Source organism: Zootoca vivipara, chromosome 10, assembly GCF_965207765.1.
Source record: "Zootoca vivipara chromosome 10, rZooViv2.hap1.1, whole genome shotgun sequence".
Classification (NCBI taxonomy): Eukaryota; Metazoa; Chordata; class Lepidosauria; order Squamata; family Lacertidae; genus Zootoca; species Zootoca vivipara.
Genome location: NC_142593.1, coordinates 34,587,014 through 34,724,459, shown reverse-complemented (window position 1 = coordinate 34,724,459; position 137,446 = coordinate 34,587,014). Strand labels below are relative to the sequence as shown.

The window sequence follows — 137,446 nt, the reverse complement described above, 5'->3', positions numbered from 1 at the left end:
CTGTAATGGAACTTCCTTCTGAGTGGATTGCACTTGGTACTTTAATTACAAGCTTTCATATGAGCCTTTAAAAACTATCACTGAGGCTGTTTCTGGGCACCTGGAGCTGTTGGTATAATTTACTGAAAACTTTGTTGCTGTTTTGGTCTATGATGCAAAAGTGATGTCTCATAGTAATGTATGTAATTTGATGTCCCTCTTTCTTTGGTTTGTGAAGGTATGGTCTTGAACAGCAGCCTTTAACTACATTAAACAAAATTACCTAAATTGTCAGTCAATGAGAACACAAACTTTCTGACTAGAAGTTGCTCTCTAATTGTACATGACTTTTTTGAAATTAATTACATTTCTCAATGGTACAGATCCCTAAGTCGACCTAAAATGTCATGCATTTCAGACACAGAAAACTTCATGTAGATGGGCACATAAGAAAATTGCATAAACATCTGTTTCTCTGCAACTATTCTGTTGATTATTTTTCATGATCAAAAATGTCAGGTGCACTACTTTTGACTGTTTTATATATATATTTGAGATATTTATGCTGGGAAATTCCAGTCCACCTTTAGTGCAGACATGGAACTGTTGCGTGTCACATGTCTGTTTACATACCAGCACAGATTGTTGTGTATAGCTTTTGCTTTTGTGACTCTCTGAGGAGACGAAGGAGAGACGACATGTTTTCTTTGTCCTGATTTATGCTTAATAAATCTGCTTGCCTCCTCATGCCGCTTCTGTTCGTGCAACGCGCTCTGCTAATATAGTGTACTGGTCTCAGACTTTTGAAGTCTGGGTTGCTGGTTTACGTCGTACCAGAGATGGGGGATCGTCCAGCATGTCGGCTGGAAGGGCATGATCCAGCTGGCTAGTCACCTGGCCTCTTGACGCCCTCTGGATGCTGACAATTTATGCATTACTCTGCAGCTTCCTTTCTGGGGAAGGTAGACTGGCTTCCTCCTTGTTCTTATGCCAGCATGTGTCTTAAGACAGGCTTTTGAGAATTGACTGCTGGTGCAGTTTTTATTGTAATTATTTGTAGGTTTTAACATATTTTATATGTGTATAGTTTTAATTTTATTAATGTTTACTTGTTCTTTCTGTGTTTAAAGTTATTTTTTTTATTTGTAAGCTGCTTTGAGTCAGGAGAAATGAGTAAGTAAATATAGCAATAATAGTGACAAGTTGCATAGCAAACAAAGTCAGTGTCCAGCTATAACAAACAAAATTATAATAATCATATCTGGAGGGCCAAGGATTCCCCACACCTTCTACTGCATGGATGGCTTGCAAATTTTGAGTGAGGATCGAAACCAGATGTGTGACCCTTAACATTTGGTTTTCACACTTTCCCCCTACTCATAAGATGCACACCACAAACATGTTGTAAGTAGGGGGTGCAGCACAAATGCACACTCGCAGTTCGCAATACTGTGGTGTACTAAACAGTATGGCACAATCTTTCATAAAAATGAATTTCAAGAGATAGTATTTATGCAGGCAAAACCAGATGAATGGATTATACATCTACCTTGACAGCAGTGCATATGTGAAAGCTCTGTCTGGGTTTCTCCCACCCCCAGAGTACTGCAAAATAATTTTGACATGTTTCAAAAGGGGGGGGGGAGGCACACGAGTTTTGAGAACGTCTATGAAATTTAGCGCGGAAACAGAAGAGAGCGCGGCTTCTTTAAGAGAAAGCACGTGATGTTTTGCACCTTTTAAGCAGAGCAAGATGGCTCTCTCCGATACAGGGAAGGTGTTGGAATGCGCCGTGGCTTTGGTCACCCGGACTTTCAAACGAAGGCTAGCTTTGCATCAGATCCCACAAGGCGGTCTGAAAAGGGGCTGGAAGGAAAATGAGCTGGGTGGAATGGAGATATCGCTCAGCCTCTAACTGCTTCTAAATTGAGATATGGAAGCAACTTGCAAGATATGGAAGCAACTTGCAAGGCCGCCATAGTATGAACCCGGACCAAGCTGAGACTGCCAACTGGAGGACCGAGGATACAGAACTACTATAATCGGCGAATCCGAAAAGCAAAATTCTGCGACCACTTAGCAACGTCCTTTCCCGCAGTGAGCAGCGGCGCGCACTTTGCAGCGCAAACAAGCAAACGCATTTCTTTACTCAGAAGTAAGTCCTGTCGGAATTCAGTGGGATTTACTCCCAGGCAGCAGTGTGTAGGCCTTGGAAACCAGTACGTAGTTCTATTTCTCTCGCAGATCATGAAACATCTTACTTTGTCTTGCGCACGGTTGAATTGGTTTTTTGTTTGGTTTTTTTAATGTTAAAAACGCTTTAGACTTGCGGAGTGGAAGTATGCCTCTGAACACGTGCAGTTACTTTTCCTTGCTATTCATACTCCAGAGCGCTATGTAGCTAGGATTTTTGTTAGGGGGCGGATAGGACTTGGGTTTTTTGGGGGGGGGCACAGAACAGACGTGATTGGTCAGTTAAGTATTCCTATTGTTTTGTTTGATGGGGGGGAGGGGAGAGCAGCTGCTCCCCCTCCCCTTAGTTATTCCCATGCAGCGGTGTAACGTGAATAACTCAGGCTAGAACACTTCCCTGTTTCTCATGTTTCTCAAAGGTATGGAGCGGGGCGGAGCCACAGTCCGGAGCGTTTTCCCGCTTAGGTCCAATGTTGTCGCGTTACTGGGCAGCAGCAGAGGAAGACGCACCATTGCTGCTGCTGCTGCACGCCTCGCTCAGCCCGCTCCACCCGTGCAGCAAGGTGAGGTGTTGAGTGGCCTTGTAAGTGGTTAAAACTAATACATCAGAGTGTACTTCTGATTCGTTTTCTAAGTGCTGGGAGTTAACAGTGTTACCTGGATCCGTGACATTTGTATTACTGCACCCCCTCTTTCAGGTAAGTGTTTTTGGATGGGATGTTGGAGGAGACAGACGTAATAGAAAAGACAATGTGGGATCCTCTTAATGGGAGGTTTTTACAGCAACAGCTTGCTTCAAGCAAGGATTTTAGGGGGAAAGGGGTTGGACTCTGTAAACCTTGGGGTTTGATCTAGCGCTCTTCCCTCCCTCCATTATCCTAATCACAGGAGTACACAATCTAAAAATACTTGCTTTCATTGAAGGAATTTTCAAGTAAAGCAAACACACTTCTCTGTGGGAAGATTACTAGGCTCTTTCTGGCTTAAGATAGTGAGAGGGCAGGGGTGGAGATTTTCCATGGTATGAGAGTAGCAAGCTTGTTAAGGTTGTATTAGTTGCAGAAAAAGATTGAACCAACACCTTGCTCTTGTCCTGGTTGCATAAATTTTATCAAATGCTTTCTTAAATGCATGTGATTAAATGGCAAGTTATGGAGGTTTGAGAAAATAAGGCAGTTAAATGTACTGCATTTATTGGTTACAGCCTCCAAAATCAAAACTGCAAAAGCAAGTCCTGTTCCTTTGATCTTTGTAGGAACTCTATTGCTGGTTGCATATATCTCTCCCCCCCCCCCCAAAAAAAACCCTAATGACTGTTAAGAGAGTAGATTTTGTATTTATGCAAAGCTCCCATTGCATTCAAGTGTCTGTACAAGGAGCCACAAACTATTTGTTTTTTAGACAAGTCATACCATTGGCACTAATCCTTAAATGTTATCTTCTTTATAGGTTGACTGAGAAGCTGTGAAAGTTGGATCCAGAGCTTTGACACACTAGAAATAGCACGTTTTCATGCAAAGCAAAATGTGGACAACCCATGAGGGTGAAACTACAATAAGCAGACCATGTGAATCCACTTGTTTCCCATAAAACCTTTTAAGCAACATGACTACTTAGAAATAATTTCTTTATTCTCTTGACTTTTTTTTAGCTACCTTGGATATGTGATAATGGTGGGCTAGAAAAATTGAAGATTTGTAGTTTCATTTTGGTTCCGCTCATACCTATGGCAATTAAACAGGTGTACATGTTACCTTGTTTTGAGTACCATTCCCAGATTTCACAATGGAAGTTAGTCCAACACCCTCTTACTGAAAAGCTATGATAATTATAATCTTATCTACTTTAAGGTTGAGAATTGTTGGGAAATTCAGCAGAAGAGGGGTCTTGCATGGGTTAAGACAGATACCTCCAGATTTCCAGACTCCTTATACCTTTAAACTGTTGAGCTGATCTTTCCCTGTCAGGTACCTTATGATGTTAGAATGATATTGAGATTACACTTCTCTCTGCCCTGAAGTTAAGAGGTCATTCTGGAACTATCCATCCGAGATGGCTGCTTTGTTCTACTATAGACTAGTTGGGTAGAAATATTCCTAGTTCTAGTCTAAGTATGTATTTCCTACAATAAACTACTTGGTTACCGGTACTTTTTTTTTTAAACAAACAAGCATCTCTGTGTGTTATTGCAAGTTAAAAGACTGCTTTCTAACCAGGATCCACTCTTTTGAACACTGCCTTTGCATACTAAAAGGGTTTCAGTAGGTAATTGGAACCAAATACCAATATTTTGCTTGGTAACTGAATGCAATTTAATCAGTGAACAATTTAAAACGAATCGGTGTGTATACTTGCATAAAAACCAGGTAGCTGCTGTAATAGGATGATGGCACAAAGATTTAAAAAGTCCATCTTCATATGACTCAAATGTTAAACATAAATTGCAATCCCCTCTAACAAGTAAGTATCCTGATTATTTCAGTAAGTATGGACTGTGTTGTATCTAAAACGTAAGAGGGAGGGGAAGATGCAGCACAAATTTTTAGTAGTAGCACTGTGCAATTTTTCAATGTATTGACCCAAATCAGTTTCAAAATCACACCATGGCAACAATTTTGACTCAGCAGTACATCGTTGCTCATGTGAGGGATAGCCAGGTAGCAGATTTGAAGACATTGCCTATATTGCATGATCTCAGCCAATGATCTGAGTTGTCTTCAGAGAGCAGGGCAGCTGCCATCACTGCTGATCTAAGCTGATTGGGAGGCATGGCCATTGCTGAGGCACTGGCACTACCTTCCCCTGGCACTGAGGAGGTGGTGTTTTTCTCAGTTAACAGGAAAGCAGCAGCCACAGTAGACAAGCATCTTTGCTACTGACGGACTGTGGCTTGATGCACCCCCATCCCCTCCCACTCAAACCATGTGGTGGTGGTGGTCACTGCTTCCTCTCTCCCCCCCCCCAATGCCTGATCTCCAATTTCAGACATCATGATATATTGGAATATCGTAATTAGCTGCTGATATTATCACGATGTTGAAAACCAGAAAGCTCAGCTCTATTAAGTAGCTACTAGCAGCATTTGGGAAGCTGATTATGGGTACAATGGGATGAGCTCAAGTGAATTCAATGGGACTTATTCCTGCTCAGAAACTGTTAGTATTGCAGTCCAAGACATTTCTGATCACTTAAACTGTTAACTCCAATCCTTGTCAGTCTAAACTGGTTTTATAAGGGACAGATTGAAACTTTAAAGGCTTAGTTTCAGCTATAGTTTAAAGTCACTGGAGTCCAGAATAGTAGAGGGGAGAGCCTTGCATGGAGCAGTCAGTTTAATCGCTTCATCTTATCTTTAAGAAATTATAACTGATTAAGTTATGCTATGGTAAGGTATACACCTCTTCAGCTAACTGCCAGTTTGAATGGCTCTTAGAAATCAGATTGCTCTACCCAGAAATACAAGAGATTTATAAAAATGAAGTTTAACTGCCTTTTGCCTAGCACCTTCATGAATTAAAGTTTACACCACAAATGTTGAAAGCACTGTTTTATTAACATTCAATAAATAAGTGTTCAACCTCCACCCTGAAACAAAAGAAAACCAAGATTCCTGGCCTAAACTCCCATCGCCAGCAATGGATACAGAACAGGCCCAACAGGTTAATAAATAATGCTCGCCTGCTGATATTCAAAGCCCCTCAAACGGCCTATTTCAAAGTGGCTTGAAGACTTAAATAGTAATCAGATAGCAGTTCATATTTTCGGACCAATTTACACTTTAAGAGTAATTGTAATACAGAACTCTTGGAATGCAGGTGGAAAAAATGCATGATTGAGTATAGTTTTATTGGAACTCAATGCACACTGAAAAATTACGCTAGAATTGTAGGCTAACCTTTCACGGAGAATTCTTGAGTCCAGCCAGGAAATCTGCAATCGGTCACAATCCTCCCATATAAATTCTGTAGTAACAATTCTTAAAAGTGTATTATAGCTTTGAATATCATGGCAGTTTCTGAACATGCTACCTCAAGACTACAACAAGATTAATACTTAACCCTCAATAATGTCCTTCACAGAAGAAAATAAGGTTGTTAGAAAATCTTGGTTAATTTCATATAATAGGAGTGAAGTGGTGAAGCATATCAGTAATGCTCCCTCTTTTGCTACAAAAATTCTCAAAGGACTTTGACCATATAAACAAGGCATTTTTTGTATCAGTTCACACATTTCTATGAGATCCATGAAGAGTCCAAGAATAGATTAATTAATATATCAATTCACTGACTAGGTGGGTTAAAATGTCTTCCCTCATAAATTACCCACAAATTCTGAAAGTTTAATCAAAATCCATTCAACCAAGTCCTGGGCCAGTCACACGTTTTGTGTTTTAAAGAAAAATGAAAACATACAAACCATGTATTGCAGATAACTAGCCAATACAGCAGTCTAAGAAATATACAAATAATCCAACTTCCATTTCAGCATAAAATAAAAATCTATTTAACCATGGTAACATTAAACTCTGAATGTCATTCTGCAGTTTCTCTAACCCAAGTCAGATCCTTTGGTGCATTTTTCTGTGTTTTAGGTTCCTGAAATTTTTCTGCAAATCTTTCTCTTGCTTTTTCCCAGTTCCTTCTGTTCTTGGTGCTGATGATCTGAACCTCTTCTGCAGATGTAGGAGTAGCTGAACCTAAGCCTGCATGCTTTCTGTGCAGCTGAAGTTTGATCTGCCAGACAATGATTTCTTATCAGTATAAATTCAACAACTTTTAATATTTTGAAAAGCTTGAGAGAAGCACATAATGAGGAAACCTGAAAACTATGTTCTCATGCTAAAACCAGCATCTGTGTATGTGTGATGCAATTGATACTTTCAAAGCTTACCCCCAAAATAAAAACAGATCATTTTATAAAAAAAAAAGTCTAAACCCAAAAGAACAGTGGGATTAACAGGTAATAATCAGTCACACTATTTAATTTTACTTCCAAATGCCCACTTACGCAACAATTTTATTGACTGAAACAGCCAGTGCCTTTTCTTGTACACAAACCTTCACATCTCAAAAGTATGTTTTTATTCAGGAAAGCCATGAAAGATTATCAAAAAATTATCAAACTTCACAAGCTAGGATATATACCTGCACCGTAGTGACAGGTACTGGGGCGATTCCAATATTTTCTGAGTGGAATGACTCCAAGAACTCCTGCTGATCAGACCAGAGGCCTGTCAGTCCAGCATTCTGCTCTTACAATGACCAGCCAGATGCCTAAGGGAAGTCTACAAGCTTGACTGGAAATAGCATGAAAGCAATGATAGTTCATGGCATGTGTGTGTGTGTGTGGGGATTTCCCACCAGTGAACTCAAAACTTCCCCACAAGTAATTGCCCTTTGCAATTCACTCAGCTTCTTTCTTTAATATAATGATATAGGTTCTTTTGATGAAATATTAATTGCCCATTTGAATGACTTTATCATAGAATAGGACGTAGATAGAAAAAGAGTCTGTAAAATTTCCCTCATATCCAAGCTTTCCCATTATTGGGTGTTTGTGTGTTGCCTACCTCCACTCAAGACTGTTTCCTAAAACAAGTAATACAGTACAAGCAACCCTCCTCCCCTCTCATCTAGCACAATTTGCAAGGAAAAAGTCTACTTCCTGTTTGAGCTCACCTGAATTGGGGGAAGTGGTTTGCTGAAACAAGCCCGAATCACAAGATACACCTTAAATACTAACTGATGCCCCCCCCCATTTTACTACAATATGTATCTATCATTCATTCATTGTGCATTAATAAAATAGGTTCATTAATCAAAACTTCTACATCTCGGAAAACAAAATAAAAAACCCATCAAAAACTACTAAAAGTAAGCAACCTCGGAAGTCCCACAAAGTTCAATGACACTTCAAATTGTGCATAGGATTGCAGTGTGAGTGTACTCCACAGCACAATCCAATTAAACACGTATCATTTGTTTCAACCGAGTTTACTTCCAAGGAAGTGAAAATAGGATGGCAGCTTTAGCCTAAGCTTTGCGCAATTTATACATTGAAGTAGACCTACCGGATCCTTCATTCCGCCACCACTCTTTCCAAGCCCATCTCCTTTCTTCCATCCCATCTTCTCCAACATTTTATGACCTTTGTTGCTATCACTAATTTCACTTTAAAAACAAGAAACAGAACTTTTACATGGGAAGGAACCACTTACTTTCTTATATTTTGAGACAAAACTGTTTCTCCTACAGCCAAAATAAGTGAGCTTACTACAAATTATCATTATTTATTTTGGAAACGGTTCAGTGAAATCTACCCATAATTTTTGTTTTATCTTTTGTAAACTGCTTTGAGGCTTTTTTTACAATCAAGTTGTGTATATTTTTAATTCAGTAAATAAAGTTTGATTACAATTATTTTAAGAGGTGTTCAAATGCGCAGTGAATAGGTAAACAACTTTCAAAAAAAGATAGTAAATATGTGGTTTAGAGAACTGGAAGTAAGCCATGTGAATAACTGCATTGCATGTATGATAGGTTAACACATTTCTAGAGATATATATATACTCACAGAAAACCAACCGACTAGCAACTTACACATGTACAGAGGCTGGAGCATCATCTCTGTGAAAGTTTCCTTCACTTCCAACTGTCTCACGGCGTTTCCCTGCTCTGTCTTTGTAGTTTGGATTTTTTATAACTTTTTCATTTTCATATTCTGTATTCTTTAAAAATAAACCAACCACCAATCAACCCCATGTTTTGAAACTTATTTGTTTCCAAACAATACATTTAACAGTAAGGCACAGGCAATTGGAAAAACAACTCCTACACATTTTAGGTGCATATTAAATACACTCAATTCCCAGCATATTATACTGTAGTTTGATGTAATTCTAGAAATATTCCATAGATTCCTTTTAAAACCTTGCGGTATAGAAAAGGTGCAGATACGTGCAGTAAAAATGATTGGGATTTGAAACACCTTCCCTACAATGTGAAATTACTAAGGGCTTCTTAACTGAGTGGGAAAAAATGACAGCTAAGGGGGCAGAGCAACATGGTAGTGTTTTACAAAAAATATACTGGTATGTGGAGAAAGTGAAATGAGTTTTTCTTCCTCTCCCCCAATACTAGCAACCAGGCCATCCCTTGACATGACAAAAAACCCAGAACTATTTCACATAATGCACAATTTATTTTTCTAATTTGTTGCCAGAAGCTGTAGCAATGGCTACTGGCTTAAATGCCTTTTAAAAGGAATCTGACAAGTACATGCTGGGTTTAAGAAACCTCTGGATTCAAATGCCACTGAGTACACAGCAAGAGACGGCTACTGCCTTTGTGCCCTGCCTTGAGAAGACAATGCTGGACTAGATGGACCTTTAGCCTGATCTAACAGGGCTGCTCTTTTTTTAAAGTAGATGTTTTATTAAAGGATTTTCATCCTATATAATAAAGTCCCTGTGTCTCTGCGTCCAGTCCCTGTGTCCGTGCTAATGCACATGTGCCCCATGGACACAGGGACTGGACAAAGAGGCGGGACGTACACACACACGCTCTCTCTTCCCCCCTCAACCCTCTGCCTCCCGTTCCCCTGCGTCGGGGCCACGGCCATCCCTCGCTTTCTGTGCTCGGCCGCGGGACACAACGGGAGAGCGCTTTGTTTAATGGCGCACCCCGCGGCTGAGCACAGAAAGCGAGGGATGGCCGTGGCCCCGACGCACCTCTAGCGCCCGTTTTCTTAACTGGCTGAATGAAACTAGTAGTTAATAAGGGTACATACAATGTCTCTGTTTCCAATTCACAGAGTACTTTCTACAGGTCAGTTACATTCGGTGTGAGACACTGCTATCACAGACATCGTGAAGCTGGGGGGAGGGGGGGAATGGGAGTACTAATTTTTCATTCTTTTGCTTTTGGTGTCAGCGTTGCAAGAATAGGTTATTTATTTATCTGTTTGTTTTTGTTGGTGGTGTGAGAGGTTGGAGAGCCCAGAGAATGGCTGGTTGCATTTAGTTGATTGCAGTGAGGTTTGTTTGTTTGTGTGTGTGTGTGGGGGGGGGGTAAGAGTTATTCTTAACTGTGCACATGAAGGACTGCTTTGAAATGCAGCTGTATGTTAGCAACGACAGTTGGGAAAGACCCTGCTTGCAATCTAGAAGAGTTGTCTTCTCTTTGACAGTGTGTCATCCCTGATACAACTACTGTAAAATTACCCTGAATACACAGGCTCAATGAATTCTACTCTTATGTTTCATAAGACATTTTATTCCCATCTAACCAACACTTGTAACTTCTAAAACTAAGAATATAAATAATAATAATAATAATAATAATAATAATAATAATAATAATAAATTTTATTTGTTAGCCGCTGGGCTCAGGGCGGCTAACACCAAATATGAATTACAATAAAACGTAATAGGAAAAACAACAACAAACAGTTAATTAAAATACAGCTTAAAATGCAGCCTCATTTTAGTAGTAGCCCATAAACCAAGACCATAAAGGGAGGAAACATCAGATATTCACCTGAGCCAGCTATCCATGCTGGTCCTACATGGGCCAGCAAAAAAGCCAAGGGGAAATTTATATACCAAATCCCATATGAGGGGCAGAGTGAGTCTAAGCTGAAGGCCAGGCGGAACAACTCCGTCTTGCAGGCCCTGCGGAAAGATGTTAAATCTCGCAGGGTCCTAGCCTTTTGTGACAAAGAGCGTTCAGAATACAGTACTGTACAGATTTTTTAAAAACCTGTATGTCCCCAAATCCAGTAATTTATCAGACAACATTTGTTTAAAAGGAACTTACCTGCAAACCATACTTAACACGAATTTGTTTTAATGCTTTTCTTCTAACCAATTCCTTCTCTTCTTTTGTCAGAACAGTGCAAACTACAAGAAGTACAAGAAGATGATTCAACTAAGAAAGTCAGTAGAGACCCATTAGCAGATGGGAATTCAACTAGAGGAATTTTTGTGCTATGCTAAGGCTAGTGTGCGAATTTACTTGTAGGCACAACAGCACTTTCAAAAGATCTTATTGGTCATTTAAATTCAACTCCTAGGCATACCATGGGTTCGCTATGAACTAAATTGGATGAGGAACCTTTCTAAATCTGAGGGCCATATTCACTCCCAGGTAACCTTCCAGGGGCTGTGCACCAATGGTGGGTGTGGCCACACACACATGGCTCTCCAGCCTTCCTCCAGGCAAGCAAAGGATATTATCACAGTTCAAAAATATATTCCAACTTGGTAAGGCTGCACACGAGTGCAGAGCAGGGCCAGTGAGAGGTAGGGAGGCCATCTATTCAGCCTCTGAGCCTAAAGCTCCCCACCCCAATCTAAATAATGGATTATCATCTTCAGCTTTGGGGGTTTGCAATAAGTTTCATGTCAAACTGCCAGTCCCTACACTGCATATTGGGAGGTAGGGCACAGTTGATAAATAGCTGTAAGAGTACTACGCTGAAGGTTATCTGGTATCCTCATTCAGTACTGAGAAGTGTGTAAGCCAGTGATTAATGCTTCCCTTGAAGCTTGCCTTTTCAGGACTGAGTACCTCTCTCCTCCTAGCACAGGAACATAGGAAGCTGCCTTATACAGAGCCAGTCTACTAGTTCATCTAGCTTAGCACTGTCTACACTGACTGGCAGTGGCTACCCATGGCTTCAGATGGGACATTCAAAGCTATACTTGAAGATGCTGGGGATTGAACCTGGACCATAAGAATGCAAAGTAGGGGCTCTACTGCTGAGCTATGGCCCTGCAAGCACCATGAGATGAAGTCCTCTCACTGCACTTGGGGTACCAGGAGCAAACTGCAGCTCTTTAATCGTTCCCAGCTGACCTTCACTTCTTTCAGCTGAAATGGGAGTTGCAGAAAAGTAGGGTGGGGCTGAATGCTGCCCAGGTGGCTACCCCTTACCTAACCATTCTGAGTATCCAATTGGAAGATGGTGAGCTAATTTAACTTGAAACAAAAGATGAAATTATGAAGTCTGGAAACTTTTGCATCTTAGATTTAGTTTGCTTAATGGAGCTAAGACCACCTTTAGGCTGAAGGCAAATTTATTTTAAAAATGCTTCAGTAGTGTAAAAGTAACAAAAACGTGTAGCCTTTTTCCAAGTTAAGTCATTTGTTTATCTACTTCAACTGGGGATCAATCTTTTTCCTGGAAATTGCCAGTACATTAAAAAAACAAAAACAAAAAAACCTCAAGCCATTTTTATCACTTACTTGAAGATTCACTTTTCTTATCAAGGCGAAGATGGGCTCTGACTTGCCCTGGTTCACATCCATCACAGGTTTCACTCCCAGGGTGTATGTGAAAGGATAAAACCGTTTCCCCAATTTTCACTTCATCACCATGTTCCAGAACATGAGGTTCACTCTTTGTTTTAGGCTATAAGGGAAAAAAAAAGGGGGGGGGGGCTAAACTGCGATACGTGCTGATAAAAGGTTTCTGTACTGCTGCTTCAGAGAAAGATCAAGGGGATAACAAAGTGCGTACAAGCAGTAGCAGCATTATGGGGTGGGGGTGGGAAGGGCAGAAAGGATAAAAGGGGAGTAGACCAGGCAGCAGCACTTCTAATGGTTATGCTTACCTGTAGAATTTGATTTCCATTAACCACAGTACCATTCTGACTGCCTTGATCCACAAGAACGTAACTTTGCAATTCATTATCAAAGTATACTTCTGCGTGAAACTGTTAAAAAATAAAGTGTTTTAATACAGAGCACATTTCACTAACACAGCGTTAGGTTTAAAATGAAGTAACTGATGAGTTAAGACAGGGGTCTCCAGACTACGGCCCGGGGGCCGGATGCGGCCCAATTGGCCTGCCAATCCGGCCCGCGACGACCCCCGCCGCCCGCCGCCTGCTCTTACGGCGCGCAGCGCGGCAGCGCTCTTCCGGGTCGGGAAAAAAGCGCCGAAAATCCTTTGTGCGCATGCGTATGGGCCTCTCCCGACCCGGAAGAGGTCATTTCTGGTGCACTTCCGGGTCGGGGGAGGCCCATACGCATGCGCACAACGGATTTTCGGCGCTTTTTCCACCCTGGAAGCGCGCCGCCGCGCCAGTAAGTGCCCGTGCACATGCGCACGGGCGCGCACTCCCCCGCCCGCCCAGGCGTGCGCTCCCCTGTCCTCCGGCCCGCCGCGCGATCGGCGCGGTGGGAACCGGCCCAAACGCCGGTAAGTCTGGGGACCCCTGAGTTAAGATCTCTTTCAAAGTCCTTAAAGAGTTAATTACCTTACTAACGCCAACCTCTGGAATTTGCAGTGTATGTTCCATATCTTTTTCTCTGTAAACAGAAGCAACAGTTACAAAGCCCACAAGGAGAAGTACTGTGAAAATCCGCCTTAAGGAATCAACTGTGCAATCCTATGCGGTAACACTGAGCAGCACTCTGGCAGGACCTACCATCTATGCTTGCATGGGGGGCTCCTTTAAATTATATTTTACAGTCTAGTGCTCCAAGCAGTGCTGTGTGGCTGGTCTAGCCATCATTATAGTTTTTCACAATGCCCTGGAGGGATGCTACATGGGTGGCATTTTAAGAAATTAAAATGGCAGCTAGACTCAGCTAACCAGCGCTGCTTGTAAAGCTCTTCAGACCAAAATGCTAGACTACAAAAACTACAAACTTCTCTTAGTTGGGAAGTCATGCCGTCTTCAAACCAATTTAAATATGTAGTGAACATGGACTTTAGTGGTAATTTTACCACTGAATGATCTAGTTCAGATATATTAAAATGCTATTTATTGTACTGCACCAATTCCCAATACACAGTATTTTGCCTTTGGCAATACACAAAGTTCAACAGAATTCAATCACCATCCTAGTTTCTTATAGTGAACTGCCATGGCATCTATCCCTGGCATGCTACTATTCTAGGAGTCAAAGAGTATAATGGATTGATTTAAACAGAAAAATTGTGCTGTCTGATTGTAAACCACTCGATTCAATGGAATTGGCAATCTTATTAACTAACGTAAGCATGGATTTCTCTTGCAAAATATTTTATATTACCTTCCAATCGTAGCAGGTTTGACAGCTGTGATGATATAAAGAGATCCCATTTGCAGTACTGGTGATCTAATCACAATCACTCTAATACAAGGGGGCCAAATCTTGTCTCCGCCTAAATCAATAAAAAATAAGCATCAGACAAACCAATATCATATTTCCCCAAGTACCGCTGATTTTCAAAAGTAGAGTTAAGACTGCAGGAACATAAGAACAGCCTTCTGGATCAGACTAATGCCCCATCTGGTACAGCATCTTATTCTCACAGTGGCCAATCACATGCATATGAGAAGCACTCTCCTGTCCTGCAGTTTCCAGCATCTGTTATTCAGAAGCATGCTGCCTTTGAACATGGAGGCAGAAATAGCCAGGCTTGTGGCTAGTAGCCATTGAGTTCAGCCAGTACATCAGTTAAACCAAAAAAGGGTTAATGTATCAAAATACTGTAAAAATTAACCGTACAAGCACATCTAGTAGAAAAACTTTTGACTAGCGTATTTTCCCAAAGTTGGCCTTTTAAGAGCCCACAGAAACCAACAGCCAGGTTATTCTGTTGTGCCAGGAAGTGTATCTTGGTTACAGACATTTAAATTAAAAAGTAGGCAGCATCAGTATAGTACAGGGGTCCCCAAACTAAGGCCCAGGAATCAGCATGTTTTTACATGAGTAGAATGTGTCCTTTTATTTAAAATGCATCTCTGGGTTATTTGTGGGGCATAGGAATTCATTCATATTTCCCCCAAAAATATAGTCCGATCCCCCACAAGGTCTGAGGGACAGTGGACCGGCCCCCTGCTGAAAAAGTTTGCTGACCCCTGGTATAGTATATCAATTATTTTTGGTAGCAGCCAAGGCCAGCAGACAGAACTCCCACTTCTTCTTAAGAGTAGAAAGAAGGCTAGTGCTAAATTCCCTAACTGATGCAATGGCCATGTGCTGGATTAGTTGAAAGGGGCACTGAAGACAAGTATTGCCACAAAGGAGACAGAGCTTTTGCAGCAACAGAGGAAGAATACACTGGGGCTGATCACAGAATCTGCATATTTAGCCAACTAAAAACTAACCTACAGGACAGCTACTCCAGATCTGAAGCTCCATGATTAAGAGAAAGGTCCTACTACTTGCCACTGTAGGAAGCACAATGACAAATTAATAACCAGTGCTTCCCAAGTGGTATTTAACGATACCACCAAAAGAACAAATGGTGCCTAGGCTCCTATATACAGGGGACACTGTATTGCTCATAGTATCTGGAATATTCCTGGACCAAAAAGAACAAAATTTTCTCAACATCAAACTATGAAAATAAAATATTTATTGGTGGAGGGGGGTGTCTGTTTCAGAAGCAATGCCATATAAACAGCTTCTTAACCAACCAGCTAGGCAGGTGTGCGTTTTTATACACACCACGAATAAGAGTAAGCATCTGAGTAAGCATCTGAAGAAAAACACTCATTTCCAAAGTGACCCTCCACTTTACACATACAATATTTTCTACTAAGAAGTCTAAATAGATCCATGTAAGCAGAAACGTCATGAAGTATCTTCATCTGACAGCTTTTACTGTATAGTGATAAAAGACAGCTTTTACAGTTATCCATACTTAGTTGCAACATCTGAAGACTAGAAATGGAGAGATCACATCAAGACAACTTTTGCCATTTTGCTGAAGATCTATAGCATTCAAACTTGTAGGTTTCAATTTTTGATATTATCCATTTTTGCTTGTTCCCCAAACTATAAATATTTAAGGATACGTTGTAAAAACCCAGGATTCACCTTCACTGTCAGTGTCTTCTGAATTTACAGTTTCTTCACTTGTTACTACATCTTCACTGCTATATTCCTCCTCTTCAGAATCTGTAATTTCACCTTCTTCAGGCTCACTCTCTGTCTCTGTTTTACTGTCCTCTATCACAGCAGTACATTGTGTGTTCTCAAAACGTAAATTGGCGCCAGTTGTGGTAATTGATTCTTTGGCTGATAGGCTGTTTCTTGTATCAGTGTCCACCTTAGCCTTTTTCAGATTTGGACCTTTGTCTTCTTCTGGAGAACTTAGCTCATTGGTGGTAAAAAGGCAATTCAGATTGCTGGATGATTTTAGCTCATCTGTTTTCAAGTCCTGAAGAGGATTTAATGAAAATCAAACTTGAGGAATGATAATAACGTTGTTCTTTTAATGACTGGATTCTTTTAAGGCACAAGATGCAAAATCTGTAAGCAAGCAAGCTAGTAATGGGAAATAGAAAAATCAGTCGATATTTGATCAATTTTAACCATTCTAAGATATTATGACTAAAGGTCCTCTTCAGTGCTTGGACATTAAAGTTTATAACCAATCTTCAAACCCCTTCACTAACTTTTCAGAGTTTCTGTCTTTACTTTTTTTTAAAAAAGCCAAAGGATGCTATCCATTCTAGACATTCATTTGCAGAGGTTTCCATATTTTTTCCTCTTCCCCCCTGCCCCACTTTAAAACCCCTATGTTCCAAACTTCCTTTCTTTGTTCTAAGCTACTTGCTTCAGTGCTCTTGTACTGCACTGGCCAGCAAACCAACCAACCAACCAACCATTACTTTCAGGTTGTGACAGGAGGCACCAGGGGAATAACAACAATATATTTCTCCAAATAGCCTTCCATTCCTTTTCATAGAAGAGAGTGTATGCCTGGCATGGACCTCCAACATGATGAGCTAGCCAGACAGAAAGCAAGCAGACCAGTTGCTCCTTCAGGATAGTGGGTCTGCTGTTGACTTTCCTTGGGCCAGATTTGTTTGGGAGGGAGAAGAGATTGCCAACCTTCTTTTAATTCTTGATCACTGTTCTGTACACAGGCACCTAGCATTTGAACTAGCTCCTTGATATAGGGAACCTTTTCTTCCCTTCAAATGATGTTCATGAACTATGAGGCTAGCTCCTCATCTCATAGGGAGATTGTATTTGGGGATCACTTGCTCCTTTCACATGTCTGAACTTTACAAATCTCTAGCCTGGAAAACTAAGTCATACAGTGCTGGCTCAAGAGGCCTAGTGATCTAGCTGAGCCCCAGACATCATGGCATTACACTAGTGTAAATGTTTAAGACAGGCATCCCCAAACTTCGGCCCTCCAGATGATTTGGACTACAATTACCATCATCCCTGACCACTGGTCCTGTTAGCTAGGGATGGTGGGAGTTGTAGTCCCAAAACATCTGGAGGGCCGCAGCTTGGGGGTGCCTGGTCTAAGATAAAAGCATTTCACTCTTACACACCAACATTTGCAGATTATTTTAACTTTTTTTCTTATTCAAAATTTTTAAAAAGTACTATACAAGTGTGCTAGTATCGGAATCATCCTTGTTTTAAGGTGGGAAATCCACACAACATTGATATTAAGGTCCGATCACCAATAAGGTCAATATCCTATCAGTAGAAACATAAATGTTCCTTCACAGTTCAAACAGTGCTCTATGTACAACTATTAGTACACTCTCATCTACTGCTACACGTTGCCACAAAACTGTAAACACAGCTCTCTAATGCTTACATTTCTGCAATTGTGCAGATTCAATAGACATATTCAAATAATACACAACACAATTTTTTCACACAATACTGTATTATTTAAGGCAAGCTACTTAATAAATACATTTTCAATTTTCTCCCTCAGCTCAGCAGTTTGGTGATAATTCCCAAATGTATCAGCATCAATGACCTGATCTGTACTGGGATGAATGCTACCATTCATCCCAGGCATATAAAACAAGAGCCAGTTACTATCCTCTATAAGCATGAGATGAACTGAACATCTCTGAGGATAATATGTGTCCTTTCCCACCAAACTAACAAAATGAATTTCAGTAGGGACAAATGTATGGTTCTACACTTAGGCAGGAAGAACCAGCTGCACAAATATAAGATATGGGGCACCCGGCTTGCCATTAGTACATGTGAAAAGGATCTAGGGACATTAGTAGACCACAAGCTTAACCTGAGTCCACACTGTGAAACAGCAGCAAAAAACACTCCCACTAATGCTATTCTAGGCTGCATCAACAGAAGTATAGCGTTCCGATCAAGGGAAGTAATAGTCCTGTTCTATTTTGCCTTGGTCAGACCACACCTGGAATACTATGTCCAGTTCTGGGCACCATAATTGAAGAAGGATATTGACAAGCTGGGATATGTGCAGAGGAGGGCAACCAAGATGATAAAGGGCTTAGAAACCAAGCCTTATGAGGAATGGTTGAGAGAATTTGGTATGTTTAGCCTGGAGGAGGAGACTGAGAGGAGAAATGATAGCCATCTTCAGATATCTAAAGGACTGTCACCAATGGATTCAAGTTACAAGAAAGGAGATTCCGACGAGTGGAACAGATTCCCATGACAGGTAGTAGACTGTCCTTCCTTGAATGTTTTTAAGCAGTGTTCGGATGGCCATTTGTCATGTATAATCAAGTTGAGATTCATGCCTTGCAGGCAGTTGGACTAAATGACCCTAGGGATCCCTTTCAACTCTACAATTCTATTATTCCTTTTCTTATTTTCCCTTAAGCTTCATTTATTTATTATATTTCTCTCTCAGCATGTCATTCAAGAAACCCAAATATACAATATTTCTCTCTGCTTAACATACAAAAACAAGTAACAATAAAACAAAAAGCACTTTTCATATTCTCAGAGAATTAATCTGCCTGCAATATTTCTTTTTAACACAGAAAGGAAAGCAATCAGAGATGAACAATGGACTACATGGACATGGTAAACATTAAATATGCCCTCTTTTTAAAAATGTAGGCCTTTGTTTGTGAAAAAAGTATCAAACAATAGCATCCTTTCCAGAACATACTTGAAATACCACCTTTTAAACAATTACAAATATTCTTCTTTAACAATCAAACTTCTAGTAAAATAAATACAACTCATGAACTATCAAGCCCTTCTCTAAACGTATTATACATAAAACTCCTCTGAAAATGGAAGTTCAAGATTCAATCAGATATTTGAACATACCCTAAAACAAAATATATTGTTGAGAATGAACACACAATCATACATAAGGATAAATGAAGCTTTCTAGATTCATAGAGCTATGGTCCATGTGAGATCTGCTGTGTTAGATGTTTCTGCTGCTGTACTAGTAACAAAATATATTGGGGGGAAACTTATTAAAGTAGTTCTCAGAGATGAGCTTGTACAGATTTTTGCTATAAGCAGATGATGGCTAATATGTCCAATATAGCTTGGGATATGAAAAAGCCTAATGCATAATGTGCCTGCCATCCCTGCACTGGCCTATTTTGCTTGCTGCTCCACTTCATCATTCCTACTGTAAGCACCACAGTCATTTCCCAATTGTAGCAAAATCTGAAGTGAAAGAGAATTTGTGCAGCCTCTGTGGAGTGGCATTTCATTTCGAAACAGTGAACATATAGAGAAAAAGAAGCACATATAGCTAGGAAAACAGGCGCATGTAAGCAACTGGGGAAGGTGAACAGATAAGAGGAGCCTGTGTGAGTGGTAAAGAGGGCCATTCTCCCCACATTATTTCAAGCAAAGTGGACTGATTTAAATCAAAGAGCTTAAATTATGCAAATTACCAAGAAAGAGATATGAATTTAAATAAAGATTCCCATTTGAAATGTGCTGAACAAGCATTCATTCTATCTTCTGTTTCCCACAGTTAAATGATACTGGTGGGCAATTAAATAAGTCTGTATGTAATCTATAGGAATAATAATAAAAAACCACTAGCTATGTGCTCCACACATCTCTTATACTGTAGAAATATTTCTGTTTATAGACAAGGCATGTATGCATGCAAGGATACTAACCGAGATCACTTACTTGAAGGCTAAGGCTTCCATCCTAAGTGCCCTTATTTGGAAACAAGTCCCAATGAATGAAGTGAAACTTACATCTGAACTAGCATGCATAAGATGGGCTGCAACAAGTATCAAGAACTTTTCAGTTTTGCCTCTGGGCAAAATAGTCTATCCCCATCTGTTTAGTGGGTAGAGCCAAACATATTAATAGTTTCTTCACTGAAAACACTGCAGAGCTCAGGATAAGATCATAAGGACTCAGTAGTGCATCTTGGTGAAATAATGGATGGTAACTCCTAGATACTGTGATGCCTTGCTAGTTCCTGACCCCAATAATATAAATGTGTTTCCTGCACTTCTCTTATTATGAAGAAATAGAACCCTGCATAAGAGGCCATGAATACAATTTTAAGATATTATATGTTTAGATTTATTTCATTTTATACTATGTTATTTTAATAGAGAAACTTATTATACCTGAAACTTAACTTAAACAAATAACTCACTGACAGTTATTTAGCATGTCTAAGGCAGAAATAGCCCCTATTTAATCATAGCATATGTGTGTAAATTAGAATTGATCTTAAATTATATCTTCATGTAATTAATTGTTTTAATGGTGCTTTAAGATCAACTTTAAACATCGTCAGACTGATGCGTTTGGTATCATAACTCTACCTTCACTAGAAGTTGCCAATCCAGAAGATGAAATCTTCAGATTAGCCATGGTTTCTGTCAACTGATGTACCTAAAGATGAACAGTAGCAAACAGTAAACAATACAGTGCAAAAATGAAGTATGTGTTGAGAGTACTATGGAAACATATTACCTCTGGACAAATTGCTTCCAAATTCTGCATATTTCAATTTCCTTAACACAAGAAAAAAATCAAATGCTACCACGTCCTTCTCTCTCACATGTACACATGGAAGGTACACAGCTACAGAAACATGATATTCTTTGTAGCCAGGACACTTCCAGTCCTAAGACTTATGCACAGATGCAGAAATTCAGAAGTCTTACCCCAACACAAGGCCACAAGGGTAAGCCACCCCCTTACTCAGTGCAACAGCAATGACTGGCAGTATGTGATCCCCGCCTAGGGGACATGTAGAGAACATCAGCAGAGAGGGTGACTTCTTGCACTGCTGCCTGGAAGTTAACTGCTGGCTCTCCCCATTTTCTAGACACCTGCTCAAACCCTGGCTTCAGCAGAGTAAATCACTAAATCACTGTTTGCATCATTACAGCTAAACCCTTCACCTACATCACTGCACCAACAGTATTATACAGCCTTCCTGCTCTTCAGCTTGAAGAGGGGAAATGAGCTGCAGCAATGGTGTACTGAAGTTTATACCTGTTACCCAATATAGCCTATTGCTCAGTATAAAATGTTGTATCACTTTGGTGAGTGGCAAGTGTTGCAACTCAAAGGAGTCAAAATATTACCATTGCCATGCGATCTAAGAGATCCATGAATTGGTTTGGCAACCAATCACTTTCCAAGCAGCCAACTTTAAGGTCTAATCCTAGAATATTATACTCGGCATCTGCTGCTGACATATATTCCTGTCAAAAAGAGATTCAGGGTATCTCCCCAACAACTGGTATGCTGCCTTTAATTATGGAGGTAGAATAGAGCCATCATGTGGCTTTTATTGCATGCTGAAGATGCATCTCTTTACCTTGGTCTTTGACAGCTGAGATATATGTCAAAGACCTAACTTTTTAATTCATTCTAAACTCTATTTTTACTTCTGCATTTAGTATTGGGTTTATGTGCTTTTAAAATTCATCTTTTGTTTTCCTGTAACTCACCCTAGGACCTCATGCCAGTCTGGAAAGTTTAAAAATGCTTATCAACTGGTAGGCAAGGCTAGTCTAGAATAGGCCTGCAGAGGAGTTGAGGAAGACAGTTTTATTTTCCTCTCTTCTGATATTGTTATGTGTTCCATTTCTCCCTTTCTCCCTCCCTCCTCTGAGAAAATGAGCAAACAGCAGTGGATGAAGAAATTCAGTGTCACAATAAAATTATCTATCAACTTAATCAGCCTGTACAAGCCTTTTCTCCCCTCACCCACCAACTTCTCTCTTTAACATATCAAGTAAATGTAAGTACTCTTAACAGCACAATCCAGAAACAAGTCCCACAGAGTTCAGTGTGACTTAAAGGTAAAGGGACCCCTGACCATTAGGTCCAGTCGTGACCGACTCGGGTTAGTGGCTGAGGGAGCCGGTGTACAGCTTCCAGGTCATGTGGCCAGCATGACAAAGCTGCTTCTGGCGAACCAGAGCAGCACACGGAAAAGCACACAGTTACTCTGAAGTAACTGGGAATAGGTTGGAGAAAGGATCTCAAATTGACAGCTTGATTCTGACCAGCCAGCAACTTACAGATCTTGCCTGCTCTCATGCACAATAAAAGAAAAGTGGAAAGCCAAGAAAAATACATCACTCAGTCATGAGACACAACTAAATTGAAGAGAAGTGTACTTTGCTGCATGGGAATCATTTTCTCATACAGCATCAGAGTATTTTGCTGGTCTTTTTAATATTGTGTATGTAGAGGTGAAGATAAGTCACTTCTATCCAGTTATAGAACCCAACAGCATTTGCAGCTGGATGTACCAAGGGCTGATAGCCATTTATCAATACAATCTTTCTGTTTAGTTAAGCCTGGCCTCCTAAAGTGGCACTTTATCCACTCAGTCCGATTTTCTATTCTCTAAGGCATGTATATCTGGGATGGACAAAGTTAACTGGGAATAGGCTAAGCATGGGAGAAGAGGGAGAATTGTTCCGTTTGGCAAGATGAACTACTTGCACTGATAGAATATTCAATGAAGCACCAAGTTGTATTCCTTCCTAAGAATGTATTAATGACCAATTTTTAGCAATTAAGTGTTTTACCAAATTATAATGGATATAGCAACTAACTGTGACAAATTTTATTTCTCACATCATGCATAATCCATTTATATAGTACAATTCAATCCCCATGTAGAAAATAAGAGAATTTTTACTGTCATTCTGAGCCACTGACAATGCATACTGTATAAACTTTTTCTCTTAAACATCCTCCATACTTACCTGACCTTAGAACGATGCTAATTTTGATAAAATGCACCATCAATCACATTTTTATTTACCTTAAGCTCATTTGCCCTAGGCCATTCTGCATCTTTTCTCTTCTTTTTGCCTTTCCTGTCTTTGCTATACTGAGCAGTTGCTGTTTCATAAGACTGTAGATCCACTCGTGAATGGAATTGATATCGGCCACTTTCAACATCACAATAGTAATAAATTCCAGTATTTGGATCATAATATAGTTGGTTTTCCTTTAATGAAACAAGAACAGTAAAATCACTTAAAATTAAATAAAGCAGGTTGTATACTAACATAGCAAAACCATAAATTAAAATATGGAAAAGCTTATAAAGGGAACAGTAAATTAGCAGGAATAAAAGCAAATTTAAATGAGCAATGGCCACAAAGGCTTCAGTATATCAACTATATATTCAACTAAATCCTTGCATGGGTAGAACTACTTCCATTTGCACAACATGACCTCTCCCATATCCACACCATTCCCTTATCTGCTCTGCAGTATTGGGGGAACACTCAGAACAAATTCAGGGGACATGCAGGCGAAGGGAGAATAGTCTCATTGTGGCAAGTCAAATTTGTTCTGCTCACATAAGGATTTACTTAGCACTATGTTGAATACAACCTTGAGAATTTAACAATCCTATAGATATGCATATCCATTTAAAAGAATGGTAAACTCTGTATTCCAGGCCATCAAGATAATTAAAATATATAGGTATGCAAGACTATTGAATAACGTCTGGCACACATAAATTTATTCTGCTTCAGCTCAACTACAAAACTACCTCCGGCAAAAGGATGGAAGGATGAATTTAATAACGATGATTGTGTGTAAATCACGCTGATCCAAGCACAGAAACATGTATAACTTTAAAGAATGCTTCAGTCAACCCAGACTTTGAGAATGAAAAACAATGCATATTTTAAAAATGTGTGGAGGGTAATCTTTAACCTACTGTAACTGAATTACAAGAAATTCCAAAATGGACATACAAATACCATCTTATTTATTCATTAATTAGTCTCATATTAGAAGGACTAGGTATAAATGTCTGTGATTGATTCACTGTGCATAAGTGCAGATCTGCTAAATCATATACAGGGTGGCCCAAAAGTAGGTACACAGAAATAGGTATACAGTTGAATCAGTGAAATTAATCACAACAAATTATATTGGTACACATAACTGACACACAATTAAGTGGAAGTTAAATTTCAGGCTGGCAGTTGGAAAGAATAGTGGAGTCAGATAAAAAGATTATCTTTCTTTACTGATATTGTGAATTTTGACAGTGAATTTGAGTCAAGAACAAAGAAAGTGGGTCACCCTGCAAACGCATTCAACCGCAGATACCATTTGCCTATGATCAACACATTTTGAATGAGCTGCATCATTCCAAAACATATTGCTCACTGCTTTGTGGAATAGGAGGCATACAATTAGGTGTGTGTATTGGATTCTAACACACACCAAACCAAGTTGGGATGCCTCAGAAGGATTTAGGAGTTGCAAAAGGGGAAGTGGGATTTATACAGAGCTCTGCAAATCAAATCAAATTTAAGCACTTTGTGCTGCCTTGGGAAACCAGACATTAAAAACATGTAGCAGACAAGTGTCTGCTAAGGAAAACACCAGGATTTTTTTTTTGGGGGGGGGGAAAGAGATGAAACAACTTTATAAGATCAAATTTACATATCTAGTTTAAGGAAAACTGCAGGATCAGGAGATGGGAGAGCTCCTTTGTGACATACAGGTCTTAATTGTAATCAGAGTGAATGATTTTGGCATTTACATAAATGTTACCTATTACATTAAGAAAAAGCTATTCACAGCCAAGAAAATATTTTCCAGGAGAACAACTATCAACAAATCCATTGTTAGTTTAAATTTGTTATTTATATTGAGAAGTGTGAGATTATTTTATATGAAGTAATCAACAAATCAAATATTTACCGAGTTATAATAGAATCCAGTGCTGTGGTCATAATATAATCCGGTGGTTTCATCATATATAAATCCTGTTTGTGACACAGCAGCCTCTGCAGCAGCCCTCAAGCTTTCTGCTAATGTACCTTCTGCTAATGGAGGCTCTTCTGGTTTCTAAGATTATGAAACACAACATAAAGAGGATATTTATGTAGCACTTTGAAACACACAATGCATTAATTTTGTTTCTACCCATAGCAACCCTGAGGTACACTGCTGTTATATCATCCCATAGATGGGGAATAGAAGCTCAAAATAGTGAACTGCTCAAAAAAAGTCCCTGACTATGCCAACACTATCCACTGGAATATACTGGTTTATATAAATAGGTAATCCTATTTAAGTTTTCCCCACATTGTAAATTATAAGGGTAAAAGTCAATCAAAGGTGAGTATAATTCCATTTGTTTTAATCATTCCATTCACTGTTCTACATGAAAATTAATGCAGTTAAGGAATCACATTAATAAAGTTACTGATTTAACTGAGGTTCTAGTTACAAAGCAGAACAAAGCATACTTTGTATGTATACAGTACTTAATACCAAATCATTAAGAAATAAAAATTCAACAAATGAAACTAGATTGGTTGTTTCTGTACACAATCCTCTGCATATGGATAGCAGCAATCATTGGTGCTGTGGGAAAACCAAGGGAACCAAGGAAAAGGCTCTTGAGGGTAGGGAATGGCATTGTTCTCTAGTGATATATGAATGAGACCCACTCGAGTTGTTTTAAACCATTTTTAATACTGTGTTTTATATTGCTATGGCTTCCCTTGGACTTTCTGATGAAGACTAATAATTCTAATAATACTACTAGAAAAGTTGAGAAACACTCAGCTCACCTGCATGTTATGAACCACAGCATCCTGTTCTCCATCCTCGCAACGCTCTATGCCATTAACGTCCGGCTGCTCACCTAATTGTAACTGATCTGCACCATCAGAGTTTGATCCTTCATTATCATAACTTGGCTGTATTTGTGCTCCATTTAGCTCATGAGGATCAGAACTATTATTATAATAATTATGATAATAGTAATAGTCTGCAAAAAGTTAGGAATTAAATGTATCAGCAATGCTGTTTTGATTTGATATCGTACAGTATGTGGAAGTTGGATTTATAATTGTACATCTTATCTATATTTGTCAAGCATGCCAAAAGGATAACAAAACTATATATGTATATATTAATATATTAAGTAGTTTATAAATTAAATAATCAAAAATCGAATCAAGTATTTACATATGCTTAACTTTGCACTTCTTGCAAGTAATTCTATCATTACTTTCATCAACAGCTAAATCCCCACAGAAGATTAAGCACCACCACCTCAGGATTTATATAAGCATCTTTGCCTCAAAGGTCATGCAAATAATAATGTTAAGTGTCTAGAAATTCCAAAGTAGATGAGATAATGATGGAAGGTAAACCAAGCATTAAAAAACAGGCATTTCCATTTAATGTATATAACTAAATAGACCAAAGCATGTCAGGATTTATTTTTTTTAAGTGTAAAGAATTTGGATTAACACTTCCCCGGCTGTTTGGTGACACACAAATGAGACCTACTACTGAGTCAGGAGTTTGCATAAAGGGGATGTTTTTGTATTTGGTGAAGGATGTAAGCTGCCTTAAGTATCTCTTTAGAGACAGAAAAATATGTGTATAAAATGATCCAAAATAAATTAACCAAACAAGTAATTTGTATCTGAAATATAAATGGGAAAAGTTTTAAAAATACAAATAGATACACCTGGAATTTACCTCTTTTTAAGGTGGAAAATTCCACCTATCTTTTTCTTCCATTAAAACTCCTTTCACTTTTTTAATCAGTGGGATTTATGCAATGGACAGGAATTATTTATCTGTTAGATTATCTTAACCTAATAAAATGGGTTCAAGACTACAAAAGCTGCAAGTCCCTTTAGATTGTTTTTGCTGCAAGAAACTGACATAGCTACACCTTTGGAAATTATTTTAATTACTGACATTGCACCATTTGCTATTTACCTTCATGTGACCATTCAGCAGCATCTTCAGTTTGCACTTCTACACTGGATGTTGCCTTCTCATTTCTTTCTCCATCACTGATTTTCTTGAGTTTTTCAATCTACAAAACAGGATAATTATGTTGCTGATTCAACTTGTAAGTACAAAATGTTGCAAACCGGAGTGCTCCACCTCAGGCAGAGGTTGACAACCTAAGGCCCATGGGCCGGAAGCGGCCCATGAGGGTCGCTTAACCAGCCCATGAGCCACCCCCAAACTGAGCCGCCCGCAGATGCCACAAATTGCTTCTCCGCAGGCACAATTTCCTGTGCCTGGGCATGCGCAGAAGCGATTTCCGGCATCGCGCTGCGCCGTCCTGGCCCACGGAGGATCTCCACGGGAGTGATCCGGCCCATGCCCGGTAAGCCTTGCCAACCCGTGACCTCAAGATTCTAGATTCCTAAAGGCCACCAAGCTTGCTCCTTGGGCTGTGGAGTTGCCTCCCCTTTACACACTGTATTTCTGCATACAACATGATCTACAGAAGCATGCCGATATCTCCCTCATGTTTCTCAGTGTCTTGACTCCAATCCTGTTTGCACTCAACCACCTGCTTGTTCTTAGCGGGAATGACCCATGAATTTCATTAGGATTAGCAGTGTGCCTTAAGAAAAGCCTACATGATCCATTACTAATCCTAGGCTTTGTGGAACTTCCTTTACCAGTAAAGGGTTCTGAAAAAAAAAACATATCATGCGAGTAACACAATGAGTTGGAAGCCAAGTGAATTATAACATTTCTGGTCATCTCTTCTTGCACAAAGCCAGGGAAAGCAGTCGCCAATATTGGAGCATTAACACAGCCATATACTTTAAAAGCGGGAGCAGCGAAGGAAACCATATAAACTGCTGCGCCTCGAAGAAAGAAAGGAGGAAGTGAGGGATATAGCTATTAATCGTAAATTAACATGTGTCATTAAGGTAAACCGGGGAATATGTAGGAGAAATGATTTTGTAGAGATATGGAAGGTGTCTGTAGAAGTTGTACTGTTAAAACAGAAAGGGGGTCAAACCATCACAAGAGGTGTTGAAATTTTGGGAGGTTGGACAGTTACAATGGAATGGTCTCGGTGCTGGAGTGCACATTTTCACTCTTATTTATGATTATTACTTTGTAGAAAAAAATATAAACAAACAAACAAAAAGAAAAGAGGAAGAAAGAAATGTAACAAAGCAAAGCATCCAGGTGCTTAGGGAGGCCGGCGTTCCTCCTGGCGAGGCTCCTATACCTTCTACGGTAACAGGTGAGAGACAAGGAGGAAGTCAGCAGTGAGCCTAAGCGGCCCAGGCTGGAAGCCGCGCCCGCGGAGCAACCGCCTGTCCCCAGAGCAGCAGAGCCCTTGAACCCAAAGGCCGTTACGGGGCGACCTTATCCCGGAGGCTCCCCCGCCTCGCCCCTGACCCCATGAGGCAAGAGGGCCGCCCCTACCCGTCTCCGTAACTTGGCGGCGCTGGCCTGGGCTTTGAGGCGCAGCTTCTTCTCCCGCTCCAGGCGGCTCTGGCAGGCGCCCAGCTCCGACTCCAGCGCAGCCACTTTCTCTCGCAGGGTCGCCACCTCGTCGCCTGGCGGTCCCGGGGCTTCGGCCATCCTTCAGCTTCCACTGACCCCAGCCTGGCCGCCGCCTCTTCCTGCTCAACGGCCGGGGCAGGGACGCAAACGCAGCAGCCGAACGAAGCGAGCCCAGCGACCGTAACGGCTGCTCCTCAGCACCCGCGACCCCTCGGCGCCCCTCGCAGCCATGGCAGCGGCCGCGCGGACAAGCCCCGCCCCTTTCGCCCCCCCCCTCGGCCCGCCGCTTTCTTTATGGGAGACCGGCTGAGGAGCAGGGAAAGAGTGGAAAACTTTTTCTTCGGGGCATGCAAGTGACCCGGATCTCGTTTTCATTGAAAACAGGAAGTGACGCCGATTGAGCGGGGAAAGGGAGCGGGAGACATAGATTTCAGAACTGTGTTAGAGGGACCCGCGGACCTGAACTTCCAGTAACGCATTGGAACGCTGTAGTATTGAACAGTTGCTTTTTGGGGGGTGGAGGACGGAATTGTACAAGGATGAAGCGCTCTTTTTTTGCAGGTTGTGGGTGATTTGGTTGGGTGCATAGGCTTGCCCTCGCTTGAGAGCGGGGGAAGGATCTACATTTGAAAAGGTCTGAGTCAAAATGCCCTCTAAAGCCCCCTTCCACCATTGGCTTGGCTTGCATGATAGAGGCCGCAGCGGTGGTGCTCTGAGGAGTGCTAAAAGTGCTTTGTGAGTACTGTAGTTAAAATGTTGGCTAAGTCCAGCCAGCCAGTTCTCATCGGAGCAGTGGGCTGCAAAAAGAGAGAGAGAGAGAGAGAGAGATTTAAAAGACCCCAGACATCAGCAGTGGGCAAAACACCCTTTTTATTCACACTCAACATTGCTGACATGATTACCCGAGTAGAATTTTCCAATTTATTCAGTGCATTTTGATACACATTGTGATTCTAATGCATTTTAATAGTTTCTTATGTGTTAGTAATTGAAAGTGATTGTCTAAAACACGGCTTAATACACTGACATTCACTTGATGATATCTTATTGTCATTCTTGTTGGATATCATTTGTGTATGCTTTTCTTTTTTACTTGTGTGTGCACACACTTTCACACAGGTAAATTTGTATTCCACATTTAAGAGCAAGGTATATAAATAAAAATAACCAGAAGGTATATATCATAAAAACAGCACACCTATTTTTTTATATAAAAGACAATCAGTTTGTTAATGTCCAATTACTGAATATCATGTGAAGGTGCAATGTACCTTTTTGCCCTTCTGGGATGTTGGTATTTCCCATAGCATCCAGAAAGTGGCGCTGGTGTACTGTTGATAGCAGTGGTGGTTTTTTCAAGGCACACATTGGAAAAGCAATTGTTTTCTTGCTAAGGCTATTAATTCTTTAGGCATAATTTATTTCAGACGTTATAAGGGGTGGGTGGGAGGACTGCTCCTTTTCCCTTATGGGATATCCAAGAGCCCGTATAGAGTCCTTAAGTAGGTTCCCTATCAGAAGGAGAAAATAACAGGCCAACCAGAGAATACTGAGAAGCAAGGCAGCTAATAAGCCTGATCTTTATTAACTGTTGGAACAGGGTGCTCACAACCACATGCAGGAGGCAGGAGGGACCCAGAACAATGGTGTGCAAATCCTTATACTGCATAGACTTTTGAAATTGCTCACCCTGTAGTTCAAGACCACCCCCCAAAACATCACAGAAGGAGGCGGGCTACAACAGAAATATATATATATATATATGAAAGACCTTAGAATTCCTACAACATAGACCAGCAAGACTTCTCTTTTATTTTGGAAATGTGTGTATTAAAAAGAATGAACAAAATAGTTGCAGTTCAGTGATCAGATGTTTACCTTTAAAAGTACCAATCAAATCAGAGATGAAGTAGCTGCAGCAGCTGCTCCTGCCTGCTGCTCCCTTGAGCCTTTCATACTCTCTCTTTCCCCACCTGCAGTAGCAAATGAAACCCCACCACATGAAAGAGAATTGAAACAAAGGACCTGGGGAAGATCAGGAACTGCAACAGTTATATAGGCTTTGACTGTTGTGCCTTTATGGCTTTGGACTGCTGTTTTAAATGTTTCAATATGCATCACTAGGTGTGGGTTTTTTTCTTTTCTTGTTTTGTAACTGATCATATTCTGGATTGTGTTTTAAGAATGTTCATACATTGTTACTGCTTTGTAGGCTGCTGTTTAAGAAATAAATAATGAAATCAAGTCATGTTCTCTGGATTGTAAACTGGAAATCCAAGAAAGATTCTGTAATACAAATATTAACCTATTTGAATGAAAATGCCTTCTATTCCAATTTGTTGGCATCCATCTGTCTTGAGAGACAGTGAATGGAGTGCGCCTCCGGGGGGTTTAGGACCAGAGTATTCCTTCCTTCTACTTTCCCAGGTTCATGAACCCCATCTGCCCCTCACTTGTCTCTACAGCATAAGCAGAAACCGCCTTCTTGAACACTGGACCCAGTATTGGTCTTGTCCACTCAGTATGCTGGAGCCTGTCTTTACATGCTAGGAAACTCCCTAACTCACTAAGGGTTTGAGACCCATTGGCTCCCCTCTCCTGGTATAGCCAGCCGGTTGAAGCAGTTCCTGGGATACTGACAGCTTCTAGAAGTCACAGGTGAGAGTTGAATGCAGGGTGGGGGACTCGCGGAGGAACAGGGGTGCAGAGGGAGTGGACCGCCCCCCTGCACCACTATTCCAGTAGGTGCCATCGTGGCAGCCCCCCTGGACACGTGCCACGCACCCCCATGTGTCGGGCGCCACACCCCCACAGGTGGCACACCACGCCCCCAGAATGCGCGTCATGCCCCCGGGGTGCGCTAGCCACACCCCTACCTTCTCTCTGCCCCTGGTAGCAGCATGCAGCTTCGCCACTGGGGTAGGGGACCAAAGGTGGACAAACTACCTTAGAAGGAGCATGACAGCTCTTGACAGGCACCTTCATACATTCAGCACCTGTTCAAATTCTTAATCTGGTGCAATCACATGAGACAGCTGCACCACACCAGCTTCTTCACATGTAAATGGACGCTATGATTCAGGTCAGAGCAATAATATTATTAAAATAATACAGAACATTCATCCATGATATAAACTGATGTCCAGGGTCAGAAAAAGAAGATAACAGAAACACCAATGAGGTTAAACCTCTGAATTACCAAAGCAGCTTATGGCAATTTTATCTACCTCATTTTCCCTGATCTTTTTTGCAGCCAGTGCATAAGTAGCCAGTTGAGCTAACATTGTTACATGGTGGGAGTTTTCGTGTTCTGAATTCCTTACTTTGCTTGAGATCACTGGAGCCTTATGGGATTTATTTTTGATCTTATCTTTTATGTTGAAATAGTTTCAGTTTGGTTGTGTATTTTTTGATGTTTCATTTTTTGTTTATGACTACAGTGGTACCTCGGGTAAAGAACTTAATTCGTTCTGGAGGTCCGTTCTTAATCTGAAACTTTTCTTAACCTGAGGTACCACTTTAGCTAATGGGGCCTCCCGCTGCCGCAGCCATGCAATTTCTGTTCTCATCCTGAGGTAAAGTTCTTAACCCGAGGTACTATTTCTGGGTTAGCAGAGTCTGTAACCTGAAGCGTCTGTAACCAGAAGCATCTGTAACCCGAGGTACCACTGTACTTTTGTTATGTTTGTAATTATGCAATTTTTCCCATTCAACATTTAGCATGGTTTTAACTATGGAAAGCTGGCATACAAATAAATTATGCATTTATGCATGTAGTTAAGGTCACGATGAAGCATTTTTATTTACTGTAGAGCCAGGCTCTTTACATAATGTGCTTGTTAAAGCAGCTTAGCACAATTTACCCTAAATCACAGTCTTGGAATAATGCATTAGGAGATTACTACTTAAAACATATTTTTGAATGGCTATAAATGTCATACTGTAAGTGCTGATATGCCACCTTCAGTTGTTCCTTAATAAACACTATACATATAGAATTTACCAGGAAATATGAGTCAACTAGAAATCCTAGTTTAATTAACTTGGTGACAATTCATCTCTGAAGACAGCTTGGTAACTTTTTTCTTTTCCATTACTTTCCCAACTAGTTTCATTTATCATTTTATTTCTCTGATAACATATAAACAAAATTTCCTATTCTGAAGCTGCTTGAAGCCTAGTGAAAGTAGAAATGAGAATGTTCAGTGGGTTTTTCCTTTTATTACCTGCGGGTGTGGCTGTGGATGATTAATGCTATGGCAACTTGAGAAAAGAGCAGAGGATGAAGGACACAGATCTATGCAACCACTTTTTAATTATGGCAATAAGGGACTGAAAGAGATACAGAGAGTGGCTTTGAGCATGACCTCACCATGCAGGAGGAACATGCCCAGGTTACGCTTTCTTTACCTGTACGTAACACACAAAACTGCACTCAGCTGTATAAAGATAATCGATTTCATTCATCCTCATGAAGATCCACCATGGCACAGGTAAAGGTAAAGGTAAAGGGGCCCCTGACCATCAGGTCCAGTCGTGTCCGACTCTGGGGTTGCGGTGCTCATCTCGCTCTATAGGCCGAGGGAGCCAGCGTTTGTCCGCAGACAGCTTCCGGGTCATGTGGCCAGCATGACAAAGCTGCTTCTGGCGAACCAGAGCAGCACACGGAAACACCGTTTACCTTCTGGCCGAGCAGTCCCTATTTATCTACTTGCACTTTGATGTGCTTTCGAACTGCTAGGTGGGCAGGAGCTGGAACCGAGCAACGGGAGCTCACCCCGTCGCAGGGATTCGAACTGCCGACCTTCTGATCAGCAAGCCCTAGACTCTGTGGTTTAACCCACAGCGCCACCTGGGTCCCACCATGGCACAGACCATTGTTATTCCTAGTATTGACACCAGAGAACTGAAGAGTGGTCCAAGCTACCTTTTCAGAAAAAGCACATAGCACAGCTCTTTCCGGATGCTGGTAGTGGATTCCTCAGATGTTAGGCTTCAGGGAATCGGCTTCCGATCCTCCCCCATGGCAGTAGATAAGCAGAACAAAGGAAAGGAGTCTTCTTACCAGTTAGAAACTTTAATAATCACAGCAAGAGAACAAAGAACACATATCCTAGAATGGCAGTGCTCCCTATTAAGGATCGCACCCTCTTCCGTCCCTATACATCTACGTCACTTCTACGTCTTATCTGAGCTTTTACCCTCTGTGTTTCTATTCTGCCACTTTCTGAATTCTCCGTGACTTTGGAGAAAGGTGTGTGTGTGTGAATGCTGTCCAGAGACTATGAATCTGCTAACCCTCTTTTTCCAGTGTTTCTTCTCCTAGCTGTTCCCCATCCAGTATTTCCCAGCTTCTGCCTTCTGAACTATGTCCATCCAAAATGGCGACGAGGAGAGCAGCTTAGTCAGCTTCGCGGCCTTTAACCAAGACTTTAAACTGTTCCTAAGTCCTCTAGGAACCTTTTTTATACAGTCCACAGTTTTAATGACTTACTGCTTGCCCCATCGCCCCATCTCCGCTTTTGTCTTCGCCTTCCCAACCAGCATTTTTATTGTTTTATTGTTTTATCGCCCTGCGGCCGACGCTTTGATACAGTTCAAGCTAATCGGGAGGAACGAGTTACGGAAACCCCCGCATCATCAAAGGTGAGAAAGCCGGCTGATGGTGTAAACGGGTGGAGAGTTATCTTGGCTTTAACAAGACAACCATCAGTACTGCGACTTTAGCAAAAAATATACATTCCAGCTTGGGGAACAAAGTGGAAGCAAGGGTGTAGCCCTACTCCTACTCAGTTACAACCGTGTGAATCTCTGAATTAAAGAGACCCCAGCAACTGTTGTTAACTATTTACTTTCTGCCTTCCACTCACTGCTCCTTATCCAAGATGGTATTCACCAGGAAGCACTGTAAGGATTTGGGAATTGTGCTAACATCGCCTCAGGAAGAGAAGGTGGTGAAGGGGGCCCGAAGGAGGCAAAGCAAAATCACTAATTATTTCTCCCACAAAGAAGGGGATAAGGGAGCCCAGAATGAGCTATCCCCAATAGAAGCCACCTCAGCAGTGCTGGATTGGTCAATCCAACGTAAACACCTACAAACTGAACATGAAAGCACAAACTATTCTATGAGCCTGGCGCAGGAACTTGCTCTAGCCGAGAATAACACGGCGTCTAGCCTGCTCAACATTATGGATCCCAAACCCCCAAGTTCACCACAAAAACCCAGGGTAAACCACCAAGGACCCCAAGGACTTCGGCCCATAGTGAATGGTGATAATACAGAAGAGCAGGGTGACCAGTTGGAGAACCAGATACAACAGATATGTACAGACCTTCTCAATATTACAAACTTCTTAGCAATAACAAATGGGTTACTCTTAACACTCGTGGATAATTTCAAACAGATAGACAGAGCCCCAGATCTCGTCCCCGACGCAGAAGCCAGAACCCACACATTATGTAATGTCAAACCAAGCAAGAGAAGACCTAAGATGAAGACGAAGAAAAGCAAAAATATTAAAAACATAAAGCAGTCTAGAAGAACATTACACATCAGCAAAAAACAGTGGCAGAAACTCTTTGACCTGCTACCATCCCCCCCCTTACCTGCAACAAAAAAACCCAAAGTACAAGGTAAGAAAGAGACCAGCAAAGAAGGCTTGACAAAGACCAAAAGTGACTCTGGGTGTGAGAATAAATCTCTGAGTACACTCAATGAAAGCACTTCTCCCATGGACGCCTCTCTCCTGTGCCCCCCCAGTCCAACTAAAGAAACAAATTTTCCCACAGACACTCGCGACTCGAGCTTACATAGAGCTCCTGCTGTAATCGCGAACAGAAATGAATTAGGGGCACCTAACATCGCCGGGCCTGTATCATCAGAACTACCAGCCCCACGCACCAAGAATGGCTGGAATCTGGTCCTAAATCCAAATAAGGTCGTATTCGCGAACTACCCTAAACCACCGAGCCCCTGCATAGGGATAGATCGTGCGAAACATCTGCTGACTGTCATAAATGGCATTCTACCGGGGGTAGTGAAAGCAGCCGACCTTGCTGATATAGAATATCTATACCAAGACGGACAATCATTACGAGCCCTGATCACATTTACTGATCACAAATTGGTCAACTTTATCCTGAGAACAAGGAATCTATTCAAAACGAAAAGAATAGATTTATTAAGATTATTCGAAAACAGAGCCCCACCAACCTCCTTATTGGCAGCGAAGACAGAAAGGAGGACAGGAGCAGAGGAACAAAAAGGAAGAGCACACAAGCAACATACCAGGAGCCAAGTGCAAAAGCGGGAGCATGCTGAACATGATGCACCAAAATCAAAGAAGGAAGTCATTGCCTCTCCGGAGAGCCTAGTACATCCGTGTGACAGAGAAGGCTCCGTCTCTGCTGAAGAGGACGCTCTAATAAATCGATTTTGGACACTACAGCTGCCAGCCCAAACTGAAATCCTGAGAAGACTGGACACGCTGAGAACAAGGCTGGCTAGAAAAGAGGACCATGGAGAGATGACGGAGGGCCCACATATATGGCCCATTTCCCCTAAGTGCTTAGTGGACAAGAGGACGACGGGAGGCTCCTTTAAATGTGTAGACGCGGAACACCAAGATCAGCCCCCGCTAGCCTATGGAAAGGCAGAAGTAAATCAGGCGGCGACATCCCCGAGTGCATGGATTGACTATCTCAAGCTCTCCACCAATGAAATGGCTACTCCCGTAACTGCAAACTCCACATTAAGAGCAAAGGCATACCACTCTCCCTTGAAGCAGATGCCTACTAATAGATCCAATGGGAGCGTTTTTTTAGACAAAAAAGGACTGTTGGACAGTGTGGAATCGGCGATCTGATATCACGGAGACGTCGGGACTTAAAGCTGATGTCCTGGAACATCGCAGGATGGCAAGCAAAGAAAAATAACCAACATTTCATAACACTTCTCAAGCAATACGACATCATCCTTTTGCAGGAGACCTGGTACATTGATCCCATCCTGCTCAACGGATATTCCTGCCATTCTCTGCCCGCCACGCCATCCCTAAGGGGAGGCAGGCCAAGTGGAGGCTTAGCCAGTCTTGTTTCCACAGAGCTAGAACACTCTTTAACAGTCCTACCAAGCTGCAACTCACTAGCGACGGCTGTCTTACTTAATCTCAGGAAAGAAGCACTATTGCTGGTAAATGTTTATCTGCCCCCCTGTAATAAAAAATCCATAGTTAAAGCTAATTGGGAAGAGCTGGAAGCATTTCTAGAGCCCCTTGAATCCTCCTATCCATCCACCCCAATCATAATCGGTGGGGACTTTAACGCACGCATGGGAACAGATGATTACAACCTATACAGACAATACAATCAGATTCAGAACCCTGGAAGTACAACAGTCATAGGCCCCACACGACTCTCCAGAGACAGCAGGTGCAACTATTCGGGGTTATGCTTAGCCCAGGCTGCAAAAAGAAGGGAATTGACAATACTAAACGGCAACCAAGCCGGGGACCGCCCAGGGGAATATACCCACTATGCAAAGGTGGGCGGAAGTGTTATTGATTATATATTGATATCAAGTTTTGTCTACAACCTTGTGTCGAAGTTCCAGGTGGAGCATAATACCGAGAGTGACCACCTACCACTAACCCTAGTATTAGATGGCCTATCTCCAAACAAAGCCAAGGCTAACCCATTTTTCATCCCCATCGCCAATTTGGATCAACCTGCACCTAGAAGAATAAAATGGACCCCCATTCTCAATTTTGAGTTAACCCACCTTCTTCTCTCGGAAGAAGTGAAGACTATCTATTCGGCCATCGCATCAGCTAATGCAGCGAGTTTGGCCATGGACCTATTTAAAGAGCTTTTAGAGAGGCTGAAAAGCTTTCTAACATCAGAAATCCTTAAAATTGCGACAAAGCGGGTAAAAGACTCAGAGAGGTGGTTTGACGCAGAGTGTAGAAAAGCAAGGAAACTCCTGAGACTAACATACCGCAAATACAGAAACACCGGAGCACCCTCTCTATTTACAGCATACATCACCTTAAGACGAAATTACAAACAAACATTAAAGAGAAAAAAGCAAGAAGCCGAGAGAACTGCATGGGGTTGTTTACTAAAGGCTTCGAACGAGAGAGATACAGGCTGTTTCTGGCGTACCATCTCGGGCCTCCTGGATCAGGAGCGCTATGGGCCTTTATGTACGGTCGAACCACAGGAGTGGCTCAGATACTTTCAAACTTTGTTTCAAGATGATGAACTCCAACATAAAGAGATAGGTGCCCACCCAGGGGAGTTACCACCTTGGCCCCCAGTCTCTGCAGAGGAGGTAGGGAAACTAATCGGGCAACTTAAGAACAACAAAGCCCCGGGATCAGACTATATACCCGCAGAACTTCTGAAGGCAAATCTGGGCTGGTGGGCCCCCCTATTGGCAACCATGTTTTCTCACATCGATTCTACAGGCACAATCCCTGACTGCTGGGCAGAGGCAATAATTATCCCCATCTACAAGAAAGGACCTACGTCAGACCCGGCAAGTTACAGGCCTATTAGTCTCCTCCCAATACCCAGCAAGCTATATGCCAAACACCTATATACTAAACTAACCAGCTGGATGGAATCAGAGGCAATTTTGGCGGAGGAGCAAGCCGGGTTTAGACAGGGCAGATCGACTACAGATCACTGCTTTGTACTATCACATCTCATTGATAAGTATGCTAAAGAAACACGCGGGGTGCTATATGCAGCCTTTATAGACCTGAAGGCGGCTTTCGACTCAATTTCTCGAGCCAGACTTTGGACCAAACTGAATACAACCAACATTGATAAAAGACTATTGTTCTTGATAAGCTGTCTTTACAAGGACACCAAGCTTTTTGTAAGAACCTCACTCAACGGGCAACTTATTGGCCCCATTTCATCCACCAAAGGGGTCAAACAAGGCTGCATCCTAGCCCCAGCCCTATTTAATTTATACATCAATGACATGATTAACTGTCTAACAGGCCCGGAGTTCCACGCCCCCAAATTGGCTGAAAAACCAATTTCGGCACTACTGTACGCGGACGACGCGGTCCTTCTCTCACGAACCAAAATTGGCCTTAAAAGATTGATGAGGGAATTCTCGAATTATTGTAGGAGAGAACAATTGGTGGTGAACTGCCAGAAAACTAAGGTTATGGTGTTCGCCAGGAGACACAGACAACATAGATGGGTAATGGATGGCCAGATAATAGACCAGGCTAAGACCTTCAAATATCTAGGAATTGTCTTTCAGTCAACAGGCTCGTGGGTGGCACACCATAAGTACGCCAGTGAAAAAGCATCCCAAAGCTCTAAGGTTTTGTCGCGATTCTTTTACACTAAGGGTGGCAGGTACATCCCAGCAGCTCTTGAGGTATTCCAAGCAAAACCTCTGGCGCAACTACTTTATGGGGCTCCAATATGGACGGGGAATCAGTGTAGTACTCTTGAAACAGTCCAGTCAAAATTTCTAAGACAGATTTTTGCTGTTCCATCATGCGCACCAAATGCGGCTTTACGCCTCGAAGCCAACCTTCTATCTGTCGAAACACGGACTTGGCAAAGAACACTTAAATACTGGCTCCGTCTAAATCTAAATCCACCTGGGCTATTGCCTCTAGTCACACGGGATGTACACAAAGGCGCATGGGCAAAGGCTGTGCACCAAAAACTCCTCTCATGTGGCCTGCACGCACAGCATTTACTCATAATGGGCCCATCCAAGGCAAACAGCCTCATATACCAGCGCCTGAAGAACATTGAACAACAAAACAATATGGCCATTATTAAGAAATTTAGTGCATGGTATATCCGTCTTCCACCTTCCTACATGGACTTCCGGTCACCATACCTGTCCAACCTAACCATCCCAAAATACAGACGAGCCTTCACACTGGCCAGACTGGACATGCTACCCTCCGCCGTCCTTGAAGGTCGATTCTCAAAAACACCATACCAGAATCGACTATGTCCCTGCGGAGTTGGCAGCGTGGAGACTGTATCACATGTACTCCTATCCTGTCCCCTATATAAAGACCTCAGGGATGAGATCATCACACCTCTGATATCCGCCATTTCGGGCCGCCCATCCGAGGATATACTGTTTTTCCTCCTGGCAGACCAGACTGCCCAGACAACAGAGAAGGTAGCCAGATTTACTGAGAGGGCCATGAGACTGAGGGCCACCAGCTGAAGGACAATAGTGCCGCCTGTGTGAACATATAATTAAGATCTCATCTGTTCCATTTTAATTGTGTTATGCTGAATCCCGAGACAGCACATTTTATTGTTTTATATAGCATTTTTCTTTTTTCTTTCCTTTTTACCAGGTTATGTAATATGAATCCTTTGTTGCAATGGCCTGTAGGCCACGCAAATAAATAAAGTTTTACTTACTATGTCCGTCTGCAAACCACTGTTCCAAATCTATACTGTCCTCCTGTTCTTGGCGAGATTCAGGACCTGGATCAGGAGCAGGGGGAGGCTCCCACCATTCCTCCAGTGCAGCCCTCCTCAGGATGGTCCCTGACATCAGAGGACTAAAGAATTCTAGCTGCCTTTCCTGCTCCCTGGCCAAATAAGCAAATGGGTTTTTTTCCCATGTGGGGAGGCATTCACATATGATTCCAACTGTATACTGAAGATTGTAGAGTGAGCAGATCAAATCCAGCCTAGCCCTTGACACTCCATAAAAGTGCTTTGAACAATAAGTGGTGTTTTTTTAAACAAACCAACAGTTATATCATTGGGATAAAAGGCATAGCTGCCAAGTTTTCCCTTTTCTCACGAGGAAGCCTATTCAGCATAAGGGAAAATCCCTTTAAAAAAGGGATAACTTGGCAGCTATGATAAAAGGTTGTATCCTGATATAGCTGCAACTCACTAACACACACACACACACACACACACACACACACACACACACACACACTATAATCAATCTGCATCCCCTGATAAATTAGCTTTTTTGCAGAAAGGGCCTCAAGCTCTAATTGATTATAAAAATATTCGTGGTGTGTTCCTTCTGTTATTCCCAGATATAGCATGAGTCAAGTCAGCATGGTGACTCATACTTCAACAAGCTGATGAGGACCTTGCAAAACTCCCAAACTAAGAAACCCACCGTATGGCCAGCACCTCATTTTATGGGACCTACATTCTGAGCAAGAATCAGAGAATAGCTCCATCAGATTAGCAAATGAGGGGGATGCTTTTAGCCTAGGGGCAGCCAGTGGATGATACCAACCATAAACTTGACTTTTCCAGGACATATTAGCACTTTTATAAGGTTGAATATGGAGGTGGTATATTTAATGTGGGATAGGTATTCCTCATGCATGCTCACATTTTGCAGCATCCACACAACATTGCTGGCATCAAAATCACAGCCTGTACTTTTTCTCAATTTAATATGGATTTTCCCTTTGCAGGGTAAATACGGTAAGTTAAATGAATACACTTGTTGTCAACAACCTGTTTGTGGTATCTTAACGCCACATTTGCAACATCAAGCTCATGTCTAGAAATGCATTTATGCAGAATCAGACCATTTGCAATCCACCCCTATTGGAGATGTTGAAACAAAGCAAAACAAAACTGAATTTTGGTGTTTTGCTCTATCTCTGAACTTCACTTCACTTCTCCCCCACTGAAAGCATGCAGGTATAATCTCTTAATAAATGCTACAGGTGTTACTCTGTTACCAAGGAATGAACTACATATATTATGGTAAGAACCCCTAAATCTACACTAACTCTCGATGCCAATAGCTAGCACATGTTTTTTCCAGCAGGAGCATGAATTCATAAAGGTAAAGGACCCCTGAATGGTTAAGTTCAGTCAAAGATGACTATGAGGTGCAGTGCTCATCTTGCTTTTCAGGCTGAGGGACCCAACATTTGTCCACAGACAACTTTCCGAGTCATGTGGCCAGCATGACTAAACCACTTCTGGTGCAATGGGACACCATGATGAGTGCCAGAGCGCATGGAAACACCATATACCTCTTCACTGGAGCGGTACCTGTTTACTTGCACTTGTACGATTTCGAACTTCTAGGTTGGCAGATTCATAAAGATGTGCACCCTGCAGGCTGAGTAGTAAATGGTTAATTTTTAATGCATATTCTATGAATAAGCTTGCTGCTTATCTAATGAAAGTATGTCATAAGTACACAATAGTATAAAAATGCACAGTGTCATTCACTGTCATGTCTATTTCCAAAGTGTTTTTTTAATCACTGAATGATTCAGGCATTATAATTCTACAGCAAGCACCTACAGGTATATATATTTTCCCTTATGGTAAAGTGGTCTGAAACAACTGTTAACTGCCCAGGCACTTGTGGACAATGTTCATCTTCCATGCGTCTTCATCTTTCAGTTTTTCCCCATCAGCAATATATTCTGGGCCCTGCCTGCTAGTCTTGATCCCATTGTTTTAGCCATGGTTTGGCTTAGTGTGTGACCTGGACCCAGACTCATGGTTTGTCTCCCACCTAGCAAAACACAAACTGTAAGAGCTCATGTTTTGTCTGGAGGAGTCAAAACACAAGCCTGGGTTGGAATTATATGCCAAGCCATGGTTTGGCTTAGTGTTACATGTGAACCTGCTCTCTGTTTCTTTTTGGAAGATTATCTGTGCCTTGTTGATGGTCCAGTTACTCTTCAGTTTAACGCTGTATGACAGAGATCCAAGATACCATGTTGGGACGAACCAGAAAACCAGGTCACACCCACACCATTGATTTAAAGCACTCTTTAATGATCATGGAGGAACTTGGGAACTGTAGATATTTAGGGGTGCTGACCTCACAGACCTGTAGCTCTCAAAACCTTAACTAACTACAGTTCCCAAGATTCTCTGTGAATATTAAAATGGTATATACTTTAAACCTACATATGTCCCCTTCCCTTCCTCCTTTTGTCTGCACTACCTTTTGTCCCAGGTGTTTATATAGCTAATACCACATATGCCACCGCTCACATTTTGTTTTTAATGCTACAGTCTCTTGTTTGCTATGCTGGAGCACATAAAACACTCTCTCTTGCAAACTAGGAACACACATAACCACCTCTGTGTCTAGGCCAGGGGTAAACTATTGTTCTACAACACCCATCATCTCTGACTACTGGTCATGCTGGTTGGGACTGATGGGAGATGGTCTAGCAAATGAAGTTTGCTCCCTTGGCTGTGAATCAGGGCTGGCTAACATGTGGGCCATGAGATGTTGTGGATTCCAGTGCCCATCAGCCCCAGCCACCATGGCCAGTGATTAGGAATGATGGGAGTTGTAGCCCAGAAACATATGGAGAGCCAAAGTTTAACCACCCGTGCTGTAAATGTACCCATATTTAAATATTGAATGTGGAAGTGAATGGGTAGATATTTTTAGTTGTATTCATTGCTGGATATGGCAAGGCTGATGTACTATGTACAGGTGGAGTTGGGAGCAGCTGAAGAAATCCTGGGCGTTATGAAAAGATATGGACACAAACAGTTTACTTTTAGTGTGTGACAGTGATAAGCAGGAAATAGAGATTTATGTTATGAAGACACTATTTGCATATGAGGGGGCTGAGAGGGTTGCGTCATGCAACTTCGGTGGGAGTTAAATGCTGCAATTGTGGGAAAGCTACAATTTCCACCCCTTCAGACATTTAACCCAAGCAAATTTGGGTTACCAAAGACTTCCCCAGTTTCTGAAGGAGTAGTTAGTTTCCAGCTTTACTGGGGCTAAGGCTGCATACACACCAAATTTAAGGCACATGACTCCCCCCCCCCAAGAGGAGTGTTTGGAAATGGTTCACTTTTGGTTCTTGCTATTTACTGTAGCAATGCAGTAAACAAGGTTGAAAACATGTTATTTATAGGCAGTGGATGTTAGACCTTGAACAGTTCCATCAAATTATGTTGCTGTTTTAATAGCAGTAGGAAATCTCTTGGAGAACAGAGCAATTCCTAATAGAGCAAGGTGAGAACTCCCAGATGATTCCTACAGAATTTTGTTGAGTGCTTGTTATAGCAAGTGATGTCCTCAACCAAACAGGAGCCAGCGGGGGAGAGGGGTCAGTTTCTTTGCCCCAGGTGAAGCCTTCAGAGGGGCACCATTGAGGCTCCCAGCCTGTGTGTGTATGTATGCAAATGCACATTGGGGGGGGGTACCAAACTGGGTCTTTGACCCGGATGAGTTAAAGCCTAGTTTCGCCTCTGAGGAGAGCACAACATTTTGCAGATTTGAACCCATGAAGGGGTAATCTTTCTCACTGCAAAGGACTGGAAATGTAGGGTGTGTTTGTAAGATTTACTGCACAATTCTATACGTGTATACAGTACTCAGAAGGGTGCATGAGTTTGAAGCACATACAGTATAGGGACTAAAGGACTGATAGGAATTCAAAATGTAATTGCAGTGATGACTAGCTAGCATGCCAGTGGTCAAAGATGGGATCTGCAGTCCAACAACATCGGGGGAAAGGACACAAGTCACCTGTCCCTGTTTTCCTCAGACTTATTCTTCATCTTTATATAATCTTCAAGGCAATTTACAATAATAAAGACACCTAAAGGTCAGTTTAAAGATATATGCACTCAAGTCAGAGACTTATATATATTTCCCCACAGCTGGAAAAGTCCTTGAGACAAAAATGCCTACAATTGTTCCCTGGAAATAGCACACCCCGCAAGCATCCCACAAAAAATGATGCACCCCATTTTTTCCTCTGAGAGCACAGTGGCCGTTTTGGTCACCGCAATCTCAAGAGATTTCGAACTGTGTTCTCACCCCGAAAAGGAGCCTTTCTCAGGGCTGCAATCTCACGCGGCGCCCCAAAATGTGAGTTTTTTGGGTGCTGTGAGCACAGCGCCCCACAACAGTGTGTCTTTTGGGCTCCGTGATCTTGCTTGGGTCACCTGACTTGCGCAGGAGCACAGACAGGAAATGATGTGCCCCGATTTTGTTGGAAGACATGAAATAGTGATTGCCTATTGTAATTCAGCAGGGATGCTAGCTGTTCCACAAAACAGGGGTAGCCACACTGACAAGCCTGCTCCATATTGCTGTGAAGAGGGCTCCTGATATTTTATCAGCTTCAAGGAGAGAATATATGTTATCTGGGCTTAGAATTATCTGGAACAACTATATAATTGGGGTAGGGGGAGAGTTTTTAACCTCTTCTATAGAATCCTAGCCTGCACTGCTTATGATGCTTATCTGAAAATAATTGTATGCTGGAACAAGGCATTCCCAGGACCCAATTAATACTGTGCCACTTGGGAATGGCTGCACTGTCATGGCAACAATATTTTAAAAGACCTTCCCACTGGAGGCCTGTACCACTAATGTATCTCCGGTCCACAAGTTGCAACTTGTTGAGTTGCTGGGCTGGTACTGTATCAGAAAAGTGAGGCAGCATTGTGTATTTTTCATGCTTTGGAAAACAGAAACATAATAACAGTCAGACTCCTGTGATCTAAGTTTGTTAAGAATATTCCCATAGTCATAAGTGGTGGTGGGGAAATAAAGGGAAAATATCATCTGGCAGTGGAAGGAAAAACTTAACTGTTCCTGGTCTGTGCACCATGGAATAATTAAGAGAGTAACTAATGCTAGCAGTTACGGCTTCCAGAAAACATGTCCCTAATCTCAATTTAGATGTAATTTACCGTAACTGTCTCATCTACTAATACCTTATTCCACAAAGATGCTATTGCCATTTTCCTCTCTTTTGAGGCCTGCTTTGTTCCAGAATTTAGTCTTTTCAACTATGTGTAGGCTAAACCTGGTGGAAGCAAACAGAAATACATTTAGCAGTATAAAACAGAAGTAATTTCATATCTGTGTTATTCTTGAGTTTGATTCAGCAGAGAAATCTTACGTTTCTCCATGGAATTCTGGAAAAAGCCTTGTTAATGAAAGTAATTTAATTAAAGAATAACTGATTTAGACTGAAGGCAAAGAGACAAATCAAAATTCCACCTTCAAGTTAGATGCTTCTTTTAAACAAAGACTCGGCAATAATGCACTTATCAGTTCCGAGAGCAACTAGTATTGACATCAGTGACCACCGGAAGAGCCATTGTTCCTGTAGGCATTGGAGAGCACTTTCCAATTAACAAAGTAAATCTCATAAGGAGACTTGGGAATGGGCTTCATTGAAAAAGAAGTGAATGAAGCTGGTAGAGATTTGACAACAATAGCCACAGTGATTTGTAATCATGAAGGGTGGAAGATAACATATAATTTGCCTTGGTAAAAATAGAAGGATGAGTGGAATTCACGCAGATCTTCTCTTATCTTCTACGCAGTGTCTCAACTTCCTTCTCAACGGAAAAACAAAACAAAAGCCCATAGCAGTCTCAACTCCCACAAGTAAGGTTGCAGTATAAGATTAGTCAGCATTGCCATGGGAAAACTTTTTTCCTCAAAGGTATTTTCTCCTTAGTTGTAAAACCTTTAAAAAAAAACCCAACCACGCTTCTAAGATGAGGAGTGCAGTTTAGGACCCAAATTCTAGATGCATTTGCTTATAGACCAGTGTGAACGGTTCAGATCCACAGTGTTTTTGCACACACACACACACACACACACACACACACACACACACACACACCCTGCCATCCCATTCTGGAGAATTCCCTGTGGCTTTTCAAGGGGATGGGCAAATTGGGGGTAGTGAATTGCAGGAGGCAATAAAACCCAAAAGTACAAGTGGATAATTGCTTGCTTTCTCTTTCCTGGATCCATCAAGGACAAAGGGGTTTTCTTCAATAATATAAATGCCTTCTTTGACAAAAATGCTGCTTAGGCAACTCCTGATTTACCACCAATGCCTAGCATTATATTAAATTACTCAATATTGTTTTAAAAAAAGAGAGAAAGGGAGGGAGTTTGGTGGGGATCTGAAGCGGCACCATGCCTTTTGTCATACTGTAAATGTCAATTTAGTTTGAAATAGCGGCAGATAATGAAATCTGTTCATTTTTTAGTGACTCACGTGTAATATACTGCATATCCTTTTATAGGAAATGATGCACGAACAAAATCCATAGCTGCTATGATTAGTAGTTGCTGATCTTCAGAGATAAGTAGCCAAGACAAAGTGGGAAAGGGGGGGAAGTGCGTCATTTTCTCAGCAAGAAATCTCCTCAGATAGCAGAAGGATGAGGCTGTAAATAAAAATGATTGTAATGAATCATTTCATTGAAGTACACTCTAACTTATATTGAAAGGAGAGCCCAGAGGGCATAAGAGGTTGTAGCTGAATTCCAGAAGGGGAAAAACACATCATGGGGGGTGGGGGAGATGGGGAAAGTAAGGTGGACCTTTTAGGTGAAGGAAATATTGCTCCCCCAGTGAGGGGGGGCGGAAAACAGGATTCATGTTTGATTCCAAGAGCTTTTAAAGAAGAACCAGTATGGAATAATGCCATCCCAGTGAGAGAGGGAGGGCGGAATCCATACTGGGGCCAGAGTTCAAGGGAAAGGAAAATTGTGAAAGGGTTAAAAAGTGGAAAAGCAGTTGGATGGTGTTTTGTAACATTTAAATAATTGGGGAGGCAGCAGGGGATGACCAAGGAAGAAGGGTGGAAAGGAAGCCACAGGGTGGGAGTGGGGAAGAGTAAAAATGGATGTTACTTTTTGATTGCTTTAGATGGTCCGAAACTGGAATGACCTATGGAACTCGCTGAAAAATCTGGGAGACCCTTAATCCAGGGGAAGTGGGGCTGACTTAGTTTTAAGTGATTAAATGTTATTATGTTAGAAAAATTAATATTTGAAACCATGGAAAGTTTTTGGTAATAAATTTTAGGCTAAGGGGGGAAATAAAAGATAGAGGATGGGAAAATAATTATTGATTTGGAGTAATTGATTAATTATTGGTGGAGGATAGTAGATGTTTTATAGAATAGAATAGTTGATGATAATGATAAAATGTGTTAGAATGATTTAAGATATAAAATGAAAATTGCTTAATTGAGATTCTAAAATGGACCCAGTGTGGGGGGAATTGAGGAAGTCAACAATGTTTAGAAAAAATGTAAGAACCGCTATGTTTTTCTTTTTCATGTTTTATTTTTGTTTTGTTTTTGTTTTTTTGTTTTATGTCTTTTGTGATTTTATTTTTGTGAACATTGGAAAATGAATAAAAATTATCTGAAGAAAAAAAAAGTAAGGTGGACCTTTCTATTGCTGCCTTTGACAAAGGATGAGGGGTATTTTAGGACTCATTCTATTTTCTCAACTGTAAAATATTCTAACTGGTTTTAATACTCTATTTTAAAATTGTACCCTGCCCTGGGGCCTCATGGTGAAGGGCAGGTAAGAAATCTAAATAATAATTGCAACAACAACAACAACAACAACAACAACAATTTATTTAAACAAGCCCAGACAGAAGTAGAGATAGAAACCTAGAAGGCATTAATTAGGATTATCTCAAACTTTACATCAGCTTTGTATGCTTCATATGCAGTTTCTTTTAACCATATGCCTTGTTTACTGCCTCTGATAATGAAAGGCTGGTTCAAATGACCTTGTGATGTGTTTTCTTTGGCAGTCATCTCTTGACAGCACACTGTGTGAAATCCATTCTTGTAGAGGGCTTCATCACAAATCTGGCTTCCACATCACTCCTGCTGGGCAGCACTCAGAAACAGCGATTGTTAGACACCGAAATCAATTTGTAGTGGTGGGGTAATAGTTTTTAGTCTCCATGGCAGATGTACCATCCCAGTTAGTTCTGCAATCTCAGCCTTTGATTATGAAGTTTTTGTTAGATTTGAGTCTCTCCAACACACATGCTCCATCATTCAATGCCCCCCCCACAGACTCACACTTTCTGCCTCTGCTCCTGACCACCATGTACTCAAAGGAATGTGAGAATAGGTTCTACATATGATCAGGGGTCCTTACTGTAAGTACAGTCTCTGTAGCCACACATAAAGTGCTATGTGCCTGTTTTTTTTCATGCTCTACCCAATATATGAAGCCAGTGGTGTAGTGGAGCAGGAATACAGGTGAGTGTAGCTCTGGTACTTGTTTCATAGCAGGAGTGATGGAGTCATAAGATGAAGCAGGATTTTCCAGTGTTGCAAGTTTGGGAGAATTAGACGGCAGGTCAGGACTGGCACACAACCTCTTTGTTAGGGAGGCTAGTCTCAGGCAAGATCACCCTGTGAACTTCATAACTAATCAGAGATGTGAACCCAAGTTGATACAGCCAAGGTCTAACGTGTTGAGTGCTACACCACTCTTTGCCAATTCACCATTGACTGTCAACTGATCATGAATGGGTATTATGCTATACTGCCTGCTTTGTAGAACAGGGTTGGGGAACCTTGTGCCAAGGGGCCAAATGTGGCCTTTCTGGCCTCATTAGAACCTTCCCTGGCCCTTTCTTTTTCCTTCCCCGGACCCCAGGCAACTCCCCTCAATGGCTTTGCTCTGCATCCTCCTTCAGTGATTTTGCTTGCCTGGATAGAGAATAGAGAGGTGGGCATGTACATGAAGAAAGCTCTGTCTTTTCCATGGCTGGAATGTAAACTATTGTACTAAGGTAAGTGATGCATCGATTGCTCCTCCCACTTTTGCCTCTGACCACACCCAGAAGTTTCCTACCGTAAGAAGGGAATGTGACCCTTGGGCCACAAAACATTCTCCACTTCTGCTTTAGCGTGCATATAAATCAGCACAGCTGCCATGGCTATGGACTCTCCTTGAAGGAGTGGCTGTGGGAGCTGACAGGATGAGCTACTTTAAAACTACCACTGCACCATTGCATTGTATTGTATGGTGGTCAGGGGCAAACCCATTATTGCATTCCACCAAATGCACAGCCCCTGCATGATCCTGTTCCTATTCATACAAGTGATTGTGTGAACTGGATTGTGAAAGGCTTAGAGAAGCTCTTGTAATCTTTTCTGCACTTGCAACTCTGTTAAAAGTTACGATATGTGCATGTTTTGTGAACTAAGGTTAGTATATGGAGATACTAACAATGAAAAGCAAGGTTACCTTGCTGCCATGGGCGTAGCCAGGATTTTTGTTAGGGGGGGCATGACTTTTGTTGGGGGGGGGCAGAACCAATATGATTGGTCAGTTAGTAAAGTATTGTTATTGTTTTACTTGATCGGGGGAGGGGGGTAGCTGCCACTCCCTGCCTCCCCAACTATGCCCATGCTTGCTGCATTGCCTACAGGGATTTCCAACAGCTGGATCAATGCTGAGGGACAAACATACCTGCCGATAAATATGTCTCTGCTCATGGATGCTTATGCCCACTTATCTAATATCACAGAATTAGAAACTTTGTACAAGAAACAATACTTACCCTGCATTTTAATACATGTGTAAAAACTTAGTTGATATCTGCAGCAATGTTAGTTGAATTGTCCACAGGCGTATTTTTAGTGAGAGAGATCAACAATTACTGTATTGGTTTTAGTACATGGAAACTTCAGAAGCTGCTATGTATTGAGCCAGACCAATGATCCCTCAAGCTCTGTATTTCAAAAATGACTGGCAGAGGCTCTCCAGGGGTTCAAGAAGTCTCTCCAGCCTCTACCTGGAGATGCCAGGGATTCAACCTGGCATCTTCTGCATGCAAAGCAGATGCTCTAACCACTGAGCTATGCCCCTTCCCCCTGTAAGGCAGCATACTAGCTGATGAGATTTATGAAGGGGGGGGAATACCACTAAAATTAGATTTTGCTAATACTGTGAATATATTTATTCATGTCTGGACCAGTAGAAGAAAAACCATTTTTCATGCTATAAATTTTATTAAAAACAACTAATTATACATTTGTATCAATAAATTAACAAACAATTGAATTGGCACGCACTAATACAGAACGTTCACTTACAAAATTGAAGTGTCATTTTTCTTTCTGCATCTTTTTATACTTGTGACTGATGCAAAAGAGGGGAAATTGCTAAGTGAACTCTGGAGTGCTCTCAGCGTTACATGTGCACTCAAAACAATTACAAAAGTATTTGAAATAATACTTCCATTGGAAACATGCACCCTGAATTGGTGTGTGTGCTTGTCTTTTGCTCATATGGACCCATGTGTATTAGATAATACTAAATACACGTAAGGGAGAAAAGCTAGGATCAATACTGTTCTGATAATGGGGAAAAATGATTTAGTAAGAAAAGATAAATGTCTGAACCCTAGAAAGGTTACATAAAGTTAGCTGCTTAAAATTAACATTACATTTCAATCACGAGTGACTTGTCTTGTTTCTCAAATATTTGAAAGACAAAACTCTTCAAGGCTGTTCTCCTTTCTGTTTTCCAGTTCATGTTCCTCCAGCTGATGATACTCAAATGTTACACGATTGATATGTTTGCCGCTGGAGACCATTCGCAGCACAGTGTTGTCACAGCCTATCTTCATTTGGGCTAGTCAAAAGATAAAGAACACCTTGTTATTGTTTGGAATAACAGACAATGCACGACCATGTCAGCTGGAGCTGCCCAAAATATGAGGAAAGCACTATGTTTGTGAAGGTTGCATTGGTCTATATCTAAGGCCTATTTCTATGTAATAATGCACAGCTCTCACTGAAGGATTTGTAGAATTCTGGATTTGAATGAAGTCGGGGTACGGTGAGGGAACAAAAGATGCACAACTCATGGCATGGAAAAAAGAAGGGAGGAACACAGAGAGGAAAAGTGGTGGTTTAAAATGTAACAGCAGAAGTTTGAGTAAAGGAGGGGTGAAAGAAGCTGAGAGGGAAATGGCAGTTTTAAACAACAACAGAGGTTTGAGTTAATTGCATTCCTTATATGAAAGTACTATGAAATATTTGAGGGCTCAACATTCATTATCCCTCTCAGTTAGGAATGGAAGTGTGAGTATAGCAAAAAGGATAAGACACTGAAAGGGGGACAGTGTCAGTTTCCAAAACTGGCAGAGGTTTGAGTAAAGCAGAAATGGAGAGATACTGAGAGGGGGGAAGTGGCCGTTTTAAACAATGTCAGAAATTTGAATAAAGCAGGGATGGGGAAAGTACTTCTTTTAAACAAGGGTAGAGGTTTTAGTAGAGTGGGCAGGGAATGAAACTGAGTGGGAAAGGTAGCAGTTTAAAACAAGGTTTTACAAGTGAGAAGGGAGTTTTGAAAGACTCTCTGTGTTAGCTTTTTATGTTATATCCATCTCTGCTACTTCATCCTGTTAAAACTGGTTTTTTTAAAAAAATAAAAATCGCCCTCAGTGTCATCAAGTACAGCACTGGCATAGTGAAACTTACCTCAACTTGGTGCCTCCAGATATTTTGGAATACATGGGCGTTATAGTCTGAAATGCCATCATTGGAGTGATGGGCGTTATAGCCTGAAATGCCAGAAGGGCACCAGGTTGGGGAAGGTTAGTACAGTGTCATTCTCTTGCTCCTTAACCAAGCACCATATACAATGAACCCAACAGGTAGCAGTGTCAGTGCAGTCTCGCGGAGTAAGGTGTTATTCCAGCAGTGCAGATAAATAGCAGCAAAATATTTAGGGCTTGAGTGTAAAGAAATCAGATTTCACAACTCTTTCTGTATCATTCTTTAGAAACATTTGAGCAGGTGACATTAAAGCAAGAACTCACCTGGGCCATGGAAGGAGTGGCACAGATCAGCTAAAGGGAACATCTTAGAGGGATCTAACCCATTTCCTCCCAAGAGCTCCAAAAAATCTCCTACTCCTCCACAGCCTACGGTGGGTTTCTGTAAAAAGAGATGCAGAATTAAGTGCAATAGTATTGACCAAATATATTTTACTCTGAATTTTATCCAAGTGCAGAAGGTTTCATGTAGCTCTTTAAATATTTTTATTTTTTAAATAGTTAGCCTCCATACAGAAGCTTGTGCTACTCAGAGTGCTCGTTGCCTAGGGCGTATGCTGCATAGACCAGGAAAATTATCCACTGATAGCCATTGGTGTGCAGTGATGCCATGCATGGTGGCAGCTATTGCTGAAGAATCAAAGCACTGCAGCAGAGTTTATGGATCTCACCATGTAAAAAGAAACTGATCCTCACCCTCAGTCAAAGGTATTGTGTATCATGACTGTTGATAAGTTAGTTAGTTGAATTCATTAATCAATTTCCACAACAGAATGTCCCAAACTGTATTTACAAAATACAGTGCAACAATTAATTTTTTTTATATAAAAACACAACCATAGTAAAAACAATTCAAAGTGTTGGTGTTGACCTTTAAAGCCCTAAACGGCCTCGGTCCGGTATACCTGAAGGAGCGTCTCCACCCCCATCTTTCTGCCCGGACACTGAGGTCCAGCTCCGAGGGCCTTCTGGCGGTTCCCTCACTACGAGAAACCAAGTTACAGGGAACCAGGCAGAGGGCCTTCTCGGTAGTGGCACCCACCCTGTGGAATGCCCTCCCACTAGAGGTCAAAGAGAACAACAATTACCAGACCTTTAGAAGGCATCTCAAGGCAGCCCTGTTTAGGGAAGCTTTTAATGTGTGATGGATTTCTGTATTTTAATGTTTGATGGATTTCTGTATTTTAGAATTTCTGTTTTGTTGGAAGCCGCCCAGAGTGGCTGGGGGAACCCGGCCAGATGGGCGGGGTATAAATAATAAATTATTATTAATTATTATTATTATTATTATTATTATTATTATTATTATTATTATTATTATTATCAAGCTGGTAAGTCCATTGTCAGCATGATTCTACTAGGAGAGCTCTCAATATGCAAAAAGCCCCCTTTTATATAGAAGATATTTTGCCAGTTTGCATTGCACTCTGCAAGGATGTAACTCCATAATAAGTACAGATTTGTGTTTACATAATTGGTTATTTAAAAGAAATACTGGCATGGCCTGTATAAAGGTTTTACAGCATAAACCTGATGATCCATATAAAATTGCCATTGATGGCTTACTACAAAACCATCAACTCACCTTTAAGTGGAGGCCATTCAAGTGCCCCAGCATAAGATCAGATATTTTTATCACCACTGGGTAGATTATGGAAAAGCTGCAGTTCCTGCGCTGATGAGGAATGACCATGGTAAACCTTCCAGCAGGGGTCTGAGAGATGACATTGCAAGCTTTAGTATAGGGGAAAGATACAGAGTTACTTGATCACAATATGTTCAATGCAAACTTTTTACCTGATGCCTCAGGACTAAACTAAATGAATTTTTAAGCATAAAAAGAGCCTGCTGGATCAAGCCACTGACCCATCCAGGGCAGTATCCTGTTCTTACAGAGGCCAACCAGATGCCTGAGGACCTGAGCATATGAGCACTCTCCCCTTCTGCAGTTTCCAGAAACTGGTATTCTGGGAGGCATCGACAGCCATATCCTCCATGAATTTGTCTATTCTTTTAAAGTCATCCAAGTTGGTGGTCATAATTCCCTCCTGTGGAAGTGATTTCCATAGTTTAACTATCCGCTGAGTGAATAAGTACTTTGGTTTAGCTGTCCTGAACCTTCCAACATTAATCTTCATTGGATGTGCACAAGATTTAGCATCGAGAGGGAGCAAAAACTTTTCTCTATCCGCTTTCTCTATGTTTCCTCTTACTCTTTTTTTTCTACACTAAAATGCTGCAGCCTTTCCTCATTCCTCCCTTGGTCATTTTGATTTCCCTTTCTGGAGCCTTTTCTAACTCTACAATATCCTTTCTGAGGCAAGGTAACCAGAACTGTCCACTGTATTCCAAATGCAACCACACCATAGATTTGTATAGTATAACATTAAGACGTTGGCAGTTTTATTTTCAATTCCTTTCCTAATTGTCTCTAGCATGGGATTCCTCAAATGCTTGCAAAATGATTTGTTTGTCCTCGTCAAGTAGCACAAGAGCTAGTGTGAATTGGTATATTGCTCCTGAAACTGGTGAGTTTCATTAACTCAGTCTACAATAGACTATTATAAATTATTTCAGACAAATGCTTGGCACCTGACACTAAACATTTGCAATGTCCTGATTGCCTGAAAGGCCACAATAATGGTCCTGCATCATCATCTTCATCATGATATTATGAGACAGCACTCAAGACTCATATACTACCCGATGTACTTGTTTTTTGGCAGAACAAATCTTTTGACTGGACCATAGGGTATTTTATCACAGCATTGCTCATATAAATGTGTATCCTTTCATATGAGATCACTGGCATTCTTTGTACTCAGATGACAACATGAAACAGTGCTTACGGAAAAGGTTGGGCTTTTTCTTTATTGTTACTGTGAATCCATTTCCCGGGTCACGAATCCCAAAGAAGATCATTGCCACATTCTGTGATGACCTGATGGTGCTCTTGATTCTGTTGCCTTCACAAAAATCTATGTATCTTTCGGAGGTGGGGAGAGGATGGTCCAAGGAACTGGGAAACTTCTCACCTTTCAATATCCAGCCATCAAACACCTAGAGGGATGCAGCAACAAAAAGGGCAATTAGTGTTTACTTTCTCACTACAATTCCCAGAAGCACAAGCCGGCACCTGAGTGGCACCTGTGTAGCAGTTTTCCCTTAAAGCACAACCACAACCCCATAAATATGAAGTTGTTATGCTGATCTGCTTTGCAGAGGCACAGACCACAGCACTCAGTAGATATCCTGGAGAAGCCCTGCAGAAATGCAATGACTACTGCTCAGGAATAAATGGCTCGAGAGTAGAAGCTTAACACCCCATTCATATTTTGCAGATCAAGGAGGAATGTTAACACTTGGGTGGGAATGAACCACTTAACAGGCCTTCCCCATGTAGTTCTGAGTTATGGGACATCTTGTCTCCCGTGTGTGTGTTTTTTAATTAAATAGGAGTCTTGGGGCCCCGATTTTGATTTGGAACACAGTGGTAATCCTTTTGGTTATAGAACAGCCCAGTGATATTTTTATTTGTAGTCACAGGACCACTTCCCCCCTTCCCAACCCTTATCTGAAACGTTGACCAATCTATTCCACGTATGACTTGGCATTAACATCAATCATAAGTCATCACTTTATACAGCAGTGCTTAATTACTCTGACATTCCCTGCTGTTTTCCACTTCAAATATTTTAATAATTGTGCTTAATTAGAGGCGACACATTTCTGAAGCCTGGCATTTAAACTTGGAGGAATCTGAGTGATCAATATGCAGTGTCAAATGAGCGACAGTATTAGTATGTCAGGCTCCTTTTCAGCTGTTGCTCTCTTATTTGTCTCACTTTGAAGTTTGCGCCAGCTGTAAAGAAACAGATGCTGGTCCTTCCTCTCTTTCCCAAACATTTTCTGGAAAGCTTATATTGCCATCCATGGCCTGATCCAGAGATTCTGGCACGCAGCATAAGTTATCCACATATTTCCATGCTGTCTGAATTCATGCTTGCTACTCTCAGCTCTGATCACGCTATGTTCTTAAGATGTACAGAGAACTGTGCAAGATAGGCTACTTCATATTTCAGATCTAAGAAAATTAAAATGCTTGTATGCTCTGCTGAGTCAGACAAACAAGTGCATTGACAGAACCGACTGCTAATTGTGTTTACTTAGCAATCACTTTAGATGCTCCACATAAGCCCTTTCCATGCGATCATCGTTAAGTGCAAATAAATGCACAGTTATTATTTATTTGTTGCATGAGGTCTAGACATTATCCTTCAAGGCCATGCTTTGCTTGTAGTGACAACATTTTCCAGCAGTGGACGCGCTTCATTTCCTAATTGGGAAAATGTAATTCTTCCTTGCTAGTAATGCCTTCTTTGCTATTGAAATTGCTAAACGGTACTGTAAGTGTCACAGGCACCTACTGGGCATTGCTGCTGATGTGAGTGGTGATGAGATACATGTCCCTGTCCTTCTATTAGGTGACCTTCTAAAGCAAGGATGGGGAACTTGTGGTCCTCTAGCTGTTGTTGGACACCAGCTCCATCAGCCTCAGCCAGAGTGGCCAATAGTCAGGAATAATGGACAGAGAACATACAGAGGACTGCAGGTTCATCATCCTGGTTTTCCTTTATTTCTAGTGCTTCTTGTCAATTAAGCATAACTGGCAAAAGCATGCTAGATTTGGAGCAAAACTCTGACAATGTTCTGCCAAGACTCTACCTCTCTGCTCTTGACCATTTTCACCACTGAATAGAATTTACTATGTGCTGATTCTTAGCCCCACTAGCAGCTATGAAGGAAACCAGGGGCAGCCAATTCTGCTTTGCTGCCTGAGGATAAATAGGAAGGTGCCACCCCCACTGCTGTCCCTCCTGCTCTCTTGCAAAAACCTTGCTTACTGAGGTCGTGTGGCAGCTTCCGGCAAGATCTCATGTGACCACCGTGGTACCAGGGGGTGGGTGGTGTGCCCACAGGGGCACTGTTCAGTAGGTCTGCTTTATGGGTGGGCTGGCCCTGAAGCAAACATTAGCTCTGCAGCTAAGAGCAGACCTGCAGAGAAGGGATTCTGGTATGGTGAGCCAGTCTCAAGAGTTCTTCCACTTGCCATGTGTGTGTGATTAACCACGTCCTGGGAAAATTTCGAGAATGGATTGGAAAGACAACCTTTATTCTGACCCTGTTTGTGTATCCACTGCCGAACCAGCATGCCAAATCCTCCAAAAGGGGCTACAGTTTTCTCTCTTCTGCCATGCTGCACACATTCACACATTCTGGAGATCCCTGCTAAGACCATCAGGCATTGCAAACCTCATACCTTCAGGAAATCTCCTGCTTGACAGTCGACGTTGACAAAATCAAAGTCTATTGTGAGGAGCTCGGTTGGGTCTGCTATGAAGAAAGTAGCACAGTGCAGCTGGGGCTGCTGAGCCGTGAAGCTGAATTGTCCTTCTATGCTCAGCATGTCAATGCATCCTGGAGATGGGGAGAATAAAGGCAACCAAGTGATTCCTTTCTGTCTCACAGCTGATTCTCATTCTATATTTTGTTTTCAAGCAGAGATACCAGAATGTAAGGTAAAAAAGCCTTTCATCAAGGGTGTTCCTGATGATGTATTGTGGGATCAGCACTTCTCAGTAACACAAGCTGCTTGCAGGGTCTGCACAAAATATTAAAACATCTCTCCCCTAATTTAATCGAGATTGTCCCCTTTCATGGAAAATCCAATAACCAAATAAAACCTGTTCCCAACGACCTGTTTGTGATGTTAAGCTCCCCTCTAAAACACCTTTTGTGGCCCTACTAGGTATTACCTGACTGCTATTTATGCATTCAGACCTTGCTAAGCTTCACTGGCCTTATGGTAGCTCAATCTAAAGATGATGCTTTCTCATATTTCCATCTTGGTTTCCTTAATGGACAACTCTAGTAAGTATTTTTCAAGTAATCAATTTAAGCTGATATTCATAGAATCAAGACAACCACGGCTTTAACAAATTGCCTGCTTATAGTTCTTAGGCAACCAGAAATTCCATGCTGGCCAGTGAGCAAGCTGGTGGAGGATGGAAGGAATTCTTGACAGCCACTGCCATATGGGCAAATAGTCTGACCATGTAAAAGGCATCGTCCTCAGTTTTTAAATTAGTCCAGTAAAGATAACAGTTACTATGCTTATTTTGTAAACCTAAAAGCTTTACAATGAATGGCCGTAAACTGTCTCTCTTTTATTTCATTGCCTTTTGACCCCACTATTTACAATTTTCTCCTCTAAGTATGTGGGTATGTGGTTATATTGGGGTGTGTGTGAAATCACACACAAACACACACACCGCTTCTGAAAATAACACTCCATGCATCTTATGAAGGGAGCTCTTAGGTACAACCTGCCTTTCATTAGTTTTCCATCTACCCCCAATGAGCACATCTCAATTCTCTGCCCCAGAGATGCTCTCTGCAAAACACCACCAGGAGCAGAATATTGTCAAGCCTCTCTCCCACATCCTTGTGTTCATTGCCTACTACTTCCTCCCCACTCTGCCCAGGGAAGCGCACTGTTTTCTGAGGTGGCAGCCACAGTAATCCTTGCTTAAAAGAATGGTGTACAGTTTTACCTCCCAAAGGGAATCTGTACCTCCTGTTTCCCCTACTAGGGGTTAATAAACTTCAAGGGCTCAGCAGTGTAACATAGCAATGAAGGCCACACCCTAGGGTGCTTCTCACTCAATACAAAAGAATCAAAATTAGAACTGACATATTGGGAATCTGTGGTAAGGGAATTCCAAAAGAAGAAGCATTAGTACTTTTAAGACAAGGTGGGTCTCATCAGCTCTCTCAGTACTACTTCCCTTGGCTTAACCAACTTCTGTTCCCTCTTCCCTCTCAAAGGTCACCACATTCCTCTGTACTCATAGTTCAATAACACTTGACTGTCCTTACTTGTTAGAAATAGAAAGCTTGACTGTCCTTATTTGTTAGAAACCGAAATGCATGGAGTGATCAGATGCAAAACAGAACAAGATTTTTCAGAGTTGCTGAAAACTTCTGTCAATTTGTTCTCTTCTACGTAGCTATGCAACTATCTCTGTACTATTAAAGAAACAGGAGGAAGACTGGCTTACATTGCAGATCACCCTAGAAAGGCACTTTCTTTTTTCTTACCAACACTGTGCTTTGGCATTCAAGAAAAAGGCTCCATAGCTAATTTCCCATTATGTATATTTTCCCTTTGTAACCTTTAAGCCCACCCCTCCTCCCCATCTTCCAATTTTATAATTTACAGTAGTTTACAGTGAAATCTTAACCACGCCTATTTGGAAGTAAGTCCTATTGAATTCAGGTAATTGGTGCCAGGACTGCAGCCTTAGGCTGAATGAGAGTGACTGGCTCAAGGTCACCCAAAGAGCTTCATAGTGGAGCGGCATTTGAACCTGGGACTCTCCCATCCTCCTTGCTTTCCCCTCTAGTCTACACGGACATAATGGAAAATTAGCTAAGGAGCCCTTTTTGAGAATGCCAAAGAATAGCCTTGGTAAGAATAAAAATGAAAGTGCTTCTGAACATGCGCAGAGTGCCTTTCTAGGGAGAACTAGTTGAGGTTCCCCCTGTCCTGTGTCTTTAATAGCTATACAAAAGTGTTCGACAAGATGCAGAAATCCCATCTCCTGTTCAACTCCCTGGGGTGCCACAGGTCTCCCCTCCTTTGCTCTAGCCACTACACTGCACTGCCTGGTGCATTCGCTTGGCCTCCACCCACTCCTCTCCCCGGCTCTTCGGCTTCCATCCCTTCCCCAGCCCGGAGTCCCACCCATGAAGTGGGCTCCCATCCTCGTCCGCCCAGAAGGAAGCGACTCACGCAGCGCCCGGCGGTAGAACTGCCCCTCCGAGAGCTCCCTCTTCAGCTCCGCGTTGAGCAGCAGAAAGGGCTCCTCGGCGCCCGCGTCCCTCACCTGGAGACACAAAGGCAAAAAGGACAACAGCGGCGTCAGCAGCAGTAGCGCGCGCGCCCAGCTCCCGAAGGAGAGACACACTCTCTCTTCCACATCCTAAGAGCTTTCAGGCTGGGGATCTCCCCAGGCTGTGCACTAAGAGGGGAAGGGGCGTCCGAGCGCCTGGGCATTGCTCACCTCCAAGTACCGGCTCTCTCCCACCCGGAGGGCTGCCAGGAAGACCAGGAGGAGGGGACCCTGGAGCCGGAGAGCCATGCTGCTGTTCCCACGCTGGTCCTCGCTGAAGTTTGCTCTTCTGTCTCTGCTGATAGGAGGAAGCAGCAGCAGCAGCAGCGTCTATGGGGCTCCTTCCCTCTCCCCCCTTTTCTTTTTATAGAGCACTTGGGAAGGGGAGGCATCCTGTCCCCTGTCTGATAGGGTAACCCATGGTAACGGGATTCCTGACAGGGCGACAAAGTGCGTGGCGATGACGAGGAGGGTCCAAATTGACAGCTGCGCTCCTCCTCGTGCCCACTCCCTGCTTGCAAAGCCCCAGGGAGATGTGCTATCTCTCGCTGGCTGTTTGCCCACTTCCAGATTTTGGGAGAATTTAGCATTTCCACATCTAAACTGAATGCAAACCACATACATCATAGAACCATAGAATCACAGAACTGTAGATTTGGAAGGGACCCCGAGGGCCATCTAGTCCAACTCCCTGCAGTCAACAATCAATATACATCAAGATTTGCAGCCCTGCTTCACTTCTGAGAGGAGAGTTGTCAGGCATTTAAGAATGCTTGAAAAGTACAATCCCTTACCTGACAGCCTTTCCTCCTAATCATCCCAGATGTGCAAGGGGGAGCTGTCTTCTCAGTGGTGGGGGAAAGAAAGCAGTTGTCACACGCTCAGAGGCACTATAAAAAAATTCACCTTAAAGACCAACTAAGTTTTTATTTTGGTATGAGCTTTCGTGTGCATGCACTATGTTCTTCATTAACCACCACATGCTCCAAGGCTAAGTTTATTGCAAGCTGAAGTCAGGCTCTGGGGCCAAGCCTTGGTCTAAATTAAGTCCTGGTTTTCCCAAATGAAGGAGGTACAAATAAACCTTTTTTCTCTTTCCTCATCTCAAACATACCTGGATACACATTATACTTTTTAAAGCACATTCAAAGCACAATCCCCCCTCTTTAGTTTAACCCCCTCTCCACAGAGTTAGAATTCCCAGCAATCCTAAATGAATCCCAGGGACCAGATGGCCTTGCTACACCCTCAAATCCTGAGAAGGACACAAAGTCACTGTTTCTTCTAGGCAGGGTGGGTAGGAAGCATCTCTCATCCTTAGGGCTGCATTCACTTGTGGTCAACATTATAAAACCTTTGGCACTAAGGCAACCACTGTGAAAATAAACTCTGCCCCTGTTTGTTACATTATCACTGTGTGGCTGCATTTAAATTTACCTCACCTCAACCCAGGGTGCAGTATATATCCAAGAAGGCTGGCTACACAGCTGTCCTAGCTGGTTCTCTGAAATAACTAGAAAGCACTCCAGTTGCATATCTGTGATGGGGTCACCAACCTGATAGTTAATCAAGCCACCCTTTGCACAGGATTTAAATTTGTACCCCTTCACAAATACCACCTGGTTGCATCTTTTTTTTTTTTTTTTTAAAATACATTTTATTCCGATTTTCCAAATTCAACAAATTAACAAAACCAATCTTTTATACAAAATCTTATATTCACATCTTTTACCTTGCTCCGCCGAGCTATGACTTCCCCCCCTCCCTTCATGCGGTTTTCTTGTTAATTCCCTTTTTTGCAGTTCCTTTTTTAACATATTGGTCAATTCGTAAGGTTTATTTTAATCCTGCGAGAGTTTTTAATGATCTACAGTTTTTCTCCATATAGTCCACATATTTACTCCAGTCCTTTTGAAACCTTGTCTCCCCCTGGTCACGAATCTTGCATGTCAATCTAGCAAGTTCAGCATAGTCCATCATTTTTATCTGCCACTCCACAATTGTAGGTAATTCCTGTAGTTTCCATTTTTGGGCTAACAAAGTCCTAGCCGCGGTTGTTGCATACATAAACAGTGTTTGATCTTCTTTTCTAATCTCTCCTCCTATTATTCCTAACAAAAATGCTTCTGGTTTTTTTGGGAAGGTATATCTAAACATCTTTTTCAATTCATTATATAAACTTTCCCAAAATCTTTTAACTTTTTCGCATGTCCACCACATATGATAAAATTCACCATCTTTCTCTTTACATTTCCAGCAACTTTTATCACTCATTCTATACATTTTAGCTAACTTAACTGGAGTTAAATACCATCTGTACATCATCTTATATACATTTTCTTTCAAGGCAGTACATGCTGTAAATCTTAAAGTTTGATTCCATAGTTTCAACCACGCATCATATTCAATATTATGCCCCAAATCTTTTGCCCATTTAATCATCACTTCTTTTGTCAACTCATCTTTTGTATACCACTCCAACAACAGATCATACATCTTTGTCAAAAGCTTTGTTTTGCCTTCTAGCACTTCTATTTGAAATTTGGATCTTTTATCCTCAAAACCTATTTTTCTATCTTCTTTAAGCACATCATTTATTTGATGGTATTCTATCCATCCTGTTAACACTCCTTTAATGTCCTCAAAAGGTTTTAAACTCCATCCTTTTTCAGTTTTCGTCAAGATTTCCTCATACGTGGCCCGCCTCTTTTCCATATTTACTTTCTTAACTGTTAATACCTCTGCTGGTGAGACCCACCAGGGTGTTTTAGTCTCTAACAGCCTTTTATTTCTTTCCCACACCTCGTACAGAGATCTTCTTATCACATGATTCGTAAACCCGGTATGTGATTTCTTTTTGTCATAACATAAATATGCATGCCATCCAAATCTATTGTTAAAACCTTCCAAATCTAACAAGTCCGTATTCTCTAGAGTTATCCATTCTTTTATCCAACAGATACAGGACGCTTCGTAATAAAGTCTCAAGTCTGGCAGGGCGAATCCACCTCTTTCTTTCTTATCTACCAAAATCTTATGTTTTATTCTAGGTTTTCTCCCCTGCCAGACAAATCTTGATAAAATCTTTTGCCACTCTTGGAATTGCCTCGTACCTTTAACCACAGGTATAGTTTGAAATAGGAATAACATCTTAGGTAATACATTCATTTTTATTGTTGCAATTCTTCCTAAGAATGACATTTTCATATTAGTCCATCTTTCCAGGTCTTTCTTTATTTCCTTCCATACTTGTTCGTAATTATCACTGTAAAGATTAATATTCTTTGCTGTCATCCATATTCCCAAATATTTTACCTTTTTAGCCACGTCGAGTCCATGTTTTAACTGTAATTCCTGTTTTTCTTCTTTCGACATATTCATTGCCATAACCTTGGTTTTTTGTCTATTTAATTTGAATCCTGCCAATTGACCAAATTTCTCCATTACTTCTATAGCTTCTGCAACACTTTCCTTTGGATTTTCCAATGTTAAAACTAAATCATCTGCGAAGGCTTTCACTTTAAATTGCTTTGCACCTACCTTAATACCTCTAATTGTAGATAGGTCTCTTAATCTGATCAATAATATTTCCAGGACCATGATGAACAATAACGGTGATAAAGGGCAACCCTGTCTAGTTCCTTTTGTGATTTCAAAATATTCTGTTAGGGTGTTATTAATTATCAATCTTGCCTTTTGCTCTGAATAGATCGCCTCGATCCCATTCACGAATGTATTCTTCCCAACCATTGATTCCAAATTCCTCTTCATGAATTGCCAAGATATATTGTCAAAAGCTTTCTCAGCATCTACAAACATCAAGACAGCTGGTTTATCTATCTTGGTCTCCAGATATTCTATTACATCTATTATGTGTCTTACATTATCCTTTAGCTGTCTACCAGGAAGAAAACCAGCCTGATCCTTATGTATTATTTGATTTAAAACTTCTTTCAATCTCTTGGACATTATATCTGCAAAGAGTTTGTAATCATTATTCAATAATGAGATTGGTCTATAATTTTTGACTTCTAAGCCATCCGTATCCGGCTTTGGGATCAATGTTATGTATGCCTCTTTCCATGTATTTGGGATCTTTCCCCCCAACAGAATATCATTCATCATTTCCTCTAAAACTGGAACCAACAGTTCATTCAGTACTTTATAATATTTCGCCGTTAAACCATCTGGTCCTGGTGCTTTACCTTGTTTCATTCTCCCTATTGCTTGTTGTAATTCTTGTGTCGTTATCCTGTTATTTAGCTTTTTCCTCTCTTCTTCTGGAATTGGTTTCAATCCATATTTTCCTAGATACTCACTGATCTTCTTCTCATCTTCTTTCTTTTTGCAATACAAATCCTTATAGAATTTTTGAAAGGTTTTCTTAATCTCCTTTGAATCTTCCGTCGTTCCTCCCTCTGTTTTAATCTTAGTTATTATGTTCTGATTTTGACGTTTCCTTAACTGCCAAGCCAACAGTTTTCCTGTTTTATTCGCCGATTCGAAATTTCTTTGTCTCATTTGTTTTATTTTCCACTCAATCTCCTGATTGATCAACATGGAGAATTGTGTCTGTAACATCTTTATATTATTCTTTATTTGCTGATTCTCGGGTTTATCAATCAGGTTCTTCTCATTTTCCATGAGACATTTCAAAATTTCTTCTTTCTTCCTTTCTTTCTTTCGTTTCAGAAAACTGTTTTGCTGTATTAGAAAGCCTCTCATCACTGCTTTACTTGCATCCCATACCATATCCAGTCCGGTATCCTTGTATAAATTCCAATGAAAATAGTCTTTCAGGGTCTTCTTAGCTTTCGAGACCACCTCTTTATCATCAAATAAATCTTCGTTCATTCTCCACCTGAAGGACTTTTGGTCTTTGTTTTTCAATTCCATGAATATAGAGTTATGGTCTGACAGTGTACGTGGTATTATCTCTGTTTTACTCACCCTGGGCACTAGTTCCTTGGAGATCCACATGTTATCTATCCTTCCCGAACTCTGATTTGGTTCTGAGAAGAATGTAAATTGTTTAGTTGTAGGGTGCCTCAGTCTCCAAATATCCACTAGACCCAGGTTTTCTACTAGTTCAAAGAAGGATTTTGGTAATTTACCTTCATTCTTCCTTTTCTTGGTCCTATCCAATTCTGGCACTGTCACTCCATTGAAATCGCCCATAAGCATTATCTTTTGATCCATATATTCAGTCAACCTTTCCTCCAGATTCTTGTAGAATTCAGCCTTATTTTCATTCGGTGCATAGATTCCCACCACCACCTGGTTGCATCTTTTAAAGCAATATCATTTCAGAGATGTTCTAACTCCAGCTTGACTCATCTGTGGATACATTGTCAATCATTCTGATGCTGCCTGAAGATTCTGGGTGTCAGAACTTTCCCCCCTTTATCCTGGAAAACCAAGGCAGGGTTGTAAATAACCCAAGAGGAGCTGCTTGCTGCTCAGAGGGGTGTGATAAAACATTATGATGCACTGGTCATTGCAAGTAAGGCATACTGGAGTTGCTTTCAGTAGGCAGATGGACCATCTTAGATACCCACCTAAGATATCAAAGGGGACTTGGCAGGGTATGGATGGGATCCAGAGGCTAAGTGAAATAAATTGTGTGATGGAGCATGGGATGTCAGAGAGGTGTGACCTTCATTTGCAACTGTGACCAGCCTTTTAAGAGCAACATCTGCTTAGCTATAGCAACACCGCCACTTTTATGAGTTGAGAGTTGTATGTGCAGTTTCATATGATACAGATGAGGAAGATATTGAAGCAAGGAAGTCCTTGTGGCTTAGAGCTATTATCTACTGAATATGAAAGAACATAGGAAAATTAAATTAGGACACATAGCTGTTGAATTTGCTGAACAAAAGCAATGCGAAGTGATGCTTAAATTTATGAGAAGAAATATTACTATTGTACGCTTATCTACTAGTTTGCAGATGGTAACAATTTTTTTTAATGATTAACTGTAATGAAGAGTTGTGCTGAGCAGCTGAAGGCGAGCTTCCATTGTGCTAGCTATGTTCTGTTTGTTTCAATTGGAGGAAAAGGATCCATACTGAAAACCTGCAACGAAGCCTATTTTTCTCTTCCTTCCGTTTCCTCTGTTCCTGGTCTCGATCCTCATTATTCTTTGCAATGGTTGATTGAACGATGTCTACAATGGCCCATGACTCTACTGACCAAATGAAACCCATTTTAATCGATGGACAGTGCAATCCTATTCAAGTCTATCCAGAATTAAACCCTGCTGATTTCAGTGGGCACTGGCCTCCATGTTCACATCCCATCTCCACTGACTGCCAGCTGCTGGAAATGCAGGACAGGAGGATGTCCTGCTTTCATGTTTCCCACAGTCATCTAGCTGGCCACGGTGAGAACAGGGTGCTGGACTAAATGGGCCATTTGCCTGCAGGTTCTTTTTATGTTCTTACCTGCCTTCCCCTGGAAGTATGCACAGGTTTGTAGCCAGAGTCAATTTCTGTGTTGTTTCCTTCTGTGCTGGTCCAGCAGAACCACACTCTCTCTGTCCATTTCCCAGTGTAAGTTATCCACCAAGGGGACCAAAGCTGTCTCCATCCAATAACCAGGCTTGAAACCAGCTTGAAATGAAGCTATATAACCAAGAAACCCCTGGAGCTGAGATGCCACCACATGCATGGAATATTGGAGACTGCCTGAGAATTATCCAGTATGGTGAGATTCAGGAAGGGCTTTTTTGAGAGAGGCCTTCCATGCTGGAACTTTGCCTTGTTGCAAGGAGGCATTGATTACTCCCTCCACTCAAGCTAGTCCCCCCCCCCACTGGTCTTTTTAATGAGCCAGGAAGTGCAAGGAAGGGAAATCTGATAAAATGGGGTTCTAGCTGCTGTGCCGGCAGAACTTTTTACTTTTGTTTCTTAAGAGCTGCACCACAGAATTTCCAGTTTTATCTCCCAAGGCTCTGTCCAAATACTTCAGCAAAAAGATCCCTTAAGTTCCCCACAAACACAAATGGAAACAGAAACAACATCGTAACAGGAAACTATCACCCTTCATACCAGACATACCCTTAGGCAAATGGATACGGTTTCACATGGCATTCATTAAGATGATTTTTGTTAGCACCTGCTGGGAATCTTATTTGTTAGTATATAATCTAATGAAAACACATTAAGAGACTAACATTGCTTCAGGCAACATTAAATAATGTCATTTTCTGCTTCATGTTATTGGGGCCTCATCTGCACTAGGAAATCACACATTCATAACTCACTGCCCAATTAGGCAAAAAGATAGTTTTATACTGGAGATATAAAAACGCCATTGTAGTTCATTGCACACTTCCTGCCTGGCTTCCACACAGGTGGCAGAAAGTTCAGAGTAGCTTTTAAATTGTTGCTTTCCTTTCCTATGTATTTTTTGTACCCTTTCTATCGGGCTTTCTAGCCCTATCACCTTTTTTGTCCTCATTATTGAAAAGATAATGTTAATTTGCTTGTTTAAACATGAACAGGTATCATGGCAACATCAAAACAGATCCCCCAAACCCAGCTAATACTCACAACTAGGAATGGGAGAGAATTCTGATTCACTTCACCTTTAAAGCCAGATCTCTAAAATTCACACTTTCTGAAATAATATGAGAACCAAAACATAACCAATCCCTGACATCTTCAGTATGGGCTGGGAAAGACCTGAAATCCAGTCTGTGCAGAAAATACTGGTGTAGATGCCAGACCATAGCTGCCAAGTTTTCCCTTTTCTCACGAGGAAGCCTATTCATCATAAGGGAATTTCCCTTAAAAAAAGGGATAACTTGGCAGCTATGTGCCAGACTATGGGAATGTTAGGGATGTGGATTAGGATATATTATTAGATAGATCCTATCCAAGCTTGTGTTAGCAAGCTTCCAATATTAGCAGAGTGACATTCCCCTTTTGTGCGCAGCAAAGCATGTGCGTTAGATTCGCTAGAATCTCTATAACAATATTACACTTTATAGTTCAACATTACACTTCCTGGCAAAGGTCCCCTTTGTCCCTCTTAAAAGAAATACACAACACAGTGTTTATAAAATAAGATAGAGTTTACTTACAGTTTCATCCTGAGTTACAGCATAATCTCAGAAAGGCAGGCTTGCTTAGAAAAGTTACAAGTATATATACATCTAGAGACTACTTAGTAAAGTAAGACTCCATTTGGTCTCACTCTTGGCTGCAGGCCTAGAGTGAGAACCATGCTAACTAGAGATTCTCTGAAGATGTGTTCCCATCGAAGGAGGAAGTAGCTAAGAGAGAGAGTGATTGCAGGCTAGGGCTTTTGTCTAATCCAACTCATTTGCATGTCTGAGGGAACAGGAACTGACCTGTAGTCAGGTGTCCCTCCAGGTGAGTTCCTGTTAGTGGACACTCTAGGAACTGTTGTGACTTGTCTGCCCCAGTGTTCCATCCCACAAACCCCTTCTCAGTCAATTCACAACATTCATTACATACAAAACAAAACATAAGCAACTTTATTCAACCACCCAAGAGTCCCAGCTTGACACGCAGGTTCTGGAAACTCTGTCTTGGCAGGGGTTTTGTTAGGATGTCTGCTGTCATCTCCGATGTGCAGCAGTACGACAGTTCGACAAGTCCATCTTGTATCATCTGGCGAACGTAGTGGTACCTGACCCCAATGTGTTTTGAGCGTGCTAGGAACTTCTCATTCTGCGCCAGCTTTAGACAGCTTTGGTTGTCCTCCAGCAGGCTTATAGGTTCCTTTCTCTCCACGCCAAAGTCTGTTAGGAGTTGGTCCAGCCAGGAAATCTCTCTGCACGCTTCTGTAGCCGCAACATATTCCGATTCTGTAGACGATAAAGCTATACATTTCTGTTTATAACTGCCCCATGTGATAGCTCCGCCCCCATACATAAAGACATGCCCGCTTGTGGATTTATAATCAGAATTATCACCCGCCCAGTCAGCATCAGTGTACCCAATGAGCTTAGGGTCACTGACAGCTGGTAACTTTAATTTACAATCCATTGTACCCTTAAGATATCGAACCACCCTCTTCACACCAACCCAATCATGCTCAGTGGGACTACTCACTTTCCTGCTGAGAATCCCTACTGCATTGGCTAAATCAGGTCTGCACGTGGTAACTAAATACAAAAGTTTACCAATCGCTGAACGATACTCGGTGTTGTTTGGCAGCAGCTTCGAATCCTCTTGGTTCTTTAAGAAGTCTGTAGCCATCGGGGTGTCGACGGGTTTTGCATCCTGCAATTGCATACTCTCCAACAGTTCAATTATCTTTTGCTTCTGATTGAGTAGAAATGAACCATCCTGTTCTCTTTCCACTTGAATCCCGAGGTAATACTCAACTGGTCCCAATTCCTTCACTTGCACTTCCTTGTTGAGGTGCTGGACTACATTTTTATAATCCCTGTCATTTGACGTTGCGATTAAAAGGTCGTCAACGAAGGCAAGAATATAAGAAAATTGTCCATTACTCTGTTTAGTGTACAAACACTTGTCAGCTTCACCTTGCTTGTACCCAAGTTTCACCAGCATTCCATGCAATTTCAAGTTCCAGGCTCTGGCTGCTTGTTTTAAACCATACAGTCCCTTTTGAAGCTTGCAAACCAAATGTGCCTCATTTGGCTTTATAAAACCTTTAGGCTGCTTCATGTAAATTTCTTCAGAAATTTCCCCATGCAAAAACGCAGTAGCTATATCGATGTGTTTCACCTCCATCCCTTTAGATGCTGCGATGCTTAAAAGTAATCTTACGCTACTGTATCTCACTGTCGGTGCAAAGACTTGGTCATAGTCGTGGCCATATTGCTGTGAAAAACCTTGTGCCACTAGTCTTGCTTTGTAACGTTGCACCTCCCCTTCTGAACCCCTTTTAACCTTGAACACCCATTTGCTCCCAATTGCTTTCTTACCAGCAGGTAATTCTGTGAGTGTCCAGGTCTTGTTCTTGTGCAGTGCGTCAATCTCCTCCTGCGCGGCTTTCCTCCAGAGACTGGCTTCGGTGGCTGGCATCTGCTCTACCTCTTCCCAAGTGGAAGGTTCTGGTGGAGACGCCGACCCTGCAAAGTAGGACAGTCGTAGTGGCGGAACGCCCTTGTTAGTTCTGGATGAGCATCTGACCTCTGGTTGTGCAACCGCATCAGCATCCTCATCCTCCTCCAACGCTGGCATGTCCACGTACAGCTCCTCCTCTTCGTCTCTGGTGCCGCCAGGGGTCTGGACCTCTGCGTCTTCTGGGGTGTCGCCTGTAGGGGGTGTTGTGACACTAGAAGGTATATTAGTTCCTTGTGCTAAAGGAAAACTTATAAACTCTTCATCTGGTGACTCTCTAGAACAGTCAATAACAGTGTTCTTTGTATCAAACTTTCCTAGTTCATCAAAATGAACCACATGGTATGGGTCTACTCTGCCACTCTTTGGATCTAGAACTCTATATCCCTTTCCTCCAGGAGCATATCCAACCAGGATACCTGCTTTTGCTCTGGAGTCAAGCTTGTGTCTGCGCTCTTTGGGCACGTGGTAATAACAGACACTTCCAAACATACGTATGTGCTGCAAACTTGGGACTCTCCCGTGCCAAAGTTCAAATGGTGTGCGTTCTGCACCCTTTGTAGGCAATCTGTTTTGCAAATAAATCGCCGTATTTGCCGCTTCACCCCATAGCTTCTGTGACAAGTTGGCCTCTTTTAACATGCACCTTGTCATCTCCATAATAGACCTAAACTTTCTCTCAGCAATGGAGTTCTGTTGAGGCGTGTAAGCAACTGTAGTTACATGTGCTATGCCTTCTTGTGCCATGATGGCCTTCATCTGCCGTGAGCAAAACTCTCCACCATTATCCGAAATTAAGGTGGAAGGAGCTCTCTGGAATTTGTTCTTCACCATGTTTAAGTACAGTTTGAACAATTCCGGTGTCTGACTCTTTTCTTCTAGAAAATATCCAACACAATATCTTGAGAAGTCATCTATAAATATCAGAATGTACTTATTGTTTCCTAGGGAAGGTACATTCAGCGGACCACATAGGTCAGTATGAACAGTGTCCATGACTTTTGTGCTTCTCTTCTCTGTACAACGTGGGAAGGAAGGCTTGACTGCCTTTTCAGTTATGCAAGTTGTACAGTTTGGCATTGGTGTACTGCAATTCTTTACCTGTAGACCTTTTACCAGATTTTCCTTCTGCATTTTCAGGATAAGGTTGGTATCCCTGTGTCCAAGCCTTTTGTGCCAGAGTTCCAGATCTGGTTGATCCTTTCTGCTGGGTTGTGCAACCCTTGCAGACTCATTCTCTGAAATATCAATCTCATACACATCATTGATTAGTTTGGCTTGAATAAACACTTCACCATCTTTTATCACATTGCATTGTCCATTTTTAAATATAATTTCAAAACCTTTCTTGTCCAAGCTAGACACACTTATTAGATTACAGTTCAGCTTTGGTGCATACTTAACATTACTCACTGTAGTATCAAAAGACTCATTGTTCACTTTGAAATTCAAGTTCAAAGATCCTGCACCTATTGACTTTATAACATTTCCATCAGCAATTTCAATCTCAGACTGTTTATTATTGTCTATTTCATTGAAATATTCCCTTTTATAACAGAAGTGGCTGCTTGCTGCACTGTCCAGAAGCCACTTATTGCGCTTTCCTTCACAGCTCTGGAAAGCTACATTTCTTTCTTGCAATATCGTTGCACGCCCACGACCCCCCTTCTTTTCGCCTTTTGGTGGAAAGGGGCGGGATTTATTCCTAGGTGCCCGGCATTCCTTCGCCATGTGCCCTTTTAAATTGCAGTTAAAGCAAATTATTTCCTTTGGCGTTTGTCTGGACCTTTGGAAATGCTTGGAAGCATAATTAGTGTCCTTTCTCCCTGTATTCCTTTCTGAAGAATCAAGGTAATCTCTGCATTCCTCTCTCAAATGATCAATCAGTTCTTCAAAAGTCAGGTCCTTTTTGTGATCCATGCAACTCTTGAATGAACTGAAGCTTGGTCCTAGAGATGCTATCAAAAATGAAACCTTTGTTTCTTCATCAAGGGCTTTAGTAGTAAGATCAATCCTCTGAACAATTTCACTAAATTTGCTGATATGGTCAGTGAATTCTTCTCTTGAATTCATCCTCAGCGCAGTTAATTTGCTCATCAAATTCCTGTAGGAGTTCTTAGTAGATGCTCCATACCTGCGCTCAATATCTTTTAAGATTTTAGCTGCATCATCTTTGCTATTAACTGATGTTAGATGCCTGTTGCGAAGTCCACTCAAAATTATGTATCTGGCCTCGCTGTTCATGCGTTTCCAACTTGCTATCTTAGCTAAATCCTCTGCTGTTGTGCCAGTAGGCATAGGTTTTTCAATGGCATCCAAAACATTCCTTGCATCTAAAAATGCTATCAGGCGTTGTTTCCAAAATACATAATTGTCATCATCTAGAGCCATGAATCCTGGCTTAACTCCACTATCAAAATCTGCAAAAGCCATCTTGGAATCTCAAAATTCTAAAAATTTCTCAAAATTCAAAAATCTGCCAAAAATTCCAAAAGTCAAAATCTCTAAAAATATCTCAAAATGCAAAATAATCTTCACTGCCTCTGAGTTCTCAGTGCTGTAAACTCTGAGGGAGGGGAGGGGTAGCTAATCCCCTAGGCACACTGGAGAACAATAGACCATGTGCTCACCAGGAAGTTCTAACTGAAAAAATCCTACTCAGTTCAAAATCACAATCCAAAGCAATCCTTCAAAAATACACAAAAATACGCAGTCCTGGGCCGTAATAACCCTTTATGGGAATGTTAGGGATGTGGATTAGGATATATTATTAGATAGATCCTATCCAAGCTTGTGTTAGCAAGCTTCCAATATTAGCAGAGTGACATTCCCCTTTTGTGCGCAGCAAAGCATGTGCGTTAGATTCGCTAGAATCTCTATAACAATATTACACTTTATAGTTCAACATTACACTTCCTGGCAAAGGTCCCCTTTGTCCCTCTTAAAAGAAATACACAACACAGTGTTTATAAAATAAGATAGAGTTTACTTACAGTTTCATCCTGAGTTACAGCATAATCTCAGAAAGGCAGGCTTGCTTAGAAAAGTTACAAGTATATATACATCTAGAGACTACTTAGTAAAGTAAGACTCCGTTTGGTCTCACTCTTGGCTGCAGGCCTAGAGTGAGAACCATGCTAACTAGAGATTCTCTGAAGATGTGTTCCCATCGAAGGAGGAAGTAGCTAAGAGAGAGAGTGATTGCAGGCTAGGGCTTTTGTCTAATCCAACTCATTTGCATGTCTGAGGGAACAGGAACTGACCTGTAGTCAGGTGTCCCTCCAGGTGAGTTCCTGTTAGTGGACACTCTAGGAACTGTTGTGACTTGTCTGCCCCAGTGTTCCATCCCACACAGACCAGCTCTCTGGGTGGCCATTGGCTTTGCTCCCTCCTCTTTTTTTGTTAATGAGCAGTGCTATCAATGCAATGACAACAGGCTGTACTTTTCTCCATTTGTTTTCTTCTAACCTGACTGTTTACAATTCCCACCTTGCAACCATGTACTTGCAACTTAGGATAACACTTCATACATCAGAATAAACGTGTTAGTCTTTAAGGTGTCGCTTAGCTGTCTTTGCTGCAAGAGACACAACACAACTTAACCCTCCGGGGATTATTTTTTTAACTTCCCCAAATAGTAGGCAGCCTTTTGAAAGTTAGTTCTCAAACCTTCAGAGCACATCGCAGAAGAGTATCATAGGTGCCTCATCTGCACCGTACATTTCAAGCTTTAAACAATCATGGCTTCTCCTCAAGAATCCTGGGAACTGTCGTTTATTAAGGGTGCTGAGAGTTGTTAGCTCTGCGATGGGAAAGGGGGTCTTCCAACAACTCTCAATGCCCCGAACAAGCTATAGTTCTCCCTTTCCTCTGTCTCTTCCTCTCCTTGGTGTCTAATGCCAGCGTCCATTGAAAACTCTGATGGCTTTTATCCTGCGGTCATCACGGAAGTGTGGGATGTAATCCATTGGGAGCAGTCAAGTACAACATTACCTGTTTGGCTAGAGTGGTCATACAGGGGATGTTGGTCCAGCCAGTCAAAACTTCCTATTCCTCCTGGCCTGGAGCATCCTTCCTTGCATGTGACTAGGAGGTGGGTGTGACCTTTCCAGACCTGGTAAAAGGCCAAGTCAAGCAGCTACCTTCCTCTCTGTGATCTTCCTTTCGTCCTGTGAACTTCCTGGGCTGTACTGCTGGCTGCCAGCCAAGCAGTCCCCCAGGTTATCTCCCATATGGGGTAAACCTGTTTGTACATGTTTGTAACTTTAAGCCTAAAGCCTGGCTTCAGGGATCACACTGTGCTCTGCCTGATTGTGAGTAAAACTACTTTTTGTTAGTTATGAATAAAACTGTGGTGTCTTTATTCTTTTAGGAGGGATTCAAAGGGGTCTTACCGGGAATATTAGAACATATCTCAATCTGGGCAAGACAGACTAAATACAGTGGTACCTTGGGTTACAGATGCTTCAGGTTACAGACTCCGCTAACCCAGAAATAGTACCTTGAGTTAAGAATTTTGCTTCAGGATGAGAACAGAAATTGTGGGGTGGTGGTGGGAGGCCCCATTAGCTAAAGTGGTACCTCAGCTTAAGAACAGTTTCAGGTTAAGAATGGACCTCCAGAACGAATTAAGTTCTTAACCCGAGGTTGTCTTAAGAAGCTCACACGAGTTTGCAACCGTTTTCTGCTGCGCAAGAAGGGGAATGCACTCTGCTAAGTGAAGAAACTTGCTAGGGCAAGTTAGGAAGGATATTGATAAACAATATATCCTCTCCTGCCACCCTCAACATTCCCACAAGAAGAGGGAGGCTTCAGCAGACATGAGCAACCAGGAAGGAAATACTGAGACAGCTTCCTCAAGCTTAGACTTTGAATTTCACTTGGGGTGTGTGTGAGGAAGATGGAAAACTTGGCTGGGAACTTGATAGGGTTTTGTGGGTGCCACAGCACCCATGGGCACAATGTCAATGGACCAGTGGCCTGATTTGGTATAAGGGCAGCACCCTACATTCTCAGATGGAAGAACTTGGAAAGACGACACTATAAATATGTGGAGCCTTTTGGGCTTTTCTCAAGGTCTTTAGACCAGGTGCAGAAGAGGACAGGCCTCCTGAACTTCTACTTAAAAGGGGGGGGGGAAATTCTGCACGTATAGCTTATATGATGTTGAGTCTTTCCACCAGAACCTGCACATTCAAATAGAAGGTGCCTGTAATTTAATTACTGATTAATTGCCCCGTAATTCATTAGCCTGTTCCCAAGGGAGTGGGACTCAGTTACTCATTTTTAACTTCATTTTAGTTTGTTGCAAAATTTTACTGAATGGGGAGAAATAAAAGGCAGAAACCACAAATAAGAAGCTTTAATTAAAGTTGCAGGGGATTTCTGCTGAGTATTACTTATTATGCAGGGGTGGTATATAAATCTAATAAATAGTGTATATATATATATAAAGATATTGGCTATGTGGATGGGCATTGCTGAAAAATGTATCACTCTATTAAGACCCATGTGGAACCACCATTTTAGTTTAGTTCAGGCATCCACAAACTTCGGCCCTCCAGATGTTTTGGACTACAATTCCCATCATCCCTGACCACTGGTCCTCATAGCTAGGGATCATGGGAGTTGTAGGTCAAAACATCTGGAGGGCCGCAGTTTGGGGATGCCTGGTTTAGTTAATGGCACACACCTTTATTTTTTGAGTCTACATGAGACTAGGGAGCAATATTAAAGGTGGTTTTTCCTTTTAACACTGAGAGATAGCATTTGCCGATTAATTCATTAGTTATCTTCTTTCAGTATCTTAGAAATACACTTTTTAATGATTTGAAAATGCACACATTTGCTTAAGCTTTTAACCTATTATTATTCTAACTGTTGAAAAGGCAGATGGCTTATCAAATAAAAATATTTCAGTGGAACGCAACTCTACTAAAAAAGGAATAAATTACATCCAAACCACATCACCAGTGAGAGTTCCTCCCAATTACGTTAGTGTTGTTTGCCCATATATAATAAGAGTTTTAGAACCACTAAAGTTCCACAGAGTGTGAGTTACAAATAAACAAGTCCTTGTCAAAAACAAACCGAGGCTATAAAAGCCACACTGACCTTTTTCCTTCTGAGATTAAGCTGAAGATTTGGGAGAATTTTCATGGCACCTCCAATAAATTCTCAGAAGCTTGCTGGTAGGTGGTATAATAAAACTCATGCTAAAACATGACCAACATAAGATTTGTTGTGCCAGTTGTCGCGCCCACAATCACATTGATGGTCACTCTTGCTCATAATCCTAGCCGTGACCAGCTGCAATGTCACAAGAAAACTCATGAGTTTTATGCCCCGAGCTATGCAAATTCTATTTTCCCCCATCAACCAGTCTTAACAATATTAGCTGTTACTTCTCACTTCTCCATATCTTGTGTAAACTTTCAGTTGAGTCATAAAAAGCAGCTACCATTATTAAATCAGAGTTTTTGTGACCAGGATGCTAGTCCCCAAAAAGGGCTACGTTTGAATAATTTTTACTAAACAGAAAACCTCACTTTTCAATGCTAAAATTAGGCTACCACAATATGTTTTTTTTACATTTTGCTCTAATTACGCAGAGGCTCAAAATGCAGTTGCATCAGTGAGACTATAAAAAACAATTGATGGCAAAATTCACAACCCTTAGATTGCACTATTCACTATCAAGTATGTTTTTCATTCTTCTTATAAACATTCCACAATCTGAACTGTGAAGGGAACTTGGAGACAAAATAAAGCTGATTTTTACAGGATAAGGTTTTTCTTTTCAAAATTGTAGCTAACTCAGTGGAGCAGTTTACCAGCCTTTCTGTGTCTTACATCAATTTGAAACATTCTTCATTTGAGAAAGAGAACCTATTTCCAGTTCTTAGCATGCATCTTTAGCTCCCGCCAAGCAAACTGAATTGTATATTGGCTTAAATATGAAAGTAATTGAACCTTAACAATAAGTGCAATATTGGATACCTATATAGGAGACAAGGAGAAGAAAGCCAAGGGTGATAAAGCTCAAAGATAAGCTACTGTCATTTTATTTTGGATCGATTGATAATTGACCTGGCATAAATGGTAATAAAGGGAAATCATTTTCTGGTTATTCTGCCTCCAACAGTAATTACATGGAACATTTTTTCTGTGGATGAATATGGCATCATTGACGTAACTACTACTTTTGAATGTGAATGGTGCTGGAGAAACACAGAAAATCATTAGGTACTTTAGAGCATCTTTCTAAATCCGTAACCCTAAAGTACATACAAGTTATGTACTTTCTTAAAAAAAAGAGAGAGTTTCAGCAACGACAACAACAAAAAAACCAGACAATTTTCCTACCATGAAACTTTAAATTGGCTGTTTTTGTTTTTTGTTGCTGGAACTCCTTTTTTTTTAAAGCTCTTCAAGGTTTAGTAAAAATTGAAAAAAATTCTCAAGCACCCTATGAGTCTGTTGTTTATAGTCTTCCTTTCATTGATTCCATGATTCAAGAACACAGTATCTTTTCATTATTCCCCTATACTCACAGTTTGTTTACTTTGTGTGATTCCAAAGGATGCAAATGTGTCCAAACTCCTGTGGGCTTAGAAAATAAGCCAAATAACTGTAACAAATAACAAAGGACTATCTTGCATCTAGTAACATGTGGCTAAAAGCAGATAACATTGACAGTATAACTTGTTTGCCTCAGAACAATGAAGCCACACTTCAGTGGTGTGCAGCCAACCTAATTACCTCTGAATAATGGAGAATTCGTTAATTATTATCCCGTCAGTCAAAAACTCTTATTAGACATGGAAATGATGTCATATCACCGCATAAAAAGCACGAGCAAGATAAACAACATGTATAAACACTGTAAGTAAACAAATAAATCTCAGTTGCTCTGTAGACCAGGCACCCCCAAACTTCGGCCCTCCAGATGTTTTGGACTACAATTCCCATCTTCCCTGACCACTGGTCCTGTTAGCTAGGGATCATGGGAGTTGTAGGCCAAAACATCTGGAGGGCCGCAGTTTGGGGATGCCTGCTGTAGACCATTTTATGAATTTACAGTGCTAAGAAAGGTGTTTTTGTGCTAAACCTAGAACTTGCTTATTCATACCAGCCTGCTCTTCTCATAAGATTTTCTGGAGAGACCCTTATTCAACTACGCAGCTGAGGTATACTGTACTTTGACAAAGGAGAGAATATTTCTTTCATGGTGGCACAAAAATGGAATGCACTCCTTAAGGAGGCTGGTCAAGCAGGACCATTATAAGTTTTTTGGTGAAGACCTACCTATTTGCTCAAGCATTTTAGGGCACTTCCAGACTGTTGCGATTTTTGGGTGGGACTCAGTTACATAATGTCAAATTCAAGTAGTGCAATTATAGTCGATTGTGAGGGGGTGGTATGTAGCAACCCACTTCTGCAAAAGATTGATCTTTTTGCGATGAGGAAGGCGGTGGGGAAATACACTGAAAAGTGTGGGATAACACATAACAGATGCAATGTCATCTAACCTCCCTGCAGACAAATCAGAATGAATGCTCAATAAACAGGTCTTCTGGGAGAGGCCTTAGATTACAGATGTGTTTTGCAATTGCATTCTGTTTTTAGTTTTCAGTTCATTTTAATGTGTCTTTTTTGTGCTTATTTGTTGGCTTCACATTTCTATGCTGTGTTAATTTTATCTGCACTTTTTGTACACCACCCTAGATTTGTTCATGAAGTACAGCTGATAAATACTTAAAGCAAAGAGTAAATAAATAAAAGAATCCTAAGCAGATTGTGCCTTCAGTACAAACCTACCACCATCATTATTTTCACATGTGTAACAATCTGAATAACTCACAGCACAGTGACGGTTTAAGAATGCTGAATGTATGGTGTGTTCCTTTGAATGGAACCAGATTCTTCATCATAACTTCTGCAGGTGCTTCATTACTTTAATGTCAAAATACAACTCATTCCTTCATTTGCCATTGATTTAATGATACTTGCTATACTAATTTACTATCAATTATCAAACAGAGGGAAGGGAAACACAACCCAGCTGTATCCCCTTCAATGACATTTCCATTTTCTTCTTCTCCATTTACCGCAATATTTTCTGCCTAGAGTTTCAGAACATTCACTTGTTCTCGTTTTTAACTCTGGGGTTCAATTATGCATTTCCCAGTTTACCTTGATAGTCTCTGCTCTTGAGCCATTTGACGCAGGCTACTAATGCATGAGGATGAGGAGGTGTTGCCTTCACATAGGTTTACATGGAGAGCCAATGCCTGAAAGAACTGCAGGATTCTGAAGCAAGCAGCAGCTCATTGATGTCATCAGGCACCTTATCCTGATTTCTGATTGGATAAAGCACTTGATGATGATAAAGCTTATTGAAACAGGACTGCCAAATACCAAAATACATTAATCCAGTCATTTTCCCAAGTGCTGCTTCAATGGTCATTTAGACATAAAAGGAAATGTCAGTGCCTATAGGCTTAAAGGCAATACAGTTTGTTTTCTAAGCAACTTAGGGACATCTAATGCAACCAGGATCTTCTAGACTCTTAAGAAGCGATTATTTGACACTGCTGTATTTTTACTGATCTCACATATACGGAGAAGGATATTAAACCATAAATAGCTCTTACTTTTCTATTGATTTTTTAAGGTAGACTCTCTGATATAGACTCCTTTCTTAATTTAAGTGTTTAATGGTAGAGCTGAGGATGTTTAGATAAGCCCATGTAGCGAGCACGTTTTCCATTGTTCAGAGGGGGAGGCTAGTCGAAATTCATGATCATGGAGCAATTTAATTAAAGATAGCAGATAAATCTCCAGTCTCTGACTTTGCCTTCCTCACTCCGTCTCTGCAATTGATCACACTAATAGAAAACACAGCATTGTTTTGTCTAGAACAAAGAATTATGGGCTATATCCTTCCTGTTGAAGAGAGTGGATACACTCCCCATTCTCCCCATGCCCCCCGGCCCCCTCAACACATGCAGCCCTTCTGCTATCAACCATGTAGCTCCTTCCTAAATACCCAGGCAGCTGCAAAAGAGCTTTTAAGGCCTGTTGTTCCATTTCCTTGCTTCAAAATGAGACATGGAAAAGGAGTATTGCTTACCTATTGGCAAGTCTATTCCTGTTCTCTAGTGACTTAAAGAGTTTTAAATAAAAAGCATATTTCAAGCCCCAAATGTCTTTGATCAACTAAATCTGTGATGAAAATTTGGAACAACCATCCCCAGAAATTAGCACTTACAGTAACACCACTGCCCACCTTCTAAACAAATCAATTTAGAGGGAATAGAATAAAAAAATCCTTCAGTAGCACCTTAAAGACCAACTAAGTTTTTGTTTTGGTATGAGCTTTCGTGTGCATTCACACTTCTTCAGATACACTGAAACAGAGGGAATAGGTTACCCACGACGACGGATGCATCACTCTGGACTTGGTAAAATACGTCGTACCTTCTTAACTGGTTAAGAGACAGAAGCATAATTTTCACATAAAGTGTCTCGTGTACCTTTCATACACAAATCTCAACATCAGAGTCTCTGTCTAGTACTTTATTGTGGTTTATTTAAATGACATTAAAAGTAAAGAAAAACATATACAAAATGTTAACAGGAGAAAAAACAAGCCATTCAGCAGAACCACCTTCATCCTTATAACAACAGAACCCTAAACCCAATAATTCTAAAACTGGACCCACAAATGGTTTGTGAAAATAATTTGGATGGATTTTTCAAACAGATCGAAGAAGATACTCGGAAGAATGCAAGATTGAGAGAGGAGACTTTTGAGTCAGGAAGATGGGGTGCTGAGTCTGGGGGACAGAGTGTTCAGCTTCTTTTGGTGAGTTCTTAGAGCAGAAAAAGCTGAATAACGCTTGTTAAGTCACTGGCAGGGTACTAGGGCCGTGATGGGGTCGTGATCCATTAAAGGTGAGACTATCTCAGACTCTTGGCACAATCTGGCCAGATGAAACATTTAGGAAGAGTGCGTGGCCCTGGCTTTCCTCTCTCCCAGGCTGTTGTTTTTAGCTAAATATTATTCTCACCAGGAAAGAACTGGTCAGCACCTGTACTCTTCCTATGGCCTTGCAATTAGACTATTAGCTTATAGAGCAATGGAAAAGATGTCGTTCACTCATGCACTTGAAACTCTGCATTATGGGTGGAGTCAAGTGACCAGGAGCTCTGAAAAACCTTGCTATAAATGCCTTTACCATGTGTGTGTGGCTGTGGCCTGTAGCCATACAGTTAGTTCCAGCATATCTACCTCTCACCATCTGCTGAGAAATCCAGAGAAAGGCGGTAATGGTGTGGTTAACCTTACGGTAAAAATCACTGTCACGTCAGGCTCTGCACACTAAACTGCTAAGCAGCTATTATATGGCTCTGGTCCAGCACTACTCAAAAGGACTCAATAGAATTGAACTGGTTCAACGGGTGACGTACAACACAGCACCTAATATGCCATGTGATGACAGATCTAAAGGTCCAATACATACAGCAGCCATATTTGCTATTTATTAAATATTATTTATTATTTATTAAATGTGTATACCGAACCATAGATCTCAGGGTGGTTCACAACATACAAAAACAAGATAAAGAAACACAAAAATACGTAATAAAAACAAGAGCAAGAACTAAACAAACCAATAAACCCCTCCCCCAAACACATTTAAAAGGGTAAAAGGATGTTAATCAGCCAAAGGGCTGGTTAAAGAGGAACCTTTTCACGTGGCACCTGAAAGTGTATAAAGAAGGCGCCAGCAGAAAACTCCTCGGGGAGAACATTCCACAAATGGGGAGCCGCTGCAGAAAAGGCCCATTCTCCTGTTGCCACCCTCCAGAGCTCTCATGGAGGAGCTCCATGAAGAAGGGCCTCGGATGATGATCTCAGGGTCTGGGTGGGTTCATACGAAGAGACTTGCTGAAAGTAAATGGCTGGGTTTTGGAACACATCTTGCCTATGGAAGAACTGCTCATTGTGCACTGATATAAAAACAGAAGCGGGAGTGTTGACAGGAAACCTTGTATCGCTGGAAGAGAAGGGAAAGCCAAACACAAAGTAAAAAGTGAAATATTGGTTCCGTTGAAGTTGCTGTCTCTCATCCTGTCTCGGAAAGGCGGCTGCAACCTGTCAATGCAAACAGAGATGTAGCAGGTATTTAGCAATGACATCATCCTTAGGAAAAGGAAATTATCCACATTAAGGTGCGTACAGTACATTCAGCTTCGTTCGTATTTTCTTCCTTTCTCTCATTTTTCATGTTGGCAAGCAGGGCCGTCTCAAGCATGTCGGGCGCCCTGGCACCGTAGTGTGGAGATCGCTCCAGCACCCCCGCCCTGGTGGGGGGCGCAGCGCGCAGCACAACTTCTGCGCGGCTTTGCTGTGCGGCGCCCCCCCTGCCAGCCCAGTGCCCTGGCGCCCCGCGCCAGCCAAGCCTACCCCTAGAGCTGGCCCTGTTGGCAAGTTGCATTGGGGTGGACATTCTACACAAGGAAGTGAGAGGAAAGCTGAAATGTCTCCATGATAACTTCATTAGTTATCCATAATATCCAGGTTCAATGAGCTCAACCATTAGACAAGAAAAGTGCTACAGTGATAATTAAACATGCTTCACCTACCATTTCTATTCTCCCCTTTTCCTCATTTGCTCTTCAAAGAAATCATTGCATGCAACAGTCAAGGCAGCAACCAGAACCACAAATTCGTTAAAATCCACTTCATTGTCTTTATTGCTATCAAGATCTTGCATAATCTTATCAACCAACTGGGGATCCTTTTGACACTATAAAGGCAAAAATAGAGATAGATAGATAGATAGATAGATAGATAGATAGATAGATAGATAGATAGATAGATATGTACATTTCAATATTGGTTAGAGAATCTTCTGAGATGTACGTTAAATTACATTAGAGATTTCTTTTTATTTCCTTGAGGGCATGTACATACACTGTCCTTAACCCTCAGGGAATTTCTTACATGTACTGTGATATTTACCAGTGTCTGCAGCACGTATTTGTCTCAAGACAGAGGTGCCTCAACTTTCAACAACATAATATTTATTTCTAATAGCTTAGATGGTTTACTTTATTAATAAGCTAAATGTCAATGTTTTCCCACTAGGGCCATCATCCAATTGTATTGTCTTAGCAGATCAAGTACCTGAATTTTAGACAACAAACTGGTTATATTTGCATATAAATAAAGCTATACCCCCAAAGAAGAAAGGATCTTGTTTTTAGGGACTGCACACACACGTTGCAAGCAAAGAGCACAGGGAGGTGATTTCTCATGTAAGATGGAGAAGAGGGAATTGATCTTTGACGATAGTAATCCTATATACGTATACTCAGAACTAAATGCCATAGAGTTCAATGAAGCTTACTCCCAAGGCAAGTGGGTATAGGATTGTAACCTGAGTTTTGTTAGTCAGTTCCGCAAACTCAAAATATTGTAGTAATTTCCAATATCTGTATCCCAATTAATCTAAACCTTGAATTTACCCCAATTTCACTGCATCAGCTGTATAGATAACCTCTCTGTGACCCTATGTATCTTGCATTCTAGATTTATATGAACTTCTGTGTACCGGTACTAGTGAAATTATTTCAAGGGCATTTTCACATGTGAGGCTTTCAGCTTATTGCATGCTAATGATAATGGTTGTTTGTGTAGAAGATGAATTTGCAACGTGAATTAGCATTGTGGCTCCTACAGTTTTTAAAAATCATCATTACAAACCCAACAGAGGCAAAAGCTGCTTTAATCCTAATGTGAAAAATGTTCTATGAAACAGGAATAAATTAGGAGTCCTGGAAGCTAACATGTGAACTCGACCTAAACCAGATATAATCCACTATTTCTGCCTAATCTTCAAAAGTCTGAAGCACATCTAGTTAGTGCTGGCTGATTACTCTGGGGACTGGGTCACTACAAATGGAGATAAGATGGAATGCAGGACAGAGAGAATCCAGTCCAAGAAAATTGATGACAGGTTCCTTTTTTATTTCTTCCCCTTTTTGCAGAGCTGCCAATTTTTAAGACTATGAGGTTTCTTAGGATTAATAGACTACAGGATGCCACTTATATATCAGATCTTTCTTTTTTTAACACAAGAACTTCAGCGGCATTATAAATTAGGAACAAAATAGAGGAACACAAATCACACCAGGACTGATAATGTGTCCTGTAGCGAAAGCTCTTCTCAGCCACCTCTCTGCTCAGGATAGATAGGAAGCTATATTTAGAGTCCACAGGAGTTTCCAATCAACCTATGAATAAAAAAGCATTTGGCTTCAGGCTCGAAGAAGCACTTAAAGAGCAAGAACATTTCCAGACATAGACCAAAGTTCATCTGCATGCACTTTGATCTATAGTAGCCTACATACTCTGATCTACGTATTCTATCTTTCTGCCCATCTGCCCACCTTACTAGCATGGTCAACAGCAATACCACCAGAAAGGTGGAGGAGAAGATAGCAAGTTATGATTGAGATATCTTTAAACCAGGGGTGAGTAACCACCAAGCCTCTCCATCTAATTCTTGGGGCTCCCTCTCCCCAGCAGCACAGGTCATACAGCTCCTTGAGTGATTTTGCCAAGTTGGGATCTCATCCTTTACCTGTGATATGTAGCCTACTTTACAAAGGTACGAGTTACAGCCATTGATCTGCCTACTTCATGCCTTTGCCCACAATGGTATGCAGCTCCCAAAATGTTGCACACCCCTGCTGTAAACTTTCACCTAGGTATTATCACTTATTAGTCATTTGACTCGTGGAAATGGTTCAAAGAGGCTTACAGACACAATAAAAATATCCTAAATGCTTCTTCTTTCTAATAATTTGCCTAAGGGAATATTATTACTTTGCTCTGGGGAGGCATCAGTACCTTTGAGACATTGGCAGCCATTACACCAGGCATAGGCAAACTCGGCCCTCCAGATGTTTTGGGACTACAATTCCCATCATCCCTAGCTAACAGGACCAGTGGTCAGGGATGATGGGAGTTGTAGTCTCAAAACATCTGGAGGGCCGAGTTTGCCTATGCCTGCATTACACTAATCCCCACCCTCGTATCAGACCTATTTGCATGCTTCTCAACCATTGCATTACATACCAAGGAATGGGGCAAATAAAATAAAAAAACCATTCCCAAAGAGAACCTATCACGACCATTGAAGAAAATAGAAGCTCTATCTCACAACCCCAACCCAACTTCCGTCTGTCCCATCTTTAGTGTAGTGAATAAGGTACAACCACCCCTTGCTATTTGCAGTTTTCTGACACCAGAGGTTTACTACCTCTGAACAATGTAGTACAATTAATACACTGGCCAAGATGCCTGAACTGGAATGCTTGGATTTAGAGAAGAGTTATAGCTATTGTGGGCATAACAGAAGCCTGGTAAAAGTGGAGAAAGCCAGTGGGACGAGGTTATCTTTGGATACAAACTCTATAGGAAGGGCAGGATGCGGCAGAGGAGTTGTTCTGTACGTCAAAGAGGACATTTAAGCTTTCTGTGCTAATTTGTATGTTGCGCTGGATTCTTTTCTATATTGCATTTTTGTGGTTTTGTTGTAAGCTGCTATGAGAGCCGCAGCTGAAGACTGGCCAGTAAAAAAAAGAAAATAAAGAAAATAAATAAATAAAACAAATCAGATGATTCACTTCTGCAGCACTTTTGTGAGCCTTCCGGATTCTTAGACTAGCATAGCTGCCAAGTTATCCCTTTTTTAAAGGGATTTTCCCTTATGCTGAATAGGCTTCCTCGTGAGAAAAGGGAAAACTTGGCAGCTATGTAGACTAGATAGGTAGTTTGTTCTAAATAACATGGCCCTTGAAATATTGTTGAACTCTTAAGCAAAACCATAGCAGCTGAGAATTAGTTTTGCTTTAATTGATAAGAACAGCTGAGTGTGTGCACTTGTGTCGTTAATTCAATACTGAAGCTGTGTTCTGTGGAACACAGTTTTTCTACTTTGAAAAGGAACACCACCTCTTCCCCAGTGAATGAATAAAATCAGCTCCCCATTCATCTAGATATTACATTTGCTATGGGGGTCACCATGACTATTGTGCATCTCCTACCTTTCCCATCCCATTACTTGTCTATACCATATAAACCGTGGCCATCATGTACCAAGTTTGTCCACCACCACTGATCCATGTCAGTGGGGGCAGGGAAGCTCACAACGCACAAACCAAGTTCTACCATATTGGCTGTAATGCCTAGGCAAGATATTCAGCAGAGCTATGGCACGAGATTTTCCCGCAGCCAGCCAGCAACTTTTATAAGTTAACTGGGATTTGAACCAAAGACTTTCACATCCATATCAAAACTTAACATTATAGCTGACGATTTAGATGAAGCTTTCTAATAATAACAACATAATCAAGGGTCCTAAGTACTTGGTCACCAAAGCACATTTCCTTGGATGTGGCAAAAAAAAGCAACTATTTTTGCACACAGTACAGCTGCTGTTGCAGAAAAGACTTAATTGCATGTCTGGGTGAACAAATGGCATATGAAATACTTGTCAAGGATCCTCCAGTAGCTATTCCCCCTCCCCATGTCCAGCAAGCAGACAGTGAAAAAAAAGATTTAACCATGACTCTGTCTTACCGAAAGGAAGTCAGTAAGTTCACTGGTGAGGAGCTGTTTGAGTTCTCCTTTATTGAGTTTATATTTGTCCCCCTCTTTGGCTGAGTAATGGTGAAAGACCTTGATTAAGGTGTCCATCGCACCTTCCAGCAGTGTTGGCATACTACAAAGGGAGATAAAGGGAAGACTTATGGCAACTTTGCATGAACCATTTAAAATGTAAGCATTTCTGTATATGCACAGAGATAAACACAGTTGCCCAGAAAGTCAATATACAGGATTCAGAGCTTCTGTGGGGCTAAATATTTGTCATTTGACCAGCTGCACAAACTTGTTGTTTACAACACTAATTTAGGAGAGCCCTTTTACAGATGAATCCAAGAAGAAAATCTAATGTATTGAGCTCATTGGGTGTGCAGTCATCTCTAAGCGGCCACGCGTTTTCCCTGAAAGGGCAAAGAAGCAAAATACATCCAACAAGGCAAAATTTAAGCATTTCTTCCTACCTGTTCTGAAGTGGTCCCCAATAAAGTATTGTCTCCAGCAGGTACAGACTGTAGTCAACTCTATTCTGAGGGTTCCACCCTAGCTTACCAAATTCCCCTGGGGTTTCTAGAGGGAAATCACCAATGATAAAATGCCTCCCCCCTTCCTGGGTTTCACTTTATTTGTGACTGCTTGTTATGCGTCAACAGGTGTAGGTATCTTTCCCCAGGTGGCTTTCTTGAGGCTGGCTGGCTTCCCTGAGCATTCAGCAAGGAGCTAAAAGTATAAAAGCAGCAACTTCATTAAAACAATGAGGACGGAAATCCAATTAGTTGCTAGGAAGCCAACCACTGGGAATACCACAAATACAGAACAAGAAGATGCAGTGCTTTGCCTTATGATTTATTTCATTTATATCCCATCCTTCCCCTAAGGAGCTAAGGGAAGTATACATTTCCTACCCCCTATTCCCCCATTTCATCCTTACAATGACCCTGTGAGGTAATGAAGGCTGAGAAATAGGGATTGGTCCAAGGTCATTCAGTGAGCTTTATGACCGAGTGGGGGGTTTGAACCTCAGTCTCCTGCCAGTGCTACTCCAACATCCCAATCATTACACTGGTACCCTTTGGGTGTTTTGGACTACAGCTCCCAACAGTCCCAGTGAGCCAGCACAGCCAATCCAAACTGAGGACGAAGGGAGTTGTAGACCAAAACATTTGGAGGGCACCAGGTGAAGGAAGGCTGCCTCCGATTAAGTGTGCATGCACACGAAAGCTCATACCTATGACAAACTTACGGTAGTTGGTCTCTAAGGTGCTACTGGAAGGATTTTTTTATTCTGATTTCATATATGGTATTGATCTAAGTTCAGTGCAGTGTGAGACTGGATTGTCACAGTTCAGAAATTAAAACCGAACCTTCAGCATATAATTTTCAAATTCAAAAGAGTACTGGAGATGCAAAGGCGTTCAAAGCACAGGTGGTGCCACTAATAGATAGCCCTCTTCATGAAAGAATGGCAGGAAAATTCACTTAGAAAACACTGTAGCAAAAGCAATCACTCTACTGAATATGCTCTTTGCAACTTACTGCTTCAGTAGAAGTAGGAGCGGAAGGGTCCATCAATTTTGATTTCCCAATTTCTCATTTTTTTCCAATCTAAAATTTGGCTCTTCACATTTCTACAGCAATTTGATTTTTTTTCTAATCCTCACAAAATAACTTTGGCATTTGAGTACAAATTTCTAACACACACATTTTTTTTGTGTACACATTTTTGCAAGTAGTTTTTCTTAACATAATGCCTTTTTATATCTCATCTTCAAGAATATATTCATATTTATGCACACTTTTACCTAATATGTGCATTTTTGTAAACTTTATTTAGTTGGAGAACTGCATCACAAAATTCCAAAAGATGGCTGTGTGTCAGTTCCCATATTGCTTTGAAAAATGCTAATTCGATAGATTCAACTTTTACATGTGATCTGAATCGAATTTCTTCTCAATCCCTACTAAGAAATAAATACAGCAAATTGTATTTCTACTAATTGGCACATAGGGCTATGATTCAGAAAACATGAAGTCGTCCTCCCTAAGGAGGTAATGAGGTTGCTCTGGGAGGTATAAGTTCTTTCCTACCTGTGCTACGTTTTTGGGTGTGTCAAGGGTTGCTTCACACGAAGCAAGATGTTTTGCATTGAGGGGGTGGGTGGAGGTGGAAAAAAGAGCATGGGTCCCGAGGAAATACAGTGGTACCTCAAGTTACAAATGCTCAGGTTACAAATGCTTCAGGTTACAAACTCCGCTAACCTGGAAGAGTTACCTCGAGTTGAGAACTTTGCCCCAGGATGAGAACGGAAATCGTGTGCCGGTAGCGCAGCGGCAGCAAGAGGCCCCATTAGCGAAAGCACACCTCTAGTTAAGAACAGTTTCAGGTTAAGAATGGACCTCCGGAACGAATTAAGTTCGTAACTAGAGGTACCACTGTAATGGGGAATGTCACCCCCTGTTACGCAAGGGTGCTTGTGGTTGGGGTTCTGCCCCCTGGCACAGATTTTTGGCTATGAGCATTTCCCCAGTAAGCCTGGTTTCATTTCTTAAGAGTCGGTGGAACTAGCAGGTTTATGTTAGGGACAGCCAGACCACAGAGCCACTCAATAACTATGAGACATATTGAGATGCCTTGTGAACGATGCAATCCAACTAGGAAGCAGGAGCACCTTACCTGAATCACCAAAGTTCATCTCTTAATTCAGGGAGCAAACAGAGCCAATGCACACTTCTATTCCAGGGTTTAGATGTAATTGTTTGTGGGGGGAAAATTGTGCATTATAAGTCGAAATTTTATTTGGAGTGTGGCTCCCCCTTGTGTGCTGAAATGGAGTTATGTGCTGATTACTTTAGATTTAACTGGCACAGTGCTACCGTATCTTGCTATAGAAGCAAACACATAGTAGTGGAATCTACCTACCTAAAAAAACCCTTAAACAACTAGCTAATTCCTCTAAGCTGTGAGGATAGCAAAATCAACAAAAAAATATCATGGGAAATAATAGTTAAGCTTTGTGCACCTCTGATCCCTGCAACTTATTTGGGACAGCAAGAAGAATAACCTTGATCACCAGCTGCCTCAACACTCCCAAAGAACCTCATGTTTGTAGTACTCAGTGGGGCCACATGCACACACCTCCCAACTCTATATCCAGTTTGGAGGAGTGGATGTGAGCTACCTTGGTTACTTGTGACCATCCCTGGCAGCAGATGTGTACCTAGGCGTTTGCCAGGTTGGTCCTTGCAAAAGCACAGGCGCAGCAGGTGCAAAAATTGTGCCTCTCCACTCTGGCTTGGAGTGGCTAGAAGCCCGCCCCTTCGCCCCCCAGGCGGCTCCTCCACTGCTCACCTAAAGAAAGCTCAACATTTTAGCCCTAAACCCCTAAAATACAGGTCTTCCTCCTTCCTAAAAATAGCTCAACAACTTTGACCTGCCAGTTTTTAACTCTGTGAGTAGATTGCAGTCTCTTGGGAGTTGGCGACCCCTGCTCTAGGCGAATGAGTGAAGTGCACAGGCTCCTCTGAGTGCCTCAGCAGAACTCTTTGCCAAGGGCACAAGGGACCCTAGGTACGTATACCCAGTGGCGTCACAATGGGGGGGGGGCAGTGGAGGCTGTGCAATCCCGGTGGCATGTCTCCAGGGGTGACAAGGCGGCGCCCTGCCATGGCGGAGCGAGCAGCCATCGTGCTGCCACAGCCCCATGTAGAGGATCCTCCGTTCGTGGCTGCAGCCGCGAGCAGAGGATCCTGGCCCTCCAAGTCTCCCTCCCTCCCCGGCTCGCCAAAAGCAGCTCCCACTTTGCCACTTTACAGTGAGCTGAGGAGGGAGGGAGGGGGGCGGACGGGAGCTGTGGCTCCCAAGAGGGCGCAGCTTTGCCAGCGCCCTGGCAAAGCAGTGTGTGTGTGTGGGGGGGGCGGTTGACAAAAAAACAACAACCCCGCACCGGGTACCACCTGGACTTGCTACGCCTCTATGTATACCTCTGCCAGGTGGGATATAAATGAATGAATGAATGAATCAATCAATACATCAATACAGGGGGCCTCTGTCCTTTGAAGCCTTGTTGCCACTCTCCACTCCTGTGCCATCTGAGGCAGCTGCCTCACTTTAATGGTAGGGCCAGCCCCAGTTGCAAATGAGGAGCAGCAGCAACAACAACAGGAAGCCAGGTACGGATCAGCAACAAAATAAGTTCCTATGAAACATGCTGTTATAGGTTTTTGGCCTTGCTTTCTGTCCAGCTATATTTTAGCACTTTTAAAGGAGATTTTGATTCAAGTTCTAGTTTGACCATGGGTAGTCAAACTGTGCCTCAAGCAGTGGGAACTTTTGACATTTGAAAGTGAAGGTTCACGGACCTAGTTTAGGGACACAAGCAAAATGTATTATCTTGATTTGTTTTGAATTTGTTTTAGGCCTGCGGCCCTCCAGAGGCCACAGTACTCCAACTCCCATCAGGCTTAGCCAGCCTGGCCAATAGTAAAGGATGTTGGGAGTTGCAGACCAATGACATCTGGTTGGTTGCAGGTTCCCTATCTCTGTTTTATGCTTATACCAGCCCGAAATGGGATCCATTCATTCATTCAAAACCATTGATAAGCTGCTTAATAGTTTAAAAATCTCCAAGCCATGTACAATATAAAACAAACAGTATTAGTCAAACAAAAATACCACGTAAAACCAGAGAGCCAGATGTGAGAGCAGGATGTTGGATGGGCTGTTGGTCTGGTCCAGCAGGTCCTTGCTTTGTTCTTATCTCTTATCTGTTTCCGTGCCCTCCAGATGTCCTTGAACACCCCCTCCAGCCAACCCCAACTATCATGGCCAATGGTCAGTGGTGATCAGAGTTGTAGTCTACTCTGCCTAGGCCAGAAGTCAGGAGTCAGTGGGAAGCAAGAGCTGGTCAGAACCCAGCAAGCAGAATTCCTTTGAAAGGAAAGGAGGAAGAAGAAGAAGAAGAGGAGATAAGCAGGAGTTCTAGCTAAGGGCTGAACAAGCAGGGGCATAGCATGGGGGGCCGGGGCCCCGAGTGCATGATTTTGAGGGGGCGCGAGCCAGGTGCCTCACACAGGGATCCCCATCCTGCCTGCCCCTGGGAGTCTTTGGGCCCCGGAGCCCAGCCTGGCCTTGTTGCTGCACCCCTGGCCCCCTCGCTGAATGGCTGCCCAGCCAGCATTGGGGGGATGCATCCGCCAAGGGCTGTATCTGTTGGCCGGCCGACCTGGCTCCCCACTTCATGGGCAGGCAGGCAGGTGGCAAAGCGTGGCCCCGTGAGCTGTCCGTGCTCTGTGCCTGTGGCAGGGAGGGTTGGCCTGGCGCAGTGGGTTTTGTTCAGCCTTCAAGCTCATCCTCTGGTCCTGCCTGGTGTATGTGTGTGCGTGAGCCTTGGGCGCCAGCAAAGGGCACAACGCAGCTGTGAACAAATCGCAGCTCACATCTCAACAAAGAGGGATGGGTGAAAGGGATCCCAAGGACACATGCTCATAGCTCAGGTGTAGTGAGAATCATCATATCCTGAGAACTAAAAACATCTGAAGAAGTGTGCATGCATACGAAAGCTCATACCAATGACCAACTTAGTTGGACTCTAAGGTGCTACTGGAAGGAATTTTTTTATTTTGTTTTGAGAACTAAAAAACAATATTTAAATCTAAGAAAGATATTTGCCTAAATTTTTAAATTAGCTAAGGATTGGAATACCTTTTAAAAATGACCTTTAATATGAGCTATAACCAGAAGAGGGAGCTCTTATGACATATAGAATACACTACAGTGGTACCTCTACTTACGAATTTAATGCGTTCCGAACACACATTTGTAAGTCGAAAAAAAAAAGTAAGTCGAATCCCATAGGAATGCATTGGGAGAAAAAAATTCGTAAGTCGAAGCAACCCTATCTAAAAATTCATGAGTAGAAAATATCCTATCTAAACCGCATCCAAGATGGCGGACGGAGCTCCATTCGTAAGTAGAAACATTCGTAAGTAGAAACATTCGTAAGTAGAGGTACCACTGTATATCTGTTCTAATGTATGAGGGCTTACTTGCACCATCTCAAAATTCGGCTAGTAATTTGTTCCTGCATTTTGGAGCTGTGAACCACATACCGCATATTATTTCTTCTGTCTAGGCGATACATGTGTTTCCCTGGAGTTAAAACCTGCTTTTGGCATAGCTGATAGTAGTCTGAATTTTTTTTCTAAAACAACTACATTTCCCTGTCCCTTGTGGTGTGCATTTGGCATATCATGGTTTTGGGATTATGGAGTACTCACACCTTCCTGCTTCATTTCCTTTTTGCTCCTCCTGCTGCTCATTTCTAGTCCTCCTGAATCCTCTCCCCAGGGCTGGCCCACCCATGAGGCAAGGTGAAGCAAATGCCTAGGGCATTTCTAGATATAGATAAATAATAATTATTTTTATTATTTTATTATTTGTACCCCACCCATCTGACTGGGTTGCCCCAGCCACTCTGGGCATCTTACAACATATATAGAAACATAATAAAACATTACAATCTTTATTTACCCTTGTTCCTGATGTAGATTTTCACTCAGCCCTTCTTCCCTAGCAAGTTTTCTGTTGTGTTTTGTTTTGGCCATTTTGTTGTTCACCTCAGTTGCAAAAATGCCTTGGGCCAGCCCTGTCTGCCCCATATCTTTCAGTGATTTTCTTCAGTATATTGTACATATTTAAATAATTTAAAAGAAGGAATAATGTGTTTATCTTGTCTACCTGAGCTCCACCATAACCAGCAACCTTTCCAGTGATGTTGAGCTGGACAAGCATATTGGCAAGGCAAGAATGCCAATGGCTGGCCTCTCAAAAAGGGTATGGGAGAATGTGATGCTAATGTCCGACACCAAGATTAAGGTCTACCCAGGGGCGTAGGAAGATAGGGGCGGTGGGGGCGGGCCGCCCCAAGCAGCACGATCCCAGGGGTGCCATCACGGCTGCCCACCTCGCCCCCAAAACAAGCGCCCCACCCCTGCGCGCGGCACGCCCTGCCCCAAAAGGCACGCGAAGTGGCATCATGCTTGTGGGTGGCGTGATGCCCCTCACTGGCCTGCCCCTCGCCTCCGTCCAGGGAGAGCACGCGTCGGCCGAGGGAGCAAGCCGGTCCCGGCAGCCGGCCAGCGAAAACCTCGCTAGGTGCTGCAGGGCTTGCTCAGCCAACGCGCTCTCTCCCTGGACGGAGGCAAGGGGAGTGCCAGCGAGGGGCATCACGCCCGCGCATTGTGACATCACGGCGCTGCGGAGCGGCACCCTGCCCCCGGGGGTGCCTCCGCTTTGACACCCCGGGTGCCAAAGCAGCTAGCAACGCCCCTGGGTCTACCAGGCTTGTGTGTTGAGCATGCTGCTTTATGGAAGTGAGTCTTGGGAAACTGACATCCACCGGGAGTGACACCTTAATGTCTTTTATATGTGCTGCATCAGGAAAATTTTGGTCATCAGGTTGTATTTTTCTGATGGTTGCTCGTCACCCTGGGCAGGTCCAAGAAATGTATTATCACCATTATAATTATCATAATCAAGTTTATTATTCACACAAAGCATGGTCCTGTAGATTGGGTATATTAACCCTAAGGGCATGAAACCTGGAACAAGAAACAGTAATAATCTTGTTCTGCAACATTCTTGCCTTGATTAGGTATGAATACAGGACCTGCTTCATTTGTGTATTTCAGATTCCTCCCTTTGCTTCCTCTGGGAAGGCAACTCCCCAAGCGCTTTGTTATTCCTTACATAACACGATTTGGACACACAAGAGCACTTGCTTGATCCAAAAACATGAGATTATGGAATGAAAATGATATACAGTATTACCCAGGATCATGAACTTTGCAGTGGCTCACTCTGGCTCACAAGTGCCAGAGTCCAATTTGTTTCTACATACAGTAGACCAGAGCACTCATTCAGGCTGGCATACCAGAAACTCCAATTAGCCCTTTATTATATATATGTTTGTTAAAGGTGCTGAGGGGTGTCAGGCAACCCTTATTCCCCTCCCACAGCTATAGTTCCCAGAGTGGTTTATCACTCCCTACCTCTTTACAGGGAACTCAGGGAACTGTGGCTCTGTGAAAGGAACAGGAGTCTCCCAAGAACTCTCAGAACCCTTAACAAACTACAGCTCCCAGAATTCTTTTCTCCTTTTTGTGGAGGGGACGGGTCATGACTGTTCAGAGTGGTATCAATAGTGCTTTAAATGCATGATTTGAATGTGGCCCAGGAGTGGGACTGACTACACAGGGAGATGGTGGGCTCTCCTTCACTGAAGTCATTTCAGGAGAGGTTGGACCATTATCTATAAGGGAAGCTGCAGTTGCAGGTCCTCCACTGAGCAAAGGCTTCAACTGGTGTACCCCCAAGGTCACGTCCGACTTTATATTTCAGCCCACTAAATTGGCACGTCCATAGGTCAGCGGTTGAGCATACATTATAACACAGGAGAACTCAGGTTCATTTTTTAAAAAAAAAATCACGGAGGACAAGTGGCTGCAAATCATGGTAGCTATATGCTCTGAGGGCCAACTGCTGGTAGCAGCAACCAGAATAGAAGAGGGCTATTGTCTTCATGCCCCACTTGCGGGCTTTCTGGAGATGTGTGGCTGGGCTGCTAGGGGAAAGAAAATGCTGAGCTAGATGGTCCTTTATTTCGATGCACCAGCTATTAATTTTTCCATTCAGGGTGTGATGACACACAACACTTTCTGCAACTCTTTTTTATAGTGTTTTCTGAACTGCTTAGGTACTGCACTGAATTGGAAGCACGATTCATTCTTGTACCCCAGCTATTAAGAAAGTTAGAACTGGAGGAACCCACTCTTTCCAGTTTTTCTTCATGAATCATCGTCATTCAGAACATGATTCTCTTCTAGGAGAACAGCCCAGTAGTAGCCGGTTGTGCCAAAATGAAGCCAGCAGCCACCTGTGAGGGTGGGTCTTTCTACAGTGACCTTATGATGATTCAGTTACTTCTGAGTCAGAAACATGGCAACACTGACCAGTCTTCCCCCGCAGCTGACTCAGAGGAGACAAAACCAGAACACTAGCTGGTAAAACAGGAAGCTTCCTAAGTAAATGGCCTTTCGTTTCTTGTGGCATACTTTGGGAGTTAAAGGAAAAGCTAGGGATTGTAATTATTAGCAGAAGCAAGCAAAACACAGCACCAACCAAATTCTTGTTTTATGGCTCAGACACACAGTGGCCCAATTTGCATAACTCTATCATCTATCTATCTATCTATCTATCTATCTATATCTATCTATATCTATCTATATCTATCTATATCTATCTATCTATCTATCTATCTATCTATCTATCTATCTATCTATCTAAATTGTATACAGCCCTTCATCTGTAGATTTCAGGGAGGTTCACAACATAAAAATGCAAGATAAAAAACACAAAATACATAATAAGAACAAAAACAAACTAATAACTCCCATAAACCCATTTAAAAGGGTATTGATGTTAATCGGCCAAAGGCCTGGTTGAAGGAATGTTTTTTCCTGGCGCCTAAAGTTGTATAATGAAGCTGCCAGTTGAACTTCCCTGGGGAGAGCATTCCACAAATGGGGAGCCACTGCAGAAAAGGCCCTTTTTTGTGTTGTCACCTTTTGAACCTCTCATGGAGGAGGCACATGAAGAAGGGCCTCATTGAACCAAACTATGGCTTAGCAGGACTGTGCAAACGTATTAGTTCATGCAAAGCTCACACTCACTTTGTTCCTGACAAATTCTTTTAGCTCAGGTTTGGCTTAGTGTGTGTCATGCATTCTAGTCACTGCAGTCCTCCTTAACCATGATCTGTACCCGAGAAAAAACCTTGGCTACAGATCATGCTTAGAAAAAATTAAGCACAACTCCTGGTTTTTATAACAGGCAGAGCTTAGCTGCTGCATTATGCAGAGCTAAAGGATCAGGGAGGAACGAAGTGGCTGCAATCACCTTTGCAGAAGGCAGCCTGTTTGGCTTAGCATTATGTGCAAATGTGGCCAATAAGTCCTTTTAAAAATCTGCAAATTTATTGCAGGTGGATCCCTTAGCCCCATATAAATCCACATTTAAGAACTTGCTGAACAAAAAGGTCAGTTTGTTACCTGTGAGCAGAGCATACAAATATCACAAGGCATCCTACCTTGGCTCAGTTCGTGGGCAGAGCAAGTTGCAGGGGTGCAGCTTGGGAAGAGTCCAGAGAGGTCTGGAGGGCTGCATTTGGGCTCCATGGTATGAGGTTCCCCACCCCTGCTTTAATGCTGTTTGAGACAATATTAATACCTTAAACATAATAGACAAAAATTGGAGTTTATTAAAAGTACTACTTTATAAAAAGTTTAAAATATGGAAACAAAATTACTGCAAAGTACATTTCTGAAAAAAGCACATAATTGCATGCTACACTGAGACTACATTATTGGTCTCATTGCATATTCACAGCATATTTAAAATATAAAGAATTGTCTATAAATTATATATATATAAAAAACCTTAGATATATATCTATATATATACAGTATATATCTCAGTGCAAACAATACTCACTTGGACATCAGTAATACAATAGGGCCTTGTTACAGGTAGGTAGCCGTGTTGGTCTGAGTCGAAGCAAAATAAAAAAATTCCTTCAGTAGCACCTTAAAGACCAACTAAGTTTATATTTTGGTATGAGTTTTCGTGTGCATGCACACTTCTTCAGATACACTAGAAACAGAAGTGTCAGACCCTATATATATATACAGAGGGTGGTGGGGGTGGGTGGGAATGGGTGGTGGGCTGATGGGAGTGGTAAACCTGGAGATGGCTGTTAATGGCTGCTGATGGCTGCAATTAGTCCTGGGCTGAGGTGCTAAAGAGAGCTTGATCATGCATAATGAGATAAGAATCTGATGTCTCTATTCATCCCAGGTGCTTCCATGGTTTTAAGCTTGGTAATGATTTCCAATTCAGCAACTTCTCTTTCCAGTCTGTTCCTGAAATTTCTCTGTAATAAAACAGCTGCTTTGAGATCTTGTATAGAATGTCCTGGGAGATTGAAGTGTTCTCCTACTGGTTTTTCAGTCTTATGGTTCCTGATGTCAGATTTATGTCCATTTATCCTTTGGCGTAGGGTTTGGCCTGTTTGTCCAGGTTTACCACTCCCATCAGCCCACCACCCATTCCCACCCACCCCCACCCACCCTCTGTATATATATAGGGTCTGACACTTCTGTTTCTAGTGTATCTGAAGAAGTGTGCATGCACACGAAAGCTCATACCAAAATATAAACTTAGTTGGTCTTTAAGGTGCTACAATAGGGCCTTGAGAGAGATTGGCAACAGATAGGTTTGGCAAACATATAACCAAATCATCTGTCGACTCTACAAACTGCTACATGTGTTGCAAGACTTATCTCATGAAGGACTGTGACCCCCAAAACGCAAACCTTTTAATTATTACTGAAGATTAGTGATTACATAAGACCATAACAATAAACCTGGGAACTAGCAGTGGCTACCAGCATTTACACTGAAAGTTCCCTTTAAAACCAACTAACTTGTCTACAGAAGCAGAAGCCTGATTATTTGTTTAGCGCAAGTATCAGCCCAGCTGCTTTTGGTTTTTCCATCCCACAGGAAAGATGGAAGGATCCAGCAGTTTGGAAGTTCTGTAAGGCAAATACTGTTCAGTTTTTCATTGCCAACAGGAGACCAAACTTTCATCCACACATATAAATTTAGTAGGTTGACTTCGTAGTCTGTGAACCGGAGGAATAAGAGGGGGACTTCCTTGGGTATCTGTTTGATGAGAGAGAGACTTGCATTCTCTTTGTAGTGCGCACGCTTCGACAGAGGAGTGCGTTTTTAAGGTTGTCCCTAAAGTCCTTTGAAATGAAGTAATAGACAAATGGATCGATGCAGCTGTTTAGGGAAGAAAGGCACAACGCTACAATGTACAAGGCGTATACATTACTGGTGTTGTGGGTTGTGATCTGGGCGTAGTGTAACACGAGCAGAACATTACTGGGCAAAAAACAGATCAAGTACATGGAAAGCACAGTAACGATGAACTTGATGGCTCTTTTCCGTTTCTTCCCAATGTTCTCATCTGTAATGGAAGCGTTCAGAGTCTTTATCATGAGGACATAGGAAACAGTTGTGAGAACAGCGGGGAATAAGAAGACTCCAATTGCTAGAGAAAGAAAGTAGTTGTACATGTCTTTAGCCAACACTGCATGAGGCAGGACATCATGACAAGTGGTGATGTTGAGGTTAGAAACATAAACAGTTTGGTCAACAAGATACAATGGAATCGTGGCAAGGATGATGAGTATCCATATTGCAGCTGAAATCCCCACAGAAATTTCCGACTTCTTTCTTGAGTGCAATATTGGGTTCACAATCACCCAATACCTTTGTACGCTGAGGCATGTCATAAAAAGGATAGAGCAGTACATGTTTCCATAGAAGAACCCAACGAGTACTTTGCACAAGCCTTCGCCATAGATCCAGTTATTGCCATTAATATGGTATGCAATCTTCAGAGGGAACCAGATAACGAAGAGGAGATCTGCCATTGCCAGGTTAGCCATATAGACCACTGCTGGGTGCCGCTTTTTCGTTCTCAAGAAGAAGACCCACAGAGCCATAGCATTGCTTGGCAAGCCAATGATGAACACTAGAATGTAGACCGTGGGCAGGAAGACTGTAGTCAATTTGCCAGTGAGGATTTTGGCTGCAAAAGCATCCACAGTGTATGCATCTTTAGAGGCGTTGCTTGCATTGACCTTATGACCAATGAAGCTTCTTCCTTTTGTCCGGTTGGTTGGATTTCTCTCTAAAAAGGAGATAAAAGCAAGAGTGTTAGCTGCCCATTGGTGAAAAACCAAACATGATAATCATGAAGCCAGACGACCCACAAATTTAGAATCTTTAAAGAAGAGAGTGCGAAGGCCTGTCCATTGTTCCTGGTAAAACCCTCAGTGGCTGTTCTTACCTTATTTATCCATCATGCTTAATCCTTCCTATGCCTGCCCATTGTTCCTGCTGAAGCCTATGGAGGTCATTTTACTTTATTATCTATCATGTTTTTATCCCACCGTTCTTTCAAGGAGGTGGACTGCCTCCCCCTCTTCATTTTATTCTAACAAACATCCTGTGATGCAAATAAGATTGTTCCTGAGGATAGGTCTCAACCTTGAGCTTCATGGCTGAGTTGGGATTTGAACCCAGGTCTCTCCAGTACTAGCTTGGCACTCTAACCACTATACTTCATTGGTTCTCAGCCATTTTTGTGGCCAATTAGGCTTATTATTTTGTGTCTTAAGAGTTTGTCAAGCAATCCAGCGAGTATTTGTATTGCATTTGCATTGTAATTGTATTTCACAAAGAATAAATGGTATTGGGGAAAGGATGTGGAAGTTGAGTGTGCTGACTTCAAGCAGACACTGTCTGGAAGAGTTGGTGAGGACAGACATGCTATGCACTGCTATGAAAGTTTTGAAAACAAAAAGGACCGAACCCTCTCTTGGGCTCAAGGGAGAGAAACACATTCAGGGCCATCCTTCCCAATGGGCTGACTGGCGCAGCGCACCAGGGCGCCAGCCCAGCAGGGGGCACATCAAGGAGGCACACGGAGCCGCCCGTGCCTCCGCCTCACCCACTTCGCTCCTTTCACAGCAGTGGTGGCTGAAGCGAGGCGGCAGCAGCCGCAGCGGAGCTGCCTCCATCGAGGGGCGGCAGGGAAGAGGAACAGGGCTACCTTCCACCCACACTCCTTCAAGTCACAGCGAGCATAGACAGTGCTGCCCCACAATGCTCCACGGCACCTCATTTGCATGCATTTGAAGGAGTGTGGGCAGGCGCTGCCCCACAATGCTCTGTCGGCAAACCTTCTGTCGGGGCGGCAGCTAGGGCTCCCTGGACTGCAGCACCACTCCGCCGCTTTGGCCGAGCAGGCAGAGGCCGAGCACAGCTGGCAGCATCCCTGCCTGTCACGCCGCACCCTCCGGCTGCGCGCTGCACCTGGCCGTGCCCGGCAGAGCATGACGGGCGCTGGAGGGATCATTGCGCTACGGTGCCCGATACACTTAAGATGGCCCTGAATACATTATCTTCATTCATTCTCATCTCATCTCATCTATATCTACGTATCTATTTATCACCTATCTATCTCCCAGATACTTAACAGTACCTTTCTTCTACATCAATGATATAAAGTAAGCACAGGACTGGGAACAATATGTTTCATTCATAGCACGTAGTTCTGCCTAACTAATGCAATAGTAGGTGGAGCATTAAGCCAAAGTGCTCTTCAACGCCTGCTCCCAACTACCTAACATGGTCAGCGCACTTGGCTGCAAGAGGGTTTGGCCCTGACTAATAGCAAAGTTGTTACCCAGCTGCAACTCATGCCATTATTTAGTTAGATATTAACACTGGATGCTAACTGGAGCCACTGACTAAAAGGCTCACTCATTCATTAGCGCTATGAGCAGGAGAAAACTGGAACAGATTGGGCTTTGTACAGCACACACTCAAAAGTACCTGAAAAACCAGTATTGAAACTTTTATGTTTTCACTTTGTTAGTAAGTGTTTTTAGTGTACACAAATAATGAGCAGGAGGTATGGGAAAGAAGAGACGGCAAGAAAAATGACTCCTACTCCTACCTCCAGTGTTCTCTTAGCCCCTGGAAATATTACCCATGTCCTACCACAGAAAGATCACAATGTGAAGTCTACTCTAATTTCACTTTAAAAAAAATTCCTTCAGTAGCACCTTAAAGACCAACTAAGTTTTTATTTTGGTATGAGCTTTCGTGTGCATGCACACTTCATCAGATACACTGAAACAGAATCCACCAAACCCTTATGTATATACAGAGGGTGGGGGTGGGGGTGATGGGAATGGGTGATGGGCTGATGGGAGTGGTAAACCTGTAGATGGCTGTTAACGACTGCTGATGGCTGCAATTGGTCCTGGGGGGGAAAGCAAGGGCTGAGGCACTAAAGAAAGCTTGATCATGCATAATGAGATAAGAATCCAATGTCTTTATTCATCCCAGGTGGCTCCATGGTTTTAAGCTTGGTAATGAGTTCCAACTCAGCAACTTCTCTTTCCAGTCTGTTCCTGAATTTTTTCTGTAATAAAACAGCTGCTTTGAGATCTTGTATAGAATGTCCTGGGAGATTGAAGTGTTCTCCTACTTTTAAACTCACTCTGCAGAGCCAGCCCAATATATTTTCCTGCCCGGCTTAAAGGAAAAGATCATATCCATTGGTCTATGTACAGGAACCAACCAGTTGGACGGTTGGACCTTAATCAAATAACCATTATAGGATAGCAACCTCATTTGTGCCCTGGAGGCGGGGGCTAGCCTACGGGGTGCAGGAGAGGCCCACAGAGCTCCATCACCCAACATCTTGTCATCGTTCCACACCTTACAGCATCTGCAGACTATGACAGCCAACTCTGTCTACCCAATAGTAGGGCCAGCCATATGGAATTTTACAAAATGCTTTCTCTTCGTTCTTTTTTTTTTTTTTTACAACATATTGTGAAATCCTCAGGAGCAAGGTTGGCGTCTGCAGCTAGGTCTTGCAACACTCATTGATTTCTCACAGTCAAATATAGTTCCTTAGCACTAGGAATGTTGCTCCACCATTCCTCCTGCAGTAGGAAGATGCAAATCACAATCTCCAGTGTCAAATTTGAAAATGGCACCAAGGCACATTGCAGGAGCTGCAGTGGATGGTTTAGATACAGTGACATTATGTGTGAACAGTGGTAGCTACCCTTTCTGCACAGTCAAACAGACAGATCAGTATGAGAAGGCAAAACACACTTCCAAGGAACAAGGCTAGGAAAAACCACCCACTCTCTTGGTACGTTCCTGAGTCAGACCACTAGTCCATCTAGCTCAATACTGTCTTACACTGACTGGCAGCAGCTCTCCAGTGTTTCCTAGCCCTACGTGGAAATGCTGGGGATTGAACCTGGGACCTTCTGTATTATCACTCCAGGAAGTACAGCTTATCTCCAACCACAACAAAGTATATATACTTGTCTCTTACATACTTCTGCTTCCCCCCCCCCTTTCCAACTTCAGAATGCAGGTTCTTTAAATGACAGGAACTGCCTTTTTGGTTTTACGCCAGAAAGCTTCATGTGCATCAATGGCGTGGTATAAATGAGTAATTGTGTGTGTAGCTAGTTTGCCAGACTTTTTAGTCCACTTCATTGGCTTCTGCTGAAAGAGATGTTAGGGGTGGGTGCCATACTCCTGCAAATGTATTACAAAATCTTTTGTAGATATTGAACCCTTTTTTAAAAACGAGAGTGATTTTTCTAGAAAATCACTCAAGTTGATATAACATAGCAACAAAACCAGAGTCTAAATGCACAGATGCCATAGAAAAGAAGTATTGGATTGTTCTTAATTAGCAGTGATCCCCAGGTAGAAGTTGCGGGAACCATAAAAAACATTTAGATTCAAACAGAAGCTTAACAGATGCGGAAACAACCATTAACACCATCACAAAATTAAAAGCTGCAGAGAAGCCTTTGCAAAGCAGAAAACTTATATTATCTCTTTTTAAATAAATAAATACTCCTTGACATCAAGCAGTTTAGACACAAAGTAAATACTTTGTTTATCCAATCTTACGGTAGTATTTTGGAAACTTGGACTGCCCAGTCAATTCTTACAAAAAGTAGTAAGCAAAAGAGGATGTCCATATACCGTGTTTCCCCTTTTTTAAGACACCGTCTTATAACTTTTTTCCCTCAAAAAAACACACAGTGGCTTATTTTCAGGGGGTGTCTTTTTTTAAAAAAAAAAGTGCTGGTACAACTGGGACCCACTGGCTCAGGATGCTCGGTGCTCTCTTCTGCACATTGCTGGGCGCGTTGTTGGCGCTGCCAGTTCCGAGCGCCTGCAGGGTGGGGTGGGGGTGGCAGTGCTTTAAACCCCCAACCCTGTAGAAAGCAATGGAAGTTATGGACTGTAACAATCCTTAAGAGGCGCAGGTCTTAAAAAACCCCTGGTATCACCCTTGAAGCACAGCCTTCCAAAGTCAGGGGGGAATAGGTCTGTTTAGACAAAGGAAAGGATCGGGGGTGATTCTGTGCCCTGGGACCCACAGAACTACTTTAAAAATCCCAACCTGGGGGGGGGGTCAAATAGTGAAGCCCCATAGCCCTGTAGCAACAGAAGGCACATTCTGAAGCACCCGAGCTGTTCGGTTCCATAAAAAATCCAGGAATTGTAAAATTAACAACAATAATGGGGGGGCACTCTATCCAAAGAGTTAAGAAGGAATGGGAAAGTGTTGAGTTATATATGGAAAAATATGGAAAGGAAAGTTAGTTAAAGATAAAAAATAAATAATTATCGCAAGGGGAAAAATAACATCATAAAGGGTAATAATATTAAATATAAAATAGACAACACAACAGAAAAAGCAAGTATATGACTAAATGAGATCGCACAGGAGTGAGGGAAGTGGGGAGAGAGGGAGGGGGGTAAGGAATGGAAGGAGGCAATGGTTGGAGGAGGGTATAGGGGGATGAATTAAAGGAAAATTAAGACTGAGAAGCGCATGGTTTTTGTTTTTTAAAGATGCAAAGGCTTGCAATCAGCCAAAGTATAGAGCCCAACTTCTAGGAGACTGCGATCTACTTGCGGATTTATAAACTGGAGGTGATCTACCCCCGTTATATTGGTGTTCAGGTCAGAGTTGTTTTTAGAGAGAGGAAATATCCCATTTTTGAGGTTAAAGTAAAAGTTCCTGACCTTTTTTTTATAATGAGGAAATGCTGCTAAAACTCCGTTCTTCATTCCACGAAGGGGAGAGGGGGCGGGGCCGGGTGCTCAAAGACAAAAGAAATGGAAAAGGAGATAGCGATCAAATCCAGCCTCGCATTCATGCAGCCGTCGGGAGAGGCAGGGGCTGCAGCCGAGTGCTGCTTCACAAACAAACGGGGGAAAGTGCTTAGAACCCAGAGAATCCAGCTGAAAAACACGAAGCAGCAACAGCAATTGCACACACACCATCCCAAGCCAGCACAGTAACCAAGTCCCAAAAGCAAGAAAGGACTCAGCAAACACTGCTGCGGCCGGCGTTGCTGCTGCTGACTCGGGGAGCTCAGTGATCTCTTCCGCACAGCGCCTATCACTATGGCTTATTTTCGGGGTACGGTTTATATTTCTCAAATGCTTAGAAATGCTGCTATGGCTTATTTTATGACTACGCCTTAAAAAGGGGGAAACACGGTAGTGATCAAAGAATAGCCTTCAAGGAACTGGTATAAGGCCATTTTACAATTGTACATGTTTGTAAAACGAAGTCCTGAGAATGTTTGCACTGCAAGGCATATCCAGGAGGCATGAAAAGAGCCCCAACTTACCCACACTTTCCTAAATTTTTAGATTATGCATTTTATTCATTTACTACAAGCTACCGTAATACCAAAGCCTAATAAAATTATATTGAATCTCACAGCCTGAAGTGTTATCCAATGCTCCCAAAAATCCTGTCTTAATGCATGATAGAACTGTTTTGCTACAGTCAGAAAGATTACAGTGGAACCTCAGTTTATGAACACCTCGGTTTATGAATTTTCGGTTTACGTACGCCGCGGACCCATCTGGAACGGATTAATTCACTTTCCATTACTTTCAATGGGAAAGTTCACTTCAGTTTATGAACAGACTTCCGGAACCAATTGTGTTCATAAACCGAGGTACCACTGTATACAGTACTTTGATCTTTTCAGGAGAGCAGATCCTTAGAACTGATGGCTGAGAGCTTAATTAAAGATTCAATGAGTGCTAGATCTTTAAGTTTTCTTTCAGACTAGGTTTTTCAATGTGGTAAAAAAATCTCTCTGTGTCAAGCTATTTTACATAAATATTTTAAATATAAACCATGGTTCAAAGGAAAGCAGTGTCAAGATATCAGGTATATATAAGAACCTTCCGTCTCAGAGACAATTTTTTGTTGTTGTTATTTACAAGATTTACTGGTGACTTACTGAAGAGATCAAGGTGAAGTATAACACCTAGTACCCATTCACAAGAACACAGACTTCAAAGTAAATCAGATGTTAACACAATGTTCTAAGTCGTCCCCGCACCCAAAAAAGAAATGTTTTAGGCATTGAAATTAGTCACTTGGTAGCTTTGAATTGAAAGCCAAAAGGTGCAAGGAGGAAGCGTAAATCAGTGGTGTTCGCACTTTCTAAAGGCAAATACAGTAAATCCATGTGGAGTAGACTCTATAAAGTTGAGCAGTCGGCAAGCCACTGCTGAAGATCTTTACTTCAGGTAAACAAGACTTATGGCGACCCAGAAGTTAAAAAAGAGGAGTGGGGAAGCCTGGGACAGCGTATAAAATTTACAGCCATGCACTCAAAGCAGTGCATTAAGTTAAGCCTAGTTTAGTTTACCTTACACGGAGAAATAATAATGGAAATGGGGTGGGGGTGAACATCCCCAAAGGTGTAGGTCTCTATGCACATTTGTTTGGGAGTCCCACTGCACTTACTTCCACTTTGCGTAAACAAGGATCCGATCCTGCTGCTAGGACTAAGAAGAGGCAAACCAAATCTACCTTCGCTTTACCTGAGCCAGAGGCCAACGAAATCTCCAGGAGGAGAAAGGTTCGAGGGCAGGCAGAGAATAGGACCCCGCGGCGCTACCTTCTTCCCCTCGGCGAGCACAGGGCTCTCCGTGCCTTACCTGTAGCAGAGGTGAGCATCAGAGCTCCAGCCAGCACCACGAACCCCAGCCAAGCCCGGCTGAGGCGCCCCATTTCCGCGGCACGCGCCTCGCTGCGAAGGCACCGCCACCAACTTCCTCCTCGAGCGTAAACTGCGACTGGGCAGTTTCACTGATACCTAAAAGGGAGAGATAGAGAACTCGGCAGGGGGCGGCGCCTAAGGAGCACCTCCGTGACGTCATCACCCCAGTCCTGCCCTCCCCTCCCCCTCCCCCTCCCCCCGCTCTTGGCTTCCCTCGGGAGAAGGGCGAGGTGAGCTCAGGGCTATGGAACGAGGCGCGGAGGCGGAGGCCCTTCGCGCGCCGCCATCGAGCTCTCGGAGCGCCTTCGAGCAGAGCCGGACACGTTCCCAGGAATCGCAGGCGCCAAAAGGCTTTAGGCGCCACACATTTAAAGCACGTCCCCGCCCCCCGCAGGAATCTTGGGAATTGTAGTTGACCCTCACCCGGAGAAGGCCCAGCACCCTTAACAAACTACAGTTCCCAGGGTGCTTGGGTTGTTGTTAATGGGCTTTCGATGTAGGCAGCTAAGCTTCTAATCTCATTTAGCTGCCAACAAGTCCTACGGAATTCAGTAAAGGATACTTCAGTAAAAGTAATGGATTCAGGAAGCTAGTCCGTCACAATCCATGTCTGCAGATAGGAGCCAACTCCTAGGGGCTGAGGTCCCTTTGGGTTTCCCAAAGTTGATGGGCCTTGCCATTCAAATGGTGTGCATGTGCCGTGTCTTGTGATCGATTATGCGATTATGGGGCTTACCTGCCTCCTATGTTTTATTGAAGTTGGCACCCCTGACTCAGAAGGAAGTCCCACTGAGGTTAGGGGGGCATATTCCCAGGTAAGTGGGGTTAGGGTTGCATCCTTAGCCAGTTAGTGAATGAAGAGCCGTCTTGGGGTATCATGATTTCAAGGGTACAGCTCTAGTCTTCCTTTTCGAAGCCTACACCCACCCAGCATCTGCAAGACTAGGTTCCCCATCCCTGTTTTTAAATATGGCAAGCAGACTCATAGTAACTGAATCATCCCTTCCCTTGAGCCTTTTCTTCTCTTGGCCAGTAGCTAGATTTGCTGGAGGTGCAGCTCAGAACCGGGCAAGTATTTTGAAGAAGCAGTGAGAATAGGAAGCTGCAAGCTCAAATCCCCTCTACTCTTTCAAGCTGGGAAAGCCCCTATTCTTCATCAGCAAAGCTTTGTTGCTGCATGTCCTGCCCATCTATCCGCCCACCTTTCTCCCCCCCCCCATACTTAAAATGTCCTAGTAATGGTTGAAGAAAGGAAGGGAACTTGTGAGGCAAAACTAGGCTTTATTTCACCTGGGTCAAAGACCCAGTTTTGCATACACCTCCGCACTCTTTTGCATACACACACACACACAGAGAGAGAGAGGGGGGGGGCTAGCAGCCTCAATGGCACCCCCCTGGAGGCTTCACCAGGGCAAAAAACCCCAGCTAGCCCCCCCCCCCCAATAGCCACAGCTCTGCCAGCTGCATAATGAGAGCCACCCATTTCAGGATCTTATCCTAGACTCAGTGCAAGTGTTGTCAAATGTTACCAGTGTTTTATAAGAATGAAAGTTTTGTAACATTTCGACAGTGGCCCAAATAAACATTTCAAAAGAGTAGACTCACAGTAGCAATGTGATGATTAATTTAGCCCGAAGCAAAACACCGGCATTCAGAAAGAAGCTGATTCCAAAGGAGAGAAACGAAACAACAAACTGGGTACTCTTATTGCATGTTTTGGGTATTAGCACATAAAACAATTCTGACCCAGAGTTAACTGATCCCCAAATGGAATCGGGGGTATCATATTTTTGCCATGAAAAATGTGGAGTTAAGGAGATACGAAGATCCAGTAGATCTAATTCAGCTACACAACAAGTCTGCATTCATCACAACCACACCCATGTTTGCTTTTCTTCTTTGTTTTATGGAGCAGAACTCTAATGTATAATTTCTCCTATGTAAATAGTGGCCTCATTCTCTGATTAGAGACTTATGTAACCAAAGTAACATAATCCATGTGCAAGAGAGAACTACCAGGAGGCTCAGAGTGACTCCAAAGTTTGCAGAAGTACTCAAGAAGCCCAAAGCCTAACCGAGGAAGAGCCCTTGCAATTAACTGATGACTGAGGATGCTTAGGGTCATTGAATGCTGACTGGCTAGTCAAAAGGTGGGAAATGGGGGGGCAGGATTGGTGGGGAATGGAATGGAGTATGCTGAAAGAAGACATTACTGTCTAGCTGAAATCCAGAACTCATTCTCCAGGTGTGGATCCTTATGTGCCACAGGGTTCTGTCTTGGGCCCAGTCTTATTCAACATCTTTATCAATGACTTGGATGGTGGGCTTGAGGGCATCCTGATCAAGTTTGCAGATGACACCAAATTGGGAGGGGTGGCTAATACCCCAGAGGACAGGATCACACTTCAAAATGACCTTAGCAGATTAGACAACTGGGCCAAAGCAAACAAGATGAATTTTAACAAGGAGAAATGTAAAGTACTACACTTGGGCAAAAAAAGAGAAAGGCACAAATACAGGATGGGAGACACCTGCTTGAGAGCAGTACATGTGAAAAAGATCTAGGAGTCTTGGTAGACCACAAACTTGACAAGAGTCAGCAGTGTGATGCAGCAGCTAAAAAAGCCAATGCAATTCTGGGCTGCATCAATAGGAGTATAGCATCTAGATCAAGGGAAGTAATAGTACCACTGTATTCTGCTCTGGTCAGACCTCACCTGGAGTATTGTGTCCAGTTCTGGGCACCACAGTTCAAGAAGGATACTGACAAGCTGGAACGTGTCCAGAAGAGGGCAACCAAAATGGTCAAAGGCCTGGAAACGATGTCTTATGAGGAACGACTTAGGGCAGTGATGGCGAACCTACGACACGCGTGTCAGACATGACACGCAGAGCCCTCACTGCTGGCACATGCCCCATTTTAAGAGCGGAACGGCTTAGGGAGCTGGGTATGTTTAGCCTGGAGAAGAGAAGGTTAAGGGGTGATGTGATAGCCATGTTCTAATATATAAAAGGATGTCACATAGAGGACGGAGAAAGGTAGTTTTCTGCTACTCCAGAGAAGCGGACATGGAGCAATGGATTCAAACTACAAGAAAGGAGATTCCACCTAAACATTAGGAAGAACTTCCTGACAGTAAGAACTGTTCAGCAGTGGAATTTGCTACCAAGGAGTGTGGTGGAGTCTCCTTCTTTGGAGGTCTTTAAGCAGAGGCTTCACAGGCATATGTCAAGAATGCTTTGATGGTGTTTCCTGCTTGGCAGGGGGTTGGACTGGATGGCCCTTCTGGTCTCTTCCAACTCTATGATTCTATGTGGCCAAAATTGCACCATGTATGTATGTATGTTCTCGAAGCTACGAACATGAGTTTGACCAAACTGCAGGAGGCAGTGCAAGACAGGAGTGCCTGGCGTGCTATGGTCCATGGGGTCACAAAGAGTCGGACACGACTAAACGACTAAACAACAACATGTATGAAATGGATTTATCAGCAGGCTTGAGGAAACAGCAAGGATTGTGGAGGCATGCACACATAACTCTTCAGGGGGAAATGTCTTGTTCAGGGTCTGTTCCTAAAATCAATAAAGATTGAGGTCGCAAACACACCATACATTAAAGCACAGCCTCTCTAATGTGGAGATCTGTAGCTTGTTAAGGGCACTGCAAATTGTAGTTCTGTAAGTAGTAAACTACAGTTTCCAGGGTTCTTGAACTGGAAAGTGCTTTACAGTGGTACCTCGGTTTGTAACCACAATTGGTTCCGGGGAGCCGGTCACTCCCCGAGTTAGTCGCTCCCCAAGGCATGCTTCTGCGCATCCTAGCGCCGCGGAACCCGGATGTAAACACTTCCGGGTCCACGATGGTCGGAAACTGAAGCGGTCGCTCCCTGAGGCGGTCGGAAACCGAGGTACCACTGTAAATGTCTACTGTATATGCATTCTGAGTGTGTTCAGTGGGCATAGAATACTGACTCTTGAATGGAATATGAAACTGGGGGAATGGAATATCCTGGAATGAGGGCATTGCGGGAAACCTGAACAGGAGCACGTCATACGACAATACTTTTTTTTTGCAACAAATGCTGGGAAAAAGAAGGGGAAACTGTTATCTCCCCTGACTTTGGAAGTAGCAGATTGTCCCCACTTCAATCACTCTTCCCCTTGTTAGGATTGCTCAACTACATGGGAGTCTCTCATCATGGATTTAACATATATCTAATTTAGACAGGCTGAAGCTGGTGACCTCCTGTTAACTCAAATACCAGTAACCAAACACAGATACAAGATCTGACTCTTTAATTGCTGTTTAGATACTTAGCAGAAAAGGCAGGCCATAAATTCAGGGACATAATTTCCTCTGAAGTTCACATCTGTATTTAATTGCAACTTATCTCCTTAATCAAGGTTCAGAATGACTAATATCAACAGAATGACTAATATCAACATCCTATCTATTCAAAGCCTTAATAGGCAAAAGCTGTCTGCATTATTCATCTTGTCTGTTTACAATGAATTAACACAACATTCCTTGCTTTGTTTGAATATCAAGGGTCATAATCTAAAAGTTACACAATAATATGCTTTCCCACTTTCTATATTTTATTCCTTAAGCTACTCTATTATGCTGAAAACATAAAACAGCTTTCTTAAACTGCTCATGTTTGACTACTTTCCCGCCTGATCCGTTCTTTTTTTCCTTTTTGCACAATTAAAGCCTGTTGTTTACACTAAAGGGTAAATGATTACCCTTGGCAATAAAACTGCATTCCTGGCTTATTAACTCATCTAAGTATATTCACTTAGATGGGCTGTCCTAGGAGCAAGCTATACTTTATACTTCAGCCTCCTATAAGGAAACCAAAGGGCTCCTTTTCAATTGCAAAGTGGCCTCAGGAAACATCAGGAGGGATAAAGGTAAAGGGGCCCCTGACCATTAGGTCCAGTCGTGACCGACTCTGGGGTTGCGCACTCATCTCGCATTATTGGCTGAGGGAGCCGGCGTACAGCTTCCAGGTCATGTGGCCGGCATGACTAAGCAGCTTCTGGCGAACCAGAGCAGCACACGGAAACGCCGTTTACCTTCCTGCTGTAGCAGTCCCTATTTATCTACTTGCACTTTAACGTGCTTTGGAACTGCTAGGTTGGCAGGAGAACTCAATACCTCACCTGAAACTTCCTGCCATACCCCAACTGGTTTTTGTCTCTGGCAATACTCCATGCTTACTCATCAAGATGGAGTGCCACAGGGGATAAAAGTAACACATAGGTGTGATGATTCAGGAGGTAAACAAATGGCAGGAGAAGGGTTCCCCTTCTTCCCACCTGTCTCCTACCAAACTTCACCCTCCTGGGGAGACTTTTCAAGGCAAAACATTCATTAGGGCCTGCATTCTTCCCTGAAATGAAGGACAGGTGAGGAACAGACTATAGTAGCTCTAGAACCTATGCAATATAATCTATTTAAATAGATTTTTTTCTTCCCCTGATTCCTGCAAAAGTTCTGTAGCAGGTTTATTGTTTGTTTGAACTATTTATACACTACCTTTCAGTGCTAAAGTCCTCCAGAGGTGGCTTACAGAAGATATTTAGTTCTCAGGCTGAGGCCAAACAAACTTCCCTAAAGAAGATCAGCTGGCAGCAATCATTCATCACTGGAAGGGCATAAGAGCTGCCTTATACGAAGTCAGGCTAGTTCACCACAATGGCTGGGAATGGGTGAAGTTGTATTCCAACAACATTTGGAGAGCCACAGGCTCCCCACTTTATCCTACTGAGTCTACCTTCCCCAAACAGCAGCATATTTCTCCAAGTTCTGGCTCCATAACACATTGACTGTGCAATCCCATGTATACCTAATCAGAAGGTGGCACCATTAAGTTAAATGGGGATTACTTCTGAGTATAATACTGTATAGGACTGTGGTTTTAGAAATATTTGCTTTTCCAGTTCCAGTTCCTGCTTAAATGAATGGGAGGTGCCCAATGGCCTTAATCATGGCTTTCATCTATTTTAAGAGAGCTAATCTGTGGTAAATGTGAAATAAAAGGAATCCATTTTCCAACCACACCTACAGAAACATCAATAATTGGACATCACATTTTCTACAGTTATGTATCAAATAAACCAATAATGAGGCTGAATGTAGATCTGGATCTCCTGACATAGCTCTGGGTGATTTGTACTAAATCAGCAAGATTATTATTACTGTTATTATACTTTCAACTGTTTTAACAATAGTAGCAACAAAACTATTTTCAGCCCCTCTCAGCCCTAATTTATACTGCTAATATGAAGAAAGATTGAGGTAATCAGGAATGGATTGTTTTATGAAAGGCCTGTGAGCTCCATTCAGTTCTGACACGCAAAACAAATTCCTAGGGTCTGAATTCTTCAATTCTGTTGTTGTTGTTGTTTAGTCGTGTCCGACTCTTCGTGACCTATGGACCAGAGCATGCCAGGCACTTCTGTCTTCCACTGCCTCCTGCAGTTTGATCAGACTCACGTTGGTAGCTTCGAGCTTCAATTCTATACGTATGCCTTTTGCACCAATCTCCAGTTTGTAGGTCTCAGGTTTGCAGTTAAAAAACAACAACTGCATCATACGAATCTGTCCACCTCTGAAATAAGCTATACAATCTTTTTATGCTCTTTACATCATTCTCCCAAATTCCATGTGATGCCAGGAAATTGCTGACTAATACAGCTATATCTGGAGAGGGAATTTCTGCAGGAGAAAACACTCCAAGTTGATATCACTCCTTAGATCTGGTTCTTGTTGACAGCCACTGAATGTTCATCCATCAAGGCCACCATCCTAGAAATAAACAAAGAATTCTGGGAAAAGTTTCCTTCTGGCAATGTTTTATCTTACTCAGTGTTTGGACACATACCAGTTATGAGATAGAACATTCTTTCACATCTTTAAGATAATACAGTATGACATTTCGAGGAGCTTAAAAGAATGCTCTTGGTGGGCGAGTTCCAGATAGACTGGTTAGTTTAGCTGAGACAAAATGGGGAAACTGTGGTCTTTGAATATCCATGTAGCCACTTGCAAAATGTACACTGCAGTTGTGCCTGGAGGCTTTTTTCCCTTATCATACAACAGCCTTTATCACTATTTGGAAGTTAGTAAGCATACAAATCTGTTTTTAACACCAAGGAAGTAGTGTGGGGCCTCAAAGAATTAGCTGTAAACTCATAACTGTTCCTCTCCACAGAAATCTTTATAAAAGTTAAAAGATTTATACGAGAGAGCTGGACCATAAAGAAGGCTGATGCTTTTGAATTTTGGTGCTGGAGGAGACTCTTGAGAGTCCCATGGACTGCTAGAAGATCAAACCTATCCATTCTGAAGGAAATCAGCCCTGAGTGCTCACTGGAAGGACAGATCGTGAAGCTAAGGCTCCAATACTTTGGCCACCTCATGAGAAGAGAAGACTCCCTGGAAAAGACCCTGATGTTGGGAAAGATTGAGGGCACAAGGAGAAGGGGACAACAGAGGACGAGATGGTTGGACAGTGTTCTTGAAGCTACAAACATGAGTTTGACCAAACTGCGGGAAGCAGTGGAGGACAGGAGTGCCTGGCGTGCTATGGTCCATGGGGTCATGAAGAGTCGGACACGACTAAACGACTAAACAACAACAACAACAACAACAACAACAACAACAACAACAACGATCTGAAGAGAAACCCGAGTATAGCCATTATCACTATTTCAGTTTTGTCTGAAGTTATTCCATACTTCTCCCGTGGGTCCTCCAGCCTTCTTACTATCTAGTTTTCTTTGGCAGTATCCTACCATTTCACCCTAGTTACCAGCTAACTGGAACTGTTGTCATTTAATCTCATATGTCTGGTTCACAGTTTGTGATAAACTTTTAACCATTTAGGCCCAGTTCACATGTAATGCTAGGCCAAACCATGGCTTAACGTGAGCTAGCAAATGTGTGGGTTCGCAGACTGAGGATCACAGCTGAGAGTTGCTCCTGGGGTCCTGCTGCAGCAGCCGTGATCTTCAGTCTGCCAATCCATTCATTCGTGCTAAGCCATTCATTCGTGCTAAGACTTGAGCCCACACATTTTTATCATATATTTATAGGGTGGTTGTGCTGCTCTGGTGTCCCACCTTAAGTCAAGGTGCGGCCCAGCAGTGGGTCCATACTCAACAGCTGAAGACCAATGCACTAAACCAGTGGGTTTAAACAAACAAACAAACAAACAAACAAACATACCATTGTGGAGGATGTACCACCTAGGCCTGGCGGAATCTTTATATATATGCTGGGGCAATCCAATCAGATGGGTGGGGTACAAATAATAAAAGTATTATTATTAGTAGTAGAAAGGTTTTCAGCAGCTCTTTAAAAGTCAGTGCAGAAGGTACCTGCTGAATCTCTATTGCAGGCATCCCCAGACTTGGCCCTCCAGATGTTTTGGGACTACAATTCCCATCACCCCTGACCACTGGTCCTGTTAGCTAGAGGTGATGGGAGTTGTAGTCCCAAAACATCTGGAGGGCTGAGTTTGGGGGTGCCTGCTCTATTGACAGGGTGTTCCACGGGACTGGGGCGATGACACTAAAGACTCCATTTCATGTTGTTGTCAAACAAGCCTTTACTAATGGATAAAATGTAAACCAGCCAGATTCAAATCCTTCTTCAGAATGAGGCCTTCTCCTTGGCCTGTGGCAAATTGCAGTCCACTCACCCCTCTACCTGCTTTATTCAGTTTCTTCCACAGATATGCTGCCCACTGGCCTGAGCAAGCCGCCATCTCTCAGCCTAACCTACCTCACTGAATTGCTGTGAGGAAAATGAGAGAAAATAATAAAAAGTAAACACCCACTGAGAGTCCTTTCCCTGCCTTTACACTCAATTCTAACTACCATTATTGCTAAGCAGAAGGGAGAGCAAGTACCCCTTGGGGGTCATTCTCTCTGTTTTAACTGTTTTTAAATGTTTCAGTTATTATGCTTTTTAATTTCTTATTTTATTGTGTATTTTAATTAAGAATGTTTTAATGTCCCAGTGGATTTGTTGTGCATTATAACTGCTTATTTATTTTATGGCTTTAAACTGCTTAGAAGCCATTTTGACAAACAAACAGCAAATTAATAAACAACAGCAAATCTATTTGAGATTTCTGCACTGCAGGGGGCTGGACTAGATGACCCTCGGAGACCCTTACAACTCTACAATTCTATGATCCTAACAATAATATGAAGCTGAATTATGCTGCTATATATGAGAAGCTTCAGACCTATACACCTTCCTTTTGGGCTTGTGGCTGTAATTCCAGTCTTAGAGAAATTGAAAATCCTGATAAGACTGCAGTGACCAGCAGCAATGACTCTATTGCCCTATCATAATAGCAGGGGTCCCCAAACTAAGGCCCAGGAGCCGGAAGCGGCCCAATTGCCTTCTAAATCCGGCCCGCGGACGGTCCGGGAATCAGCATATTTTTACATGAGTAGAATGTGTCTTTTTATTTAAAATACATCTCTGGGTTATTTGTGGGGTCTGTCTGGTGTTTTTACATGAGTAGAATGTGTCCTTTTATTTAAAATACATCTCTGGGTTATTTGCGGGGCATAGGAATTTGTTCATATGTTTTTCCCCAAAATATAGTCTGGCCCCCCACAAGGTATGAGGGAGAGTGGACCGACCCCCTGCTGAAAAAGTTTGCTGACCCCTGATAATAGATTAGTGGGGTGGAAAAGGAGCTTAGGCAAGTGCAGGCTCATGAAAACAAAAGCATAAGAAAAACCGATGGATCAGACCAGTGATGTGATGTGTATGTTGACCAGCAGTGGCTGTTCAGGTTTCAGGACACAGCCTTTCCCAACAAAACCTGGAGATGGTGGAAACTGAACCCGGGGCCTCCTGAAAAAAACACATGTGCTCTGCCACTGAACTGCAGCCCATCCGGATGGTAATAATGTCCTCTTTGGAGTGTTCTTCAGATCCCTAGGAAAGACATCATCCACGAATGAACGAACAGGAACTTTGTCTATCCATTATTGTTTATTTATTTTATTTCTGTTTCCCCCTTTTTTCTAAGTTGCTCAAGGTGATTTCATACATGGTTTCCCCTGCTCCCATCCTTCTCCCACTGACATTCAGATTCAACATAAAGCACCTGGAGATCTGATCATGTTGCTGAAAGGGGAGAGGAGAAACAAGTCAGTCCCCCCAGCCTTTTCAAACTTCTCCAGGAGGCTCCTGCAGTTGGAGGAAGCCCAGCTGCATAGAGATATCAGAAAGGGGTGTTTTTTTTGAGAGAGAGGGCAGCAGGAAGAGATCTTTGTGTGCATCAGGATGAGCACCCTTGCCACCTCCTGCTGTTTTACCTCCAATACTGCACTTTGTACTTAGCACAGGCCCAACCCTTGCACAGTCTGCACGGCTCCCTTGTCTAGTATCATAATGTCCGAATGTCTAAGGCTGCATCCAGTGTTAGTCTTACTCAGAGTAGACACAGTGTTGTTAAAGTACATGTTTACCTTAGGTTCATTAATTTCAATTGGTCTACTCTGAGTAGAATTTGGTTTGCTGTAACCAGTGGTGTTGTTGTTGTTTTTTAAATGTTTAAGGGTACTCTCATTTTCCTACACATATTGAAATACTGCCCCTCAATGATGCCAAACTTAGATTCACAAAATGTTTAGGGGGTATGCGTAGCCCTGCGTCCCCCCAGGAAAAAAAGCACTGGCTGTAACCCATAGTCTGTATGCACATACATACACAATCTGCAGCCAAGTGTAATTCAAATTCTGAGGCAACTCCCCCACCCTCACACAAAAAACCTATTTGATTCAATAGTGTGTTTACATTAGGCAACTCTGAATGTTTATCACTTCTAATTTGTTTGGTTACACTGAATCATGGAGTATGACCGCTTATAAAGTACACCTAAACTCTGCCTCCTGTGTCTTCTCTATTGGAAAAGCTACAATCTTATCTAGTTTGAGTGAATGTACCAATGCGTTCTTTTCCAAAAGGGTGAAATCACATTCCTGTTTCAGAAGGCTCTTGTCAGACCCCCCCCCCAAATTATATATACATCCCTCACTGGAACAAACCAGATCTCTGGACAAACATCAGTTCAGATGTTAATGTTAACAGCGGCCAAAAATAAATAAATCCAATTTGAAATATTTTGCATGATGCAGCAACAAAGTGCTATTCTAGGCTGTATCAACAGAAGTATAGTGTCCTGATCAAGGGAACTCTAAAATTCTCTGATTCTTTGATTTTATATAGCGTTTAATATAAGAAACAGCATAAATATTTTAGAGAAAGAATGGCATGGATATTAAAGATGTGAACTGTAAACAAATATTCACATCTTTGGCATGCAACATCTATATTTATGAATACTGTACCACACACTGTAAAATTCTATGCTTGAGACAATTTTTTCAGGCCACTAAAAAGGTTAGTGGCATTACTGCTTGTTGTCTGACTGCTTTGTTCAAGACCAGACTGCTTCTTATAGCACAGGAGATCCCACACCTGCTTTTGACACTTTGAAGAGGCATAATAATAAATTAAGGGATCAATGCAGCAGTTTATGGTACCAATGCAGACCGCTAAGATGTAGGCAAAATACAAGCTTTCAAGGGGTTGATCAGGTGAGATGCGCAAGCTGTGCACTAATAATAGGACATTTGTAGGGCCAAAACAAATAATAAAAGAAGACAAGACAGCTACAGACAGGAGAACGGCACGTCTCCGTTTACTAGGCTCTGCAGCAACATTGGACGAAGAAAGTTTCCTTATAATGCACACATAACAGGTGACAGAGATTAATAACGGTATAAGAAAGAACAAAATAGATAATGCAGAAAAGTAATGCCGAAATATATCCATAATGGCAGAGATATCTACTGCATCATGACAGGTTGTAATATTTAACCGGGATAATCTCTTTGTTTGCTCATTGACAAGCAGAGGTATCACCCCAGCTATAGCCAGAAGCCAGATGAGAAAGCAGACCATCGAGGCCCGTCTTGCTGTGCGCCAGGACAGAGACTGCATTGGGTACACCACGGCCAGGAAACGGTCAATGCTTATCACCATCATCAGCAGGACGGAGCAGTACATGTTGCAGTAGTAGGCAGCAGTGACAAATCGACACATCTCAGGCCCAAACATCCAGTTGTTTCCAGAAAAGTTGTAGGCAATCTTAAAAGGAAGCACACTCACGAAGAGGACATCTGCAGAAGCCAGGTTGAGCATGTACACCACTGCTGGCTTCTTAAGCCCTATTTTGACCACAAACATGATAATTGCCATAATGTTTAAAGGAAGGCTCAAAATAACCACAGCAGTGTGGACTGAAGGAACAAAGCGCGTCAGCCATGGACCAGTCAAGTATTTTTCAGCTTGTTTTGTGGTAACCACTTGCTTTATGGATTGATTGGAGTTGTTCGAAGTATTGTTAGTAATTATTTCCATATTATTATCATTTTCTTCCATCACAGGGAAACTACGAAAAAAAGGCTGGATGCCCAAGGATGAATCTGAAAGATGAAGCAATATATAAATCAAATCTATGAATACCTATATAGCTAATGTTACAAACATCAATGCAACCATGTTAGTTTACTTATGAGAATATGAATTCAGATTAAATTATAGAATTACACATTTGGGGTTTTAAAAATTATTGTTGTAGATGAAATTTACATATTTCCTATTGCTAATGAGAAACTTCAGCTATTCCCCCCCCCCCCATCCTGAAAATGTGCAAAGTAACCTTTAGACCATTGTTGTCTACCAGCAATACTGCTGGTATTTGAAACCAAATACACATGACATTAGCCACAATCCACCTGCAACTTGCAGCTTCTCAAGAAGTATTCCTGTTTGATGTGCTTTCCCTCTAGCCAGCTTCCATCAGCTTGAAAATGGAAACAAATATTAAGCTAGGGTGACAGCCACTGTGCATGTACAGATGACAGCACACATGCAGCTGACAGCTTCAGTGAACGCGAGTTCAGTGTGGTGAAATAGTGTGGTAATAGACACCAGGTGAAGACACTCCTGCCCCTTCTCTGGTGTGTGCAGCAATCTAAGAATGTGACTTGAAACTAAGGGAGACAGGGACAAGTCGCTGTGTTTCATGCTGCTAATGTAGGCATAGTCATATTCTGACATTGCCTGTGTACACACGCATACATTTAAAGCACACAACTTCCATCAAAGAATCATAGGAACTGTAGCATCTTAAGGGTGCTTGGATCTCTAACTTGTGAGGAGTGAACTATGGCCAGCTTTTTTGCCCAATCTAACAGAGACAAGTTTATTTTTTAGCGAAGTACAAGATCTTATGCAGTAAAGAAATCCTTGATTTTCTGTGAAGTACATCACCGAAGAATTGATGCTTTTGAATTATGGTGCTGGAGGAGACTCTTGAGAGTCCCATGGACTGCAAGAAGATCAAACCTATCCATTCTGAAGGAAATCAGCCCTGAGTGCTCACTGGAAGGACAGATCCTGAAACTGAGGCTCCAATACTTTGGCCACCTCATGAGAAGAGAAGACTCCCTGGAAAAGACCCTGATGTTGGGAAAGATGGAGGGCACTAGGAGAAGGGGACGACAGAGGACGAGATGGTTGGACAGTGTTCTCGAAGCTACGAACATGAGTTTGACCAAACTGCGGGAGGCAGTGGAAGACAGGAGTGCCTGGCATACTATGGTCCATGGGGTCACAAAGAGTCAGACACGACTAAACGACTAAACAACAACAACAACATCAACATCACCTCCTTGCCGAAATATCAGAGGCAGATTGTGCAAGAAGAGACAGTCTGAGTTCACCCTAAATAGGGTAGGAATTTTAGAGCAAAAAACCCCTACAAAATGCTTTATTCATTGTTCTTCTGATCTTACGTTATACCTTATGCTCTTAAAATGTTGCAGTCACTTAGATATTTTTTTATGTGCTAGTGACTGATAAATATTACCACTGAGAAGTACATTTTTCCCTAGTACAAGGATACTCTCCCTCCTCCTTTACTCTTGCTGCTTCAGCATGGTTTTTCTTCCATAGCACAATCATTTGGAAAGATCAGAGAGAGTGAAATTTTCCTGAAACAATTGCACATTGCGTATGCCTTGCTTTAACTATAAATATTGAACTGTGGAGAAATTGTGTTGGGTTGTACTTACTTTTTGCTCTTGTTGTGCTAAATAAGGTGAAGACCATACTAAACAGAGGAAACAGGATCTTCAGAGAGGGGTCCATTTCTCCTCCAGCGGCGAACCTCATCTTTTGGTTCCACTAGGTCTCTAAGAAGAAACTGAAGGGATCTGCCTGAAAAAAAAAGCTTTCTTTGTTTCCTCCCTGAGATCTAAATCCACTTCTCATCTCCTTGCCTATTTTGGGCTTTAATGTTAGTTTATCCGTAGAAGAAGCTGAGCCAACCCACACTGCCATAACACCACTTCATCCTATAGGGAGCAGAGCGTTCTTGATCTCTTCTTTCTGGCTACTCCCCAAAGCACTCTCAGACAAGTCTTCTGTACTTTTCTAAAAGACTCTTCCTAAAAGCATTCCTGGAAAGCCCATTATGTTGCGTTGATAGATTAAAAGGCATTTGTTGTGGTTTTCAGTTCATCTGTTTCCAGAAAAAAATAAGGGTGAGAATACATTAAAAAGCAAAACTCAGTGGATAAAGTGCTTTACCATTAATCAACATTAGGCCCGAATGAATATTAGATGAAATCCGGGTTGGGAAACCTTCCCCCCCCCCACCCAAGGGCTTTCCGCCCTTTTTCGGAGGGCCACATGGCCAGAGGGGGAGAGGTTAAAAAGTGAGTGGATCAACAATGGTAAATGTTACCTTTGTGCTGTAGGCTAGTTCAACACACACTCACACATTCCTCTGTGGCAAATATTGCCCTGCTCAGGGGAAAATATTAAGATTACCTTTTATGTAGCACACCTTTAGCTTACCCTTCACCATTCCTCAGATGAATATAGGGACATTCTATCCACATGTCAGGGAATCTGATCCCTCCCTCTCACGGCAGACTGCAAGCAATAGATATACAATAAGTTCATACCAATGCATATTAGTCAATGTTCACAGAGAGACTCAGAAATGTTGCCTCTTGGGTTAATGGCATTACTCCGAGTAATCTCCTCCCCCCTTCCCTTCTCAGTCATCAACAGCACACACCCCTTACAGTGGCTGCTTAGGGCCAATTGCCTCTTAGCTCTCCGCTCTCCTACTTTCATTGCTCGTCGGGTCCTGGGAGAAGGGGGGTCTAGAATGCTCTCTAGTGATAACATGTCAGCCAGCTGTTCCTGCTCTGCTTCTCCCATTATTTTCCAGCTTTCCCCCTCTTCTATCTCTGATCTGTGACCCTCTGCAAACCACTGTTGTAAATCTATACTGTCCTCCTCTTCTCGGGAAGGTTCACCATTCCTCCTCCGATGTCCAGTCCCTGACACCACATCAGTATCACTGCTTGAGCATTTCCTATTGGTGAAGTACAAAATTTATGAAAAGAAACACGCAAATCTGCAGTATTTTAAGCACAGAAATCTTTGAATTTATGTATTGCGTTTAGGGAGGCCTGTGGGGAAAAGAAAACCCCAAATCAATAAATACAACTATGTCTGTGTGTTGGGACTATGTGATGTCATCATGCATTTATGAGCATTTTGGAAGCATGATAACTTTGAACAACCACTATTATTGCAATTGTGCAGGTGTATGATATCGTGTCTCCCAATGAACTGATGCAGGCAGGCAGGCAGGCAGGCAGGCAGACACACACACACACACACACACACACACACACTCTTGATGGCTGGGGGAACAGACCGGGCAAAGATGGTGCAAAGCAGCTCCTCCCTGCTTAGTCCTCTGTAGGTCTGCTCCCCCAATGTTCATCCTACTCAGAGTAGACCCATTGAAGTTAATGGACAAGTCTAAGTTGGGTCCATTAATTTCAATGGATCTACGCTGAGCAGAATTTTGTTGGATAAAACCTATAGTTGCACACACACACACACACACACACACACATGTTGCCAAGCGTAATTCAGATTCTTAGACAACAAAAACTGGATTCAGCGGTCTGCTTACATTAGGCAACTCTGAATGTTTATTACTGCTAAGTTGTTTGGCTACATTTAATCAGGTAGACAGTGAGAGATTTCACCTTCTTGGGCTCCTTGATCACTGCAGATGGTGACAGCAGTCACGAAATTAAAAGACGCCTGCTTCTTGGAAGAAAAGCAATGACAAACCTAGACAGCATCTTAAAAAGCAGAGACATCACCTTGCCGACAAAGGTCCGTATAGTTAAAGCTATGGTTTTCCCAGTAGTGATGTATGGAAGTGAGAGCTGGACCATAAAGAAGGCTGATCGCCGAAGAATTGATGCTTTTGAATTGTGGTGCTGGAGGAGACTCTTGAGAGTCCCATGGACTGCAAGAAGATCAAACCTATCCATTCTTAAGGAAATCAGCCCTGAGTGCTCCCTGGAAGGACAGATCGTGAAGCTGAGGCTCCAATACTTTGGCCACCTCATGAGAAGAGAAGAATCCTTGGAAAAGACCCTGATGTTGGGAAAGATTGAGGGCACTAGGAGAAGGGGACGTCAGAGGACAAGATGGTTGGACAGTGTTCTCGAAGCTACGAACATGAGTTTGACCAAACTGCGGGAGGCAGTGCAAGACAGGAGTGCCTGGCGTGCTATGGTCCATGGGATCACAAAGAGTCGGACACGACTAAACGACTAAACAACAGCAATCAGGGAGACTGACAAAAAGCTATGCAATACAGTACACCAAAGCTCCGTCTTCTCTATTGGAAAAGCTACCATCACTGCCATCTCATCTAGTTTGGTCCCTCTGAATGTACCAACACGTTCTTTGCAAACAGAATGAAATCATATTCCTGTTTCAAAAGGTTCTTGCCAGAATCCTCCCATTCCCAGATTACTGGGGGCAGTTGTTGCAGCCTGGGGCAGTTGCAAGGAGGAAGCAGAAGCACCAGGAATATTCTGCGTTGGGTCAGGCTCTTTGGAGCTGGGTGAGACATGGAGCTGCGGTGAAGGGCTGGGAGCTGTGGGTGAGGGGAGGGACTTCCAGAGCAGACAAGATAGAAGGTTCTGGGAGTCTGGTCCTCTCTGGAAGTATTTAAGGGGACCCCCTCCCCCGCTGCTGCTCCTCACTGCAGTTCAGAGCCGATCTCCCCACCCAGACATCCTTTTAATAATTTCTGTTGATTTGTTTCCACTACACTTTTAAATTGTCACAACTGTTGTCATGTAAGAGCAGTGCTGTTCTTCTGGAAAAAGAGGTGCCAGAACTCACCATGAACACCTCTGTTGTTCTCTTATAATAGCAATGGTGCCTACCTGAGAGGTGCCAGAACTGAGTTCCTGTGAATTCCTGCTTTTAAAAATGCCCTGGATAAGGGAGGGGTAGAGGAGGGGGCACCTTGTCGCAGCTCGTAGGGGGTCCCCTTGAGGGATCTTGGAGGCAGCAATTTCTGTCCAGAAGTCCAGCTTGTGGGCTGACAGGCCATGGCACCCCCTGCCGGTGGCCAGAGGAAGCTCATTAGATAGCGGTTCATGCCAGGATGAGTAACCGTGATGGTCAAAAAATAAGCTTATCAAGCGGCAAATGGGCTATGTGATCCCATGGATGTGATCCATGCCTGATACCTTCATCAAACCTGTTGCTCTGTAATCAATAAACTGTAGCCTAATTCTATCCAACTCAGACTGGTTTTCCCTTATCCATCTTGCACTACATCCAAGCACGGGTCCAGAGACAGCCCAGCCTCCCCCAACACAGATGTTATGGAAAAAGAGACCTTAGTGCCATCAGCATATTGATGCCCCCTTGCCCGCAAACTCATAATTACTGCATATACAGTAGATGTAAAATGGCAACAGTTCACATTTGTTAATGTTATGAAAAGATAATGAGAAAATAACTGGACAACAAAATATAATATTTATTTCTATACAATCACCATTGGAGCAAAACATGTCTCTAGGCAGACGTTATTTTAACAGCAGCTGCAGAAAAACCATGGTCTGATATCTTTTTCTTGGAATATAAGAAAAAAGCATAAATATTCTAGAGCAAGAATGCGTGGACGTTAAAGACAGAGGCTGTAAAATAGGTGGCATGCAACACTAGGTTTACAAATGAGTATTACTGCACATACTGCAAACATATTTAATGTAAGATGCTATGCTTGGGACAAATTATGCATGCTTTGGCATGCAACACCTATATTTATGAATACTGTACCACACACTGTAAAATTCTATGCTTGAGACAAATTTTTCAGGCCACTAAAATGATTTGTGGCATTACTGCTTGTTGTCTGACTGCTTTGTTCGAGACCAGACTGCTTTTTATAGCACAGGAGATCCCACACCTGCTTTTGACACTTTGAAGAGGCATAATAATAAATTAAGGGATCAATGCAGCAGTTTATGGTACCAATGCAGACCGCTAAGATGTAGGAAAAATACAGACTTTCAAGGGGTTGATCAGGTAAGAAGTACAAGCTGTGCACTAGTAATAGGACATTTGTAGGACCAAAACAAATAATAAAAGAAGACAAGACAGCTACAGACAGGAGAACGGCACGTCTCCTTTTACTAGGCTCTGCAGCAACATTGGACGAAGAAAGTTTCCTTATAATGCACACATAACAGGTGGTGGAGATTAATAACGGTATAAAAAAGAACAAAATAGATAATGCAGAAAAGTAATGCCGAAATATATCCATAAAAGCAGAGATATCTACTGCATCACGACAGGTTGTAATATTTAACCGGGATAATCTCTTTGTTTGCTCATTGACAAGCAGAGGTATCACCCCAGCTATAGCCAGAAGCCAGATGAGAAAGCAGACCATCGAGGCCCGTCTTGCTGTGCGCCAGGACAGGGACTGGATTGGGTACACCACGGCCAGGAAACGGTCAATGCTTATCACCATCATCAGCAGGACGGAGCAGTACATGTTGCAGTAGAAGGCAGCAGTGACAAATCGACACATCTCAGGCCCAAACATCCAGTTGTTTCCAGAAAAGTTGTAGGCGATTTTAAAAGGAAGCACACTCACAAAGAGGACATCTGCAGAAGCCAGGTTGAGCATGTACACCACTGCTGGCTTCTTAAGCCTTAATTTGACCACAAACATGAGAATTGCCATAATGTTTAAAGGAAGGCTCAAAATAACCACAGCAGTGTGGACTGAAGGAACAAAGCGTGTCAGCCATGGACAAGTCAAGTATTTTTCACCATCTTCTGTGATAAATGCACGCTTTGTGGATTGATTGGAGTTGTTTTCCTCATGAGTATAATATATAGGGAAACCAGCAGCAATAAGGGGAAATGTGGAATCTGCAATATGTAGATCAGATATATAAATGGCCATATTAACAATGTTACAGAAGTCAATACAACAACTTTGGTTTACTCATGAGAATATTAATTCAAATGAAGTTATAGATTTGGCTATACTTAATAGGGTACAGTGGTACCTTGGGTTACAAACACTTCGGCTTACAGACTCCGCTAACCCAGATGTAGTACCTCGGGTTAAGAACTTTGCCCCAGGATGAGAATAGAAATCGTGCGGCAGCAGCAGTGGGAAGCCCCATTATCTAAAGTGGTACCTCAGGTTAAGAATGGTTTCAGGTAGAAATAAAAAAAGGGAGAACATACAAATTAGGACTCTTTGCAGATGACTTAATGGTCACAACACCAGACCCCTTAAACACAGCAACCTCCCTAATCAGAGAACTCAACACATTTGCAACAGTGTCAGGCCTACAAGTAAACTTTACAAAATCAGAAGCCATGTGCTTCAACACCTCTCCTCACACCCAGAAAGAACCCACTAATATCACCAAGATAAAACTCTGTCACACCAAGTTCAGATACCTAGGGTTACAAATAACCAAAAACCTCAACAAATTATACCCTATGGCGACAAATAAACAAAGACCTAAAGAGATGGAACAATATGAATTTCACTCTCTCAGACAAAATGGCCATGATCAAAACGACCACCCTCCCAAAACTAACCTACCTATTCCAAACCCTCCCAATCTGGATTCTCCCAACCCAACTTCGCAGATGGCAGAGAAAACTACACTCTTTCATCTTCTCACATAAAAAACCAAGAATAAGCACCAAATATCTGCATAGCCCCACCTCACAAGGAGGATGGGGAATCCCCAACATAGAAATGTATTACAGAGCCAATCAAATACGACATATAATCCCATACATACTGGAAGATGAGACAAAACAATGGATAAACCTACAGAGGGACTCAATTGAAAATATCTGCACCACAGCATACCCATTCCTCCCAAACAAAAGAAAATCCCCACAACACTTAATAGGTACACACAAACCATGTTCAAAGCATGGAAAACAGAAATGGGCAAACTATCCCCAACCCCATCCCCACTAACCCCCCTGGCTTACCACCCATTATTCCACCATGCAGCACAAAACCTCCAGATAAAAACCTGGCAAGCCAAAGGCTTATATCGCCTAATAGACCTTTATAAAAATAACAAAGCTTTGTCAACACAAGAAATACTGGATAAACTAGAAGACACCCAAATACCTTGGTTAGCACAACACCAACTACACGCCCTCCTAAGCAACCCAGCGGTAAAATCAGCAGCAACTAGGCCTCTGACAACCTTTGAAAACCTCCTAACGACAAAGGGACACGGCAAAGGGATGGTATCTGCAATATATAAAATACTACTCCAAAATTCCACAAATCCCCTAGACACAGTCAAAAGACAATGGGAAGATGACATACGCTACGAGATTAGCCCCACTCAGTGGACCAAAATGTGGTCTAAACCCCCCTTTAAATCTATATCAACAAAAAGGAAAGAACTCACTCTGAAACTCACCTACAGGTGGTACCTAACACCAAGAAAACTAGTGCTAATACGCCCAGGAACCTCACCAAAATGCTGGAGAGGGTGCACCTCAACAGGCACATATTTCCACATGTGGTGGGAGTGCTCCAAAATCCAACTATTCTGGACAACAACCATACGAGATATATGTAAAATAACCAAACAAGTATTAGAAATCACCCCAGAACTGGCCTTGCTAAACATCTTCCAAGACAATAAGGCCCACCTACATCACAAAGAACTCATAACCCACTTACTCTCAGCAACCAGAAACACCATAACCAGACACTGGAGAGACCTGTCAGGAGTAAACATGGACCAATGGTACCAAATAGTAAGGGAAACAGCCTTACTAGAAAAATTAACCAATTAGCTGAAACTGACACGGGGACAAATAGAAGAAGACGGCTTCACCCCAGTATGGTTCCCCTTTATCACATACACAGCCCAACAAGACAACAACAAAAATCCACCAACAGCATACGAATCAATATGGCTAACCTGACCCAAAACACCTACCCACCCCACTCACACACGAAACAAAGACCACCACAGCCAACCCCAAATGAACAACCATATCCTAGGCCAACCCCAACATCTCTCACCACCAAAGGAACGCAAGCGAACAGCAGAGAACCTACACAAGTGACACTGACAAAAAAACCCATACATATTAAGCAAAATAGAAACATCATCACCCAACCCCACCTCCACCCACCCTCCCCCATCTACCTCTTTCCCCCTTTTCTTCCCAATGTCACAACAAATGAAACTGATTTGTAAAGATGTTACAAGAGACGTTGCACATATTTTTGCAACTCAATGAAATATTTAATAATAATAATAATAATAGAATGGTTTCAGGTTAAGAATGGACCTCTGGAACGAATAAAGTTTGTAACCAGAGGTACCACTGTATTTTAAAAATTACTGTACTGATGTTGACAAAAATTCCATTGCTATCCCTTCTCCCTGGCTTTCCCTATTCCAAATGATAAACTTCAGTGTATGGATTTACATGAAAATGTGAGATAATAACCTTTAAACAAAGGTTGAGGAACCTTTGGCCATCCAGATACTGCTGTAATCTGGAGGATAGGGGATCACCCTTTAATGCTTTACAGCCGAACAGCATATGGAGGGCCATGCATCCCCTGACTTAGACTTCTGACTAGGCTTTTCCTGCTCTTAGGCTGTGTACACATTGCTGTTTATTCCTGCTCCAGTGTGCTTTCACCATCAGTGTTTGAAGCCAGGTACACAGGATGTTAGCTACAATCCATCTGTGTCCCATTGCTTCATGAGAAATACTCTCATTCAATGTGCATTCCCTCAAACCAGATTCCATTCAAATTGAAAACAGAAGCCCCGATTAAGCTAAGGTACGAACTGGAATTCAGTTCAGTGAAACCAATCATTATATTTTATGATTTATTTCACTTGGAAACTTTTTATGTGCAAGTGTCTGATAAACTGAATATTAAAAATATTTGGATATAACCACTGCAAAGCAGATTTCTCCCCATGTTACAGTGATATTCTCCCTCCTCTTTTAAAACCCTTCAACTTGGTTCTTCCTCCATATCACAATCATTTGGAAAAGTAAGAGAAAGTGAATGTTCCCTGAAACAATTGCACAATATAAACACATTGCTTTAAATATTAAATTGTGGAGAAAGGATGTTGGGTTGTACTCACTGTTTGCACTTGCCGTGCTAAATACGGTGGAGACTATACTGAACAGAGAAAAGAAGATCTTGAGGAAAGCGCCTATTTCTCCCTCAGAGGTGCACCTCATCTTTGGTTCTGCCTAGACGAAATTGCAAGGATTTCCCTGAAAATCAGCTTATTTTGCCTCAGAATACAGAAACTTCACTGAGATCTAAATCTAGCTGCCATCTCCATGTCCAGTTTGGGCTTGAATGTTACCATACATCAACAGAAGTGAGAGTCAACCCCATTTGTCATCACATCGCTTCATTCTAGAAGCAGCAGAGGTTTTTAAACCTCTCTCTTCAGCCCAATTCCCAAAGCGCTATTTGAAAACTCTCAGGCAACTCTTCTGTTCCCTTTACTTTTCTAAAAGATGCTTCCTAAAAGCAAATAATTTCTGGGAATCCCATTATGAGGCAAGTAATTGATATAGAAGCAATTGTTGTGGTTTTCCATTTATCCATTTTCAGCAAAGAAAGAAGATTTAGGACTCCTAAATAACATTAACAGATAATTTTTCATTTTCTTATATATTTTCTCAGTGGATAAAGTGCTTTACTATTAATCCATTTTAGACCTGAATGAATGTTAGCCATGGGCGTAGCCAGGATTTTTGCTGGTGGGGGGAAAGGAGGTTTGTTAGAACCATGCTATCTGTGACACAATGGGTCAGTTAGTTAAGTATCTTTATTTATTTACTTGAGCTGTCCCCCCTCTGGCTATGCCCATGGTGTTAGCTGAAACCAGGGATAGGGGACCCTTTTCAAGCCACAGGTCACACACACTCTTTTTCTCTGGTGTAGTGGTGGATGCGGCCAGAGGCTACATAGTGGGCTATAGTAGTTGATGTTCTTTCAGAAAGAGGAAAGTAGACATAGCCCACTCCTTCACATTTGTGGAGAAGTGACATTTGGAGGTGACATTTGTTGGGAATTGCAGTCAAATATAACTAGCAAGCATGGAGTTTGTTAATGCATGAAGGGGTTAAGACTACAGAAACCCATTCCTAGACTCAGGTTATGCCCCTCACCCGGGAGGAAGTTAAGCTTCCTCCTTATTTGTTCTCTTTCACCATGTGAACTCACTGCAATAGGATCGCTTGCTACAAGCTCAGACCATATGCTTAGATGTCATGAACACTCCAGCCCAAAGCCAAGAAGTACGGCCTTGAGATAGAAGGCAGGCAGGCAGAAGAACAGAGAGACTTGCAGACTTCTCAGACAGCTGGAACCAGTGGACTGACAACTCTCCCCCCCCCTCTGAAGCTGGCAGGAATGCAGCTTATCAACTCAGGGGAGGGGAGGCGGGCTGGAGGGAAGCCAGCTTTCTCAGGAATCACAGTCACTCATGGCACAAGGGAGGGAGAGCAGTTTCTCATTGGAACGGGAGGTAGCTGATCCCATCAGTCCCAGGCAGCTCCTGACATTAGAGCTATTTCACTATATTTTGTATCCCAAGATTTCTACCTGTGTTTTTCTTGCTGTTGCGTGGAAAAACACATGAATCTGACCTCTGGAGTTTTGTAAGTAAAGCATTTAAAGTTACTAAATGGTGTTTAGTAATTGAGAGAAGAGTAGAAATAGGAAGGCTGATGTTCTTCTTCTACTAAGAAGCAGTTATAAAACCGCTTCTTAAAAAACATCTTTAGACTTGGCCAGTCTCAAAACTTCCATTCTTGGGGAAGGTGATTGAGTGGGTGGTTGCTGAACAACTCCAGGCACGCCTGGAAAATGCGGACCATTTGGATCCCTTCCAGTTGAGATTCAGGCCTCATCATGGGACTGAAACTGTCTTGGTCGCACTGGTCGATGATCTCCGGCGCGCTAGGGACAAAGGTGAGAGCTGTTCCCTAGTTCTGGTGGATCTCTCAGCAGCCTTTGATACCATTGACCATAACATCTTTCTGGACCGTCTAGAGGAGCTGGGAGTACTGTTATACAGTGGTTTTGCTCCTTCCTCCTGGGCCATGTTCAGAAAGTGGTGTTGGGGGATGAGTGTTCAGACCCCTGGGCTTTCACTTGTGGGGTGCCTCAGGGTTCTGCCCTTTCTCATATTCAATCCCCCCCCAACAAAAAATAGCTTCTAATGGGGAGAACCACTATGGTGTTTTCTGCTCTAACAAATTCTTATATTTCTCCCATACCACATGTAGTGACTTTCTTACTAGATGGTTCAGGAATCCTCTTTTTCATACCATAGATATGCATGCCAACCAAATCTGTCATTGTGACCCTCCAAATCTAAAATATTTGTATTTTGTAATGTTGTCCATTGTCAACTCTGTAATATTTTGTAGACTGTTTTTGATGATGCTCTGTCATATTTTTCACCAGCATTTTCATTTCACTCTTATTCAGCTGAAATCCTGCTACTTGACCAAATTCATAAATCTTCTCCAATTCCCTCGGTAAACTTACCATCGGGTCTTCTACTGTTCAAACCAGGTGCCTTACTAATAATACTCCCGTTTCTCTCAATATGTCATTTTCAGAGAGGAATAATGTCTTGCCCCCATTTCATAAGAATAGTTATTCAACGCCATAGGCAGTGATTAAGTGAGAAGTATTTTGTCAGGTATGCTGGCAGGAAAGGGAGTTTCCCCCTCTCTCCAGTAGCTTCTGATGAGAAATAACGAGCCTTTGGCAGGTTTGTAGTCCATTTTATTTACAACAACATACAACAAGCATCAAACCGTCCCCCTTCACGGATGGCAGTTGCTCACCCTAAGATCCTTTCCCCTTCTGCAGCAAGAAGCACGCCACCGGCCACCTGTCCCTCCCCTGTGCTTCCGTCGTTCCTGGACCCTTTCAGTCCATCGAGTTTTAGGGGAGGGAGGGACTTCCCCAGCACTCTCTATGGAAGAACGTCCTAAAGGCTCCCTCCCTACTGGTTGCCTAGCTACTATCTCAGAACTGTGCAGCTCTTTCCCCGACTGAGCAGCTTCTGAATCTGCTGGTCTCTCTGATTCTGGGAACGTGTAAAGGGGGGGGGCGGCAATCCTCCCCTTCCTCCTTTGTCAGAGGGTGCTCTGTCTGTGCCTGCATCCCTTCAGCCTCAGAGTCAGACTTGTCTGTGGCATCCAATGCAGATCAGCCCCAGACATGTTTAAATGCTCTAGGTACTATCCTATAGAAATAAATACATGGACATCAAAGGCAGCTGTGAACCAGTATCCACCTCTGTGACATGCAAAAGCCATTTTTATGAATGAGTACATTACATCAGATATAACTGTGTGGTTGCAAACCACCTTGTGATTTCTACAAAAGGCAATTAATAATTTTAATAAGATCAAATGCTATGCTCTGGACAAGGGGTCCTCAAACTTTTTAAACAGGGGGCCGGTTCACTGTCCCTCAAACACTGTGGGGGGGCAGACTATACCGGTAGTTTTTTAAAAAATGCATATTTACGCGGACGTCGCTGCCCTGTTTTTAACTCAAGAGTACACCTGTTGACACGAGTGGCCATGCCTAACCTGGGTCCATTCATTCCAGCAGGCCTGCCCTCTGCGTAAAAGTTAAGTTGACATCACATCCCACCAGACCGCAACAACTCTGGGTAAGTGCGCACCATGCAACGGTCACAACAATATTGTGGCAAGGTCTCTGTGTGTGTGTGTAATCTCTGGCCCTGTGCAAGCGCCACACAAATCTTCTTGCAATGATAATCCCCTCTGCTTTACACACTCTGCTTCGCCGCGGGGCCCAAGCCTGGTTACCTGCAATGGCAGTGGTGCCTCTTTCTTCCTCATATCCCACACACCCAGAAAGGGGCCGCAGCTGCCACAGCATCGGGGAGGAGGAGAAGCAGCAGCAGCAATGGCAGAGGAGGAGGAAGAGGCATCAGAGGAGAGGCCGAGGGGAAGCCAGGGGCTCTTGCCAAGCGCACACCGTCACCATGGGTGCTGGGGCCGCAGCGCTGCCTCTGCTCTGCTCTGGTGCCTCCCCTGTGTGCAAATCCAAACATCGTGGCTTCAGATTGACTGCAGGAGCTTCCTGCAGGCAATCTGAAGCCACACCAGCGCCACTGCCCACCCAGAAGCTGTGCCAGTGTCATGGAAGTCAATCCCTGCATGGCGAGGCTTCCGCAGTGCGCGGGGACTGACTGAGCGGGCGGCAGGGTCCGTGGGCCGGATTTGCAAGCCTGGTGGGAGCCACATCCAGCCCCTGGGCTGTAGTTTGCCGACCCCTGCTCTGGGCAAATGATTAAAAGCTATATTCATGAGGTTTCTATATTACTGCTTGTAAACCGAATGCTCCTTTCCAGATCAGAATGCTTTCTATTGCACAGGAGGCGCCAGACCTGCCTTTGATACTCTGAAGAGGCATAATAATAAATCAAGGGGTCAATGCAACAGCTTATGGTAGTGATACAAGTGGCAAGCATGCATGCAAACAAGAGATTCGCAACCTGCTGTTCAGGCAAAAGGCTGAAGGCTTGCAGCATAAACACGACATTTGTTGGACCAAAACAAATAATAAAAGAGGACAAGACAGCTACACACAGGAGAATGGCACGCTTCTTTTTACCTGGCTTTGTAGCAACATGGGGTGAAGAAAGCCTCTTTATAATGCACACATAACCGGTACCAGAAATTAGTAATGGTATATAAAAGAACAAAATAGACACTGCAGAAAAGTAACGATAAAATGTCTTCATTGTAGAGAAAGCTAGTGAGTCCAGACAGGTGGTAATGTTTAAGCGAGGGAATCTTTCTGTTTGCTCATTGAGAAGCAGAGGAATCACTCCAGCTATGGCTATAATCCAGATGGCAAAGCAGATCAAAGTGGTCCGTCTTGGTGTGCGCCATGACAGAGACTGCATTGGGTACACCACGACCAGGAAACGGTCAATGCTTATCGCCACCATCAGCAGGATGGAGCAGTACATGTTGCAGTGAAAGGCAGATGTGGCCAAACGACACATTTCTGGTCCAAATGTCCAGTTGTTTCCAGAAAAGTGGTAGATGATCTTAAAAGGAAGCACACAAACGAAGAGGACATCGGCAAAAGCCAGGTTGAGCATGTACACTGTAGCTGACTTTTTAAGCCTTAATTTGACCACAAACACAAGGATTGCAATAATGTTTAAAGGAAGACTGAACATAACAACAATAATGTGGACTGAAGGAACAAACCGAGTTACCCATGGACTAGTTATGAATGTTTCAATGTCCTCTGAGAGGTGAATGGACTCTGTGTGTTGATTGTGGATGTCCAACTCATTCTCATGTGTAGAAGGGCTGATGAAAATTGGCAAGAGGCTCCTAGCCGCATCTAAGGATGAATTTGAAAGGAGAAGCAATGTATAATTAATTATGTCAACACCAGCATAACATTCAGTATTACTCTCTTCATCAGAATACAAGTTTAGACTACTAAATTACAGATTTGTATTTTCCAATCTGGATTATTAGGAATGTTGTTGTTAATTTTGTTGTTGATTTGTGATCCCTGCCCTCTCACTGTAAGATCCCAGGAGGGGTCTGTGCTAATACAATTAATGTTGAAACCCCTTCCTTACTTTTTTATTTTATGCTGAAACACTCTATTACTTTGGAGGTCTCTCTACTACAAATCAGTTATTTCCTTCTCAGTATGTCCCTTTTCTGATCCTATTCTATAACAGAACAGAAGAGAGTGTGCTGCAAATACTGGTGTCCTATACGTTAAAAGCTATCAAGAGTCAAGAGAGCACAGGTCAGTTGAAAGCACTCCCAAGGAGTTGCTAGAAAGCTTATGCCTCTTTAAAGAAGGTACATTTTGCATTAGTGCAGGCATAGGCAAACTCGGCCCTCCAGATGTTTTGGGGACTACAACTCCCATCATTCCTAGCTAACAGGACCAGTGGTCAGGGATGATGGGAGTTGTAGTCCCAAAACATCTGGAGGACAGAGTTTGCCTATGCCTGCATTAGTGGCTTAAAGAATGTCAAATGAGCATAAAAACGATAAAACAATACAAATTTCACTGCACAACAAAATCACACAAATTTCAGAGACGGGACATACAAAAACAAAAAATGATTTAGATGCACTCTAACTGATTTGGGGATGGAATGGAATTCCTTTTAAATCAAAACCTAAATATCTAATTTAATTCACATATATTTGGAAAAAAATCCCGAAGCTTGTCTTCCTAATAGAAGAATAAGCACAATGGGTGCTATCCAGGGCTTTTTTTTTCAGCTGGAACTCACCGGACATCAGTTGCGGCACCTCTCAGGTGGATGCCATTGCCATTAGAAGAAAACAAGGGGATGTTCATGGGGAGTCCCGGCACCTCTTTTTCTAGAAAAATAGCACTACCATCCAACAAGAACATAAGAAGGGTCTGCTAGATCAGGAATGGCCATCTAGCCTAGCACCCTGTTCTTACAGTGGCCACCCAGAAGTGTGTGGGAAACTCATAAGCAAGATTCAAGAACAAAGCACTCTCCCCTCCTATTGTTTTCAGCAACTGGGTTTAGAAGCATTTCTGCCTCTATCTGTGGAGGCAGAGCAAAGCCATCATGGCTGGTAACAACATCTCCCTGCTTTGCTTTGCTGCTACTTCCCCCACCTTGAAGAGAAGGGAGAAATGCTGGACCACCTCTGGAGGAAGTTTCACCCACCCACTGCGGATTTGCAGCAGCTGGCCTGATAGCAAACTTCTAGGTGCGGTGGGGAGATTAAAGGGGGAACCATTGGTTTGATGTGAATGGTTTTTGGACTAGGGAGAGTGTTGAGGTTTGATTTATCTGCTCATTAGTGGATGGGAGTATTGCTTTGCTTATTGTTTGAGTACTGCTAATGTTGTTTGCTGCTGTTTATGTGGCTATTGTATTGTTATTCTATAACCTGTATATTATATGAAAGATTACTGTATTACCGGTATATGATTCCCCTCTCTTTCCTCATCCTGTGGTAGTATGGATGTGCACATATTTTGCTTTAATGTAAGCTGCTTGAAGACCTTCGAGTGATAAGTGACTAATTAAAAAATGGTAAAGGTAAAGGATCCCTGGATGGTTAAGTCCAGTCAAAGGCGACTATGGGATTGTGGTGCTCATCTTGCTTTCAGGCGTTTGTCCACAGACTAAACCACTTCTGGCGCAATGGAAAACCTTGATGGAAGCCAGAGCACATGGAAGCACTGTTTACCTTCCCGCTGCAGCGGTACCTATTTATCTACTTGCACTGGTATGCTTTTGAACTGCTAGGTTGTCAGAAGCTGGGACAGAGCAATTGGAGCTCACCCCATCACGCAGATTGGAACTGCCGACCTTCTGATTGGCAAGCCCAAGAGGTTCAGTGGTTTAGACCACAACTCTCCTCCATGAATTTGTCTTATCTTCTTTTAAAACCACCTAGTTTGGTGGCCAGTACTGCCTCCTGTGGAAGTGAGTTCCCTAGTTTAACTATGCGCTGTGGAAAGAAGGATTTTCTTTTGCCTGCCCTGAATCTTCCAACGTGCAACTTCATTGGATGCCCATGAGTTCTAGAGTAAAGATGACAAAAGACTTTCCTCTATTCACTTTCTCCATGCCGGGAATAATTTTTTAATGAAATTCTATCATGTCACCTCTCATGTGCCTTTTCAAACTGAAAGGTCCCAAAATGCTCCATTCTTTCTTCATAGGGGATTTGCTCCATCCCCTGGATCATTTTGATTGCCCTTTTCTGAACCCTTTTCAATGGTAATGGTGTCTGCATGTTGGCAGAATGGACTTCCACTCATGGAACGGGCCTTACCCTTCCTGTCACACAAAATTGGGCATCACACAATACTTAAGGCAAGATGGAATGCCATCCAAGTAGAAAGGGGCATCATAAATAAGTAGACTGCCCCCCCTTTCTGCTTGCCTTGTACAAATTAAAGCATGTTAAATCATTCACAAACCAAGGTAAGGGTACTTACTGTTTGCTCTTACTGTGCTATGTAAGGTGCAGAGTATATTAAGCAGAGAAAAGATCTTCAGAGTTCGGCCCATTATTCCTCCAGAGTCACACCTCAGCTTTTCCTGCCAGGTTTCTAAAAAAGGCTGCAAGGATTTATCTGAAAGGTATGTTCTCCTGACCTATCAAGTTCTCTGACATCAAATTCCACTCTTCATCTTTTCATCCAGTTTGGGCTTGAATGTTAACTTAAAGCAATTGGAGACCCAGAGCTAACCCCCTACTGTCAGAAAAGCAACCTTCAAAGAGACAGGACTAAGAAAGAGGGAGGAATGGGCTTTTTATTTATCCCTCCTAGCTGCTTCATAAAAGACTG

General features: G+C 42.4%; 6 protein-coding genes, 1 long non-coding RNA gene, 1 other non-coding gene and 1 pseudogene across 10 annotated transcripts; 2 read left to right on the top strand and 7 right to left on the bottom strand.

Annotated features, from left to right (window-relative positions):
- Nucleotides 1-1,724: 1,724 nt before the first annotated feature.
- On the top strand, nucleotides 1,725-3,925 carry LOC118076785 (uncharacterized). Its single transcript, XR_004691565.3, has 3 exons — nucleotides 1,725-2,134; nucleotides 2,592-2,735; nucleotides 3,622-3,925. It is a non-coding gene; the product is annotated as an uncharacterized LOC118076785 (long non-coding RNA).
- Nucleotides 3,325-3,451, top strand: LOC118077046 (small nucleolar RNA SNORA47). Its single transcript, XR_004691602.2, has one exon. It is a non-coding gene; the product is annotated as a small nucleolar RNA SNORA47 (small nucleolar RNA).
- A 1,777-nt stretch (nucleotides 3,926-5,702) lies between the features above and the next one.
- On the bottom strand, nucleotides 5,703-30,912 carry AGGF1 (angiogenic factor with G-patch and FHA domains 1). Of its 2 annotated transcripts, none has more exons than XM_035099829.3 (14): nucleotides 28,596-30,912; nucleotides 27,129-27,228; nucleotides 25,961-26,160; nucleotides 25,083-25,229; nucleotides 23,170-23,358; nucleotides 20,699-20,768; nucleotides 14,217-14,328; nucleotides 13,436-13,487; nucleotides 12,788-12,889; nucleotides 12,420-12,585; nucleotides 10,989-11,071; nucleotides 8,772-8,899; nucleotides 8,243-8,342; nucleotides 5,703-6,905 (listed from the first exon to the last, which is right to left on the bottom strand). In XM_035099829.3, exons 1-14 carry the CDS (start codon nucleotides 28,752-28,754, stop codon nucleotides 6,705-6,707), a joined length of 1,809 nt encoding a protein of 602 aa, XP_034955720.2. In that variant the 5' UTR covers nucleotides 28,755-30,912; the 3' UTR covers nucleotides 5,703-6,704. The 2 variants fall into 2 exon arrangements, with proteins under 2 accessions (XP_034955720.2, XP_034955719.2); XM_035099828.3 differs by lacking the exon at nucleotides 20,699-20,768 and adding an exon at nucleotides 15,993-16,335.
- Nucleotides 30,913-50,465: 19,553 nt separating this feature from the next.
- Nucleotides 50,466-60,530, bottom strand: CRHBP (corticotropin releasing hormone binding protein). The gene is made up of 7 exons (XM_035100314.3): nucleotides 60,165-60,530; nucleotides 59,894-59,987; nucleotides 57,359-57,516; nucleotides 54,888-55,098; nucleotides 53,624-53,772; nucleotides 52,303-52,420; nucleotides 50,466-51,110 (listed from the first exon to the last, which is right to left on the bottom strand). Exons 1-7 carry the CDS (start codon nucleotides 60,240-60,242, stop codon nucleotides 50,953-50,955), a joined length of 966 nt encoding a protein of 321 aa, XP_034956205.3. The 5' UTR covers nucleotides 60,243-60,530; the 3' UTR covers nucleotides 50,466-50,952.
- Nucleotides 60,531-80,626: 20,096 nt separating this feature from the next.
- On the bottom strand, nucleotides 80,627-97,172 carry S100Z (S100 calcium binding protein Z). 2 transcript variants are annotated; one of them, XM_035099953.3, is made up of 4 exons: nucleotides 96,887-97,172; nucleotides 86,721-86,862; nucleotides 82,715-82,878; nucleotides 80,627-82,223 (listed from the first exon to the last, which is right to left on the bottom strand). In XM_035099953.3, the coding sequence occupies exons 1-3, from the start codon at nucleotides 97,033-97,035 to the stop codon at nucleotides 82,720-82,722; spliced, it is 450 nt and encodes a 149-aa protein (XP_034955844.1). In that variant the 5' UTR covers nucleotides 97,036-97,172; the 3' UTR covers nucleotides 80,627-82,223; nucleotides 82,715-82,719. The 2 variants fall into 2 exon arrangements, with proteins under 2 accessions (XP_034955844.1, XP_088509245.1); XM_088653119.1 differs by lacking the exon at nucleotides 96,887-97,172 and adding an exon at nucleotides 87,206-87,333.
- Nucleotides 97,173-98,134: 962 nt separating this feature from the next.
- Nucleotides 98,135-106,825, bottom strand: F2RL1 (F2R like trypsin receptor 1). The gene is made up of 2 exons (XM_035099952.3): nucleotides 106,468-106,825; nucleotides 98,135-99,562 (listed from the first exon to the last, which is right to left on the bottom strand). Exons 1-2 carry the CDS (start codon nucleotides 106,538-106,540, stop codon nucleotides 98,463-98,465), a joined length of 1,173 nt encoding a protein of 390 aa, XP_034955843.1. The 5' UTR covers nucleotides 106,541-106,825; the 3' UTR covers nucleotides 98,135-98,462.
- A 10,958-nt stretch (nucleotides 106,826-117,783) lies between these two features.
- LOC118076877 (proteinase-activated receptor 1-like) lies at nucleotides 117,784-121,159 on the bottom strand. Its single transcript, XM_035100033.3, has 2 exons — nucleotides 120,711-121,159; nucleotides 117,784-119,057 (listed from the first exon to the last, which is right to left on the bottom strand). Exons 1-2 carry the CDS (start codon nucleotides 120,808-120,810, stop codon nucleotides 117,934-117,936), a joined length of 1,224 nt encoding a protein of 407 aa, XP_034955924.1. The 5' UTR covers nucleotides 120,811-121,159; the 3' UTR covers nucleotides 117,784-117,933.
- Nucleotides 121,160-124,575: 3,416 nt separating this feature from the next.
- Nucleotides 124,576-125,849, bottom strand: LOC118076993 (proteinase-activated receptor 1-like). The gene has a single exon (XM_088652644.1). The coding sequence runs from the start codon at nucleotides 125,735-125,737 to the stop codon at nucleotides 124,841-124,843; it is 897 nt and encodes a 298-aa protein (XP_088508770.1). The 5' UTR covers nucleotides 125,738-125,849; the 3' UTR covers nucleotides 124,576-124,840.
- Nucleotides 125,850-131,856: 6,007 nt separating this feature from the next.
- LOC118076879 (proteinase-activated receptor 1 pseudogene) lies at nucleotides 131,857-134,573 on the bottom strand (annotated as a pseudogene).
- Between the last annotated feature and the right edge of the window lie 2,873 nt (nucleotides 134,574-137,446).

Bases quoted from the DNA above. Each gene is read 5' to 3' on its own strand.
- S100Z (XM_035099953.3), bottom strand. From the start codon at position 97,035: ATGTTTAAGGTATTAATATTGTCTCAAACAGCATTAAAGCAGGGGTGG. The intron at 86,863-96,886 runs GTAGGATGCCTT...CTCCCTTTGTAG, and splicing joins TGCCCACGAACTGAGCCAAG to TATGCCAACACTGCTGGAAG. The intron at 82,879-86,720 runs GTAAGACAGAGT...TTGCCTTTATAG, and splicing joins AACTTACTGACTTCCTTTCG to TGTCAAAAGGATCCCCAGTT.
- LOC118076993 (XM_088652644.1), bottom strand. From the start codon at position 125,737: ATGGCAATTCTCATGTTTGTGGTCAAATTAAGGCTTAAGAAGCCAGCA.
- CRHBP (XM_035100314.3), bottom strand. From the start codon at position 60,242: ATGGCTCTCCGGCTCCAGGGTCCCCTCCTCCTGGTCTTCCTGGCAGCC. The intron at 53,773-54,887 runs GTAAGCACTGTT...CCTATACTAAAG, and splicing joins GAAAAAGCCCAACCTTTTCC to CTTGCAATGTCATCTCTCAG. The intron at 51,111-52,302 runs GTGAGTTCTTGC...TCTTTTGACTAG, and splicing joins CCACTCCTTCCATGGCCCAG to CCCAAATGAAGATAGGCTGT.
- LOC118076877 (XM_035100033.3), bottom strand. From the start codon at position 120,810: ATGAGGTTCGCCGCTGGAGGAGAAATGGACCCCTCTCTGAAGATCCTG. The intron at 119,058-120,710 runs GTAAGTACAACC...TTCATCTTTCAG, and splicing joins TAGCACAACAAGAGCAAAAA to ATTCATCCTTGGGCATCCAG.
- F2RL1 (XM_035099952.3), bottom strand. From the start codon at position 106,540: ATGGGGCGCCTCAGCCGGGCTTGGCTGGGGTTCGTGGTGCTGGCTGGA. The intron at 99,563-106,467 runs GTAAGGCACGGA...TCTCCTTTTTAG, and splicing joins GATGCTCACCTCTGCTACAG to AGAGAAATCCAACCAACCGG.
- AGGF1 (XM_035099828.3), bottom strand. From the start codon at position 28,754: ATGGCCGAAGCCCCGGGACCGCCAGGCGACGAGGTGGCGACCCTGCGA. The intron at 26,161-27,128 runs GTAAATAGCAAA...AACTTTTTGCAG, and splicing joins TGCTGAATGGTCACATGAAG to ACTATTACTATTATCATAAT. The intron at 16,336-23,169 runs GTAAATAAAAAT...AATCCTCTTCAG, and splicing joins CTAGGGCAAATGAGCTTAAG to GACTTGAAAACAGATGAGCT.